This window comes from Lagopus muta, chromosome 1 (assembly GCF_023343835.1).
Source record: "Lagopus muta isolate bLagMut1 chromosome 1, bLagMut1 primary, whole genome shotgun sequence".
Lineage (NCBI taxonomy): Eukaryota > Metazoa > Chordata > Aves > Galliformes > Phasianidae > Lagopus > Lagopus muta.
In genome coordinates this window covers 173204865-173326760 of record NC_064433.1, presented here as the reverse complement: position 1 = coordinate 173326760, position 121896 = coordinate 173204865, and the positions used below count along the sequence as shown (strand labels likewise).

The following is a 121896-nucleotide window of genomic DNA, read 5'->3' as shown; positions in this document are numbered from 1 at the left end:
TGCCGTGCCCGGGGACGCAATGCGTGGCGCTGACACCGCCAGCACGGGGCTGCGCCTTGGCTCCGGCTGCCGCGGAGTGAACAGAGTGTGCCGGGAGCTGGAGTTTGCTCTGAATGAATGTTGCTCTTAACAGGGCTATGTTTATTGCCCATGCTTTGGGTTGTGCTTAATGCTATACAAACACATGGTGTGCACTCCATGGATACTCCTGCAGTTCTAAGCTTCCGTTTAGTGAGGCGCTGGCACAGGTTGCCCGGAGAGCTGGTGGATGCCGCACCCCTGCAGACACCGATCAGGTTGGACGGAACTCTGAGCACCTGATGCAGCTGTAGGTATCCCTGTTCATTGCAGGGGATTCGGACTAGATGGCCTTTAAAGTTCCATTCCAACTCAAACAATTCTATGATTCTATGATTGTAAGTGTGTATTAAAATATACTGGGTGCATGGCTGCTTTAGAAAGCAGTGGCATCTCTGTGCCTTTACTGGAAAAGCCAGGAATGCAAGTGCACATCTGAAAGGGAATTTGCAGCACCATTGTGTACTTGTGTAATGTGTACTTGGATTTCTTGCTGACTCATCCTTCCTTGGGCACGGCACTGAGTCCAGGCTCTGTTATGGTACAGATCATCATTTCATAGAATCATAGAACCATTTGAGTTGGGAGGGACCATGAAATGTCACCTAGTCCAACTCCTTGCACTGAACACCTACGGCTCCATCAGGTGCTCAGAGCCCTGACCAACCTGACCTCGAGTATCTCCAGGGATGGGGCAGCTACCACCTCTCTGGGCAACCTGTGCCACTGCCTCACCACCCTGACTGTAAAATCTTTTTCATATTCCCAATCTAAATCCCCCCTCTTTTTGTTTGAAACCATTTCCCCTTGTCCTATCACGACAGACCCAGCCGAAGAGTCTGTCCCTTTCTTTCTTATAGCCTGCCTTTATATACTCGCAGCCTCCCTTTAAACACTGGCACGAGGGCAGCCAAGCTCTACACCACACCTCTATAAGCAGTAGAGCATCGCATATGGAAGGCATAACAGGAGATGATGGTAAATTTTTGCTTTGACATTATAGCTTAAGTTAAGTGAAAAGGTGTCAGCCTTGGCCTGGGCTTTCATGAGTGCCATGGGTGGACCGTGGTTATTTGGGGCTCTTCCAAACATCCCCAACCTCTTCCAAAAAGAAAAACTCGCAATCTGTTCTCAATTGAACCTTAAAGCCATAAAATCCAGGTTCCAATAAATCTTCATTTTATAAAAACACATCGAGCACAGAGCAAACCAGAGCCCATAAAAGAAATTAAAACACGTGTGGGTCACATACTCCGCTGGATGCCCCTTAACAGCATTGCAAAATTAGGGATTTAAAGAGGAGACAACGAGGTGAGATTTCGCTGTGAGTTTTGGCACCTCCTCCAGGTCCCAGGGGCCGGGGCAGGCACCGCTGAGGACCCCCAGATCCCTGGTGGCACGGGAGCTGTGTCCCTCCATCCCGCCGTGTGCGTGCTGCTGGCCATGGCCATGGCCCACGGCCCCATCCCAGGGGGGAGCCAGGAGCTGGGGTTGGTGAAAGCTCCATGTGTTGGGGGAGAAGAAAGCAGAGCGGTGTTTGGAGAGGCTCCGCTCGCCCGTTGCAGTAAAGCTGAAGTGCAACGCAAAAATGAAAGCAGCTGGGATTGTGCTGCGGAGAAATGGGCTTTAACAAGCTCTCTTTCAGGGCTTTAAAACATTTCTGCCTGTGATGTAATCTTGACATTTCCTGGCTCGCTGGTGATTTCCTCGGATCAAACACCCAGAATCCCAGGAACCATCGCAAGTCAGTCGCCACATCCCAGGAAACACTCAGCATCCCGCGTGGGCACCAGGAGCAGTGAGGAGGTCACAAAGAGCCGCTCTCACCTTCCTGCTCCCACCTGGCACCCCGCCTGTGCTGTGTGCTGTACAGTGGGCTCTGCAGACAGGCTGCAGGGGGACCCCACCGCTCTGGCCGTTAATTCATTTCTGTGCTTTCCTTAAAAAGCGTCTTGGAAACGGCTCAAAAAACCTGGGTGTTTTCCAATGGGAGCTGCACCGTTTGGAAGCCCAGACTTTAAATCAAGATATGATCTATTTTCTTACATCTGTTGTATTATGGCAATTGCATTAACCTTCAGGTGACTTCCTCGAGCAGTAACAACCCAGTCCAAAACCAAGCAAAGCCCTACAGACTCTGGGAGCCCTCCTAAAGATCCATTACATCTCTGCTAACAATGTTCTGAGATGGAAAATCAGGGAAGAAACAAAAAAGTGAAGGAAAAAAAGTGAAACAAAAGAATCCACCTCATTTATTTTTCAGTATTTCAGAAAGAGGTGTTTTTAGCATCTCAGAATGGATGCCATGCATGGGGACTTGAGGAAAATGGAGACAGTGGGGATGACGGGGAATGATGGAAAATGATGAGGATGATGGGGACAGTGGGGACAAGGGATGATGGGGGCAATGGGGACAATGGAGATGATGGGGATGATGGTAATGATGGGGAGAATGGAGGTGACGGGATGATGGGAATGAGGAGTATCATGGGATCATAGCCATGATAAGAATGCTAGGAGTGGTGGATATAATAGGGATGATGGGGATGATGGGAACAATGAGTGTCGTGGCATCATGGGGGTGATAAGAATGATAGGGATGGTGGGATGATAGAGATAATGGGGACAACGGAGATGGTGAGGAAGCAGGGTCCAAGGTCCAGGTGCTGAGAACAGCTCACATTCACTTCACAGCACAATCACCTCTTTGCAGTTTGGCACACGTGAACACCGCTGCCTTTTTCACCAGCTCCCAGAGAAGCAATATGGTAAATCTGGAAGCTCAGTTAGAGCAATGAAATAGGAAACCATGTGATTTTCATCATGCTGTGAGCACAGATCTGTGCAGCAGCTCGTGTGCCCCCCGTGCCCCTTCCTTGCCCGCATCACTTTGCTCTCACGTTCTGCAGTGTGCACAGAGCAACCCCAGCCTGCAGAGCCCCTGCTCTGGGCACCTCCAGCAGCTGCTGCAGTGAGAGCAATGGGGAAGGAGGGAGGGTTTCTCCCCCATTTCGTTACCTGAACCCCAATAGCACCACTCGCTGCTGAGCTGTGAGCACACTGTGCGTGTGCTGCGTCCCAGGATGTGAGCTGTGTTTGTGTGTGCCTCTCTGCCTCCTGAAAAACAAAACATGGGGGGAAGTGCATTAAAAAAGACATCACCCACCAACAATGCAGAGTTCTCATGGCTTTAGAAACAGCGCTGAAAACATTCTTCTTATTAAACACGTCCTTTGTTTGTGATTCCCATTCAAACTGTAAGTAATCGACCAAGGTAACCGCAGCCCCACCCACCACTGCAAAAAGAGAAAGTGAAAGACGAGCAGACAGATGGGTTGTGCTGGGCCAGCAGAGCCTCAACCCCACAGCCTCAACCCCACAGCCCCACGGCTTGGGGGTGGCCACGCTGGGCCTTGGGGCTCTCCATGTCATGTAGGGGCATCAGCTGCACACCACGTGTGGGACCGGCACCCCAAAAACAGGCCTATCCACACTCACAGAATAACTTTTCTTTATAAAAGAACACATCTGAGGCAACAGGAATAATGTTATGCATCCCTGCTTACACAGCGTTGCCCCACGTTTTGCTTGACCAAAGTCCTCCAAATGCCTGTACACCAACAAGCGGCCTTCCAGGACTTGAGGGGAGCTTACAAGCAGCAGGAGGAGTGGCTTTTACATGGTCTGATGGTGATAGGACAAGGGGGAATGGCTTTAAACTAAAAGAGGGGAAATATAGCTTAGATGTTGGGGTGCAATTCTTTACTCAGAGGGCAGTGAGGTGCTGGCACAGGCTGCCCAGAGAGGTTGTGGGTGCAATAGGAGCAGGAGACAAAACCAGTGCAGCTGGCTGGCTTTAGGAGGAAAACTGCGTGTGCTCCTTAAAGCCAAGGCATCTCGGGGAGGATTCATAAGCAGGGATGGAGCGGTACTGTGGGATTCACAGCCTGTGTTTGTGTCTCAGGGATGCACGTGGTTGAGGCTCCATCTCATTCACGGCAGTTCTGCTTCTGTGCTGCCAGGAGCAGTAAGTAAGAGGGAAGTTGTAACCGGAGCCTCCCTTTTCTTAGAGCCCTGCTGTTTCCTGCAGGCTGGCGGCTTCAGCGCAAATCACAGCTCTGCTGTGCTCCGAGGCCATGATAAATGATTCAGATGGAAAAACAGCAGCACACAAGTAGGAGCAGGAGATAAGGGGACAAGGGTGAGGGTGTCCGACCAGTGCCACCAGTCCACATGGGACATAAGCAAACCAGGAGGTTCTTGGAGTGTTCTTAAAGCTTCCTCCTCCAAGCGACAAAGGAACCAAAAGGAGAGGACCCTGTGGCCACCAGCAACAAGGGGCTCACTGGGGATGTGGAGGATGGAGGCAATCTTGGCTGTTGTGACCACAAAATGGAGGAGGTTGGGATCCCAAGAGCAAGGAGGAGCGATAAATGCCAGCTCACAACCCTGAACCTTTGTAGAGCAGACTTGGGCCTCTCCAAAGATCTGCTGGGTAGTCTTGTGGGGTAAGGCCCTGCAGGGAAGAGAGGCCCAAGAAGGCTGGTTAGCATTCAAGGATCACCTTCTCCATGGACATCTTCCAGTCCATGGGCCCTGACCAAATGCACCCATATGTGATTGTGAGGCCATTCTCTATAATCTTTGGTCAATCGTGGTAACTGGGAGATGTGCCTGAAGGCTGGAGAAAAGTAAGTGTCTCCTGTCTTCAAAAAGGGCAAGAAGGAGCACTTGGAGAATGGCTGGCTGGTCAGTCTCACTTTAGTCCCCGGGGTGGTGATGGAGCAGCTCACCCTGAAAACCATTTCCAGGCACATGAAAGAGAAGAAAAACATCAGGAATAGCCAGAGTGGATTCACCAAGAAGAAGCTGTGCCTGATCAACCTGATAAGCTTCTATAATGAAATCATCAGCCTCCTGGATGGGGAGGAAACGTGAATACTGTCCCCCTGGATTTCAGTATGGTCTTTGACACCATCTCCAGTAAGATCCTCAGAGAGAAGCTGTTGAAGTATGGGCTGGATGAGCAGAAAGAGAGGTGGATCAAAAATGAGTTGAATGGCCAGGCCCAGAGGGTCTTGGTGAGAGGTGCAGTCTGTCTGGAGGCCAGCAGCAAGCAGAGTGTCCCAGGGTCATTATTGGGTCCAGTCTGTTTCACATCTTTAACGATCCAGACGATGGGACAGAGGGCATCCTCCAGAACTCATGGATGGCACAGAACTGGAGGTGGTGTCCAACTCACCAGAGGGCCGCACAGTGCACACACTGCAGCCCCGCTGGCCCACCCTGGGGGCAGACAGCCACCAGCCCTTTGCCATCAGCAGTTTATAGAGCAAAACCAAACCCTTCCACCAAGTCTTAAACTTAAAGCTTCCATTCTAAAGAGCTCAGACTTTGATGAATCCTCACCTGCATTTACCGTATTGGTTTTTCAAACATAATGGCTGCATGTGGGATCATCCTCATGAGAAGGTATTGCTACAAACATGTCAACAAACTGAAACGCACATAAACACTGCTACAGTCAGGTCTGATCATAAAACATGAGTCACCGTTGTTCAATCATTTGCTAACCCACATTTATACAAGTTATCTCTTCTAAAATCATCACCACATACATCTTAGATTTCATTTTCTTTCTGAAAAAAGAGCTGCGATTTTTGCTTTTTACTGAGCCAGTGATTCTTATCTGACACCCAGCACCGTGCTGCACCCCTTGCATTTTTGGTTCTTGCTGCCTGATGCTATGACCAGGGGGAAAACACCCTGAATGGGCACAAGCAGGAGCTCGCTCCATTGTGGCAGCCAGCAGTTTGCAGGCAACATGAAAGAAGCAGAGTTCTGCTGCCCTCCTCCCTGGCTCAGCAGAGTGATGCCCTCACCTCTCCCAGCCCCGTTCTCCAGGAGCACAGGCTGGCATCGGTCCCGTTTCCTTCTTACGCTTCGATTTCAAGAGCACCGGGGCGGTGTAATGTGTTCCTGCTCATTTCTTAGGTGTTATTTTCACTCTCCATGGCAAACACAGCAAGCATCGCAGCGCCAGTCCTCGGTGTCCACTTCGTAAGCGTGACTTTCTGGAAGGCGTCTTCCAAGCAGCGTTGGAGCCGTGACCTCTCGCTGCTGTAAGGCATACAGGGAGCTGGGTCCTTTCCAGACATTCAAGCTGTAGAGTTTGGTCTTTCCTGTTTTTCTTGAAGAACTTTTGGGAGGTCAGAAACGTGTTCTTTGAGCTTTTGCCACCTTACAGATGAAAGGCTGCTGGAATCATTAGGATGAATTTCCTCTGTGCCAAAAGTTGCTCGTTTAAGTCAAGTATATTTTAAAGCTGCAAGCAGAGATTTTCAAGGTGTAACTAAAAGTGCCCGTTTCCTTTTCTTGCCATCTCCTTGCTCTGCCGTCTCACTGCACAGTTGGATGCACCTCCAAAGGCAAAGCTCCATCTTCTGGGGTGGCCAACAGGCAGACCAAGCTCACGTGCAGCTGACGGCTTTCATTCCATTGTAAAGCTGCACAAGGGAAGACTTGTCTCTCTTGCAGGTCACCTCTACCAGCAATCACTTCAGCAAGATGGATTTCAGAATTAGGTGCTCTCAAAACAACCTGCGCTGTATTTTTCAGCAGCACAAAGCAGCCGTAAGAACAATCTGACCTTCATTCATAATAGCAAATCCACTGGGACCAAAATCCATCTTTGATTTTCTGTTTGAGTTGCTGGCAAAGGAAATCCAGGGGGGCACGACATACACAGCACAGGAGACAGTGTTACAAAACTGTACAAACCTCCTGGAGATAGGCTTTGCACGGGCTTTACTCAAATTTAGCTATGCTGTAGTGAAATAAGCAGTGCTGTTCATCTAAAGGGAAATCATTAGAGTAACTCTGTGTGAATAATACTGCCTCAGAGTGTTTCTTCAGTTGTAGGGCACGGAGTTTATTAAGGAATGCCCACACTGTGGCATTGTACTGCACTCGTTTGTAAAACACCCCTTCCCATCTTTCAGAGGCCAAGACCATGCCCAACCCAGCCTACCAAAGCAAAATGCCACACACTCTTCTTTTAAAGCAGAGGCCAAACGATGCACTGCGTGGCCTTTACTAAAGTACAGCATGATGGCAAACTAAAGGCTATAGCCAAGGAATGGCGTTTGGATGTACTTGGATTGCTACCACCATTAATAAATGATGAGTGCATTTGTGACCTGAATGCCTTTAGCTGGTCGGCTGCTGTGGGCAGACCCTGGAAACGGTGAAAATTAATCACCTCTTGTATTAAATACCACCTTTGTATTTTGCCATGTCTCCGTTACAGATTTGGTATTGAATGACGTATTACAGTCCAACGCAGCGCAGCGGCTTTATGCCCTTAATCTTCCTCTGAGCCTTGCTGGGAAGGCAGGCAGGAGTGAACTCGCAGGTTTAACCCTTAGGGCAGTGAAGATGAAGGAAGTTCTGCTCAGCTTCGCTCGCCAGCCATACGAAGAAGCCCACACTGCTGCTGCAGCCTGACAGCGACTCTCCTCAGTCCCTGCTCGCAGCCCAGGCAGCTGTTCCTCACCCAGCAGCACAGATGTGGCCAGCAGTTCAGCCAGCAGTGCCAGCATCACCGCAGCGACGCCGCAGAAATCCCTGCAGCCACTCGGTGCCCCTTAGTTCAGTTTTCCAGTGGTCCATCTCCCAGAGGCATTTTGTTACACCAGCTCAGGTTTTCCCCAGACCTGGTGGGACCACTGACAGCACTGCAGAAGGGATGAGCGCTTTCCCTGCATCCAGTCTGAAACTGTAGCTCCTATAAAGCCGGTGCCTACGATCGCATCTCCTCTCGTGGCTCCAGCTCAGAACTACCCCTCACCAATATTCCAGTTCTTACTAAACCAATCCCATTTCTTGTTTGCACCAGGATCTTTTTGCCCTTTACAATGCACGTTTCTTTGAAGGTTAAAGCTTTTAAAAAATGCTTTTTGTTGTGACAATGATGCCAGCGTTGTCCAGCCCCCTCCTAGAGCACCGCTGCCTAAATGGCTGCAAACGGCACTCGTTATCCCTCTGCAGGCACCAACAGTTGGAGATGACCCAGAGGCAGATTTGGGTGAAACTGCCAGCATGAAGCGACCTCAGGTCAAGTAATCTTGTAGTAGTCGAGCTTGAGCTACTATTGCCAACCGTCAGGCTCAGCTTCTACTACCAGGATGCTGCCGTGTTGGAGCTCATGGGTATGCAGAGCACAGTGAGGTGCCCTCCAGTGATTGCTCTCAGCAACTTGTATTTTAACAGAGTTCCTCCACCTAATGACGGGATTTCCCCCCAGGTGTAATGGCTTCAGTATTTCAATAGAGCTTTCCAGGCGACACAACCCATGCCCAATCTCCCATGCGCAAGCTCCAAGGACTTACAGGCACCTACCAAGCACTCATGACAAAACCTTGGCCTCCCTCCAGAACGTCACACAGCCCTCTGCCACCCTCAGCCCCTGCAGGTTGGTGGCGGTTCTCCTCAGAAAGCAGCATTGGGAACACCTGGCCTTCAGCCTCGAGCACAGCCTGTCTTGGCTGCTAAGCCCTGAGATGAAGGCAAGCTCTACGCCCGGCTGTAAGCACTGCCACTCATCTTTTAAGGCTCCTCTACGTAGCTATCTGTGCAAACTGAGGCACAAGACGAAGGGACCCCCTTCTTGTTCCGAGAACAAGAATCACAGAATGACAGAATGGCCTGGGTTGTAAAGGAGCACAAAGATCACCGAGTTCCAACCCCCTGCTGTGTGCAGGGTCACCAACCAGCAGACCAGGCTGCCCAGAGCCACATCCAGCCTGGCCTTGAATGCCTGCAGGGATGGGGCATCCACAGCCTCCTTGGGCAACCTGTTCCATCTACTTTCCACCTTCGATGAGAGAAACACAAAGCCCTTCAGCACTGAAACTTTACGTCATCAGCTCATTTAGATGGGCAATACCCAATTAAAAAGAAAACCAAACTCATCTGTCCTGGGTGTTCTGCATCACAGTCTTCTGAAGAGCATCTTCCTTCTGTTTGAAACAGAAAGCGGGGACATAAACGTATCTGAAAATACCAACGCAAAGAAATAAAATCCCTCAGGATATTAAGTGAGCCACTTAACTAAGTATTAAAACCTCTGCAATTATTAGTTTATTAGTATCATCCAGGATTCAGATGTTCAATATTTCTCCTGAAGTTATACATAAATGCAAATTGAAATAAGAATCTGAAAGTCAAAATCGTATAACAAAACAATACTCCATCACAAAAGCGTGTAAAATTACAAGAATGCTTTTTTTTGCTTTTTTTTTTTTTTTCTTTTTCTTTTTTTTGCTCCTTTTAAACACTGGCACTTAAAGAGAACCATAGTTTTGTAACCACAGAATTGCCAAATTGTCCCCCAAACTGGTAAGCAGGTATATGTGAGAATAGTTACAGTTGCCAGCACTTGAAGTTGTACTAAATATGCAAGAAAAAAACCCCATCAACCCTTAGGCTTTGGTTTTGGAAGAGAACTGCATTTGACCAAATTAGACGGTGTTGGTATACCATAAACATTTCACTTTTTAATGCAAAATTTAATAAAATGTACTTTTCCATACAGCTATATTTAACTTAAAAATGGGCAGACATCGAGAGTGCGGTATAAAACCTAACAGGAAAAATACATCTTATCTCATTTTCAATTTGAGACAATATACAACTTTGTTTAAAGGGCTAAAACTAGAATTTCAAGAATACAAATATGAATTTACATAGATTTAACAAATAATAATGGTACCATTTATAGAAATCTTAGAAAGAAAAACTCATTTCTCGTGGGCCGTTTGCTACCAGGAGAGTTTCATGGTATAAAGCCCGCGGCCATCGCCAGACCCGTCACCAAAAAATAATATGGTCATTTCATGCCTTTCACTTTACACACTGCAGGTACGTTCACCTCCCACGAGTGCTCAGAGATTTACACATCCGACCTCCGTTACATGGCAACGGGGTCACACCTGTAAATGTCTCCACCCCGGCCGGACAGACACGCTCTTCCTATGGGTCCTTCCAGGACAAAACGCAACATCCGCTCCCTCCCTCCCCCCAGGAGTATTTCGCTTCTGTTCAACTGAACTCTATACTTCTCAACTCTCCAAGACTGGTAAATTCATGCAACAGAATATTACACTTCACAAACTTCTGAACGAGTATCGCTTTGACGAGATCGGGTTCTTTTGTTTCCAGTTACGGAAGAATATTCTTTCATCGCACGCCTATAGATTTCTTTTCTTACCCTATCATGAATATGCAGGGTATGCAGATCAAAGCTGTGTTTATCAGCTGGATATATGAAAGATGAAAACTGTAATATTCACGTGATCCCAAACGGGCATTCAATAAAGCAAAAGATGAGCTCCCCTCAAAAAAAAAACAAAAAAAAGAGAGAAAAGAAAAATGATTTTCCAGGGCACCTATTAAAAGGACAACAATACTAATAAAAAAAATTGTATTTACTTAGAAGCATTCAGAATGTCAACAAAACAGCTGCAACTTTCTTTTTCCTTTTTGCAATTACAGAGTGGTATTCAATTAACAGAACGACAATTATTTTTATGATGCATCAGAGACAACTGAAGATGAGAAATGAACTACATCCCCAAACAGAACTAATTTGTGCTGTGCACCAACAAGAACCTGCTTTAAAACTCCCATGCCAATTTACAACCCCCACACTGTACCAGGCAAGGTTAGTGGCCATTGAAATACCACTAAGGACAGGGCTATCTAAAGACACATTCGGTAGTGTGTTAACTATACAAAAAAAGAGACACTGTACAGTTTAAAAACAAATCTTACACAGCCTTACATTTCATTTTTTTTTTTCTTTAAAAGGAGTGAGTTGTGTACAGGGGGGTTAAATGCTTTATAGACAAGAAAGAAATTGCTCTAAAAGAGACTTATTCATCATCATCATCATCTTCCTCCTCCTCTTCTTCCTCTTCTTCATCCTCTTCATCCTCTTCATCTTCGTCCTCATCTTCCTCCTCTTCCTTCTTCTTCTTGCTCTTCTCAGCCTTGGCAACTACTTTTTTGCCTGCATCAACCTTCCCTTTGGCCCGGTACGCAGCAATATCCTTGGAGGAGAAAAGCAGGAAGAATCTCTTAAAGTTTAACCACTCCAGAGCTCTGAGCAACTTCCAAATGACATTCATGAAACTGGAGCTACCCGGGCGTCTGCACTGGGCAGGACCAAGAGCTGTGGCTTCAGTTACAACAAGGTGAACTGAGGCCCAACAGCACAAAAAGGAGGGAACGGAAACCTCTACCACAGAAACAATATTCACATGCTGCCACTCAGTGCTTCTGGCTGCTGAGGAATCTCCACTGACAGGCTTTTAATAAGGGGTCAGAAGAGCTGCTGCCTCAGAGGGGAGAGGCACAGCCGAACCCGTTTCCCCGTAAGGAAATGAAGTAGGGAGACCTCTTAAGGTCCCTTCCCAGCCCTATCTTCTGTGTCAGCTAAAGAAAAGCACACAGAAGTACTTACCTGAGGCACAAAATTATAATTAGCCACCCAAAACACGCTAAGATGACACGGCATAATATCTGCAATGTTATGCCTCAGCAGAGAGCAATCACACAGAATTCTGCTTGACTGAAGTTTACAAAATAAAAGGTATAGGAACTTTGATTAAAGGGTAGACAGTGCCACCTTCTGCATGCAATAAATTTATTCCAGCAGTTTATAAAGCACAAAATTCAGTTCCTGTAATAGGAAGTCAAAACTGTACATGGAAGACCAAGACAGAAAAGCAGTCAGACTCCCCAGCTTTAAGCCAAAATCAGAAGAAACACAACAGAACTGATCTACAGGACTCTCAAATGCATCAGCTAGAGGGAAACATGAGCGGCTTTGTGCAGGCAGTCCAAATCTTCCATTCCCCGTCCCACCAACGTTACACCACCCCTCTCGCACTTAAAACTTAGCATGAAGTCTGTAGAAGAGATGATATCCACGAAGCAAAAGGCAACCAGTGAGGTACTGAGCTTCCTGCTCCTCAAAAACCCATTTGTAAATGTAAGAAATGAAGATACGGATAGCACAATACCACAGAAATGAAGGCGTCTCGGACTAAAGAGTGATGACTGTGCCATGTATGAAGTTCCTCAGGCACTGTCAGCTCTGGATGTAAAGAACACTGAGCGTGCTGAGAGCCTGAAGCTGCACCAGAAGGACAACACAGGAAGCCTTCTGCACCTCCACCCCTCTCCAGCACGTGGCTGATGAGCTCTCACAGAGCACACCTTGTTCACAACCGTGCTACAATCCTGAAACAGTTTTGTTGGCCAGCAGGAGATGTGCCCAGCCTGAGGCCATGGCACACATGCAGACTGACACCTCGGTGACTCTGTGACTCTACACCACATACAGCAGCTATCGCTGAGCGCCGGCCCTCTACAAAGCATCAGCACAGATGCTGGCAGCACACCCCCTCCCCACTTGGTTTCCTCACCCTAGGATGGGAATCTGCCTCACAAAGAACACACACAGCACTGCTCTGCACGTGCAACGTGCTGCTCCTGTTATGATGACGAGGTTTAGCTGGAATGATTCAATAAATTGTACGATACACTGCTTCCTATGTGCTGTAACTGTTATATTACTAGAAAAGAGGGGATGCAAAGTAGATAGAGGAAAAAGCACATCTACTGCTAGCATCTCACAAGTGTTCTGACATCACCCCAACAATAAACTAAAAATAGCACCTATGTACTTCAATCATTTCAATAGGCAGGGATACATAACCCCTCTAAAACAAGAGAAACATTTTACTCTTTACTGATGTTACTTAACACTACCATCTTAACTCAGATGCTGCTGTGACCTATTGTTGTAATAACAATACAGACACGATGGTATCTATTAAACCATCATCAATGGCCCTGAGTCACAGATGAACGAAAAACATTCAACACACAGGACTCCAATTCTGTGATAATGGTGTCCTGTATGCCCTCCGAGTGACACTGTTCTAAAAGTGTGATGTTTGTCCTTAGCTCACGATGATGTGCAACATCAAATATTAGGGTACATGAGAATGGACAAGTGTCTGTGTGGTTTGTTCTCCCCAAACCACCTCCATAAACGCCAGCATTACCTTCTCATACTTCTCCTTCAGCTTAGCAGCCTTCTTTTCATAAGGCTGTTTATCATCTGCTGCGGTGTTGTTCCACATCTCTCCCAGTTTCTTTGCCACGTCCCCAATGGACAGACCAGGATGTTCTCCTTTGATTTTTGGACGAAACTCAGAGCAAAACAAGAAAAAAGCCGAACTACAGACACACGGGGGGGGGGGGGAGGGGAGGGAAAAAAAGAAAAAAAAAAAGTATTTTAATTTTAGACTTTAACCTATTGTAACAAAAAGTTTTTTGACCTTATTTACTTTGGAACATCACCTAAAAGCGAAGCAAAGATTGATTACAGTGGAAGATATCAGAACTAAACAAACTACCTTGAAAACTTAACACATACTTGTCTCCAAGCAATGCTGCACATCTGGTCTCGTTTTTGGCAGGACCCCCACAGGAGCCAATTTTATATACCATATGCAGAGTAAGTCCTTAACAGAATGACTGAATGGTAAGAGGAGAGCAAGAAAGCAGCAGTGATTTGTCGTGAGAATTAGGATTTCAGGATGACAGCCCCAATAAAGACTTCTCCACACCTTCCAGCATTAATTCATTAGGAACTGACACACACACACACAAAGATGTATTCCTACAAAGCACCAGGTGAATCTGAACTCAGCAGTTCTGGCTACAATTTTAATTCTCCAAGCTGTTTTGTGCATGATCATCCCTCTAGCTTGTTTTGTGCACAAGGCTCTACGTTTAAGTGGACTGCCAACTAAAATTCCTGCTTGAGCCAACAGGTGGTGAGAATGGCTACAAGTATTTGACCACTGTCTGCCATCAGAATGATCCCTTTTTAAAGAACTTGGAAACATCAGTCAGAACTGCGCATTGTACATTTTTGCATCTGCTTTTAGAGGCTGACATTATTCCAACTTGAAGTGGACCAACCTGAAAACAAAAGCCTAATATTCATGATTAAATTTTCAGCCTATCTTAACATCACTGGCCAGGAAAAACAAGTCAGCCTGTACTTCTGAAGCTCCCAAACTTGGATGAAATGATCATTTTATAGTGTGATAGTCCTGAACAATACAGCCTAACCAGAAAACCACTTACGGAGGCCTCTTCGGTGCATTTGGATCCTTGAACTTCTTTTTTGTTTCCCCCTTAGGTGGTACATAGTTTTTCATTTCTTTTTCATAACGAAGCTTGTCAGCCTTTGCCATATCTTCAAACTTCCCTTTCTCCTTAGAAGACATAGTCTGTAAGGCAATTAAAACAACACTAAGATTTGAGAGCACACCCAGGTCTGCTCCAAAATTTCAGCTGGGGGAGCTAAAGGTAAGGCAGGAACAATGGAGAGTTATTTGCCTCACAAGTGTATTTCCTATATATCTAAAACCAGAACTTTTTACACAAATAATTGACAAATTTGAATAACATTTCACGCAGGGCAGCTGCTTAATGCTTTGTTTTTAAGGCATTTCTCCTACCTTCCATCGTTCTGAGCATTTTTTTGAGAACTCTGAGAAGTTCACTGAAGCATCTGGATGTTTCTTCTTGTGCTCCTCCCGGCAGGTTTGCACAAAGAAGGCGTATGAAGACATTTTACCTCTTGGCTTCTTAGGATCACCTTTGCCCATTTTTGAGGATTTTCTGCAGCAAGGCAAGAAAGACACCTTTAAAACTTTTCCTTTCTACAAGCCAAGGCAGGAAGTAAGCCATGATGAACAACTGTGCTGAACAAGACTTGTTACAGCAGTGCTCTGAAATCATACAGCGGGAAGAAGTTTCTCTTCAGGAGTATCTACTGAGGGTTTTGACCAGCGCTGCCTGAGGTAACTTGGCAGATACAACCAATCACACAACGTGCAGTTCCGGTCTCTGACAAGCAAAAACGCCCCTTGCAAGCAGCCTGCAGTATTTGTTAGCACCAGGGCAATGGGAACCACACTCCTATTGATAGCGTACCAACCACTGGCCTCAGCAGAACGCCTTATTCTTAAGGGGAAAAGTATGAGAGCATCCTCTCCTTTGGGTTACTACATTCTTTCTCCACACAGCCTTCCCATCGCTCTGCCCTGCGGACCTTTGGGGCTTATTTACAAGACGCACACACTGGGGGCTCGTTTACAAGAGACCCGTTATTGTTACGTCCTGTACATTATTGCTGTCCTGCAAACGCACCACAAGAAGCTGCTCCGTGCACGCATCCACAAATACGGGCATGAAGCACTGCTGTCACCAAGGCAGGGATGTGAGTGAGTGAGTGAGCAGTGGGACGCTTCTTCATGCCCTGCTCTGCAGCAGGGCCTGAGGGCACGAGAAACCTCGGGCTCTGGGAGCTCTTCTCCAGCGCGGCCTGTGGAAAGCTCACAGGCAGGAATCGGCGGAGAGGAAAGGAAAAAACAAAACAAAACAACACAAAACAAAGCCCACCCCACCGCGGGCCGCCCGCATCGCCGCAGCGGCGGCACTTCCTATCGGTTTGGCGGATAGACAGAAGCAGATTGCCGCTCCGTGACCGAACACGTCCGGTCTGAAGTTTCTCTCAGTAAACAAGAAGGCCGCGGCCCGGCGGCGGCTCCGGGCCCGGGGCGCTTCCTGCCGCCGGGCAGCGCGGCCGAGCGCCGCGTTTAAAAGGCGCCTTCCCGCCATTTTGGCCGCGTCCCGGCGGGGGCTGAGGGGCGCCCCGAGAGCGCGGCCGGGGGCGGGCGCGCAAAAAAAAAACGAGCCGCGCTCGGACTGCGGCGCCGGGAAAGTTTGTCGCGGCTCGGGGCGAAACGCCGGGGGCGGCCTCCGGGAACGGAGCGACCAGCCGCCCTCGGCTAGGCGCCGCGCCGCGGCGGTGCGGAGCGGCCGCGAAGGCGCGGGCCGAGGAGGTCAGCGCCGCGCGGCCGCTTCCATTTTGTGCGGCGGAGAGCCGCGCGGCCCCCCGCGGCCCCGACACGCGCGTCGTCCGCCCGGGCCCTCCGCACGGCGCCGAGGCCGCGGGACCCCCGCCGAGGGGTGGCCGGGCCGGGCGGGAGGGAAGAGGAGGAGAGGCAGGCGCGGAATGGCCGCTCCGCTGCCGCGCGCACAGAACATGGCTCCTTCCTCCCTTCCTTCCCTTTGTGTGAGCGCGCCCGTACCCTGGCGCACACGCTCAGCCATTGCAGCCGGGGGAAGGCGGGCGGGAGGGGGGGGCGGGAGGCGGGTGGGTGCGGGGGATTGGGGGGAGGGGGGGGGAGAGGCCGGCTCGCTTCCAGCGCCCGCCCGAGCCCCGGCGGAGCGGGCAGAGCCCCACGGAGGACCCCCGCCGCCAGCCGGCCGAGTTTAAAGCCCCCCGGGCCGCGGCCCTCGCGGCGGGGCGAGCGGCGGCGGCCGCAAAAAAAAGTTCCCCCGAACTGCGCCCCCACCCGCCCGAGTTCCTCGCTGCTCCGCCGCCGCTCGCCTTGTTTTCTCGCTCGCGGCTGCCGTCAGCCATGTTACAGCCAGGCGGCTCCGGGGCGAACGGCTCCCGGCCCCACGGCCCGGCCCCGTCCGACGGCGCGGCGCGGCACCGCACCGCACCGCACGGCGCGGCCCGGCCCGCACGGCGCCTGCCCGCCCGCCGCGGCGATTGCTCCGGCGCGGCGCCCTAAGCCGCTTACGGCGGGCACGGCGCGGCGCGGCTCGGCACGGCGCGGCTCGGCACGGCGCAGCCCGCGCCCCCCGCCCGCCCGCCCTCACCTCGGCGGCGTTCCGGCCCCGCGCCCCCCTCCTGCCCGTTCTCCCCGCTCGCCCGCCCCGCTCCCCGCGTCCCCGCCGCCCGCGCTCCGGCCCCCGCCCCGGCCGAGGGTCGTCCGTCAGGAAGGGACCCCCGGGCGCAGCCCCTCGCCTTTGTGTGCCGGCTCCCGGCCGCCGCTGCCCCGCGGCCCCTCGGCCAGGCGGCGGCGGCGGCGAGGCGAGGCGGGCAGCGCCGGCTGCGTGCCCGGCTGCGAGAGCGCCCGGCCGGCCCGGCGGCCCCCGGCGCCTACTCACCCGCGTCAGAGTCGGCACGCAGCCTTCGCTCGGCCCCCAGCCCCAGAGACGCCCGCCCGGCCGCTCGCCCCGGCCCCAGCGCTGCCTGGGTCCCTGTGTAGCCCAATGCACCGCAATGGCTGTGAGAGCGGGATCGATACGCAGCCTCCTCACACTCTCGGCGCTGGTAACATTACTCTCAACACAGCCCCGTCCCCATTGGCTGCCGCCAAGCCAGCCGCCGCGCCGATTGGCCCGGGCCCTTCCATTGTCCTGACCAGAGAGCTCCGCCAATTGGGCGCGGCGCGGGACACGTCACTGAGGATTGAAAGGGCGCGCAAATATAAAAGTGAGTGGAGGGAGCCGGGCGGCGGCGGGACGCAGAGTTCTGAGGCGGCTGCTCGGCGCCGCACCGCCGACCGCGAGCGCCGCGGCCCGCCGCCGCCTCCGCGGGCCCCGCGCTCCCGAGGCCGCCCCCCGACCGCTCCGGGGAGCCTCCGCGCGCGACCTCGGGGGAGCGCAGAGCGGGACGCGGCGCCGCGGGCGTTCGCGCGTCTCCTCCGTGGCGCCGCCGCCCCCTCCGCAGCCCCGCTTCCCGCAGGCGGACACCGAGGTGCGGCTGCGGGGTGCCGCGAGGTTCCGGCCCCTGTCCCGCCGCGCTGCTCGTGTGGCCGCGCTGGGAGCCGGGCGCGGGGTCCGACTTTTGCGGCGGGGTCGCGTCTCTCGGGGCGGGGCACCTCACGCCGGGGACCGCGAGGAGGAGGAGCTGAAGGCGCCGGCGCTCCGTTATTGCCCGTGGGTGGAAGGGAGCGAGGGGGGCTGTCCGAGCAGCTCCCCCCGCGGGCTCCGCACAGGCGTCCCAAGTCGCAGCCAGCGGGGCCCGAGCCCGCAGGGCAGCCGCCGACCCCTCGCTGCCCGGCCCTCGTGCCCGCCGCTCCGCTGCGCGGGACGCCGAGTGCAAGGAGCGCCGGCCGGCTGCACCTGCGGCGCTACGAACGCCCCGCGGCAATGAGCGGTGACAGGACGAACGCAAACCGCTCACCTTTCCGCAAGGGCTGTTTTTTACCAGTTCTCACCGCAGTAACAAAACGAAACGCCGCTATAAACCCAAAACCCGGTTCTTTCCTCGTCACTTACTGCAGCGGTAACACAGGTGGTAGACAACACTGCTGGAGGATCCACACAGTCCTGTGAGGTGCTTTAGCATTCTAAATGTGAAAATACTACCGAGCCTTGCTCGACCCCAATCCCTTCTGAAACTTGATGAAAAGAAGGCCTTAAGAAAACACTCAATTGATTACTGCACATCAGCGTGACCAATAACAAGGCTTAGGTAGTAAACTGTATTAGCCTCTAAATTAATAAAGCCATTAGTTCTCCCTTGATCAGACCATGGCTAATGGCACTTGCTAGCAGCAACGAGGCACAGCAGAAGAGGAATCCTCAGGAAGTATCTGAAGTTCCCAACAAAACCAACTCCTCAAATCCAAGAGAAATAATGCAGTGCAAGTTTTCATTTAGCACACACTGCTTAATTCTTAATTAGTGAGAATTGCAGCCCACTAACGTTAGGCTTCTACAAATGGAAAGTGTACAAACACTGAGGAATTTTTAAAAAACCCCAAACCCACATCTTCGAGTCATAATTGTACTGGTTACCAGTGCAGCCAGGTCTGAAGTCAATAAACTAGCATCCTCTGCTTCCTCTTTCTTTAGACACAAATGCGATTAAAAAGATGCCAGCTGTACTGCTACCAGCTCACTGCAGACACTTTCACTCTGGGATGGCTCAATTCTCTACTTGTTTGCATCTGCTAGGTGGACTGAATCATTTCCACAGAATCACAGGTTGGAAAGATCGCTTAGTCCAACTGTCCATCACCAATATTGCTCACTAACCACATCCCCCAGTGCCATATCTCCCAGGGTTGGTGACTCCACCACCTCCCTGGGCAGCCCATTCCAATGTCTCACCACTCTTTCTGGTATTTTTTTTTTTCTTTCCTATTATCCAACCTGAATGTAATTGTATCAGTATTAGAATGCTATTAAAATTTACCCAAAATCTCGCCTGGCACCGTGGTCTCAAAGAATTAAGCCACACAAGAGGCTGTGGGAGGCTGACTGGATTTCCTACAGACTTACAGTTTGACGATCCTGGGACAAACCTTAGTGCTTGCTCTTCTTGCAGTGGGGTGGCGTTTTTAAATGTCTGTGGGACACTGTAGCAAACAGCAAACACCTAAAATGAGCAGATCCCTTAACTGAGGCTGCAGGTGCTGCTCTGTCAGAGTTACCAGATGGGATGGAGTATAGCAACACTTTAAGCATCGACCCAGAGTGCTACACACCAGTTACTGGTCTCAGTGTCACTCTGACCTTTGCGTTATATTAGATGATATGGAACAAAAATTGCAGGTTTTTTTCTTCACTAGCTTACTTCTTTCAACATGCTTTTACACATGGGACTATTAAGTCCCATGGAAGCAAAATACAGGTTCTATAAAGGCTAAAATAGGTTCTTGTTTATGTGGTTGGCAACACATCATTAAATGCAGTAAGCTAAAGCTGTTTGGCCTCATATGATGCAAGCCATCTCCCAGTAAGCATCTGAAGATGTAACAGGGCAACTTTATTGTTCAAGAAATACATACCAGGGCTTCTTCTAAGTGTTATCCAAACTTCTCATACTTTTTCTCTGATAATTCTTCTACCCAAGAAAACTCAGATCTCTCTTCACAGTCTTCCTAAGCAAGTGGGCCATCCATGGTTGAGGAACAGGCTCCACAGATTGCACACACATTTACATGTCTTCTGATGGAACATTTTAATTATTTTTCACCTTAGTTACTCCTGAGTCCACTCACTTCTGTTCTGTTAACCCAGAGTCCACTCACTTCTGTGCCTGAGCTGCGTGCTGCTGCTTGATTTCCATTACTGCATCCCAGCTTCTTTCCTTCTGTAGCTGATGCTTCTTTTAAGGCACTGCTGGCAAGAAGGCAAACAAATTCCAAATATTCTATCGCAATTATCAACTGTTTGTCAAGGAGGGGTGGTGCTTTATGGAAGTCAAAAATCCTTCCAAATAATTACCCTAATTGAAAGACTCATTTGCAAGTAAATGCTGATAGATACACGAAGATAGCAGATATCTGAAATCATGTGAAATACATCAGGAGTAAAAAATCATTTTGTCTCCAAGAGGGTTGGTTTCTTTTTTTGGCTGATTTCTGTCTTGAAGTTTAAAATTTATCTTTACACAGAATAAGAATTTATTTGGCCTACTGTGCAGTTTCTGCTAACTCTGCACATCCTGAACTTTAAGGTTTCTTCTGTGCAAACACGACCTGCAGAGGAGGAATTAGAAGCATTTATTCTCAGCTGTTGTCTAGAACCAACAGTTTTTAAAAAGGTGAGCATTGAGCGGATTCTGCTAAGGTGACATATTCCACCAAAGGTTTCTCCTCATCTCAGCTATTCATATCTTAAGACCTGTGCATGTTTCCATGTTCCAGTGGACTTCTGCTGCTGCTGCTCTACAGAAATAAAAAGAATTTCCTCATCAGTTGCAGAATCCTGGTTTGTTTGTTTGTTTTTTTAAGAAGCAGCACGTTTCTTCTCTTGTTCATGCCGTGCCACATCTCTTCCAATACTTTATAAATATGCCTTCTTCTGCAAACTCTTCTAAATCAAAATCTGCTCTAAATTACACTCCACATAACCAGTGCAACCACTGAGATCACTTGGATAACATGAGCCACCTCAGCCTTCACACCAAGAGGCCTTCACGTTCTAACATCACAACACAATCGCTCTGCAAAAAAAGTAAGTAGCTTCACAGGAAGTTTCAAAATCCTTATTTAGTAATGCTGATGTTTTGCAAACTAGGGTGCGCTTCAGGAAAAGTCACATGGATTGGATGCTGTATTGCAAGGAAAGAATAAGACCATGCTTTCTACTGTATGTCAATTTTCAACTACTTTGTTTCTTAACAATATCCATTGTAGCTAGTTACTGGACAACTAGCAGAAGTATTTGCAAGGAGCCTACTGGTTCAACTGCTTTTCCATGCAAGGCAGGTTAAAGTTGGATGGAAACATCAGCTATATATTTTCTTTACTGTTTTTCAAAACATCTTTTTTTGTTTTCCATTTTCTTTAGAGTTCAGGGAGAGAGAGAACCAAGAGAAAGGCTTCTCCAAAGACAGAACCATTCTTCAAAACAGCGTGTTTCTAAGTATTAACAGAAAAGTTCTTACTAAATGAAAATGAAAACGATCTTTTATTTACTTAAACATACACTCCCACTTCAAAACATCCATGCAGATCATAACTTAAGATTTCTAGCAAAGCCAAGCAACAATAGAGAATCCCAAGGAAGGGAACAGAGACCACAGAGACATCTGGTCGACAGTAATCAAGAGACAGGTGCAGAGTTGGTATCTGCTTCCTTCCCAGCTGCCCAGTGACTTTGTGAAGCACACTGATGAGACTCTTCCTAACAGAATTTTCAAGGAAGTCAAACTATGTAACAGGCCAGGCCTGAGAAAGACTGGGCCCATTTGCACTCTGTGGTTGCTGACAGAGGTGAGAAAAGGAACTTGCATCAACTCCATGAGACAAAGGAACACTGCAGGATGGGGCAGCACACTTCTCGTGAGGTGCTATGTCACCAGCTGCTTTGATAGCTTTTGCATTCTGTGAGGAACACTGCCCACCTACAGTGGTTTTGGCTGGAAGGCAGATGGTTTCATAGCTTGCTTTGACAATACAGAGATTTGGTGACATCAGTGGAACTCCAAATTTTGCCTCTGTCCTTCCTACTGAGCAAAGAGATCTTAGTTTCTTCAGGTCAAAATTAAGAGTATATTACTTTTACAACGACATGACAACAACTAACATGTTAGTCAAACCCAAAGCCACAACTAGGCTATTTTTAATGAGATCTGAAAGCCTTTCTTGACAAAAATGCTACATTATCAGCTCAAAATGACTTTGCAAAGGCAGGGCACTCGGCCACATGCACTTACGATAGAGCTGCTGGGGATAGACAGTCCTTTTAAAGCTCTTCCAGTCATACAGGAGAGTAGGTTGTTCACAATACGCTCAGAAATAAGTACTACCCGTATTTACCTCTTCCTGAGGCTGCAGTGCCAGCTCCTACACAGCCCATACAAACATAATTCTCTCTTGTCTGTTAAACACAGACTTATAACCAGTATTTTTTTTTCCTCCGTTCCCTTAGCATTACTTCTGGAAGAGATTTCCATTCAAAGAAATGAGACATAGCACGTCTGTAAGGAGCAGTAATGCATGGAATGTGCTTTGCTTTACCTTTCTGGCTGGATTTGTTCCGATTGCACAAAGTAATCTGCATATGTTGCCAGCTCTATTTTATTAGTGAGCATTATCTAGAGAACAGGGTTTCAGAAGGCCATGTGTCCTTTCTACACGGATGAGTAGTTGGCTATTCCAGATGTGTCAGTAAATGGTAACTGAGAGAAGTAGCAGCCAAACAAGGTAACCTCAGAAGACTAAAGGAAAATGGTCTGGGAGAAGCAGCCAGGGAGCAGGGATGGGACTCTTACTGCTGCAGCGATTTCCTTAGCAGGCTTCATTTGTGAAACAGCTGATTTTTGTTGACATGTGAGCCCTGCAGACAAGGCCATCATTTCTATAGCCGATCTTAAATCAGGATCAGTACTTACACAGTGCTCTCATCCATAGAATGGATAACATTTAAGCTCTGTAAGCTTTTTGAAGAATTAATAGATACGAAGTATTCAAGAAAATATATTTCATAGCATAGGTTTATGCCCACACTGTTCAGCTCACAGAGGGCAAAACGGATGAAGATGCATTAGTTATAGACTTTTCTCCTGATGATCATTATGCCACAGTGAAAATTGTACATATACATGTTTACATAGCAATCATTTCACAGTGACAGTAAAAGAAATTATGTGAATCCTTTAGCATCTTATTCCTTACGTATAAGCATGCAACTTCTTTAAGTGCTTCTATGAAGCTTGCAATGCAGTTTCAGATAGGTGGGGAACTGTGTTCACCTCCTGCAGCAAAAGAGTTAAAAAAATGTTCTTCCAGGACTGCACAATTTCTGAAATCGCTGACCTGCTAAGATGTTTGCTTTTCTGAGAGCACAACATGCAATGCAACATCCACTTCTCTCTTCCACTTTCTGGAACCAGTATATTGAACATTTGATTCCTTCCAAAATCTCCAGGCCATTTATGTGACTGCACACTCAAGTCCACAGACAAGGTAAAAGTTATCAGCTGCAATGTTTGCTTCTGTTGATCCTAAGATGCTGCTGTCCACCATTACAGACAGTCTCCCGTAAAGCTATTAGTACTAGGTCATCCTCAGTCAAGAGGCACAGAAGCCTCTGATGCTGCCACTGCCACTACACTTCTACACCAGAAAAAGGCAGAATTCAACTAGGCCTAAGGTGATGAAAAATAGTGGAAATCACTTTCCTTCCTGTATCATCCAGTCCAAAACACTCAAAGATATATTCCGTTGCATCTGGGAATCCTTTAGATGCCCTCAATACTACATGTTAAATTGGAGAGATTCCTTGAGCCAGGTACAGGACTGGGACAGAGGTACTATTATCTCTTGTGTATGGTTTCTGAAAATGCACAACAAGCAAGTGTAACTCTGACCTGTTCTCTCGTCCTTTACACAGGATTCAATCCATTATCTACAACACAGGCTACACCATCTATTTCTGAACACGTCGCAGGTACCATAACACCAGTACAGTCCCTGGTATCAGAAATCCTAGCAGTATTATCTGCACAAGGCAGGATAATGATGTGAATTTATAGGATGCTGATATCCAGAGAAATAGGAGAGGCAGTACATACAGGATCCACAGCAATGCATAGAAACACACTGCATACAAGCGGTTACAGGAATTGCTAGGAGAAACAAATATGAGCTTACAGCTTTGAAAAAGGAACCTGCATGGTTTGACAGAAGGACAGCATAGGAAGTTCCGCACAAACATGCGCAAGAACTTCTTTACACTGAGGTGACGGAGCACTGGAACAGGCTGCCCAGGGAGGTGGTGGAGTCTCCTTCTCTGGAGACGTTCAAGACCTGCCTGGATGCCTACCTGTGCGACCTGCTGTAGGGAACCTGCTTTGGCAGGGGGGTTGGACTCGATGATCTCTGGGGGTCCCTTCCAACCCCTACAATTCTGTGATTCTGTGACAGTCTTGCCCTTTGGCTGAATACAGCCAAATATGTATGACTGTCACCGAGAAGTGTCCATCTCTTCCTCGACAACACAGTGCTAGAAAATGAACTGTTTCTCATTTGTACAGAGAACTTTCCACATCTTCAGCAACTTGCTACCTTCCTGAGGAGGCATGGTGCTCAAGTGAGACTCCGAGTACTACAAACTATCAAAAGCAGTCCTTACAGAGTGGTGTTTGGTTACTGTTCTACTGGCAGTCTAGGGTTCAGAGTGATCAAACACCTATGGTACACTCCATTATATGCTGCATTACAGCTCTGCAGCACTACTCATTTTAGCATTCACTGAGTGAATATCAGCAAGCAGTCACAGATTACTGGAGTCTTTACTGTACAAACACTCACTGAGTAGCACCCTTCTCTGGATTCAACTACTAGGACTATCAGAAGAGCTAACTGTAGGCTCCACTTTGGGAATAACACTTCCTAAACCCTTTTTTTTGTCCCCCAACTTTTCTCAAGTTGCAACTGCCTTGATATAGAAAGGGGTATTTAAATGTGATAAAATGTACAGAATGGAAACAATACCACACAGACTTGCCTACTCAGATGATAAGTTTTTTGGAACAAAGTCTTTAAGGAGGTATGACTATCCACCAACCTGGGCTGCAATATGCATTGCAGAGACTGTGCTGCATGCAGCCCAAAGACTTCTCCAAGCTCCACGCAGCATCAGAGCTCAGTAGGGGACACCAATCTACCCCAAATTGTCTTGTGCTGCCAGAACCTTAGCATTGACCTTTTGGTGAACATAAAACTGTAGCATCTATTTAGATCACTACTTTCCGAGACCATTTGTCTTTCTACTCCTAGTCATCTTTACTCCCTCTTCAGGAGTTTCAGAGGCTTTTAAGTCTTTTACATTATTATTATTATTATTTTCATTATTTATGCTTCCGTGAATTTTAGTTTTCTTGAGACAAATTAAACTCTTTATTAAAAATGCCTCAAATTTCACTGAAGGAATGCTGCCATAAACAAAAGGCACACTCTTCTAGAAGTCAAAAAGCAAGACAGTTCCAAGAAAAAGTCAACATGGTGACCTCAAATTTGTGCCAGACACAAATTTTAAAAATTTTATTAAGCTTATTATAGCTGTAACTTGAAATAACATTTCATTGCAAAGTTTAAATACTGTTGGACAAACTTGCATTAAACTGATCTATGGCACCATTTAAAAGGTCTCTGGTTTAAATCAGGTGGTTTCCACAAGGGATAAGGTGGATCTGGGAGTGTGGATTCTCCCAGATGCTGATATATGTAACAGTCATCAGGTAGGTCAAGATGCTTCCACCACACAGGTATGAGACTAGAACTCCTTTAAGACAAATTTACCTCATCATTTTACTGAAGCATGAATAAAAATCAAAATGAAGAGCAGCAGTAGAACTTTCAAGAACTTCTTGAAGCTGAGGATTTTAATTATTTGAAGTCTTCTATGGCATAATGGTGATTGCTTTTATAACAAAATCCTTGATGCTATCTTATTTCTATTACAGCACAACATTTAGATCATGTAACTGTTCTAGAGTTTCCGAATATAAGCAACTGATTATTCACAGAACTAAATGGGTGCAAGGGATGCATATACTCACATCCACTCATTTATTTCCAGTAGCCCAGACAGTCTGTTACTCACAAAAGGTTTGCATTCGATCCTACAAAATTTTCACAAGAAAAAATACATATCATGTTATCCATAGTACTTAAGGTTTTGAGCAGTATCCTTTTTCCAAGATGTTATTACTTCTCTCTATCTCCTTAAAAGCCTCAGCACAAATACTTTTTTGAAGCCTCTCTTGCACACTCTTCTTCTGAGTCAGCAGACCTTCTGAAGCATTTCCATTTTTAATAAAACAATCCATCTTCTTCTGTTCAATAATTATACACCCAAATGTACTGAAGTCATTAAATAGATGTTTATTTTACTTGACCTTGAAAAAACATAGATTCCTCACCATACCAACATAGGAGTAATTAGTGAATTAACTACTTCTGTGTATGTGACTAGTAAAATACAATTCTATGTCTCTTTTTTTTTTTTAAATAGAAAAATTAGAGAATGAGTAGAAAAGAGACACAAAAAATAATCCAGGGATGTGGAAAAAAATATAATGAACACCATATAAATCTTTAGCTTTAAGAAAACAAAATAGTTTGAGAAGTAATCTGATTACAGTGTAAAAGCACCTTCCTGGAGAGAAAATAGTGAGTACTAAAGAGCTCTTTAATCTATCAGAGAAAGGCATAACAAGAATCAATGACTGGAAGCTGAAGGCAAACAAATGCAAATGGAAATAAGGTAGAAAATGTTTAGCAGCAGGAATGATTACCACTTGTATTGTCCCAGTACCTGGTAGCCAAGTCATGGATCAGGGCTCCCTCACACTGGGTGCTTAAAAAAAAAGAGAAAAGAAAGAAAGAAGAAAAACGAAATCTAGAAAAGGAAAACAACCCCTGCCAAAAGATTACAATCAGTGCATGAGATGAACTAGCATAATAAAATCAATCACAACATCACGCAAAGGACAGGCAACATTTTCAGGGCACGGTTTCAAGGTACAAAGCACTGGGCTGAGATTCCAGCTTAAGGTGTTCTGCCTTGCCAACTGATCGTCCCCACAACTTCTTTACAACAAAGAGAAAAATTGATTCATTAAAAAGAGGTGTTAAAAGCAAGGGCTCCATTTTTTCTTTACAACAAAATGCCAGTGCAACTGAGGTAATTTTGCAAGTGTTCTGATTTTAATGAATTCCAATGAATGCCTTGGCCAAAATTTTCCTACCTGTGTATCTCACTATCAACTCCAGTGCTGTTTACAGGACATTTGAATTTGCTGCTTTGCTTGTGGGCAAAATCCGCATAACCCAGAGGAAAATATCCAAAAGCAAAGCATGAGGCTGTTTCATTTTCCTCACAGAAAATCACCAGCCCAGTCATCAACTCTGTGAGGATAAGACAGAATATCAACTGAAATTAAAACCTAGCTCGTGGCCCAGAAAACTTCTCTGGGGCAAAGTAAACAAACCAACCCAAATAAACATACTGACAACCCTCCTCCTATGCTCCAAGAAAAAAAACACACAAAATCAGCCTTATTATCCTTATCAATTGCAGCCTAAAAGATAAAGAGATCAACTTGTGTTTCCTGATACCACTGCTCTGCCAGTAGGGCCTACACAACACCTGCGGTAGCTCACGAACACAGGAGGCCACTGCTGTTGGACTGGGCAGACTGGGCAAACCTGAGAGCGATACTTTTTCTAACGTTATTTTCCACGTATTTTTGAGATCAAGAATCACACGGATTACCCCGAAACTCAGGGAGAAAGCTGAGACACCTGAGCAGTGCCTTCTCTTATTTTCTGTCAAAAAGCACAGATAACAGAAAGCACCTTTGATTTCCTTTTTTTTTTTTTTTTTTTTTTTTTTTAATTGATGCTATTGGCAGATTACAGCAACACACCAAATAACACACCAAATACCCCCAATGTATCTCACACCACAAAGCCCCTAAAGAGCTCATTTCTTGGGCTGGGAATGCTCAAGAGCAAACAAAAGCAAAGGTAAACTCTCCACAGACAGTCCCTAAGACTCAAGGGCAAACAGGTTTACAACCTGCAGCTTACTTCCCTTCCTCCCTAGCAGACCAGCCTCCTCCTCTTGGTTGATGCTCTGTATTTCACCAAGCTGAATATTTATGTTCAAATGCTAGACAGGGAAACAGTTACAACTATAAATAAAAGCATTCTTTTTTTTTTTTCTCCTTCCTTTTTAAAAATATTCTAACACGACTCATTATAGCCGTAATTTGAAATAGCATTTCATTGCAAAGTTTAAATACTTAACAGCTTTAATATTTGGCCTCATCCGTTCTGTTCAAGTTTTCCACAGGACCGCGGCTGCCCTGTGTGTGCAGGACACACGCTGCTCAGGAAATGAATCAGGGTTGTGCATCAAATTAGATTATTTATAGGTTCCTATATGTGTTTGCTCTACAAGTTGTGCAGAGAAGAAGACGGACAACTGCAGGAAGAGAGCAGCGGGCGTGTGGTTAAGGCAGTTGAATGCCACACAGGAACATTCAGTTCTCTCTGCCATAGGCTTCTGCAAAGAAGGAGCAAGTCAGACCAAACACCTTGGCAGACGGCCACCAACACCGTGTTCCTCATTTTCTGGGAGTCCGAACTGAAACACCTTAGGCCTTGTATGCAGAAATAGAAAGAAATTGATTAGAATGGCAACTTTGGCTTTTGTGAAAGAAATGGAGCTGGACCATGAGGTTAAAGGGCAGCAGGACTCAACTGATAACCCTGACTTCACTGCTGATTGAACGGTTGTTTTCTCCTTTATAAAGCAAAACAGCAGTGCTTCTCTATTGTTCTGGGAACATGCAAAATGTTGTTAAATACTTCAGAGTTCGTAGAAACAATTTTAATACGCCTACAAAAAAAAAAAAAGGAGGTATTCCTGATTTTCTATATACAGAGAAAGTGTTGGATATTTTCATCCACTAATTTTCCTACGTTGATACATGTTTGCATTAAAAAGTCTATATGATATAAATACTAACACAGGTAGAGACAGAGCATATCCATTTTTCCCCTCTAACTCTATTTGCAAAGTCCTTCCCAGTTCGTACTGGGGCTATCTAACCTTAGTACACAATGAAACTGTAAGATTCCTATGGAATAGGACAGGAACAGCAACCCACGTAGTTAAAAGACGTTATCCAGTTCACAAAAATAAGCAAGTCTTCACTCTCGGCTGTAGAGTATGACATGTAACTGCATCCACAAAAATAGAAAAGCAATAGGAGAGCTAGTAAAAGTTACTGCCTTTTCCCGCTTATTTTACTGGTCTGCATCACAGAATTATCATCATTTTGAAAGCTTGTAGTAATAGTAGGCTACTAAGAAAATAGCACATTGCAAAAATAACAAATGTATTTTGTGTCTGAAGAACAAAAAACAAATCTACCAGCATCTTTAAATTGCCCTGCATAGAGTCCCAGTAGTTAACTCCAGAAGCTAAGGAAACACCACAAGCTAAGAAACACCACAACTGCTGAAAACACAGGTGATTATCTCCTCTATTTTAAGTAGGAAGACATGACATGTAAAAATGCAACACTAATCACACCAATCCGGAGTTTTTGGTACATGACACAACAGAAATATTTTAACTGTCTGACAATATTCAGGGAACACTGAATATAAATGGTACGAAAGTAGATGTGCCAAGTCCCAAAACCAATACTACCTTAAAGGACAACTATCATGAATTAGAAGCAAGTAGACATGGAAATGAAATACAAATTTGCCTAAAGTCAGTTCTTCAGAGTAGAAACTTCCAGGCACTCATGTTGCATTAACTCAACCAGGCCCCAGGGCTCTTGAGGTCCATTTGACCAGACGTAGAATTAGGGCCTAAATACGCAAAGAGAAAAAAGATGAATCAGGTGTCATAGCCCACAGCTATAATCAAAGAGACATCAAACTTGTCCCAGGAAAGCAATATAAAATTCACATTTTTGCCACAATATGCTGCATTCAGCTACAGAACGTACACCAGGAGGTTTATATAGCATTACCTGATGGCAGTAAATTCCCCTTCAGGCAAACGTGAGTACCTGCAGTGCTTGTGCTCACCTCCCGAGTACTGCTGATATTTTTATTTATATATAATTTATTTTATTATTTTAAATAAATGACAGTGCTGTACAATCAGTAAAGGGGATATTTTTATATTAATCACCAACACCTCATTTCTAAGCGTGTAGATTTTTAGCTTCTTAGTAATGCGGTGGCAAAAACTAAAATGAGGTAATCTTACTATATTTTAAAACACTGTAAAACTGACAGAACATAATATTAGCGCTATAAAAACACTCACTTCTGTGCCCATCTGAAGGCTGTGAGAAGTTCTAGCTTGGCAGTGAGTTAGATGAAGTCACTTTCTGTGCTCCCTGACATACTAATAATAGCTCACGGTAGCAAACACCTAGTCTAATATACAGCTGCCAGTGGGAAAGGGCACTATCTCAGAAAAATACCTACTTCGTAACGTTTTCTCACACTGAAACATATAATGGGAATGAGTAACAGCAACAGTGAAGACACCACAGAAGTACCAGATTAGGATGGACCACTGGCACAGAACCATGGTCTATATATTCTCTGATATACCATGCTGTTCTACATTCAGCAACAGTGCTCATCATCCAGCATACAGGGAAAAGGGAAGGGGGGTTTGTGCATTCTTGCTACCTGGGACCTTCCTGTTTGTGCCTGTCAGCTCCAGAAGGTGTAATGGTCTTCAGTCTGATCTGCAAATTCATGAAGCTCATCAGTATAACCGCATCTCTACTGTTACCAACTCTACCTGATAGCAGATTGACATTAAGGTTGTCCAGGAGGATAATACTATTCTTTCCTTTAGTGTTACAGTTATGCCTTCTGAGATCAGCACGTAACCAGGCAAATTCAACAGAAACGTACCTTCTGTCCAAATAAAACATTCAGGAGAATCAGCTACTCCTGGTTACTCCTACATCTCTTAATAAGTTTAAGACAGATCCTTTCTACGAAATAAATTACTAAGTAAAAAAAAAATTCCAAGATACATGAAGATACAGACATCTGAAATTAACTGAAAGAAATGCTGATTTGTCTGTATCACTGATGGAGAGATAAGGACTCATTATTTCTATTAGGAAAAAAATCTAAGCAAAAATACATTCACTAAGCGCGTCAACATTATGACACCCACTTTGCTGACATCCAGCACTGACATTACTTGGACTGCTTACATAAGAGGAAACTGATACACATACAAGAGAGATGTGATTTCTGGAATTTGTGGGGAATGCAGTGTTTTTGTACTGATTGTGTTAGCTCAGGATAGATATAAAAAAAAAACAACTTAATTTCCATTTTAATGTTGAATTGATACTTTTATGCCATATACCTGTCACAAGTCTGCATGTTATAAAGAACCTATAATGCCACAATTAGAATAGTTCAGATTATGGTTATTTTATCTCAAGACAGGTATCTATCTGGCTGTCCCTCAATAAGCACACGGTGATAAGGGAACACGGGGTTCAGCAGAAGGAAGCCTGACCTCCAGCACTGTCTCTCCCCACGCAGCTTCTGCATCCCACAGCTGGCACCAGGCAGCATGCACTGATTGTGCTGTTTGCCACTGATTTCTGGAAGAACAAGAAGTGCACTTGCTCAGGAATTTGCATGCAACAGCCTTACCTGCCCACCACTGCTCCCTCTCTGAGTAACCCAAAATTATTGAAGGGCTATTAATATAAAATTCCTTTGCAAAGGGTCACATTTCTGAGTAAAGCAATTTTTCAATTTAACTTCCTGGAGCATACTACGTATTTTAATACTTCAATCTGGACACCTGACAAGTATACACTTAAGACACTATTTCTTCTTGCTCTTGCAAAAATGCATTATCAGTTTATAGTTCCAAAGCTAGCAATCTGAAATGTATCTATTGTTGAACGAACAAGAAAAAAAAAAAAAGTCATCTCTTTTTTGAGACAAGATCAGAAACAATTCTAATTCACATCCATATGCTTCCACGGTCATAAGACTACAGCTGAAAATTAGCCAAGTGCAGATATTAATTCTCTTACCTTCTCTCTGCTCTACCATTTATCTGTGAGTTTAGGAAATGCTGAAGGGGAAGGAAAAGGATCATTGCAGTTGGTATAGGACCTTGCTATAAAGGCCTGAAGCAAACTGACAGCTTCCTCCTGCTGAGAATTTTTGCATGACCAGGCACAACCAGAAAAAGGAACAGAATCAATGAATTGCTGAAGCCTTACTGAACTGCTACTGAAGTACTACAGAGTAAAGTTATTAGAAGACTTCGCTTAATAATTCAAATTTAAAAAAATTCTGTATATAGTGTCCATTATCACAATCAGCCAAATTAAAAAGATCAGTTTCTCCACTGCAAATGCATGATATGCCATCCTATGTTGTTCATCCCACTGGGACATTTCAAATAAACTACACAACTCAAGCCCCGTTCTGCCTGGCAGGTGGACTACATTCTGAGCTACATTATTTGGGAAGCAAACAGATGAGTGAAGGACCCCAATCAATTAAAAATACAATTATATCAGGTGCTAGCTCTTTAAGGTTTTCATATGAATGGCTTAATTGCTAGTGACATATATGCAGCTGCAGAGCTACTACATCACCCCAACTATTGCAACGTTAGCATCATCTCAGGCCCCAGATTTACTCCACATCCCAAGAGTCATATTCATAATTTGCAGATACTTTCACTGTAACATTTACAGGACAATACTTTTCTTAATTCTTCTAATCATCCAGTGTATTCAATCAGGTTATCATCATCACCACACCATCCTGATTTGGCAATATCTCTCTGTGCTTTGGAGAAATGCAGCCTGATCTCACTTGCATTCACACAGAGTACTGTTACAAAGTCCCTTTTCCAAGTCAATCACTTGGAGAACATGTCAGTGCCTCCACAGCTCTCCTCGGCTTCTCTGTTATTTGTCTTCATTTTCAAGGCCCTTCCTGGCTTATCACTACTGCACCTATTGTTCCTTAATCATCATCAGGAAGTCTGCTGTGGAATGTTTGTATTTGAAGCTAGGCCAATTTTCATAAAGCATAAAGCTGAAAAGATCATTAGATTACACTGTTTAAATCACTTATGCTGTGCTTGTCTAAAACACTTTCCAAAACCATCACACTTTTATTGGAAAAAAACATATTTGGAGAAGGTACTTGTACTTCTTCCCTTCATATCTCCCACCTGCCAGCAAATATCATGAGTCGAGATTCCAGCTCCTCTATCACCCATGTTATATTTTCAAACAAACCTTTTATGCTTTTTTCCATTTTACACCTTAGGGAAACTCCCTTAAATATCTGAAAACGTACTTGGTAGCTTTTCTTCACTGCCCTCTCTGAAATTTACTCAGATGCCCATGAAGTACCTTCCCCTCTGCCTCCAAACAAGCAGTCACACTACTATCTATGAGCAGTGTTTGGCAAGAAATTGCAAGAAGGCATATACATCCCACCTAATTTTAAGTATGTAGACAACTATCAGATGTAGGAGACAGATCTTCCTGTACAGTAAATGGAAAGACTCCTGTTGAAATCAATTTCCATGAAGGAATGCCTCATGTGTTCCAAACTGTCCTCCAAAGAAGTCTTTTTTACAGTCTATTTATATAAACTGGGAAAAGCCTGTGGAGCGCAGCCTCTTGATTTACATACACAAAGAGGATGCCCTCAATTTCTAATATTTCCCTTCTCATTTGTGTATATCCTACTTTCAAGTGTATAATGTTTACACTGCAAACTTCTAGGAACGTAGATATTCTTTTCAACACAAGTTGGAACTTCCACGCCCAATAAACATTCTTTTAATTCATAATAATACAAAAACAATCTTATAATACTATACAGTATTGTATTAATTATATGATCAGGTACTGTTTATCACATAGGTAAACATACAAGCCATGTAGAAAATGCACAGTCATGCACCAACTTTGTGATTTTCTAAATTCCTTAATGCTACCACAAAGACCTGGAATGTGTTCACAGCTGGCATCAGTTGGTTTTCTCCCTATTCTGAATGATGGGCAAATCCCCAGTACAATTCAAAACAGTGAAAGAGAAAAGAGAATGAAATATGGGAGATGGGAAAAGATGGGAAGGTATATATATGGGGATCCAGGATGTGTGCAGAACTTCTGGCAAAGAAAAGGGGGTCGCTGGAACAGAGCATGGAAAGTCTTGTCATGTGAGACACAGATGTAAGCAATCTTCCGAAACAATTGATGAGAGAATGGTAAAATGCAGGTCTCAAAGTTAAGAAGTGTAAGGAGACCCTTTGCATATGCAAAGAGTTCATGTCACACAGTACGTGTTTTTCCCTCTTAAACTTACTGGACTTTAAATATGCCCTATTAAAAATGAGATTTCAGTTGCAGAAGGAAGGTCTTTCAGACCAAAATAAGGAAGCAAAAGCCCTAGATACATTTTATATGCTCTCATTCCCCAAAAAAGCATGTTTAGTACTGGGAAAAAATAAAAACATTATGAAGAAACAATGCGCTTCAATAAGTTATTAAAGCAAAATAGGAGTCTTCCAGACAAATTTGGAAATCTAATTCAAGTACAAACAACTAGCAAAATTCAGACCAGGCATCATGTACAAAATAACTTGAACGGAATAATTAATACTGCTGATGATCTAGTTCTTGCTCTGGATCTATTCATCCACATAACCATCCTTCTTTGGAAGAAAAGTTCTTCCAAAGCCCAAAGTAGAAGTATTCTCCCTAAGCAAGAAAGCAAGCAAACAAAAACACCCCTCAGACACAGACAGTAAAAGAAGAGAAGAAACAAGGTAAAATACTGGATGAAATGATTTTCATTATAATCATTTTTATCAATGGCAAAGAGTTAACTTCAAAGTGTCTCAAAATAATGGTTTTGTTCTTCTGTTATGGCATCAATCATCTTGAAAGTGGCACGCGTGAGCAGTATTGTAATTAAGTTGCAGCTATTTAGGCTACTCAGAATGAAGGAAAACAAACTACAATGAACAACAGGGCCACAAAAATGCCAAGTCAAATTGGAACGATGATACATAACAAACACATACTAAGACAGAAAAAATAAAAGCAAGAGAAAATCTGTTTTTATGGGGCTTCAAATTAACAATGCAAGAGAGGGAAACTCAGCAACATAAAACTCAGTACATTAGGCTAGAGAAAAGCAACAGTTACCTACAGCATCTCCAAGTTGAGTTCACTCAGTCTCTTATGATGTGCACTCAAACGGTGCGGCCTTCTTTTCTTGTGTGGAAAAGAAGTGCCATCAGCTACTGAGAGGCTTTACCACACATCAGGAATTGCTCTTTGTTAGCAGTAACAAGCTAGATTTTTGAGCAGGTCCTTTAGGAATCATCAACTATGACAGGATAGTTTTTGCCTCAGTATCTTGCTCACCACAGATCTTAGGCCAGGTTGCTGCCCACTGTCTGTTTTCCTCGTTTGGAATATAGGTCTGAAATGCACTTCTGCAGTCCCTCCTCCTATCCAGAAAAAGAACAGCACACGAGTTACACTACAGCCTTGCTGCCATCCTCCTGATGTTAGGGACACAAAGTCTTCTGCTGGCAAATGATCTGTGCTGTGGCACACAGATGCTGCTGAGAATGGTGTCCTGGAAACCATGCCCTCCATTATCAGTCTACGCCATTTGATTAACCCTTTATTTTGGTTTTTCTATACACTTACACACATTTCCATCCACACTGCATTCACATCAAACTTAACACTTCTGTTACAAATCTCTGCATAATTTTCTTCTTGTTAAATCGATCTGATGCAGAACACTGCGCAAAGGGCACATCCCATACTTCTACCTCCTCCTTCCTTTGCTATGTGCTCCTCTGTTTTCCCTGCAACAACAGCAGTAGCCATTGCTGGTAAGCCTGTCCAGGAAGCAAAACCAGTAGAAAAATCAACCCTTTTTTTGGTGAGATTTTTTTTTAACAGCATAGATCCATGAACTGGATCACTGGGATAGTAGTCAGCACCAGGTGCAAGGGAGGAACTAAGACTGCTGCTTTTTAGTGGATGTTGTTCATTAGATCACTAAGCTGCAGTGTGAAAGAACACCAGATTCCTTGACCTCAGGAAGGAACCAGGGCACCACTTCAGCACGTCAGTGAAAATTTCTGCTCAATCAAAATAAAAATAAGAAAAGAGGCTGCTTAAACAGTGGAAAAGAATGAGTAGAAAAGGTGTAATGGAATTATAGTAATCAATCTTGTGACCTTACTAGAAAAAATAAAACATATGCAGTACATGTCTCCCCTCTCCAAAAGGATGTGTGAGAAGTGGAATGAGTTCAAAGATGAACACTGATAAGGACTGGGAACACCTGAAGACAAACTGTGAAGTTTAAACTGAAGAGTGTTATGAACAGACATCATCAGGTAACAAAACCTCCAGAGAGGTCCTATCAGATGCTGCTATGCTTGCTATCTTACAATACAAGAAAAATACCAAGAAGTTTTTGAGGTATGGAAAATTCAAAGCTGGCCAGAATCACATCTGTAATTCATCCATGTTAATTATCAAGGAGATTGAAAGTTATTAATACAAATTAAATGTCCCTATCAACAACAGTCACGCTAAACAAGTTACTACATAAAGAAATCTGGACAAAACATATTTGGAATTAACATCAAGTGATGAAATGGGATACAGTTACTGAGAAATGGGGAACTGTCCTATGGCTTGCAGCAATGTGACAATTCCTGTGTTTAAAAAAAAAAAACAATTAAAAAAGAATAGCAAGTTTATTCCATTATTAACTTCTTATTCACAACATCAAAGCTTTCCTATAGTTTGCACTAAATGTTATTAGTAGTTCTGTGAGACTTCTTCCACATCACCTGGGAAGGTAAAGGGAAGAAACGTTAAAAAAGTGGCCAGGGGTAGAATAAGCAGGGGAACACAAAGAAGAGACTTCCAGCAATGCCAAAGCAGGGATAAGACTTCATGGTTTAATAGGCGGCTGGGTCAGGTAAATAGGGCAATAATAAATGGCTGAAGCAATCCACGGTGCAATAAAGAGAACAAATGAAGACTTTACAAGACAATAACATAGAAAAGAGAACCAGAAACACAGCCTGGGAACTCTTTTTTGGAGAGAAAATGAAGTCGGTACGTTGATGACAGAAACTGAATAGCTAAACAGACTTTGTGTAGTGAAGCTGTGGGTTTGAGGTGACCTTACTGTCCACACTGACAGGTAAGCAGCCGGGCATAAAAGAAATAGCAAAAGGTTGCAGAAAAACAGTATACAATTTGTGAATCCAAAAGGCAACATACATTTCATCTGTGTTCCGTAAGCAGACCATTGAACAGCAGGAAACCAGAACATAACACTTAACCCCCTTAATTTGCTCTGTTTGGAAACCAACGGTTGCCAGATTAACAGCTTTTGCCTGTGATCATTTCAATGATACACCTCATTGGCAACTCGCAGCCTCTTTTTAAAATAAATGGGATATTCTACTTTTCTAGATGAAGCTTAGAAATATGTACTGAATATTTCAAAATATACTCCATGAACATTTACCTGCAAAGCTGTTCCGTGTCCATTCTCCCCTTTAAAGGGAAGGAAGACAATTACAACAAAATGAACTTACTGGAAAAGAGGCATAAACTAACCCTCACTTGGATACCAAGGCATTTTTGTTAAACATATATATTTGCTCATTCCAATATTATGAAAGCTATTTACTTCATAATAAAAGCTTTTGGATGGAATGAGGCATTTCTGAACTTCTCCTTCATGATTAATGTACAGTGTAAGGAGCCATTGCTTTGAGACAGGTGCTACAGAAGCCAAGTGTCAGGTTATCAATCAGCTCCTGCTTCACATTAATTCCAGTTTAATGACCAGAACTCTTTTTTATTCTTAACATCTTGTTTTAAATATTGAACTAAGAGGATTCCATCAGGATACACTGCAGAGAGCACCCACCTTGCAGTGCATGTAGCATGAAGGCATCAAGCAGGAGTTATTTTACCACCAGCCAAAGCACATTCTTAAACAAGAACATCTGGCACCATACACTTCAAGGGAAGATCTACCCTGCTGCAGTAACACGAGGGCATCCTATGCACAAGCACAGCTCAAACCCACAGGCAGCTCTTGGTCACACAGGTTGATAGCTGGAACAGGCTACGTGCTCATTTCCTCTACCCCTCAGCACTGTGGTGCTGTTCTGTTGATGGCACTGCTGGCTGGCCCAAATCAATATTGCCTCTGGTACTGATGCAAGCGAGAGGAACCTGAGGTCACCTGAACATGCCTTTGTATGCTGGGTGAATGGCAGCGCAGCGTACAGCCTTGGGTGGAAGAGCTGCCTGGAATAAAAGGGCTTAATGGTTCAGCACAGAAAGAAGGTCAGAACATTCAGCACCTGACATGAACCTGCCTGCACTTCTTCATAGCCCACACAGACAGTCTCACATCACAGCCCCTCAACATAATTAGAGAGCTCTGCATCTTCAGCAGGCAGTACAGGATGAAAAAACAACCCTGAAACAGGTGGAAAGGCTAAAAGGCCCCGGGCTGCAGCAAGGCTCCAGGACCTCTGCTGGTAAAGGAGGAAGGATCTCAACAAACTAGAGATCCACAAACTGAGAGTACCACGGGCAGAGCAGCCTGTGTTCATACTTACAGATGTGGATGGAACACAACACATCCCCATTTCTGGCATCCTGCTGCTACTTATGTTCATTGAAAGGTGAATGGGGCCTGATACGGTGGCAGCAACACTGTCTTCTCCTGAACTGCCCAAGTGGCAATTTCTGATGTATTTTCATTTTGATACTCACTCCCCTGCCTATGCTTCAATGCTACTGGAAGGTCAAACAGCAGAGTTCTGGTGCAGCTTTATCCCTCCTATACTCTCCTAGTGAGACATCCTTAAGCGACCCAGAACGACTTGGCCTGGGGTGCTGGAATTTGAAATGGGATTGACATTGCTGCTTTCATTGTCTTCCAGTATATTCCATGGAAGTTGTGGCAGCTTTTGTTGATAGCTGTGTGTAGTTCTCATTAACATATTGCAGCCTTGCACACCACAAACCAGAAGAGGCATGGAGATCAGATCTGTGTCAGCAGAATCAGTTAGGTAAGCACAGACATCTCTTCCTGACAACAAATATGGACATCTGCAGAAAAGCTGATATGGTGTACAGCTGTGAGAAGCATAAAGGGAAAATCTTATGGCAAGACAATTCCTTAATATAGACATGTTTGTTTGCTTTGGCACATAGCAAGCCTAGTTGAATAGGACCAATAAATTAAAGGTATCTCACTCACAATGTATTTATACTATAATCTGTCTCAGTATTATCAAATCCATAGCTCTGCCACCCAGAGAACAAACATGAAGCTCTGTATGTATTTTCAGTACACAAACAATGGCAGCTTTTAGTTAACACTGCTGTTTAACACCTGGAGAAACAACAACCAACACACACACACACACACAAAACAGCACACCATCACTACCAGCAGCACCTAAAGATTCAAAACAAACAAACAACAAAAAAGTACAGGTTTTATTTAATACTCTCAATGTCTGCATTTTGCAATCGAGGTACCAGAATGCAGGGTTAGAGAGGTGTAAGGGATGTAGGACAGGAAACCCCAGAGCGGTGCTTGAGTTCCAATACAAAACTTCTGTAACACAAATGATGATGTATGACATGTCAGTAGGTAAGGCTGCTTCTTTTCTGACATTTTTGTTAAACAAGATTGAATTGGTAAGCAATTCGCAATGCAAGAAGAACTAGGATAACCAGAGGCCAACCAGTTCACTATAATTTGTGCTTTCATGCTATCAACTTGACAGAAACACTTCTGAATCTGTCTCAATCATTATAAAAACAACGTGGCAGTGCAAGTACTTCCATAATCTCTTATCAAATAGTTCAGAAATGAATACACTGAAACCGTACTGCTTTACAAAACAAAGACACAGTTTCTAAGCTCTAACTCACACTCACCAGACAGATGTTGCCAAGATGTTGCCAACAACTCGCTAAATTAATTGCGTGAAAAAGAGCAATCAGGGTAAAACACAACTTTCTGAAATAAACTACGTTGAAGAAGTGTTTGATAGTACATATGCCCAATGTGCATGTAATTTCTCAAGGATTCAAACGCGTGTGAGCATCCCCTTTTTATATATAATGGCATCAAGTTTCACTGCGGGCCGCAGCAGTGAGGGCACGCCTTTAGGCTGCTGTGTTCATTTAGCTATGAGTCATTCTGTGTGGAAACAACATAACAGAAACATCCACAAACTAATGAATTGTGAAAGAACCATAACATCTTCCCCCTCAAGCTTTCACCTACTAGTGGAAGTGGAGTGTCACAAATGAAGTTATTATCACTAAAATGATTTAGGAACGGAAAAATTAAGCACTAAACACCAATCAGCTCTTTTACAAATCAATCACTTGTAACTGATTTAAGCAATATCACTCAGTACAGTCACCCTAGAAAACATCAGCAGAATGAGACAGGTAACATCCCAACCTTCTTTTTGCAATTACTGCAACTACAGATAAGATACCTCAGACACGGAAACAGCAAAGGAGGTTTTTCTTGATTGATTTCATCCTTCAGAATCTGAGGGGTTTTAAAATGGAGAAGGGTGCACTCCTCTTATTTTTTTTTTTTTTTTTAATTTTCCCCTCTAGAATCTGGTTTAAATACAAACTGCCCAAAAAATAACCAAACGCTTGCCATGAAATAAACCTCTATTGAGTGGAGGATCAGCCTGGCAAAACAAACTGGTGAGCAGCTTAACTTCTTCATCCCAAATTACTGCAATAGCCCATCAAATCACAGCAGTTTAAAAAACTACCTGTAAATAGATCTAAGCAAATAACTAAACCTATATTCATCCACCTAGCACACACATTTGTTCAGCGCAGGAAGGAAGGAACCTAGTTTGCCCCTTACATTAAAGCTGTTGGTGCGTGCTTTGTATTTTGGCACTGGAATGAGTGCATAGCACTTGGCAGGCTGGATTATCTCTTCTACCCACCTAGAAAGTAAAAATGAGAAGCTGAGTGCTGTAGGAAGGGGTATTACATAGACAGATATTACTGTTAGTCACTCTCACAGAAAATTAATTTCAAATGAGAATATAGCTCACATTAAGATATTTTCTGAGGAGATTAAAGTGGTTTTAACATACGCACTTCTGTAAGACTTCTGGAGAATCAACTCTCTGTCCACACACCTCCCAGGAATCCAGCTACCAGGTATTCTCCACACTTCTTCACTATACCTAAGTGAATATACTCTGTTTTAAAGAATGCTGCCCTTGGTACCATTTATGTTATGCAGTGTAAATGAGCAGAGTGCAACCAGATTCCATCAACCAAGCAGGTGCTCCTACCCTACCAACGCACACTTGCAGTTTTGCACCTCTCCTCAGGTGCCCATATGAGGTACCCCTGTTACTACAATGCACTTGAGCTGGAGACTAATGGCTGCAGGAGACACACAGCAAACCAAACGCTGTTACCATTCTCATACATTAACACTGTCCATTCAATTAACAGCTAGTCTTTTTATGAACCAGCTCAGGAACCATCGTAGTTTTCAGAATGGAATGTTAAAATTAGGAGTTCCTGAGGTCCGTAAAACTGCAATTTCACTGACAAGCAGCACAGTGCTAAACGTTACCTCAGCTCTGGAACTAGTTTATCTGAAATAAGTTCGGTTTCTGTATGGCACAATGTATACATACCCATGACCTCAAAATGTCTCTAAGAGCCATCTCAAGAACTGCTAGCTGTTATCAGAACAGTTCCATTACAACAACCACCACCAGTGGGATTCAAAGAGCAGGAAGAAAAATAGGCACAGATTCTTTGTGACTTTCAAGAATCAGTATATATGCAACTAAGAGCATAACTGGTATCAGTGGAAATAAGTATTTTCGCTTGAGGAATTACTGGCCTGAGCTATTTTAAAAACTAAAGTAAAAGGAAACACTTTTATGATACTGGACTCTGGTTACAATACAATTTCCATTGGTGTTTCCCTACTTAAGCTTTTTAACTGTGTACATTATTTAAATTCTATGAAGCTTCCAGCCAAGTAGTATTAGTACAGTAATTTAACATGCTACTGTTATACTTTTCTTTAATCTACACAAGGATTGAAAGCCTCCAGCTATGATTAATGTGTGATAAATAAATAAATAAATGTTGCATATCTTCCACAAAACTGGGTTGTTTCTCCCACTGCCTGTTAGAACAGTTGCACACACAGTGGTAAAACACGCCACTGGAGGTCAATTATAACATTTAGTCTGCCTATAATAAAAAGTATTTGTGTTGTTTGTTTAGTGACAGTTCAAAAATATCCAGTTGTAAATACTCAGAGAAATAGGCTCAGAAGCAGAGAACCATAAATAGTCACTAATTAATACTTTAAAAAACCCTCGGTCATCTAAAAACTTACTGTTTCACATGCAAGAAGTCACTGCTCAGTAAAATTGTGTACATTTTTAAAGTGCTGCACAATATAGAGCAACCCTCCAACTTATTACATGGTAGAAGAAACATTTCCATTAAGGGACTGGACAAATTTTCAGACAGATATAAACATTTTGCAGAAAAACATCATGTATTATTTCATAATTTATATGCAGATTCTTACCAAAATGCCACTGTTTCTGAAGATGCCATATCCAGTTATCCTTAAGATGTCCATTCACATCCATCATTAGTGCTGTGTTTGCTTTGCACTGAAGCTTCAGAACAGATTTCAGACAAGCAACCTACGCCTACCAAGATGGTTTCTAGAAAGCAAATTTAAGAGATGTGGAATAGGGAAAACAAACAAACAATATTGCCAACAACTGCATGTACAATGCGAACACAGTCAACATAATATCCATTCTGAAACGTTCATCATACATACTGTGTTGGACTGTAATAAAATAAAGTTACAGAATTTTTTTTCTGAACAGAAGGATGTGTAGATGTTTCAACATCTGCTCTTTTAAATCTCTAGTTCACCTACAGGAAATCTGTAGGAACAAAGCTTCCCTTATCCCATTAAATCTCATACCCATCATCTCATCTCGTTAAGGGTACTCATTTGCCTTCAAGTGATTCCTTACAAAAAGCAGGACCAAGGAACACTCATCATACTTGAAAAACTTATGAAAACTGAAGTTCTGATTTGTCAGAGAGTGCATGAACACAGGACAGTTAAAAGTCCTCCATTAAAACAAACAAAAAAGAAAAAAAAAAAGCCAGCCACACAAAAAACTTTTAAAAGCACCAAGGAGAGCAGATTGGGGGAAAAAAAGCATACAGTGTAAACAGGATTGAAGCAGAAGAGGCAGAAAGTGAAACAGTCAGTGAGCATCGGACAGAGAACAGCTAGTTAAACCTGGTGAATGTTCTCTGAATGGTCAAAGGTCCCTCAGGCTTTCTGCTCTTTCTGTCCCTGTCTCTGACTCATGTCCATTCTTCAGTACTTGCAGTCTCAAAGCAGAAAGGCTCCACACATTCCCAGTCTTCTCCCCATTATGAAATTCCCCTCCTTTTAATATGAGAATCAGGATTACTCCCTCGTCTGTAGCTTTAAATCAGGAATTATCTGGATCTGTTATCCATTATCTTTACAGAAGATGTGCATGCAGATCATCCTTACTTGCAAGTGATCCAAGTTCAGATATTCTGACTTCAATTATCTTAATTCTTTTTGGGGTAACACATATTGGACAAGCTGCGTTTTGCACATCAGAAAAGGAAGACAAGACACTGATCTATAAAACAGCAGTGAAAGTTTGGTCAGGATACGTCAAACATTCTGTTCCATACCAAGAGTAAAACTAGGATTCAGAGGGGCAGATGATCTGTAGGCTCTGGTACACACAGCCAGATGGAAAATTCTAACCATTCCCATTAAACTGTACTTGTTCCAGTATAAACTGAGCAGACTAGTAGGGTTGTTTCAGAGATGAAGACGCATTGTTATTATCAAACCACTCATCATCTATGCTTTCTAGAATATAAGCACATGTGTTTAACACGCAAGTTTGCCACAAAGACAAACTGAACATACAAAACTAAAGGATGCAACCTTTTATGGAGCCCTGTGGATAAGAGCAAAGAAACTAGAATGAAGTCATTTTCTTCTGGTATAAGGTCTCACCCGTGTAGTTCATAGAGGCGTAGCAACTGCAATATAATTAAAAACATTTTCTGAAATTGGGCCAGCCCTCCTAGGTTGTTCCCTTCTATTTGGAAATAAGCAACCAATATATAGTTTTATACTGATACAGCTCTATTCACACTAGGAGGCAAGAAGATGTTATTTTAATTATGCCAATATAGATAAAGTAGCAAAATATCTGATAGAGAACTTAGTATCTTGAATATTGCAAGATAGCTGCAATATTCCCAGTGCAGGCAAAGCTTTAGAGTACTAATTCTTAACACAAAAAATAATCCCTGCTGTGTAATTCCCAGAACATTATCAACCTTTGAAATGTTAATGGAATTACTAGAAACAAACCATACTTTGAATTTCTGCCAGATTCTGTCAAGTTCAGCTGACAAGAGTGCTCTGCGTGCCACTAAGGTGCCACTATTCTTTTCATAATACTTTACTACATTTAACTAACTTTTTTTGGAAATAAAAATGCTGCAATATTGTTGAATTTTGGAACAAACACTGGATCCTGACTAAGCATGCACTCTTCTTTGAAAAATACATAAAGCAATCACTCCTCTTCAGCCAGACCACAGCACTGGAAATAACCACTGTTATCTCTGCCTGTCAATGACAGCAGCAGGTAGTAGTTATTCAACAAAATCCCTTTAGTTCTGTTACACAATATTATTTCCATCATTATCTAGTTCATTTGGTTATTTTAAACATCTGCAAATACAGGCTATGCTATGAAAAAAAAAAAACCAATACACCCACAAACAACCCTTTTGCTTCTAAAGGGATAAAGTTTAGTTACTTCCACAAATATTCCTTAAAAGGAGCAAATACCCTGGTCTTCCTTACTTATTAGCTTTACATGCAGGTTACCTTCAGGTCTCTAAGGATTGGATCTCCCAGCTGACTGAGTTAAAAGACTAGAATCACCTGACAAAACAATACATTTTCTTGCTTATTTATGATTTATCATGATTTATATATTATTATATTCTTGCTTATTTATGATTATTTATGATTTGTATTACAATAACTTTCAAAACAGACTCAAGATAAATGCAGATATACAGGATAGAAATTTCGTGATTTATTCAAGCTTAAGTCACAATGTCCAAATAAAAAAATCTACCTAATGTTTCCATAAACTATGAAAACTGAAGCTAACTAAACTGAACTAAAGCATGAAGGCATGTTTTTGTCTCCCTATCTCCCTCTTACCCGAAGAGAAACCTCCAACACCCAGAAATCTTTTGACAAGAGAAATACCTACAGTATAACCTCTGCTTACCAAAGCTGAGCTGTGTGTGCTTGGTTCAGAATGAGAACTGTACCAAGCATACCCCAACTAGCACATGGAAAGTAGCTGATAGGTATATCAGATACAAAAAAATAATCATCAACTGTTGAATTTTAATTGTGTAAACTTGTTCTAATCTTACAAATGAAACTGGTGCAAACAGAAGTTCTTAAAACATTTTGTTTGCTAGTTGATCAGCCTCAGCAAGAGCAAAGAAGTTGAAAATAAAATTAAACTTCTTGCAATTGTAGCAACTTATCCCAAACACAAGAGAAGTACATTACTCCTCCAGAAAATCTTGTTAAACAAACAAGACTTGTTTATACAATTAGCTCAATACAAAAAGTTAAGAGAGCTCTTTAAAGACCTACCAGTAGTCTACTGTACACAAGGACGAACTGCAATTTTCCAATGCAATGAAGTTTTGGATCAGAGTAACTGCATTAAAATATTTACTTACATAAAGCATCTTGAAGAGTGTAATAGTTACCACTTCTAAATCACTTGCATTTGGACATCTGAACATTTCTTTAAACTATGGGTAAAAATTTCCAGTAGACTTCTGGAAAAAAAATGAGGAATATATATATTTTCTTCCTGTAAAAGCCAAAGATTTTTTCTCCAAAATCCCTCAGCCAAGTTTCTCTTTCCAATCATCAGAGTTTCTTTTTCATTATTATTTAGGCGAGATTAATCTTCAATATCTACTATATTTAACATTACAGATAGAAATTCTGATAAATAAAATATGATTAGGAAATTCAGTTCACATTGCTTCTGGCCCCACATTATGCCTCTGTGGCTGTAAGATACTACTATTAATTGGCCTCTGTTGGTAAACAAGGTTGTTAGGTAATAATATACACGACCAACAGCTCCAGAATTAAATGGCCCAATAAGAAGTTAGTCCACAGCAAATTGCCACAAAAATCAGTTTCTCTAAAACCAGGATGAAAGAGAAAGCAGTAGCAGAAACAGATCAGAGTCTGGAGTGAACAACCCCACTTGGTGTTTAGGAACAAACAGGTATGTGTCAAGGCAGACACACAGCTTGAAGAACTGCGAATATCTTCACTGACAAACCAGACAGTAAATAAATTCCAGCATCAGTCTTGAAAATAACTGGTAGAACGTAGCAAAAAGATGTTTCCAATCACGGCCATTAACAAACCAAAGCACGGGGCACTTCATCCATCTGAAAAATGAAATACTTTGTCCATGAATTTAAGACTGTCTACATCTGAAGCACAAGGCCTTTCAAGGCATTTGGATTCTTAGTGCCAGGTCTCTGCTGTACTTAAAGTGCTGCACAAAATAAAATTCATATCTCTGACTATCCCTTCTTAAAGGACTGATCAAAGTCCTCATTTGATCCAAGTACTGTGTTTGCATCTTGGAAGATGGCATTCCATAACTTGGTCTGTAACCCAAGAAAACATATCCTCTTCCTGACCTACAGTTTCACTAGTTCTTTCCCTCTGCTGTGCTTCAACCTCTACTATTTTTGCAAGAAGCACGGCACTTCAGACTAACTCCATAGAGCCTTAAGATATTGTTAAACGAAGCAATCAGGAACCTGTACTGCCTAACACATACAATTTCCCATTCCATAGCAAGATAACAAAGTTCATTTTTCAAGACACTATGCAGTCTTCATAACCTCTTCTTGGCAAGTGCACCAGAAATGAGATATGTCCTCTTTTGAAGACCCTGAAACTCCCATAGTCAGACTTCAGATAAGGAAAAACAGTCTCCTCTGAAAACTTAACCACCCAGTTCAATATGACAACATTAACAAGAGGGGAATAACAATATCCAAGAGGAGGGTATTTAAGCTGGATGCTGATGATCAGGACATCTTTCTGCTCTTAAAACAATGTCATAATGCTGGGAACACAAATATTCACAGTGTGCTGTGTGGTATCTAGTACAGCTGTCACTGAGTAACTCACCTCAGGGCTTAAAATCAGATCTCACAGGCAACTTCTCTATCATTAGCACACTAAGTTAGAAGCATAGTATCAGAGCCAGAAAGATGACCCGTGTGCATAGCTCTTTCTGTGCCCAACACACTGATGTGTAAGTACTACAGAATACCTTTGTCCCATTTCTCTTTGGAAAACAATTAGCTTCCTCTCCCCTTTCTCAGAGAAACTCTCTTACCTTGGTCTTGAGGCTTGCCATACAGGAGCTTCACTTGAGTTAAATATTTTTAAAAGATAACATACACGTTTATTTGGTCCATTATAAACTCTTTTTCATAAAACATTCTCCTTTTTTGTTCTTCATTTCAAAATCCTTATCTTTGAAAGCATCCTTCTGTTTTTGAAGAAAGCAAGGAAGTTAACTCTGTAACTGTAAATCTTGAATAAACAAATCCCCAAAACATTCACGATTCAAATGATCCAATGACTCAAAAAGCCACGTTTAAAAGAAATGTTTTCTCCAGAAAGAACACTTCTAGCTTTTTTTTTCCTACCAATTATAAAATCATTTTCAATTTCTCCTCTGCCCAGCCCCTCCTCATCTCAACCAAAACAGAAAGTGACAGAAGACCCCAGATGATAAGGCAGAACTGATTACAGGAGATGACTGTAACAGTTCACATTCCCATGGCACGCTCAGTTTCTTTCCAAGTTCCCTGCCTCCACTAATGCAGTAGCAGCACCTGCTTCACTACTGAACTTCACAAGAGTGGAAATAAAAGTAAAGTAGCACCAATTCCAGGTGACTTTACAGCTCTGGTTACAAACTACATTGGGCTGTTGGAACTCAAACAACTGAGCTACCTGCAGAAAGTGCGTACCAGCAGGAGCAGGAAACAAATCAAGTTAATTCTATGATCTGAACAGAGCCCTTAACACTTATTCCAATAGAGAAGCTGTTATTTCTAAATTATGCATGCATTACCAAGACATCTCTGTCTTTGCAAAATGGAAATTGCAGTAGCAGAACTAGACTCTTGGCTATATGTTGGAAAACAAGATAAAATCACTGTGAGTGGAACTACAGATTCACGTCCTATGGTAGTAAAGAAGATCTCTTTAGAAACAGTACTTCTGAATCATAATTGCATAATGCTCCAACTAGAACTACTGGACCTCTCACAGGCATAGGCAAATCTATTTTAAATGTAAGAGGAAAATCTTTACAGTTTAGGTTGCGCACCCTTTGCTTCCTAATGATCATGATTTAGAAAAGAAAAAACCTTTCAGATCCTCCTCCAATGAAGTTATTTACCTGAGCTGTAGCCTGGGAGTCCACAGTAGTCAGTCTGTTGTGAGATTCTCATCCCACTGAATGTCAAAGCCCCAGTATTTCAAGGACGGGATTTCAAAATTACTTAGTGATGACTTCACTTTGTCTCACTAAAGATAAACCACCTTTTATTCCCACTCAGGTCAGCTCACTGATTTCAGTGAAAACACATTTATAGAAAGCAGAGCTGAATACTTTCAGAAATTCCACCCATGGAAAAAAGGAAAAAAAAAAAACACCAACAGGCAGGAAGTGATATAAATCATTTAAGACTTCACGATGCATTAAAAAAATCAAGTATTTTTGTATGTTTGCATTCATTACAAGTCATTGAAATTACTTTTAACTGCCTCCTGAAATAACAATCTCAAGTGCCTTACCTTCTTACTCTTTAGATGCAGCATTCTGTTTATTCTTTGAAGAAAAAACGGCTCCGTCCAAGCATGGCAGGCTGTGCTAAGAATAATAGTTCCATTCAATGATTCAGGGAAAAACATACTTATTGATCTCAATATCTGCATTTCACACATCATAAGCATTATTACAGAATAACACTGAACTTGGTTTAGGCTTCAATTTTGTCCCACCTTGTTTTCTGTAGTACTGTGTTCCATAACAGTTTAGCTTTGTGCACGGCTAGCATCTATTCTCACCTATACAAAAACCTAATAAGCTTAAGAATATTGTCCTTTGCATAAATAAAAACTAAAAGACAGATGCATCATTTCCCCAGTTTTTATAATTCTGTGGCATTAATATATAAAAAGAGTATTTTGAAAATGATGCACAGCTCACTTCATTCATATTACAGAGCAAAATTACAAATTTCATGAATAGCCTCCAAAATGATTTTTTCTTTTTGTGATGATTCCATTGAAATGCATTTCAACTTTTTAGAACTTTACTGAAACAACCTAGCTGTCACTGGTGCTGACCATATCTAGAGTACCTTACTAAGAGTTCAAATGCATTTCTTAACTAGATTCTGGTGTTTAATGATCTATTCCAGTTATTTAAGACAATATCTTCGCATTGTAAGTTTCAGGAGACTAAAGCAAAGGCTTACATCAAAAGCACTGCCCTTTTTTATGGCACTGAAGTTCTGAGGAAGAAGTGCTGTCCAAGGACGACACCAATAATTACAGTTAAATATGTCCATAAAAACAAGCAGAACAGAAGTCTCTGTTTCTGGACCCAAAGTATCTGATTGTACTAAATTATATATATATATATAAATATATAAAATACTGAATTATATATATATATATATATTAGTACTTCTCATTCTGTGGACTTTTAGCAAGACAAATGGTATTTTAGTGCTCTCAGACAATGGGTGTGTGTATATATATATATATATATATATATATATGGAAACATCCCTATGCAAGAGATCCAGTAATTTAACATCAAAGCAGACAAGTGTCATGAAAATGGTCTGGATTTGTATGCACCACAGAAAAGCCTGACAAACTGTACTACTCCTTACAGATAAGCATGGTTTGGTTTTCTTTGGAAATTCTCTCTTGTCTGACTAATGGTTGGAAGACCAAGCCTATAGCCAGCTAAACCTCTGCAGCTTGCAGTAAGAACACAAGAAAATAAACTCAAGTATGCGCTTAAGTATTTATTTATGATTATTTTATTATTCTACTGCCAGCACTTTTTTTCTGGAGCTACACTGCCAACATTCCTCATGCAGAGTACGGCTGTAAAGCAGCTTCTACTGTGAAGTCATTATTATGTTATTAAAATAATTGGGTATCTAGAAAAAAACAAACAAACAGAAAACACCCACAATATAAAATTAAATCCTGAGCCAATGTTACCACGTCAAAATTTAAGGATCCATCTTAACTAATTATTAACACTTACATCCATAACCACAGCCGTCCGTGGCGCTGCAAAATAATTAATCCCAAATATAAAGAAGCCCAACTCTGAAAAAGAACTCACAGCAAAAGGGAACTGTGTCATTATCATCACCATATCTCATCTTCACAAACTACTCCAGAGATCAGGAATTATCCCAGAATAATTTTCAAGACAAAAACTCCCTCTACACATCTTGTAGGCATGCATGCTACAGCACATGCCTTTTCATTTCAGAATACCTCACGTGCCAAATGACCAACATGAAGCCTGACAGGCTCTGACATGGCAATGCATGTATGCTAATTCAAATGAAATGGCAGCATACCTACATTTTAAAATAGCAAAGAGAAAACACTTACCTGAACTTGGCAAGGCACCTCTTAGCTGCATCAACACTATTGCACAAATGAGGGCTCTTCCTTGCAAATACATTAGCTCTCTTCAGATCATTATTCTGTGGCGCAGGCTCCTCCAAATGGCAGAATGAATGTATTGCCATTATTGAGCATTTAGAGATAACCCGAAGAAAATAAAACCAAAAGCGAGAAATACAGAAGTATTATTTTAATTATGTAAGCTGCAAAGACTTTATCTGTCAAGAACTTGTTATTTATCAACAGCATTTAAAAACACCCAGAGGATACGTAAACACACTGATCAGTAAAGTAAGCATCAATGGCTTTCGCAATGAAACCAGATGGGCAGTTCATTTCAGCAGAGATGACTAAGTAAGGAACTTTCATTAAAAGTTATTAAGGAGCATCACTAAAATAAGTTTTTAAGCTGCTTCTTTCACAGTGGACACTTCTTAAGGATATTTTCATCTGGGAGCTTAAATGTATTTTTGCAACATTTACTTGTAATTTAGAAATCTCTTTAAGTAGTTCAGTTATTCCTTCTGCTAAGAGTTATTTTGTAACTGCAAATACTGAATGACATCTACCAGTCTTTAGAAGACTGTCCTCCAGTTCCTCACAACTTTCTCCAATTTTACCAAACGTATATAGAATTTTACTTTGGATGCTTATTTAAAGACAAAAGTAAACACTTCTACTATAGGCTCTTGAGGCACAACTTGACAAACCCCTATTTTTGTTGGAAGTGCCGAACAGATGGACCTTCCTGCTGCTTATCTGTTCAGACAGGTAAAGATAGATGAGATGAATGCTGTTTAATGTGCCTACCTCGGTTCTGCGTGACCCTTCATAACTTTTAAGTCCACTACCCAATTTCAGTTTTGTGGAAGTGCAAGCAAAAAGCATTTCCAGTTTTGTATGTGTTCAGAGATGTCAGAATTCCAAGCACTGGACAGGTGAATAGAAAAGATAGAGCCACAAACTGCACAAACTGACTAAAGGCTGCAGCATGTACCCACATTATGAAAACATTAATACAGACACAACAGAAACAGCTTATAAACATCCCAGCACCAGCTGGTACCTCTAAGGCACATAGCTATGTAGGAAACTAGGCTCTATTAGATCTGTGTGCTCACAGAACTGCTTGACTGTACTCAAGTATTCACATCAGTTAGCTTGGCATTAAAATATGAATCCTTGGTCTGCAAATTCCAGATAAGTTCAGTTCAGAAGTGCAGCACATACACCAACTGGCAGCTCTCAGTCTTCTGGCACAGCATCACCTCCTAAGCAGAGGCATTCTCAGCAGCTCAGCCTCTTCATTCTCTAGAACCACAGGAGGAACTGCATGTAGTCCTTGTGACTGAGGGGTCTTGAGAATTTGAGCATTCAATTTTTTGATTCTCTAATTCAATAATCAGATAATGTCCCATCTGCATTGTCTGAAAAGAACAGAATGTTCACAACATGCTCTGTGGCAAAGAGTAACGTAAAGAATTCACTCAGCTCCTTCATAGCACTTTTTATTTCTTTTAATTGCTTTCTGTAGTTCCTAAAGACCAGGAGATCTATCTAGTCCTTACTACACCACTGACATCTTAGACCCTTTTTAAATAAAAACATAAAAGCAACCAAGTACTTCCCTGAAATACACTGCAGTAAGACAGGATAACAATCATGTGTCGATATTTAATATATTTGGAAGGGTCAAATATTGTACAAAAATATTTCCAGTCCCATGAATGAGAAACTGATTTGGCTTTTTGCAGTGAGTCATTTTGAGACTTCCTCACTTATCACCAACTTTTCAGATAAAGGGTAGATGTGGCACTGAGGGACAAGGTTTGGTGGGGATGGTCAGCAGTGATGGGTCAACAGCTGGACTGGATGATCTTAGTCATCTTTTCCAACCTCGATTCCATGATTAAAATAATTCATTCACAATACTACATGGTAGCAGTGAAAGAAGTATCATAGGTATACACGTTCCTCCCAAACGCAGCAAGGAAATCTGTATGAGTTCCCCATACATCTTAATGGGGAGGATCACACTACTGTCAGTCAAAACACAATTTCTTAAATAATGAAAAAGCATCCATCTTGAAACTCATTCAGCACATACCGTTCATTCAACTCAACCACCTGTGGCAACATCTATGTATACTCTGAATGTACACACATTTGATAGTTTTTGAATACAGGAATTCCTTCTCACATGCAGAGTCCTTGCTTTGGAAGTTTTTGGGGCCTCAAACCTTTCTTTCTCAGACTGCTGACCTGCACTGATGGCTATGTATGACAGCCTCAGTGCCAAAAGTACCTGAAACAGCCAGAGTCAACTTGAGCCCATTGACACAGTTCAGCTGTAAATAAAAGCACTGCATTTGCTGGCACTGTACTTTGACTAGTTCCAGAACCACAACCAAAACAACTGTATGCTAAGAATATAGAACTATATACAAGGAATTCAATGAAATACACAAAAAGGCTTTTTTTTTTTTTTTAAACTGTTTTAAATCTTACAAATTTGACCCAAGTTTTATCTCCATACTACAACATGACAGAATAAGTAAAACTAATTGCAACATCTGGACAGGGCTTAGCTTATTTAATTGTTGTTTTATAAATTAAATATCTATTTGCACAATACAAGTGTGATAATCATAACACTCTCATTGCAACTGACCTCAGAGGCAATCTACTTGAACTTCCTGACCAAAGCAGCATTAATATATGAATACTCATTAATGACAGGTCGTACTCTTGACCTTACAGACCACTAATCACATGTAATCCTTAATGAAATGCATTCAATGGCCTTTGAGGGCATTACTTATCTGAAGGAGGATTTGTAAGACCAGCTATTTGCCACACTTTGTTTCTAGCTATGGTGTATCACAATACTTCCCAGCTAGGCCTGTGAACATCATCACACTTCAACAGTCAATATTTTGTAAGCAGATACTGCTTTGAGAGTAATTTTGGAACTGGGCTTGCCATACACAAGTAGCTGGTGGTCTACAAGAACAGGATGGAGTGAAGCAAGGGTGATAAACTAGTAAGTGAGGCAGGAAGCACAGAGTTGAGTTCTGCCTTCAGGAATGTGTCACAGATGGAGGAACATAGGACAGAAAACACCACTGGCATCAACAATCCCCCTCCCATCCATACCGATGGCCAAACTCCAGTACAATAAGTTTGGGAACCTCTGCTTTAGTACCATGGTTTTGTTTCATTCCTCTATTTTTGCTCTGATAAGGATCTCCATTTTGGATTTGTATTCCATTTTACACCTTTTTTTCATGCAAGAAGATGCAATTTAATATGGCATAACAGTGCTAGTAAAAAAAACCAAACAAACAAACCAAGAACAGCAACAAAACAAACAACACAGAGACAATTTAAATGTAAAAAGTTGAAATATGTTATAAAGCACAATTACCCAACAACACAGTTACAAAAGAAATGCATATTAATTCAGTAATGTCCCTCTGTTCTGAAACATGAAATACAGTAATAGCTGTATATAACTGCACAGTTATGCATGAACTCTGCCAAGCTAATTAAACAGGAAAAAAAAAAACCTCATATTTTAAGATTTTCAGTATTTATATTAGCAGGTAACAAATAACTTCAGATATTAATACATCATAATTAAAATTAAGTTTAAATAATGGAAAGAGAACTGAAGATCTTTCTTTGGTTCATTTATTAGGATTTCAGACTAATTTCTGTTGATTGCAGAGGCTACTGAAAGCCATAAACACGCTCTTTAAATGTTAACAACCACAAGAAAAAGAGCAGTGGGATGCACAAAAGAGAAAGACTGGCTGCAGACTGTAGCAGCTTTGATAACCTTATTCACGTGCCTAATTGAAAGGCATTTTTGAGTGTTTTAAGAAATACACTGACGATCTTTTAAATTGCTCTAAAATGGAACTTAAACTTGTCAAGGCATTACTCATATGCCTTCCCAAATCAGTTGTTAATAACATAACCACTGCTGCACGTAATGTTGCAACCATCTGACTTGAGCTACTAATTCTTCAAGTAGAAGGCACTCCAGAAAACCTAGTTTATACTCTTACATACCTGTAAAAAAAAAAAAAAAAAATTAAAAAAAAATTAAATTCACACCTTGCCATAGAACTTTCCTGCCAGTGTAGTACTGCATTAACCACACAGCTGGGAAAGGCAGATGCTTAAAAAAACGCAGGTAGGAAGCTACTGCAAAATAAAGCACCCGTAGCATCAAGTAAAACCTGGCAACCTGCGTGCAGCAGAACACAAATCAGACTGAGCACTGACCTGGCCTGGGAGTTCTGATGCAGGAAAGAAGCTCCAGCACTGACTGCACACACGAGTGGCCCAAGTCACTTATCAGCAAGAGATAGGCATCAAGCAAGCTAAAGCTGAAAATGAGAGATAGGACACATCCACAAAGTGAGAGAATATCTTCAACACAAAATTCCTACCTTGGATAACTTCATTTCACATTTCTGTCAAAAATATTTGATTTTTTTCTGATTAACAAAGATCGATTCTACTAAATATTAGAAGTTCCCTTTTACTGCCAACTTATACTGCTAGTTTAGAAAATGAAAATTCACTAGAGAATACCTGTTTCAACAAAAACAACTGCATTTGCACATTGGTGATAATCCTGTGTCTTATTAGACAGGAAGCTCGCAGCCTGAATGCCACCAATGAATGTCCTGGCACCTTGAGGGCAGATGGAACAAATGAGGAGGAGATGCTTTTGTGATATCACATGAAGACCCATCTGTGCAAAGATCTGTGCAAAGATCGTTAGATGCTGCTGCCACATAAAAAGCACATTAGGAAATGGCCAAAGTGCAAAACTACTTTCTCAACAACAATGACTAGAAAACAAAATAATAGATTTGAAAGTTGGTTATGCCGTATTTCACACAGAGGACAACACCAGTATAAAGATGACATGACATCAGCACACCTCAAGAACCTCCTCATTAGCACACCATGGGTTATATGAAATTCAGCAGTTTGTCTGGTTAGTACCATTTTTGCTAACAGGAAGAAGCACTGTCAGGCTGAAAAGGAAAATTATAGCTACCTCCTTCTATTCTAAAGGCAAAGGTAGAAATTATGCTTTACGTATACCAGTTACTGAACATTATCAAAGCTTTGGAACGTATCATGCGTAATTTTCAAGTGTAAAGAAAAGTTGAAAGATTTAGAAGGAAGAGGATCAAGTTGAGAGAATTGTGGTCAACAGCTCAGTGCCTGGATGGAGATCAGCAATAAGAGGTGCTCCCCAGGGATCACTGCTGGGACTGGTATTCTTTAGTATCTTCATAGACATTGACAATGGGATCAAGCACACCCTCAGAAAGCTTGTGGACGACACTAAGCTGTGGGGATGGGTCAACACACTCAAGGGACAGGATGCCATCCAGAGAGACCTAGACAGGTTGAGCAGTGGGCCCACGTGATCCTCACATGGTTCAACAAAGCCAAGTGCGAGGTCTTGCATCTGGGTCCTGGCAAACCCTGCTATCAGTACAGGCTGGGGGATGGAAGAACAGAGCAAAACCAAAAAAAGATCCAAAAAAACCTGCCAAAAAGGATCTGGGGGAACTGGTGGATGGGAAGCTGGACATAGACAGCAATGTTCCCTCACATAGAAAGCCAACCTTATCCTGGGCTGCATCCAAAGCAGCGTGGCCAGAAGGGTGAGGGAGTGATCCTGCCCCTCTGCTCTGTGCTGTGAGGCCTCACCTGGAGTACTGCATGCAGATGTGGAGTCCTCAGTACAGGAGAGACATGGAGCTGTTGAAGTGCATCCAGAGGAGGGCTACAAGACTGAGCCAAGGGATGGAACAGCTCACCTATGAGGACAGGCTGAGAGAGATGGGGCTGTTCAGCCTGGAGAAGAGAAGGCTGTGGGGAGAACTGAGAGTGGCCTTTCAGTAAAGGGGGGCTGTAAGAAAGAAGGGGACAGACTCTTTAGCAGGGTCTACTGTGATAAGAGAAAGGGAAATGGTTTCAAGCTTAAAAAAAGATACATTTAGGTTAGATACAAAGAAATATTCTTTTAGAGTGAGAGTACTGAGGCACTGGTACAACTGGAACAACTGTGGTGGATGCCCCATCCCTGGAGACTTTTAAGGCCAGGCTGGACCAGGTCCAGGGCAACCTGATCTAACTGCGGTGTCCCTGTTCGCTGCAGGGGAGTTGGACTAGATGACCTTTAAGGGTCCTTTCCAGCACTAATGATTCTGTGACATGTAATTAGAACCAATTAGGCCAGCAAGTTGCAATGCATGACAACGAAAGGGGTGATAAATACACACCAGCAAAAAAGTAGTAGTAAAATCTGGTTACAGCTAGAAGTTGAACTAGTGATGTTTCAGGCACCAAGGGAGAAAAAAGTATTGAAAGTAACAGATTTTTTTTTTTTTTTTTTTTTTTTCCCCCTTCTTTCTCCCTCATCTCTGTCCCACATACAAGCAGCAAAGGAGCCAAGAGCTACAAAAAAAAAAACAACAAAACCACTCCACAACCAGTTTGGGAATTTATCTATTTATTTGAGAAGGATGATGGCCTTCAGGTTTTGAGGGTGAAGTACCAACCACATGTATTACAGCAAAAACTACAACAAAATTCAATTGCGATGCAGCCTTTAAGCACCACCAGAAAATAAAACAGATACATAAGTACTCTCTCCAGCACTTCATAGGTATTCAGTTTGATTAACCTCACCTAAAGGAATTCAGATTCATCAACTGCTTCTAAATATGCATTAACACTAAGCCTAATGCTTGATTTTTAAGCTTAAACCCCAGGAAAACCTACAATCCAAAAACAAGGGGACAATTCAAGCTCAGGAAAGGTTTTGCTTACAGCCAGATGTGAGCTCACATACAATCAGCCCCAGCAAGTTTAAAATACAACTTCCAAGACTAGTGCAATTCTGTGAGAAATTGGGAAAGCATACAGTTGTTGGCAATTCAAGGAAGATTAGATGGGAAAACTATTTTTAATTTCTTGAGAATAAGCTTGCTGTACATCTGTAAAGCACTTGCTGGAACGTTGATCCTCTGCTCATGCATAATGTCAGTAGCTGTAACACTACGGCATCTTTACACGGGATGATATTTGAAATAATTTGTAGAGAGAAAAAAAATAATTGAAGTTTAAATAAGAAGACCACAAGATAATGGTTGCCAAAATCTACCCAAATTTTAGCATAAGTGGCTAAAAGCACTCCTGGGAAAAGTCTTGAATGGCCAAGTAATATTCATCATACTGCCACCACCTGAACCAAGTTCAGCTGGCAAGATATTCAGAAACTTTCCAAGAGTCACAACAGCCTGACTTTTCAATACATTTGATTATTGCATATTTTCAAGAAATTAAAACACGAGACTCCCAAAGTAACTCCCAATGTAACTTTGAAAACAGAATGAAAGAACTGGGTACTTATTAAGAGAGTGGTATGTCACATGCAACCCTGTGTGCTTGCACAGGTATGGTTTGGAGTTGATTTCCCTTTTACCCATACAGAGAAAAGAGAAGCAATAGAAACCAGCATCATCCCCATTTGCCTTCAGTAAAACACTGCCTTCAGACTTATTGCTGAAAAGCACCGCTTTCAAAACTCATGAATCACCTTCCTGATACAATATCTTGGAACTCTGCCACAAGTCAATCATTTAGAAATACAATCACAACTAAGAGAAAAGAAACTACACCTCAGAAATCTCAGACTGTCACGCAGAAGAACAGAAAAACCAGTACAAAACCTGAACTCAGGGGAAAGGGAGACCCAAATAAAAAAAGGGAGACCCAAATAAAACCTGCCTTTAGGAGAAACATCAGTTTCTCACACAGAGAAACAACAGTATGAGACTAGAAACCAACACATCTTGTTTGGACGTTAAATATATATATTTTTTTTAATTATTATTTTGAACATAATTTAACCAATACAACCCCGAACTTCCACACCATTTTTGAAGTCTTCACTGTTATAAACAAGTTAACCAAGATCTTTGTGTTTACCAAAACACAACTTCATTTGGACTGCTGTTATATTACCTCACACTGGGTTCAAGTCAATTCCTTACATCAGCGTTAAAATATTCGTTCTACATAATGCTGACCTGCACTAAGAGTAGCAATACAACCCCATTGTGTACTGCATTCAATTTGGGCCCTTGGCTGCAAGAAAGGCACTGAGGCCCTGGAGTGTGTCCAGAGAAGGGCAGTGGAGCTGTGAGGGAACCAGAGCACATGTCTGATGGGAAGAAGCTGGGGGAACTGGGATTGTTCAGTATGGAGAAGAGGATGCTCAAGGGAAACCTTACTGCTCTCTGAAACTTCCTGATTTGGTCTCTTCTCTCACATACAAGATGGAACAGCCTCAAGAGCACCAAGAAAGATTTAGGCTGGATGTTAGGAAATGCTGTTTCTCTGAAAGAGTGGTCAGGCACTGGAATGGGCTGCTCAGGGAAGTGGTAGAGTCACCGACCCTGGAGGTATTCAGGAAATGTTCAGACATTTGTTCAGGGACATGGTTTAGTGAGAACTATTGGTGATGTGTGGATGGTTGGACTGGATGATCTTGTAGGTCTTTTCCAATCTTGGTGATTTTGTAATTCTGTGATGCTGGTATATAGCCAAACTAGGGGGAGCATCCTATGGACAGCAATCACAACTGGAAAACATCACTGGTTTCATGATATTGAAGCCACATTGCATCAGGGATATACTCCTGAAAGCAATCCCAAAGCTACCAAGTTTTGATTATTGGTCCATACAAGCCATAGGACAGGGAGATAAAGTAATTCAAAGAGCACAGTGAAAACTAAGAAAATGTGCTTAAGGTGTTTGATTCAAGATAGTTTCTCTCTCCGCTACAGTGCAAAGATGCTCCTGTTAAGGATGACAAAGTAAGAGCTGGGGTGGGGAAAAATTAATCAAAAAAACAAAACCAAAACACTTTTAACTGTGAGCAGCAAATAAATTTCTCCTCTTTGTCAAGGTTACACAGGTTACACGCTGTAGTAGGGAAACAACATAGAATTTATTTTCAAAAGGTCAGAGGGAAAAAAGAGCCCTAAGAATATCTTACAAGAGGTTTCCACTGCAGAGAAAAGGATTTAAGCAGGTCAGCAGGTGACCAGATGAACCCAGCCTCATGTTTTGGCTACTGACTTCATAACAAAGATCTCCCTTTCTCCGGTTACAACACCAGAATGCAACAGCCAGGGCATGCCGTGTGTACATATCAACATCAGTAATGCTGGCAGCAATGCAAGAATCTAACTTGTGGACTTGAAGTTAGTCATGAAATGCAAGAAGGTTTACAACTGCAGTAATCTTGACTTTTTATACACAACAACTCAAAATCCACTTTTCAAAATCAAAATTGCAATCGTCAGGACCGTAAACTCATCCTATACGTATATAACAATATTAATCATGTATTTAAGCACTAAACAGGGAAAAAAGAGGTATACATATAGCCAATTAGTTACTGTATCCATCTTGCATTCTCAACAAGGCATTTCATGTGTTTAAATTTTAATTTCATATGTTTTTGGTAAAAGAAAAGAACAGTACAAGCAAACCCTGAACAACAAAACCTTTCAAGCAGAACTTTCCAGTTGGTACCTCCCACTCTGCATTCAGTTTCTCAGGAACCATTGGCCTTGCAGTGACAATCTGGTTAGAAGCACGCAGCCAACGGATATGTGATTTGCATGTGAAAATATTTTTAGAAGACACACATGAACAGCACATGTTCTCAGCCTGCATACAGTCTGCTATCTATACACACAGAGCATTATTTCCCCAAAGTTCAGAGTTAATTTCCAGATAATTATTCCATTCACTCTTTTGAAGTCGCAACGCATATCAGACCCTAAGCAGCACTCTAAACTGTATTTGAAACTTCTACTCTTCCCATGTTAACTAGAGCCAGTTTAAGAAGGTGAAGATGGAAATGAATAAAACCAGAAATAAGCCACGTGCCCATTGTACATTGTCAGTTGATTAAAACTAAACCAAATTTAGACAGACTGACACAACATGGAAACAATATTTGAATAACAGCAAGTCCGACTAGATCCCAGTCATGACCAGTCCACATCTGGAACATCCAAACCAGTTCCTGGTGACTCGAGTTTGCATCACACAGTAACTATTACTTCAGTGCTGCTTTGTTCAGGCTGAACAAAAAAAAGTTCTACTGCATTGTGAATTGAAAGCCTCCATTTCTTTTCTCTGCCAACACACAAACTCTTCCCCACACACGTGGGAAATTCCCTCATTATACACAACAACTCAGCTCTGGATGCTTTCCTCGGCCCGAGCTTGCCTTGATTTGACTTGGATGTCTGGGAGGAACAGAAATGAACACCGGGAAATAACTCTGTGGCACCTCACAGCACATTCAAAACACCCGAGGTAGAAGTTAATTTATCAGGAATTAAGTTCACCGGGGGAACAAAACCAAACGGACACAACAACAACAAAGCGACCACCAAGCACAAACAACCACAGCCCCCAGGAAAAGGGAGGCATCGGCTGCCTTTAAAGCCTCAGCAGCATCAAGCCGTGAGTTCTCACTGCTCAGAGAACCAGAACCCACGCTGGAGCTTTTTCAAAGTCAGCCCAGACTAACAAGTGGGGAAAAAAAAAATCACCTGAATCCTTCTGAAGCACACACACAAGTCAAGAGCTTTCCGAGAAGATGTGGGGCAGCACACGCGTAAAACTTAGGCTTGGTGGAAGCCGAAAACAAAACCGCCGCTCCCTCCCACGGCCCGCCGCCCGAGAAGGGACAGCACGGAGCCGAGCCGCGCCCACCCGCCGCCGTTTCATCCTGAGGCTGCCCCGCGAGACACAACCGCAACAGCCACAGACCGACGAGCTCTGCGCTACCCAGGAGAAGCGAAAGTGGGCCCGGAACGCCGCAGCTGGAGCGAACGCGGCAGAGCCGAGCGCCGCCCCAGAACCCCACCACCGCTACCGCCGCCCCGAGCGCCCTTCCTTCCCCCAGCGCTCCGCACCCAGCCCCGCCCTCCGCCCGCGGCGAAGCGCTGCGAGCCGGCAGCGCCCCCCCGCCGGCCCCGCCCACTGCGAGCGGGGAGGAAGGGAAGGGGGGAGGAGAGAATACCTCCGCCGCTCGCCTCGCCGCGGCCGCGCAGCCCTCGCCCGCCCGTTGGCTGCCGGGAACGGCATGGCGGCCGGAAGCGGCGCGCGGCCCGCGCGGACGGCAGCGCCGCTGGAGGCGGTCGGTGAGTAGCGGTATGCGGTGGGGTTGCGGGCCGCGTGCCGCCTCCGTGCGCCGAGCTAGCGGCGAGACGGCGGCCTCGCGCGTTCCTAAATGCCGACTATTTCATGTCAGTAGCTGTGCTCTCAGGGTGCGCGTGTCTGTGTTTGGGTGACGCTGGGTGGGACGCCTACGCAGCGAGACGGCAGTGCGTGCACGTGTGCGTGTGGGCGCGCGTCTAAGCGTATTCCACCTGCACTGGCTCCCCACGTTGACTTGATAATTAACGGTATATATTCTTTCTCCCACAGCCCTTCCGTAGCGCGTGGATCGCTCTCGATGCGGATTGACACCCGGGCGGTCGGGCCAGGCCTCCCCGAGGCGGCCGAGCACACCCCCGGGTGCTGAGGAGAGGCTGTGCCCGCTCCCAGCCCCGCCCCGAGCTCCTGCCTCGGGCAGCCCCGAACATCTGTGTCCCCTTAGGCCGTATTTGCACCTAAATCGCCTCCATCTTCCCCTAGGAGGGCTCAGTGATGAGTCAGTAACATGCTCAGTCCCTCCTTGCACCCCGTGAAAGCATTCATTAGGAGAAATCTGGCTGCGAGAGAAAATTCTAGAGCAGCACAGCCATCACAGTGCAGGCTGAGTTGTTTTGTGGTGTCATCAGATGTTTTGAAGGGAGTGTATAAACAGGTGGGGGAACGTCTGTTCATGAGGATGGATGGTGATAGGACAAGGGGGAATGGTTTTAAACTGAGACAGGGAAGGTTTAGGTTAGATATTAGGAGGAAGTTTTTCACACAGAGGGAGGTGACGCACTGGAACAGGTTGCCCAAGGAGGTTGTGGATGCCCCATCCCTGGAGGCATTCAAGGCCAGGCTGGATGTGGCTCTGGGCAGCCTGGTCTGGTGGTTGGTGACCCTGCACAAAGCAGGGGTTTGAAACTCGATGATCATTGTGGTCCTTTTCAACCCAGGCCATTCAATAATTCTATGGTCAGTTTTTATCTTCCTTCAGCCTGCGTTAGGCTTTTCTGCAGGAAGGCGATGTCTGTGTCCCCACATGCAGCCTTTGTGATGCCACTGTGTCCTGTTGGTGCTGTGCTTACTGCATTGTGCTTTGTTACAGTTTTTTCTAACTGTGTGATGTATTTATAGTTGCCATCTCAGGTAAAGCTGACTTGTGTAATAAACGCGTCTAGCTAACACCATGAGCAATATGCATGACTTTTTGCCTTGGACTTCAGTTTATTTTCCTTCTCTTTCTTCAGTACCTTTTTGATGCAGGAGAGAAGGTAGTGGCTTACAGGAACATCATTTTCAGTGTTCCTTTAATCTTTAAGCACTAAAATTTCCTCTGTGATATAATCACTGTTCTGTCCCTACTGTTTGTAACTGATTTTTGGTTTTGTTGTACTGTTTCCCCAGGTATCGCTCCTTCTTTCAAGGTTCCTCTTACTGTAGAGATCCATGACCTACCTTTTCCATGTTCTCCTCCTTCTGCCCTGTTAACTCCACAGCTCACCAGATCTTCTTATAGACCAATCTGACACACTAGAACAGCAGGAAAAACTCCTGTGTGTTGCTGGATTTCCAGCTGTTTTGTGTTCATGGGAAGGCTGGTCATAGGGTGAGCTGACAGAGAACATGATGGAGGGGAAAAGCTGAGAAAAGAGATGTAGAAATGTCCCTATAGACAATACTGAGCCATTAGATCAACTTAGCTGTCCAAGGAGCCATAACATTGCCTGATAATTGTACCACAGCCACAGCACAGCTTGCTTAACATTTCTGAAGTATCCAGGATAAAACAAGTAGTGTAAAAGTTTCAAAACAACCCAGTAGGCTTGAAAACACGTTCATACCTTAACACAGATATTACCCATTGCTGCAGTGGGATTTTCAGTGCGTGACACTGTGGTCTGTAAGTAGCTGTTTTCCGTGGCAGCTGCTGATCTGTGGCCCAGTTTTGTACAGCTGTACAAAGGCTGCTGGTAGCTTGCTGTAGTGTTACAAATGCTGATGTACAGACAGGCTGCTTGGTACTGGTCTGCATGTCTAGGACCAGCAGACCAATGTTCTCTTTTTTTTTTTTGCACGTGTCTGGAGTAAAAGGTCAGTTAACAATTTTGTTAGTCTTTATTCTGTTCATCAATGCAATCAATGGCATGGGCTGTGGTAACATAGTACTACTGCTGGGTGATTATACCTGGGAGCACACGGTACATCTCAAAACAGTACCTCTCCTTTAAAAAAAAGAGAGCAGAAGTAACAGGGAACATAAAGAGAGAATAACCAGGGGGAGAAAAGAAACATGCATTCTTTTTGATAGGGATGGCAAAATAAGCTGTGACTTGCAAAGAAACAAATATCGTTTATAAAATCAAGGCATGCTTAACAAAGAATTACCTTTAGGTTAGTGTTGCTCACCTTTTTGAGTGTATGAAGATGATTTGTACTTACATGGTGAGAAACTGCCTGGAGTCCCAGGCACATGATCTACGTATTTCATTTAGTCTAGAGACCTGAGACTGCTTCAGGCAAAGCATTTGAATAAAAGTCCTCTGAACAAGCTAGATACGTTTTCTCATTAGTGACAGTATGGAATGTACAGTTAGTATTTATTTTAGTGTGTTTGACACAAGCACAACTTCATTTGTTGTATAAAGAAATCAAATTCCCATCTGGACTAAATATAGGATAATAGAGAATTGGAAGACTGAGATAGTGCTATTGCTGCTGTGTGAGAACAGAATTGGAGTGCTTGGCTTTCATTTGTAATCCATTAAACCTGTGTACTTAAAGCCTAATCAGTTGATGTTTGCCTGCAGTGAGCCTGGGACCACGTGGTTTGTAGACCTTCAAGCCCTACTTGAAAACTAACCATGATCACTGAAGTCACATGTGGCTTGATGCTTCTGTCCTCACCTTTTACTGTACCCTCTGATTTTATAAAGTAGGATGTACCATCTCTGCATGCTGCTGAAAGCATTGCAAGTGTCAGTAGGACACGCTGTCTCCTCATTTTGACCCCTTCCAGTGGTCATAGGGGATTGATTTGAAACGAGTTGGTACATTTTACAGGCTGCTGCGCTTTGTTGTTGTTATTCATAGTGTTGACCTCTAGCATCCTGTCCAGTTCTGTAGAATCTCTCCTTGCCCATTATTAGGAGTGATTTGGAATCAAACTGGTATTTACAGCTATCCAAGTCTGTCTTTTTCAAAAGGAACTGTAATCTGAGTTAGTTCTGTAGTGTGAAACGGAGTTGAAGGGGCATCGTGCTGTCAGAGAGAGTGTTGGTCAGTAGAAATAATGAAGAAGAAATTATGGCTCAAAGGAAGGTAGTAACCTTGATGACTTTGCTGTTCAACTTCTCTGTCTTCCTCCTGAATCTTAAGGAGAGAAATATTGATTGCAGTTATTCTTCCATTTGAAGTCAGCAGGAGCAGCATTGGGTCCCTGTAGTTTTAAACCTGTTTCTCAGGCTGATTCAGGTTGTTAGCATCAGTGCCAGCGAGGGAATGGTCTTAAGCAGGCTTAAGGAGCAGCTTGCTGATGTGTGCTCTGTACTGAAGTCTTCCTCAACAAATGCATGTGTTATGATAGGTGAGAAAGGCAAAAATTGGCCCTGAATTCAAGAAATCATACAAAATGGAATATGTGATGTCAGTTGTAAAATATGCAATAGATTTACGTAGCAGTGATACTGCAGAAGGGCTCGTATTTGCTAGTGAGTCTGTAACATTGTTAAAGTAATGGGAGAAGTTTCCCAACAGTGACAGTAACAGCAGGGTGCCCTTTGGAGTTGGAAGCAGTTACATTTGCAAGTTAAACTTCTGCTTCATTATGCACCAATTGTACTTCTCTGAAAACCGCTGAAGTGATGTTTGGGCTGTTAATTATTTTTTTTAATTATTAATATTCCTCCACAGCTCTGTGTGAGATCTCATTGTAGCCACTTCGTAAAGGAAATCAATTCTGTCTGAGTTAGAATATAGTAAGTTGAGATGCTTGGACAAAGCATCTCCACCCAGTACAGCACACTTAACAAGTAAGTGAGATCTTGAGCATGTAGAGAGTGGATAAGTGTACAAATTCATGGCCTAAAGCTGTTAAATCTAGTATGTGACTTAATTTAAAGTTTTGAGTTCATTATGTGTGCTAGAAAACATGTATTTTGAGTCAAGGAAACACTCCTCTGATGTCATTACTGCAGTTAGTATGGGCTGCATTATTGTTGGTGTATTTTTCTCCCCACCCCAAAAAAATTTAACTGAATTTTTCTTTAATTGTTGTATTCACTTCTTATTTTTCAGGAGTCTTTGAAAAATCCTTAGTGGTCATGACATTGTTACAAGTGAGATAAATTAGCCAGTGGCTCAGAGGGATGGATACCCAGAAGACTACAAATGGTTTGCGCGTGATTGGACAAGGGACTGGTATAGGGAAATCGACACTCCACATGGTGGGGTATTTGGGAAAAGTCAGTTGAAACTTATTTTACATCTGTGCAAAGTTCATATTTTTTCTCTGTTTTGAGAGATATTTAATTGGTCTTATTTTACCAAACAAAACAAAAACAAAAACCCTCAACATTATTTTCCACGGAAATCTGTAACAATGGCGAAAGATTCTAAATAGATCTGTGTCTGAACTTTTTACTGGTGCTGTATTTATGACTGTGCATTTCTATGTATATTACTTCATATTTCAAAGATCTGAGTATGTGTACCTTGGCTCTAACTCCCTTGCTTTAGTATAAGTAGAATGAAATGTTACCTAGTTGTATTGTCAAAGATACTAAAGATTTGAATGCTTAAATCAAAAGATAAATTTGTGTAGTTTGCTCTACACTATAACTGTATCTTATTTACAAGGACAAAACCTATCTGCTTTATTTTTTAATGTTGAGTTAGGTGTTACATGCTTAGAAGCTAGTCGTTGCTTTTCTATCTGCATATATATGTCTTAACTTGGGACACTATATTAACAAATGTAAGTTTATGCATTTTTTTTTTCTTTTTTTTTTTAGAGCCATGCTCCTGTGGAAAAAACTTCACCTGACTATTGTCCAGTCTGCAAAGAGAAGGGCCAGGTTCAAGTTTTACGGACTTACCGCATCAATTTTCAGGAGTCCATTTATCTTTGTGAAAACCCTCAGGTATTACTCTAATTAACAGTCCTGTTTGCTAGTGTAGAGGCCTTTGCCAGTAGCGGTTAAACATCTTAAGTTCAAGATTTGATTGGTAGTGAGCAGACTGTTGAAATATGATGCCTTTGATGTTATATTCTGAATGGTGTTTGCTTGTAATATAGACAAAAACATAGCAAACCTCTGTGTATGTGGTGGTCGGCACAACTAGCTATTCTGAAGAGTAAAGGGAGCAGATTGAAAGGAGTAAGGTAGAGTTTGTTTCACATAACAAGGGGACACAAGTGATACTAAACAAATCTTTGTATGAACCAGAATATGAAGGATCTCATTCGTTGTTATTTTAACTCTTGTTCACCTGAAGTGACTTTTGAGATTTCATTGTAACTTTTCTTTTTTCCTGTAGTGTATCTACCCACTTGGTTACAAACCATTCAACAGCATAATTATTTCTGCTGATTCAGAAAATCTTCAAGTTCCATCTAATGATAAGAAAAGGAAATTGTGTGATACCAGTGACTTTTCTCCTATCGAATCAAATCCAAAACTGACAAGAACTAATGATGTGGTAAATGTTGAGCAGACTATTAATACAGACCCTGTTGTCAAAAACTGTGGTGATAGCTTATGTATCCTTCAGTCGAGTGTATGTGACGTGTTAGAAAATGGCCAACAAAAATCCAGTAACGAGGAATCCATCAATCACAGGGTGGATTTTGAAACAACCTCCAACACCAACGGTCATCAAGAAAGTCCGCCTAAGAATTTTAGCTCCAGAACACAACTCTTGCCAGACTCTACTCACAGCTCAGCAACAACTGAAGTTTTGCTCAGAGACAGTAACTGTTCCACAAGTAACACAGATCTATGTCTTCAGTGGAGAAACAAGTATAATCTTTGTTGGTTAGATTGTGTTTTGTCTGCACTGGTCCACTTAGAAGCATTAAAATTTGCTCTAGTAGAAGATGATGAAAAATGTTTACTCCAAAGGCTCTTGACAAAATACAGTCAAGCAACTGTTCTGCTGAACACCTGTAAAAGGAGTAAAGTAAAAGGTGAGTTCATTCAGCTACTATTTTTTCATATTCAGACTGATCTGATTAAGGAATTTAGTACAATGCCTTTAAAAATGCCTCTTTTCTATTTCAAGATCACAAATGAATCAGGTACATCTCAGTACTATGAATTTGCAGGATTCTGTGCTTTAGCTCACAGACTCCCAGTAACCCCTGCAATTGTTTTCTTGGGATAAATGTGTGCACTTTGAAAGTGGACATCAAATACAAAGGATCTCTTGATATATATATATATATATATATATATATATATATATATATATATATATATATATATATATACTTTTTTTTTGGTCATAACCAAAGTAGGAAACTTGTGAATTATGTGATTGAGCCGTACTTTGTTTCCTTCTTCTCTGTTGGTTAATTATTGCATTATTTTTCTGATCTTAATCTTCAGGATTGTTTTGGATGTGGTTTATGTCACTGTGTAATGAACAGTTGCCTTATCACACCAAAAATATTCAAGCTGGGAACATGTTCTTCTCTGGCTCCAGCTCTGTTCATTGAAGAAATGCTTCCCTTGCGGTCTGCTGGCTGTGCTGAGGGTGTAACCTGTTCTAGTCAGAATTAGTCAAAAGGTTTTAACCTGGTTTATGCTGTCTGGAAAAACTTAGTAAGTACTCAGATACGCAGCTTAATAGATTTGAGAGTAGTAGCCTCTAAGCTCAGGGACAGTGGAGAGCAGCTGGGGGCAAACTTTCAGGTAGCACAATGGGAGTGAGAGGTGGATGTGATGCTGCAGTCTGATAGTTTGGCCTTTGATCACTTTCCATATGGTGGATTCAGTGTAAGGCTCTTAAACTAAGATTTATTTTTCCTAGTCCTTTGGAATGGACCCAGTGGAGTCATAAGCCTGAACTTCTAAGCAATCACCCTTCAGAGAATTACTGCAGACCTTTGGCTAGCCAGTACCCTTCATGAATTTCTTTTTCAATAGGTCTTCCAGGAAAAGTGTATGTTTCAATATGACAGAATATAGTAATAGAACAGCACTAGATAATTTAAAGGATATCATATCTTTACTGGAAAGAATAGTGAGTGTATCAAAAAGGGCTTAACCCACCACGTGGCAGAGAGAACAGTACTTTACAGAGGCACACACACACAAAAAAATATCCAAAGAAATTCTCTAGAGGTTCGTATATTATTTGCCAGAAGGTCTGTTTGATTTTGGGGGTTTCAGATGTTACCTGGAAGCCCTCTACTACTGCAGCAGCCAAGATGTTATTTTTTCTTTCTGTTGTGCTACTGCTGTGTTTGCAAAGGAACTCTGGTATGGAAGAATCCTAAAGTGGGTGTGCTGGTTTGCTTCCCTTAGAACGGCTGGTGGAATATGGTGATGTTTGAAACATTTCCAGGAACTACTGCAGAAGAAGTTGGCTCATTTTGGCAGGAATGGAAAGGGGATCGGATGAAGAGTGTTATTGTGGAAAACAGCTGTAGTATTTTTGTTCCTTCATTTACTTTTTCAGTATTTTTTTTGCATATGACTATGTTTTGAAACAAGCAAAAGCAATTGAGATACAAGAAAATGGTTTTTACCTTTTAAACACGTAATTTTTTAAAGTAAGAAGTAGTTCCCACAGCTGTTCTAAATCCTTCCTTTAATTGGTGTGATTTGTGATCATGATTGTGTAGTAACAGATGTATTCTTTCATATGCTTAATGTATGTGTATAGACATTGTAAGTTGCAAATACATAGTAAGATAAATATATGATTTTACAAATAGGTTTTCAATGTTGAAAATACTGACTTAGGAATTTAGTATTTAGCATTTAAGTATTTTTATAATGAATTCTATGATGTCATTACAAACATGTAAACAAATCTCTGTGATTTGGTCTTCATGTTTAGATTTTAAAATCTAGTCTTAATCTCTGAACCTCTGTGGTTTGTAATGTTTGACTCCATTAATCTTACGTGTTATTACTGTCTAGAACAGAATCATCGAATATCCCAAGTTGGAAAGAACCCTAGCTATGGGTACACATTCTTGGTGAGAATTTAAGTCAGATGAAGTTATTTTGGGTTAGCATTCAAGTTCTATAAACCAGTCTGTAATTTTCAGACCAATTGATACTGAGCAGTGACTATTTTACTAGCAGTTCTAGACAAGTGTAGATCAGTGTGAAAGATATCTGTACATAATGAGCTCGTGTTAGGGTTACGTGTGTGAAAGGGTTGGAGGTGTTGCACATCAATACATGAAAGTATATATTTTTTTTTCTACAGATGTTCTTCCTAAAGCAGAATTGCTTCTCAATGAAATAAGAAACCAAATTTTTATACAGCTTCAGCCACAGCTTAGGTGTGAATTAGGTAAGTAATTACCTAACAAGCAGCACCTCAGTATTTATTTTCAGGAAACTGTACATCTGAAGTCATTTAGCGTGTCAGTTCATAAAAATACATCTGTATAATGCATGCAAGACACCCTGCAAGTCATACGTTTGTTAGCTTGTGACATACACACAGTGTACTGTGTGATTAGCTGTTTTGTCCCTGGCTGTTTTTCAGAGTGTAGGCAGGTTTTTGTAACTATGCTGCATTCCTGAAACTGTCATTGAGAGCAGCCAGGTAACACGGATCAAACCCTTTGCTGGGAGCTTTAGAGGGATGCCCTGAATTGCAATCGTTGCAGTGAGCTTATCTTCCCTTTTGAAGTACTGAAATCTGATTTCAAATTCAGCGACTGTTTTTTCTCCCTGTCTTTGAAGGTAAGGAGGAAAGTCCAGTGTTCGCACTCCCTCTCCTCTTAAAACAGGATCAGCAAGCTGAGAAACTGTTTCTGCATTCATTTTCATGGAAGTTTGAATGCATGTGCTGTGGCTACAAATACCTGGACCGGTGAGATTTTTTTTATAAATGTGCCTTCTCTTTAACTGTCCTACTGTAGCTTTGAATCTGCATGTAATAAAAGACTTTTCTTTGCATCTCCAGGTCTTGTACAGCTTAAGTTTCTGGGTGAAGTTTTATGTGAACTGCTTCTTCAGTTTGACATTTGCAAGTGGTTTACTGCTGTGCAGTGTCTTAGGAAACCACGTTATCTCTTAACTAAGAAAGAAATAATAGGTAACAGCAAGTGGCTGGCCATGCTCGCTCTGATCTTGTGCTGAGAATACACAGGTTGTTGCTGTTCTACAGAATATGTGCCTAGCGTGCTTTTACTATTGAAGGATATCTGTAATGTACACTGGGATTGGAAAGAATCAGAGATTTTAATGTGTTTTAAAATAGTGTTACAGGCAAGTCATTTCTTGAGGGTTGGTGTAATTCATGTAGCCACAGGTCACTTAGGCTGTTAGAGCCCAGAGAAAGGGACCTTGTCTTCATGAGACAGCTCATTCTATTTGAAAAATGCCTGTTTCTCTCCACTATCTGAAGTTCATACAATAAGCTTCTCGATCCACAGGTGAAGTGAGATTAATTATGCCTGTTAGCCAGGTAAAATGTGTAGGTCTGCTTAATAAGGTGTGTCCAAGTTGCATACTATGTTTTTTAAAAAAAAGTGGAACAATCTAGGCTAGAGCAATTATAGAGGAGTCCTTTCTGCAGCTAAGGAAGAAACTACATTATTTAATATCCCATACATTGTATTTTCACCCAATACAACTTCTTTGCAATCTGTGCTCTGAGTGTGCTGGGTTTTTTGATTGGTTGGTTTGGTGGTTGTTTTTTTAAACAAGACACTGTACTATGTGCACTGTGAGATAGTGACCACTTCCTTCTCTCCTTGAGACATCGTAGTAGCTAGTGAATTGCTCAGATCCTTGTGAAAGCTCTACCATTCCTTAAAAAGGAAGCAGAGATAACATGCTAAGGGAGAAGGAGCGTATAATGCTCTGCTCAAGGCTGCAGAGCTGCTGAGAGCAAATGGTGACTGATAATGTGTGGCAGAACTGAATTCAGCGCTGTCTTGGATAGAGTGTAGTCACAGAGGAATATGTGCAAATGGCATGAATATGAACAGAATTTAGCTTTGTCATAACGTGCAACTTTTTCCCCTTGTAAACTGCAAATATTTATTGTTTTCTAATCAGCAAATTGTCTTATTCTGTGTCTGTGTGTGTCCAGATGTAGGAAAACACTAACAACGTTCACAAATGTAATCCCTGATTGGCATCCGCTTAATGCTGTTCATGTTGCTCCGTGCAATAACTGCAGTGATAGATCTCAAAGAAGACAGATGATTTTGGAAAAGTGAGTTTTGACATATGAACTTGAAAATAAAATGGATAAAATTCTGTGATTTCATGTATTGAACATAGTATCGCTTTCAAAACTAAACTGTTGTCTTGGGTTTATAGATGAAAAGCTTTAAACTCTGATAAGTACTTCTTTAGATGTTAGGTAATCCTTAAAGGCTGAAGCTGCAGATGGTTTTTACATGAAGCATAGAAGGAACATTTTTTAACACACTGACTAGCACATAGGTTTGAGCTAGGTCATGCTTTCTACTAAGTAGTAAATGTCAACAACTGATAGCCAATCTCAGCATTTCTGCAGCTTTTGGGATTGGTGAATAAAACTATTTTCACCTATTTATTTATTTGCCTTGGGAACAATGTCTTTTTGTACTATGATTATGATGCAGTTGTCTTCTGTTTTTTCTCACCTTTTCCCCACACCCAAAGTCCTGTACACGTTTTGCTTTTTTTTTTCTCCCCTCATCTTTAACAAAATGGAGCATCCAGTTGGAGATGTCTTTTTCCTTGAGTACAGCACAATTGTAAGAGTCCCGTGTAGAAACAGAATAGTAAGGGCAGAACTCTTGAAATGCCTTGCACAAAGCTTTTGTTAAGGAATTTTTGTCACTATTTTGTTGTAACAGACTGTTTCTTTATTGTCTCCTTAATAGAGTACCCTCAGTACTAATGTTCCATTTCGTAGAAGGCTTGCCACATAACAACCTGAAGAGTTACTCGTTTCAGCTTGAAGAAGAAATCTACCAAATAACATCTGTTATTCAGTATGAAATGCGTAAGAAGCACTTCATAACCTGGTCATTGGATCCTGATGGTAAGAAACATTAGGTCTGTGTACAAACAGTACTTTGAGTTCTACATCAAGTAGTGTTTCATGGGTTATTGGATAGTCCATAGGCAGTAACAAGGATTTATTTTGTCTGCATCCTAAACTTGGGATTTGGTGAATAATTGTAGGAACTTTGTTATTTAGGGTGAAGGTTTAGTTTTGATTTAACTGGCTTCTTCAGCAGTGTTCTGCCTTCATGGGCAGAAGTTATTTGGGTAGAGTCATTTCCTTTCAAAACTTTGTAAAAGCTAAATAATAATTAAAACAAACAAACAAAAAACAGCGAACAATCGAAGCATGGCTGTTGGACAAATAGCATCAGTTATTTTGAAGCCAATAGTTGGTCCTTTCTTGACTGGAAATTGGGGAATCTGTGGAATTAGCTGCATTAATGAAGTTTGTATTCATTCATGAACTGCAGCTGCAGCTGAGGGGCGGGAGGCAAACATGCATGATGGAAACATTGCCAGTGGTATGATGGTTGTAGCATTGGTGGCAGCAGAGCTTCATCTGAGTGGAACTCTGAAATTGCAGATGGTAAAAAGATGGTATCTAATTTTTGTGCTTCTCTAGAGGGAGTGGAGTGCAGCCTTATCAAATGTTTTAACAGTATGAAAATTGTGTAAGTCATATTACCTGAGTTTAAGAAAAAAAGAAAGAGGAAGCAGCTGGTAAGGAAGCACCTAGTAAGGAATATCCTGAGAATCGTGTGTATGTGGTCTGTATCTGTTTTAAAAAAATTCAAGCAGTAAAATACTTGATGAACAATTTGCAGATGATGAGGCAAATTCACAAAATGAGCAGTTTCTCTTAAACCCCCGTGCCTTCCATGTAAGGAATGAAAAGTTCTACCAAGAAGCTTAAGAGGTGGCTCTTTGCTCACACGTGTGCAGTATTTTTAGCCAAGATGTCAGCCTTATTAGCTCAGGCAAAAAAAACTTAGCTTTGTTTTTCAGTAGACCTTGTCTGACTTGTAATAATATTGCTGCAAATTCTGCTTGGGGTGATCTTTTTACAGTGGAAACCTCCCAGTTTTCCTCTGATATAATACAGAATGAAGGAGAAGAAAATATAATTGCTGCTTGTCAGGTTAATAAAAATGCTTGACAAGTGTCAGAAGATGGAGACTTCAATTTCAAAAGCCTCTTAGTCACTGCACTGGTTGTTGTTTATTTTTCAGGAACTTGGCTTGAATGTGATGATTTAAAGGGTCCGTATTGCAGGAGACACAAAAGATTTGAAGTTCCTCCGACAGAGATTCATATTGTCATCTGGGAAAGGAAAGCATCCCACTTGCCAGAAGAACAGAATTCACGGCATCAGAGTAAAAATATTGAAGATTCTACTATTAATAATGTGCAGTTAAATTCCACAGTGTTGCACCACGGTTTTGATAATACTGTACACAGTGTGCTTGCAGAAGATCACAAAGCAGATTCTGTGAGAATTCCAGATGAGAAACAGCAGCAGGTAGCTGAGGGTGAAAGTGCACACTGTGGCTTAGAAAATCTTGCCCGTGATGATCTTGTGACTCAGGTTCTTGAAGAAACTCCACTTGACTCAGAGGGTAAATCAGTGCTGAACAGAAAGATGATGGAAAATAACCTTGTTGTTGAAATGAGCTCACGGGAAAAGCAAGAATCGGCTTTTTCACCTAACACTCCCTGTCCAGGGGAGCTCATTGGAACTGATGTACCTATGAATGATAAAAACACGCTATCTGAAAATTCCAGCATTTGCTTATCTCTACAAGAGTTGAATCCAGCAAGTATTACTCCTCCTGTACCCAAAAAACATGACCCCAACCCATCTGACTCATTATTTGCTCAAAGCACAGATGGTAAAGCTAACTTACTTAATGGAGAACGTGGTTTAAGTTCAGGACAAGAGATAAACTGTAAATTGCCACCAGTAGAGAATGTTGTAGAAAAATCACCTGACCTGAAAGGTGCAAGCAAAATTGCAGTTCATTCTCAGGTTACAAGTTCTTCTGCTGATAATAATTCCTTTCAGCCTTCAGAGAAAGACCAAAAAAGAGGATTTGTAGGAAGCTGGGTAAAAAAACTGTTAAGCAAGAATACTTCTTTTCTGCCTTCAAGTGCCTCGATGCCCAAGAATGAGAGAAGCTGCAGAACTCCCTCCGTGCAGAGGTTAAGTGACACATGGTTGCCAGTTAAAGGAGCAAGTAACTTTGGTGGATTTCAAGGCAGAGGTGAACGCAAAGCGTCTCAGCCCCTAACATCAGTGCTTCCTCGGAGTAATAATGCTCATTGTTTATCGAAGTTCAAAGGATTTTCTCAAGGCACTTGTCTCCCCCAGAATCATAATGCTGTGGAAGGCCTGAATTGGAATAAGTCAGGCAATACTGTGGGTAGCTCTGGTAAGACAACTCAGGTCCATCCACCTAGCTATAATTCCGTGAAGGCAGAAGAGTCAGATAGTGACAAAACAAGGAAGCTTCGCCTGAAACTGTTAAAAAAGCTTAATGCTAAAAAGAAGAAGTTGGCTTCACTAGACAGGCTAGCAGTGGAACAGGCGAAACGTGGAAAACCTGTTGCTAGCTATGCAAGTGCCCCTTCACAGACTGAATCTCAGAATGATAGTGAATTACTGCAGAGCTTTTTAAGGGAACTGCAGTATCACATTGATGCTGCCGATAATTCGTCTGAATTCAGTGTGAACTCAGGATGCAGTAGCCATAATAGCAATGATGAAATACTGGCAGAATTACTGTCCCCTACTTCAACTGTTGCTTCCTCAGAGGTTCCAAAAAGTGAAGATGAATGTATGTATATGGAAATGGTAAATAGCAGCAGTGCTGCACCAGCAGAGCCTGCTGAGAAGACCAGCGTATCTCATGCAGCACTGACAAGTGAGGACCACAGTTATTACAGTCCTGAAAAGGGCAGTAACTATGAACACACAGTGAGCAAACCCAGTGTGAAAAAAATTGGTTTTGAGAGTCCCACAAGGGAAGATATCCTTGAAGACCTGTTCTCCATTTCAGCACCAACCACAATGGCAGGTGACATAGATGTACCTCATTTTGATGAGACGCTCTTTGAAACTTGGTGAATGTTTGGTTTATTAGGGTTGTGGGGTTTTTTTTTCCAACATTATGTATATTTTGAAACAAATGGCTATTAAATTATATTTTCTAACAGGTTTAATTGCACCCTGGCTGTACTTGAACACTTTCCACTGCAGTTGTTCTTAAAACTTTATTGTAGCAGGCAAAGTGCTTTAAGGCATTTTGTTTTTTTAAGAAACCGTTATTTTAGCAGATGTAATGATGCATTCAAATATAGCTCCTATGAGTCTTAACTTTTTTGCTGCTTTTAATATGGGAAATGTACCCATGTTTTATTGGGTTTGAAAAATAACAGACTTCAGTATCCTAGGTGTTGTAATGGCATGAGAAGTACTTTGGGTAACACGGATCTGTTTTTCAGGATCACCCAACTCCTGAAGTCTCTTTGTCCAGTGTTTAGGGGAAAAATCCACCATTCTGTAATAATGGATTTTTGTCTCCTTTGCTGCAAAGATTGTGTGCAACTCTCAACTCAAATGGTGATACTTCGTTTGGAGTTTTTGAGTAATCTGTTCTGTAAGCTCCCCTTCCCTGGATCCAAAGAAGGACTGATACAAATACTAGTACTTCCCTTTGAACTTAGGGCACCTGCTGGGTTTTCATCCTGGGTAATTGAAAATATAATTTGACTGAACATTATTCAGAGCCGGGTCATTTTCTTCAAGTAAATTAAATAAGATCTGGGCTAGAGTTTGCCATGCTAAGAAGAGATACCCAGTGTAACTTTTATTCATGCATTGCTGCGAATTCACTAATAAAAGAAAGATTTCTGAGAGTGGAACTGTGAATTAGCACTTACTGCTGTTGTCCATAGGGCAGCCCACCCCTATCTGTATACAAGCGAAGGGCAAGGAGAGGCGAGGTCCATAGGACAAAACTTACAGAGAACATGGCAAGACACATTGAGTAGGAAGAGAGAGAAGATCACTGACATTGTGGTGTTTCTGGGTCTGCATATGGCTGTCCTTTTGCTAGGTGGGAGTCTTTGGAAATCACGGATAGAGAGGTGAGGTTCTGTCTGCTGAATTGGATTAACTGTATGTTTTTCTAGTACGTGTGATAATGAGAATTTCATCAGCAAGTCTTTGTTTCAGTTACTTCTAGAGGTACTCTACATTTTTTCCTTTCTATCCTGAATTTAAAACACAAATCTTCTGTCTTATCTTCAAATAGATGTGTTTTGAACATAATTGTCATTACAAAGCATGGCTACAGATGTAAATGGTCCTTGATAGCTTGAACCAGGTTCAGTAAGTGATTGAGAATCTGTCAATGGCACTGAATGCACCTTGACAAGTTGTTTCTGTTGTAATTGCATACGTGTTTATTGAATTGGCACTTCAGACAATTACTGGTTTCATTCTTGGAGTCTTTGTAAAGAGGTGGAGCTCCTCTTTGTTTTAGATATTGTGACTGGTACGTTGCAATAAAAAATCAGTGGGTTCTCAATGTGAAGTACCACTGTTCTGCTGGTGAAATGTTTGTTGGTCTGTTCACTTTGTAAAAAAAAATAATAATAATAAATTGTTGACCAAAATTAGAGCTTGACTTGACAACAAATAATCGACAAGCCTTGAGGGGGTAATAGGATTTTCCTGGGGAGTTTTCCAACCCGTGGTTGTGCAAACCACAGAAGAGCAGTGTGTCATTACCACTAATTGCTTGCTGCAGGGGTTTCCCTAAGCAGTGGGGAACTGCTTCCAGCATAGAGACCATCTGCAGTGCGCTGGGCTGCAGCTCCTTGCAGCTGTGATATGGGAACTGCCTCCCTGCTGACTCAGGACATGACAGACTCAGGGATGGGTGAAGCTGTTCTCTTGGGGTTGGCGCGATACAGAACGAAGAAAAGACCCCTCTTCAGTGGGATATAGGAGGTGGAGGTTGTGAAAGGAGATGAGGCAGCCCTGCTGTAAGGAGTGTGATGAGGTTAATAGCAAGGAAAGAGGATATGGGGTACATCTGCTGTGCACGTGTTGCCTAGGCAGAAAAAAAATACATGGTCACCACTGCCAACATCTGCAAACTGACAAATGGAGTCCTTGGTATGCAGCAGCGTGGGGTACAGTGTGGGTACACACATGTGTAAAAGCTCCAGGGGCAAATAAATAGCACTTAAGATTGAAATTGGAACTACATGTCACTGGTGCAAGTTTTTGCTTCTCTCTTTTTTTTTTTTTTTTCCCCTGAAAGTGAAAGATGTTGCTGTGCACTTTGTTGGTTTACTTCCATAAATATTGTACTGCAGCTGATTCCACGCAAGTGAAAATTCATCTGTGTTCTTAAATGAAAACTCCTTGACCAAAGCAAGAGTTTGGAATTCTGTGGTTGCTTCTTGTTTGAGACTAGATTTAAAATGCGGGCTGGACATTCAGCTTTGTGTCATTAATAAAACCATGAAGTCTTAGTTTTCTGACAGATTTTCAGCCTCTGCCCTCCCCCCGAACCAGGCAGAATAGCTGTGGGAACGCTGGTTACAAACCTGATTTTGGTCTTGATGTTTTTAATGGGCTATTGCCATTAATTCTTCATCCAGCATTGCTTTTTGGCTTGAACAGTTATTCCCCCCCAACAGCGTGTCAATGGGGAGCGGTTGTGCTTTGTCTCTTTCTTTTGCAGAGCTGGTTTACATCAGTGAATCTGCCCTTGAAGTTGGAGCGCGCAGCTCCTGAGCGTGTGCTCTGCTGCAACATCTCCCAGGACACAGCTGGGAGCAGAGGAGCTTATGCAGTCTAAGTATAGGTGTAAGACACAGGGAAAGGCTAACGCGATTACGCGATTCAGCACGGCCCTGCCATACCAAGATGTGAGCTGGCTCTGGTGTAGCAGAGCCGGATCTGCAAGCAGTGCAGAAAGCTGTGACAAGTTGGATTTTCAGAGCGTTTGAAACTGCTTTAGTGGGAATCCACCCCATTCCTCTTTCCTCTGTGGGAAGAACAGAGTTCTAAATGCTTTATGCTGCCATAAAGGTTCTTGCTGACTGCCTGTAGCTCAGTTCCAACTCAACCTTGACCTGTCCTCAGGCTCAGACCAGCAAAAACCCCTTGCGACTACAGTATATTGGGTGCAAGCAGTGACAGCAAGGTGGAACCTCGCACCCTTTACAAAGCTGTCCCACCTCTGAAGCTGTTTCAATGGATGCTCCTGTAGTCTGTCCTTTCACGTAGAGAGGGAAAAATTATTTTGTGCCGAGTGAACCAGGCCGTGCAGCAAACCACGTCGCACTTGCTTTCGCAGCAGCGGTTTTATAGAATAGGAAAATGGACGTTTGCAAAAGAGGGAGGGAAAACGCGAAAAACTTGGTGTTTCCGCCCGGTTTCGAACCGGGGACCTTTCGCGTGTTAGGCGAACGTGATAACCACTACACTACGGAAACTTCCCATGTCTGAAGTGCTCCCAGAGCTCACCTTCAGGGCAGCTCCACCGAGCGGTGGCCTTTTGCTGTTTGCACTTTCAGCCATATCAACGCTTCAAAAACGGAGGGGGCGAACGGAGAGCAGTTTCCACCGCCACAAACCGGAGGCAGGCAGCAGCTGGTTGCCACAGGGAAGAAAAGAACTGCAGAAAGAAAATAGCGCATCCGTCCCTGGGTGGGCTCGAACCACCAACCTTTCGGTTAACAGCCGAACGCGCTAACCGATTGCGCCACAGAGACCCGCTGAACATTCCGGCCTGCGAGGTCATCCTGATCACTGTGGCGTCCACATTCCTGGGTGGCTGATGAACGTTTCAAGTTTTGTTTTTTTGTTGCTTTTTTTTTTTTTTTTTTTTTTTTTTTTTAAATCTAAAGACACCGATTCGCTTTTTTAATCTGAAGAATTTAGGAATATTCATTCTCTCTTTTTAAATCTCCATTGTTTCTACAACCTTCTACATACAGACAGGGAAACAGCAGACAAGCAGAAGAAAATACAGCCTACAGCTGTGCCTGGGGGCAGGGAGCTGCAGGTGGAAGCCTGGTAGCCTCTCAGATTCATAAAACCCAGCAAAGACCAATGAGTGTACTCCAAGAGAGAGGAAGACAAAATTTAGCACGTGCCGATCAGTGAGTGCATGGCTGAAGCATCCAAACGTCCCAAAGTTCTATTAAGGAAGGGCTAATTGGGACAAGGGACTTGAGGAACAGGAACCAAAATTCATTCTCACACGTTTAAGAACCCTGCCAAAGCCATTAGGCCTCAGGGAAGGCCTTACTGCTCTCTACAAGTGCCTGAAAGGAGGGTGTGGAGAGGTGGGGGTGGGCCTCAGGAAACAGCTATGGGATGGGAGGAAACAGCCTCAAGTTGCACCAAGGAAGGTTCAGGTTGGAGAGTAAGAAAAATTTCATCTCAGAAAGGGTGGTGAGGTATTGGCACAGCTGCCCAGGGAGGTGGTGATGGCACCATCCCTGGAGGTGTTCAAGAGCTGTGTAGACATGGCTCTGAGGGACGTGGTTAGTGGGCATGGTGGTGATAGGCTGACAGTGGGACTTGATCTTAGAGGCCTTTTCCAACCGTAATGATTCTACGGAGGGTGTATACGAGTCTACACTTCAAATCAGTAAGCGATCAAACAACCTGTGTCCTGTGACACTCGTATGTAGGACTTCCCATGTTGAATTTAGTTTGGACACTTCCACTGGAGATTTTGTGCCGAGCTGAGCAGATATCATAAGTGGAGAAACACATCCCACAAGATATTTATAGGTCTGCGCTCAGTCCTTTCCTGTTCTGTCTGAGAGCATTTCTACAAAAGATTTTCAGAGAAGGAGATTAATGTGCTGGAGGTCTCACAGTGCAACGGGAGAAACTTGCTGGCTTTGCACGTTTCCATGGGCTCCGTGGCTCTACGTGTCAGGTTTATGTTCCTCACACAGCAAGATAAGGGTTTCCAGCAGTGATGCAGCAAGCAGAGGGGATCCAGCAGCAGTGGGGGAAAAACAGCATCGCCCCTGCCTGGGGTTAGGGGCTGCAATGAGTGCAGGCAATTTCCTGCAACTCTCATTGTCGGACAGTCATACCAAAAACATTCTCACTAGCACAGCTCTTTCCTCCTTGCATGAAGAAATCAGCGTAGGAAGTCCTGGAGCTGATGCAATTACATTTCTTTTTGGTGGGGGAAGGAGAAGGAAGGGAATACCAAAGCATAGCGAGAAGAGGAAATGAGGACTGCATGTTGCTCAGCACAGAGCTGCAGGAGGAAGCTCCTGAGTCCTAAGTGGTGCCAAGGGGCAGACAGGGCTGGATGGGGCCTGGGGAGAGCAGAGTGGCAAAGAAAAGCAATGAAATTGAAGGAGAAATGGGCTGGGGAGGGTGGGATGGGAGGAAAGAGAAGGCATCAGCAGCCAACTGTCATAGGCCAGGGCTGCTAGGCTGGAAAGCCAGCGGCTCCTGCTATTTTATTTTAATTTTTGCATTATGGTAATGTCAAACTTCATGTTAAATGCCATCCTTGAGCACAAACTTACCAAGAGTTAACTCTCAGAAAAAAATCACAGTCCCAAACTATGCCAGATGTTGCTGCTCACACAGCAGTGTCTGTGCTGTCCATCAGAAACCAGCCTCTGACTGCTCACAGGCTACACTCATCAGTTCCTGATCACTGACATGCTTCTGTACATTTGCTTGTACCCAAGTTACGTGATCTTCTTATCAATTACTTCAGGTGATAACAATTTGCATGACAGTGAGGTTGGGTAAAGCCACAGCTGTAGGTGAATTTCCCATCTCAAAAAGGAGCAGATGGGTTTTTTCCTGGAAGGACATGTGCACTTTGATGAGGATGTTTTCCAGCTGTCTGATAGAATCGTACTTTCATAGATCATAGAATGGTTGGAAGGGACCTTAAAGCCCGTCCTATTCCAACCTTGCACTGTGGGCAGGGACAGCTCCTACCAGCTCAGGCTGCCCAGGGCCCATGCAGCCTGGCCTTGAGCACCTTCAGGGATGGGGCACCCACAGCTTCTCTGGGCAGCCTGAGCCTCACTGTCTTACAGAAGACACCATGAGCCTCCTGCATCTCGTGTTCCCCTGTCACCTCTTCCCTGGGATCAAAGCTGGGGCAGGAGACGCCACAATAACTTTTTTCATCCGTATTGGGCTCAGACTAGGGAAACTGCAACTTGAAGGGTTGAGCTTGTAAACCTGAGGGTTGGCAGCTGCCACCATCTTCCAAGTGTTGTCTCACATTTCTCCAGGCTTCACCTGTAACTAAGAGGATGCAATGAGGGACGCTGTATGCTGCAGCTGCGCTGTGCTGGCAGACACCCAAGAATGGGGTGCTGCTCTGCTCCCACAGGGTTGTAGGAAGTATTTCACGATCTGAGATAACTCAGACCCTCACTTCCTCCTTCTGCACTCACAGGGCTGAGCTGCTGCCACGGCTGCACTTCTGCCCACTGCCTGCTCACAAAATGGATCAGGAGACCCTGGGGAGCGTCGTCCTGCTTGCCATTGTCACCTTGATCAGCGTCATCCAGAATGGTGAGGCAGAAATCCGTGTACATGGGAGGGGAGAACAATCCGGTGTTCATTAGATAACCTCTTGCTGTGAGTATGTGCGTGTGCAGGCATCCCGGGCAGGCATTTGGCTTCAGCAATGCTCTCAGCACACTGCCTAACATGCTGTTGTTTCTATGGCTTGTCAGCCCTGCTGTGAGTCAGTCATATGTATGTCAGCTAATGAAAGGGGTGATGTGTTGGAGCTGCTGAGGACAATGTGCACTTAGATCCGATAACAGGGACCGTGGCTGAAGCCCCAGTGCTGCTCTTTGGCTGAATCCCTGTTGGCTGCAGAGCAGCAGCAAGGGGCTGGAGCTCTGCACAGAGCCAGGTGAAGGCAGCAAAATGGCACTGACCACCTAGAAGTGTGTTTGGGTGATGTGGGGTCACCTAGCTGTCCAGATCCTCTAGCGTGACTAGATTGCATTATCTGCAGCCCCAAGAATGCTGAGCATTTTCTGCAGTGGGGAAGTTTCATTTCTTGCTCTCATTCAGACCCCTACCCTCAGTACTGTTCCTTGGAGCTTTTCAAATAAAACTGCAAGCTGCTCTTCTACGCAAATCTGTTTTTAACTTGGTCAACCTTCTTCAACCATACTTAACCATCCTAGTAGAAAATACTGCTCATCATCCAGACAAGGGAGTGGGTTTTGCCCCGGATGCACTGCGGTTACCCAGGCTCAAGAAGCTTGGTGAGTGACTGAGAGAAATGCTTGAAATCCCAGTGAGTGCAGACCTCATGGTTCATGCCTGGAAATGGGCTGTGCTGCAGGGAGGGGAAGTGGTGGGGGCTCAGCCACAGAGCAGCAAAGTGTGAAGATGGGTGAAATCCTGAGGTAGACTTTAACTGCTGCGCTCTTCAGCACAGTCCTCGCTAGTGGTAAATGCACAGCAGATAGTGAAGCAGCATAAGGAGTGCTGGGATCAGAGCACAAACATCTTCCTCCTTCTACCCTCCTCTACCCTCTACCCTGAGTAGCACAGGGAACGAGGCTGTGGTCAGTCCATAATGCCTGTATCTGCTGCCCTTTCGTGGTCACTCTCTGTCCCCATTCCATATGGGATGCCTCCTACAGATGCCATCCTTCCCAATCTAATTCCACATGGGCTTCCCACAGGCTGCAGCCCTCCAACCACAGCTCCAACATGGCTCCATACTATGGGGCCCACCTTTCAGGACCTGCTCTACTGCTGGCTGTTCTCCACAGGTTGCAGCTTCATCCCAGGGCCTCATCTTGCAGCCCCCCTGCTACCAAACCTAGCCGTGTAAACCCAATACACTCTGAAACTCAAGCACTTGCCTTCCAGCCTGACATGCACTTTGCTTTCATGGAAATCCCTCTGTGAAATCACTGACCCCAATGCTGTGGGCCAGCAATATTGCAGAGGTCTCTGTGTGATGAATAAGGGTGGCACACAGCCCTGAGCTATGATTTCGAAGCTTGTAGCACTCCTCCCAAGCTTTCTATCTGGAAAGATCTCCATGACACACATACTGTACGTTATGCATATTGTATGTCACGTATACAGTAATTAGGGCATAGAAATGCTTGTCAAAGATAACAGTTGTACTAAACTCCCGCTATAGCTCAGTGAGACATCTGCTGACTGTCTTTAAGTACTTGGAGCCAGTAATGATGTAAATTTGGGTTTGTATGTTTGTCTGCACCTGATGCAGGATTATAAAGCAGTGAAAGCTGTAAAGAGTATAAAGCATTCTGGTGAATGCTGCTGTTCCAAAGCTGCATGCAGGCTGCATTGCTGCCTGTCCATTTGACATCACCTCACTTGCACTGGGAATCTCCACATCCTGCAGAGTGACTGAGCAACCAGGCACTGCTGAGTCACATACAGAGCTTTGGTGTTATTCTTGCATCACTGCAGTGTTGCAACCAAGCAGCCTTCAGGGCAAATTGAGCAGATCAGGACAGAGGAAGTGACGTGAAGCAGGTGGAAGGGGCAACCCTACATGACTGCCAGCACACACTCAGCTGTAGCATCAGCATGCTGTTCAGTTTGTGTGGACTCAAGAAACAATCCCATGGCCACACATGGAGCCAGTTCATGGGAATGGCCCACTGAAATAAACCTGAAATGACCTGAAATAAAAGTGCATTATCTTCATCTGGACCATCTCCCCAAGGCCCTTGCTGCATACTCCCAAGTGCCAGACCGCAATGGATCAAGGTCATAGCAACTGAAGAAACCCTGGAGCCATGGGGCATTGATCCCAGGTGCAGCTGAGTGCACTTAAACTCTTGGCCCCCTCCCCTCCTTTGCACCTCCCTGCTCAGTTCACCCATCTGCACCAGGTTGTGAAACCACATCCTTGATTCAAGGTTTGGAGGAAAAGAGTGAGAAATATAACCACAGTGTTGCAAGCTACTTAACACAGTAGTCTTTCCTTTCTCCAGCATCACCCTAATAGGAGCTCAACACTGCTGTGCTGCCTGCCCAAACCTATGCCAGGGGCCACCACTGGATGGGACCTGCCAGCTCTGCTCTGCTCTTTTGCAGAGCTTCAACTCAAGGGGTTGTACCTCCTAGGATGCCCTTTGAGGTGGCTCTTCTCATGCTGATAGCTTGACATCTGCGGGTGCTTTTCCTCTGTTTCTCTTTGTAACTCATTGTAAAGTAAGTAAAACAGCTATCTCCCCAATGCTTTTCAGTGTCCCCAAAACAAGATGAAACAAAGCCTGCTCTCGTTCATGATGCAGGTGTTCATGATAAATCCATCTTTGTTTTTGCCTTAATGCCCAGCCCTTTGACCAAGGATCACGTCAGAGATGATGAGTGCTTCCATGGCTCGTGCCTGGATTTCCATGGCCAGGTCCTTGCCCAGGAGATCCAGAAATCCCTGGGGCCTACCCAACCATGACCCTGGAGGCTACATGCCAGGAGTATCACCATCTGCTCCTCCAAGTTCCTGTGCTCAGTGGCCAGCACCACGTTGGACACAGCTGGGTTTAACCCAATGGCATCATGGAACTCTCTGCTGCAGCTCACCTGCACCTGGGAAGTGGCAGAACCTACAATAGCAGAGAGAATCATAGAATCATCAAGGGTGGAGAAGACCCCTAAGATCATCTAGTCCAACTCTCAGCCCATCCCCGCCCTGCTCCTCGCTGCCACATCCACACGGTTCTTGAACACCTGCAGGGACTGTGACTCCACCACCTCCTGGGCAGCCTGTCCCAGTGCCTCACCACTCTTTCTGAGAAGAAGTTTTTGCCCAAGAGGGAGATGTTTAAAGCTTACCGTTGTCTTTCTCCAAAGGCTGTGCCATCTTTTAGGGATCTCATGCTAAAAGGAAAGGATGTGCTACATGTCCCAGTAAGCTCATCCAGTCCAAGGTCAACAGGAAGTGGTTTACCATCACAGGAGCATGCCTTTACACTGAACAAAAGCATCATGCTGGCCAACCTGGTCCTCCATTAACAACCCAAAGCACATGGGTGAGAACACTGGGAGCTCTTGGTCACTGAGCTGCTGAATGGTGGCAGTTATGGGCCTTCAGATTCCAGGGATGAAGCCTGCCAGTTTAGCAAGTTATCATATTGCTACAATAATGTATGGGGTTTTTGTGTGTTTTTTTCTTACCTTTTCTCTCTCTTTTTTTTTTTCTTTTTTTTTTTTAATTGTCCTGATGTGTTTTCTTTGGTATACATCTTAGACTAATATTCCAAACCATAGGGTGATTTGGGTGCACTGAGATTGGGTGCATGATGATACAATGCTTGTAGCTTGTAGGCTGTCAGAACTCTGCCAGGTGTATTTAGACACACGATTGATGGTCCCTGTTTTAGTGTAATTAGACAAGAAGTGTTTGTCAAGCATACAATACATTATCTTGCGGTGCTGTGTTTTTGCAGCAGCTAACATCCTGACATGATACCATTGCTTAAAAGTAGGAAGCAAACTATACACAGCATCAGCCATCAGTGCTAGGTTTGCAACAAGCCTTTCTGGGAAATGAATACAACCTATTGGATGTCCTTGTTTTGGCAAAACGATATCACTGAAAGAGCAGCAATTCTCTTTTCTCCCCACTCTGTCAGAGAGTGAGGATGAGTTCTGGCAGCTCTCACCAGCAGGTTTTTCCCCCTGGAGAACAAATAACAGCACTGGGTTGTACGTGTGCAGCGGGGGGGGGGATTTAACCATGTTCAGGTGAGAGATACTGACAGCAACATGCAGATGCATGGGGATGTCAGGGTGACACCATGTCATGCCCTTGCATGGAGGGTTGCGTTACGCCATGTTGACAGAGTGAGTGTGCTGGCGACCCTGCACCTCCACACATCTGCACATTCTGCTGCTGCTCAGGCATACACAAGGATGCGTGCACTTCTGAGATATCTCCAGATTACATTTCAGATCCAACAGCTTGTGTTGGTTTTTGTTTGTTTTTTTACAGCTTTTTTTGCTAGCAAATTGGAGCATGAGAGTAAACACTGCAATGGCAAAGGAATCCAGCGGCCAGGCTCCTCTGCCTTTGAACGTGTCTACACTGCCAAGTGAGTAGGAAGAGCCAGTGGGGCAAGCCTGGGCTCACCGCCCTGTTTCTTACAGCTTAATCCAAACTCTTAGGGGTGCAAAGTTGGGCTCCAAGGCTTTGCTCTGCAATCCCATTGCTGTGTGCGCTGTGGCAGAGGTTAGACCTGTAGTTCTCCAGTGCATTTGCTGCTGAGCAGGACGTGCAGACCTGATGTTCTCTATGTCCCCTATCTGGGATCCAACTCTCCGAATCGCACCTAAAACTGGAAGTGTGACGTGGGCACAGCCATTGTCCCATACATGCTGCAGCTCCAGGGGGAAGCAATGCTGACTTGAGAGTAGTGGCAGAGCTCTGAACAAGTTCTGGCCCTCTGCTTCCCCACTGCATTTGCTGCATCTTGTCTTCAGCATTCCTTCAGAGGGAGCAGAGGGGAAAATTAATTCCAACCCAGAAGAGAAAAGAACATAAAATATTTTTTATTACCCGTGAAGTACTGGCAATACGCTCAAAAAGGCAGAGAACAGCAAAATGCTGCCCTTCACAGGTGTGTGACCTCTGCAAGAGCACATCTCCCTCTGAAAGTGCATTCCAGGCTGAAGGAGGGAGTCAGAAATGATTCCTGTGCATGTGCAAGGAGACAGGTTAACCTTTCCAGACACTCCTTTTTGCTGTGCAGTTCTCCTTTTGTTGGCTCCACGCAGCTCTCAATGCTCATCGCTTGATTAATATGACTTAAGCACAAGGATTTCCTAAGCCGACAAAGCGTGCAGCTCTGTTACACATGCTAGAGGAAGCAAATGCACTTCCCAGCTGCTGGGCTCGCTTGCGGTTTCTTTCCTGAGCGGGCAGAACAAAGAGCTCATTCTCTGCATGAGGTGGCAGGTAGGCAAATCCTGGGCGAGGCAGCAATCATGTTGGGGCACAGGCACATGAGGAGTTGCTTCCCTGGCTGCTGCCCACGCAGCATCCCTGTGCCTACACGAGGCTGCTGTGGAGCCTGCACAGCCCAAATCCACTCCACAGTTGTTCATGGATGAAAGAAACCAATTTTCTTTCAATATTCCCTGTATTCTGATTTCTCTCTCGTAAATTCCTTCCTAGCCAAAACTGTGGGCACACGTACCCTACGTTTCTCGCCGTGCTTTGGTGCGCTGGGCTTCTCTGCAGCCAAGGTAATACTTGTTTTCACTCCCCTTCATGACTTTAATTGAGAGATGGAGAACACGTTAGTACTTCAGGTGATTCCCCTCAAGGAGTCATGGGCAAGATTCTACTGAAGGGACATTCAAGGTCAGGCTGGACCAGGCTCTGAGCAACCTGATCTAGCTTTAGGTGTTCCTGTCCCAACTCAAATGATTCTGATTATGGGGCTAGTGAGTGCAGGCATGTGAAAGTGGTACTGCCACCCACTTAGAGCTGATGACACACACTGAGCATTTACGCGTTCCACTCAATGGATTCTTGCAATACAGTTGGATAAAGATAGGTCAGGAGCATTACTGCTGCCTTCCTAGGGCTTGTATGCTGTTCTTTCTGGAAAGGAAGAGTTTCATCACTAGACAAAGAGGTGTGGGGAAATCTGGTACACTCCTTTCTGAGTTTCAGTGGGACCGGGTGCATGTTTTGCATGACTGAGGGAAGAATTACACTCAAAAAGTTCTTGGAAAAGGAGAGTGGGGACAATACATGTGAGGGACCCAAGCTGTCGTTTGTAATGTGTTCTTCTACCCTTTGTGCAGCACCCGCCGCCTTTGCTGGCCTGATGTACTTGTTTGTGAGGCAGAAGTACTTTGTGGGCTACCTGGGGGAGAGGACCCAGAGGTAAGGCTTTGCAGAGCTTTTTCATAAAACCTGGGAATGTTTCAGAGCCATAGAAAAGCTGGGGTGGGATGGGACCTCTGGAGGACCCCTGGCCTGACCCCTGCTCTAGCAGGGACATCCAGAGCAGGGTGCCCAGAGCAATATCCAGGTGGCTCTGGAGGATCCCCAAGGAGGAGACTCCACAGATTCTGGGCAGCCTGTGTCAGTGGTCCATAACCCACACAAAAGTGCTCCTGGTGTTCATAGGGAACCTCCTGTATGCCACTGTGCCCATGACCTCTGGTCCTCAAACTGGGCACCTCTGTTCCAGGCTGAACAGTCCCAGATCTCTCAGCCCCCCTCCTCACAGGAGATGCTCTCATCCCTCCCTACCTGTGTCAACACACGCATGTGTGTGTGCTAGTATTTGCACAATATCCTCCTCTGATCTTAATAAAGCTAATTATGCATGTGTGGAACAAAACCATCCCACAGTCACTGGTGGCTATAAAGACATTCAAGTCCCTCTGAACAGTCACTTTGGTGAGAAAAGTCCTGCACTGAAGTGAAGAGATGAATCCAGGCCCAAACTGTTCAGAAAATTTCCAATGACATCTACAAGTTTGCAGCGGGCCAAGCAGAAGAGCAGGAATTCCCTCCTCTGTGACAACCCCTGGAATGCACCTGATGCTCTCAGCCAGAGCCTGGAGGCTGAGGGCTCCTTAGGTAAGGTGGACCTGATAACGAATAGCTTTCCTCTCTTCCTGTTTCCCCAGCACACCCGGGTACTTGTTTGGGAAGCGCATCATTTTGTTCCTGTTCCTCATGTCTGTGGCTGGTATACTGAACTACTATCTCATCTACTTCTTTGGAAGTGACTTCGAAATTCACATAAAGACGATAACCAGCGCCATCTCACCACTGCTTCTCATTCCCTAGCTCCTCACAGTGCCCAGGGGTCAGCCTGCTTCACATATCAATATCCAGAAGCAGCTATAATTCAGCTGTTTAAGAAATAAACCTATAACCCTTTCAAATTGCTGTAAATCTAATGCTCAGTGGGCTTTGTAGCTTGATTTAACCTTGCTTTTTCCTTCAGGAAAAAGATTTATTGTGAGCACTCAGCATGCTCAAGGAACAGTAACAACTTCCAGCTAATTCATCAGAGTTTTTTCATTAAACTGCATTTTGAAAGCCAGTTGCATGACTGTAAGGGACATTTTATGCTTTCATTGTAACTGTGTTCCTTAATGCTCATGATGAAAGCCAGGAGCCTCTGAGCTTCATCCCTGAAGGATGTGCAGCCACAACCATGTCCTTATGCAGGTTTTCATCATCACCCTTCACCCATCTGCCTATGCAAATGCACAGGACAGCCTCTTCTCTCACCCTTTCCCTTGCATTTGTTGGTGATTGAGAGCAGGACAGCAGGCTGGCCCCTGTCTGGTTTTCCTTGATCAATATTCATGTGTGTAATGCTCCCAGCACTGATCTCATCCATACCTCAGCCTGGCTATCCTCCCAGAGCTGTGGAAAGGGGCCTTACATCAATGAGGATCTGGTAAATTGACAGCAAGATTGGTTTTGTTTTGCTTTGCTTAATAAAACAGCCTGAAAGGATGAAATCCATTTGCTCCCATCTTCTTTGTGCACCACTGACGTGATGAAGGTGAGTAGTACAGCTCCACCACCTGTGGGAGCTGCTTTGAGGGACATGTTTTTAACAGCTCTCTCCCTATTAGCAAGCTCAATTAGCAGCCTTCATCACTAACAACACGCCTCAGCACGTTCATGCCAAAGAGCAGCCTTATGAGAGAAGAAAGCTGTGATGGGCAGACAGCCCAGCACAACCTTTGTAAGCATTGCTACCATAAGAGCGCTTAAGCTCTTAAACCTATTCGATTACCACATGCAGGATGGGTAAAGCTGCATGCCATGATTCCTTTTGGAGGGACAGAGTCACAGCTGTGTGAGCAGAGACTGTACAGAATTGCAGTCAAAAGAGTTTGATTCTCTTCACCTGCACTGAAGGGCAAAGGATGATTGAATGGCTCTTTGGGGTTAGATAATCCATCCCAGCACTCTCAAGCTTCCCTGATGACTCAAAGGCTGGTCTATACGCCTGTATGTAGGTGAGAGCGCTCAGGCCTGGCCATCTTCAGAAGGAACTGAGTCCAGCCCCTCTTCTGCTGTACTAAATAATGAATATTTTGCAAGATTTTCACCTATTTACTTCCTCAAAACTTTTCTGACAACAAAAGAAATGAAAATGTAGGCAAAATCCATTTTCCATCTGCCTATAAGTGGAAATGACGATAGTCACAGACAGACAAACAGGTGGTGCATGAACTGATCACTATGTAAATTTTCCATGAATGTCACACTGTTTTCCAGGCTGCAGGCATGGCTTGTGGTTACATTTGCCTTTTTACTCTTTCTATGAAAAAGAAAAGGCAACACAAGTGTTATTTAGGCTTTCCTCACTATGTTACACAACGCCAGTTTTTGTTTTCTGTATGCAAAACTACCCTGATCTGGGCAGCGCAGTTGCCACCACTTTGCACATCAGAAAGCTGCAAGCAATAGATCCTTGTGCACAAATGCATATGCTACTGTAAAAGACGAGCAGACACATACTAGGAATGTATACACATGAACCTGAAAGGACCTGCTGAGTTGCACTGGACGTGGAGGCAAGGTTGGTGGCAGAGCCTTGTGATGGCTGCTGTTCAAGGCTAGCCTGCAAGCTGCCAGGGCCTGCACCTGTGCTTGGTACTAGACCAGAGAAGAAGCCTGCACCTGTGCTTGGTACTGGACCAGAGAAGAAGCCAGGGCTCTGTGCAAACATCTCTTGCTTTCTCATCCTGCTAACTATGCTGCTCTTCTAAATTTCCTCAGCATCTTGTGATGGAGTGCCACAACCACACTGCCTGACCATCTGTATCCCAGATAAACACATAAATGCACTGTGTATGTGTGTATATACACAAGCACAGTGTGTTTTCTTACTGTACCTATATATAAATATATGTTAGCTGCTCATTCATATGAATGCTAGGTTTTCAGGAAGGCAGGGATGCGGATCACTTGGGCACCAGCCCTCTCCCAGCTTGCAGGCTGTGTACATCAGAGAGATAGAGGTTGCTGGAAGCTGGGCTGTGGCAGGATGCATTTCAGCTGCTGACAAAGCTGCAGAACGCACACACTATTCTTGCCACAGCAGCACATCTTCCATACAGCACTACAACCCTCTAGTGGAAACTTGGTCCTTTCGACACGCAGGTCGCTTCTGGTGCCAGATGAGCTGCTTCTTGGAGCCTGACAGTGATGTAACAGCACTCACAGCTCTCAACAGATGCCTTTCTACTACTGAATGATATTTTTTATTATTCTGCCACATCAGAGTCTGATCCTGAAGCATGATCCATCGTGTCTGTCACAAAGTGTTCAGTGTTGAATGCAGAGAAGCAGATAAAATCCAGGTAGGAGAAGAAATCTCCGCATGCCACCCAGAAGAATTTCCAACATTTAGCAAATTTTCAACTTCCCAGAAAGTACCCATTTGGTCTGCATCTGTGCCAAATTTCTGAACAAATTCCTGAGGGTCGAGTCATTTCAGCCAGAGTGAATGGGATGAGCACTGCCATGGAGAAGCTGCAGATCCTGCAGAGCGTGGCAGGTAGCACTCTGACACCTGTGAGAGGGAAGCTATGACATTCATTGGGGGAACCTGGGGAGCTTCGCTGATAATTTGAAGGTTTCTGTCCCAAGAATCGATAGTGAGATGCAGGACACCAGGGAGCAAACTCCCTGCACATGAAGCTGCTTTTTCCTTTTAGAGGAGAAATAATTAACTTGTGAGTTATTTGTTAGTAAATTGTCAGTAAGTATGCCTGCTGGTGGATCGGCCTGATGAAAAAACATAGGAGCTCATCTGGCTGAAAACCACCTTTTCATTTATTTTACCCTATTAGATTATTTTTAATCCGGCTCAGCTCCCCAGTCTTTCACAGCTATAGTTGTACAACCAAGAAGCCACACTGTCTGGGGAGTTAAGGGCCCTAAAGAATACTCATCCACTGTAAACGCCATCCTTCATTTTTTTTTTTTTTTGCCTTCAGACACTCCTGCATGTGTGAGGTTTCCTTTCCCTAACTCACTTGAGAAGTCACCAAGCCCACATTCCACTTCTTGCACCTCACCCAGTCCGTAGGATTCACATAGCATCCCATCCATCACAGAAAATAAGTTTGTGCCTGGTTTCTGCCAACCTTTTCCTGCTGCTGTATGAGACCTCTAACAGCACCAAGCCTACACAAGGCATACAAGCGACAAGGCTAACAAGTGGAAAATAGCAGCAGGAAACTCTGTCTGGGCATGCTACAGGCACCAGAACCCTGTGAATCATTGCTTACCCCACCCACTGACAGTTTAATGGCTCCTGGATTGCTGTATTGCAGAAAAGTACTTTTATTTCCCAAGCAGGGTCTCAACTTTGTGATTTTTTTTTCCATAGTAGCAGGATGTAGCCCTTCTGATGGGGCTTAGCTGGCAACGGCAAAGTCTGAGTTCCAGTTTACAGAGGTTGCTAATGAAACGTCAGATCCCTGGCAAATAGCTGAGCTTTTCCCGTCCCCACGTCACACTGCCTTGAAAACAGTGTTTCATTGAAAGGGAGAACTGAAAAGCAGGAAGGTAGATAAACAGTGATGCCTTGTTAGCAGAAAGGGCTCCCAGTGGTGGGGAAACACCCTAAGTAAGATCAGTATTTCACACATGTCCACCAAACCCTTCTCTTCACCTCTTCTTCTCACGAGGTGCCACCAAAGTGCTTGTCCCATAGGAGCACCCTATGGGTCTTTCCTGAACCTGGCCTTTCCTGGCCTTACCACAATTGCACCCTAGGGTACTCAGTGCCAGTATTTCCCTGTAAAACCTCTTTACAAGAGACTGCCCCATCCTTTGGGGTTTTGGGGGCTCACATCATGCCTTGTGGTGGCCTCCTCCAGCAGGCCAGACCGCCGCTTGCCTCCCAAACCCCAGGCAGCAGTTCCTGGTTTCCCTAAGACATGTGTGGTCTAGCAAGCAACCTGCCAGCCAGCCAGTGTCCTAATTGGAAACAGCATGAACTCACCCGAGCTGCATTCCTGGCATTTACCAGGCACTGGGCACAAGGCAGGACATGAAGATGCTCAGCCACACAGCTGTGGGCGGTCTTTACCCACTGCCACTACGCCATGCGTCTGGGGTATGCCAAAGGAGGCTGTGAGGCCTGCTACTGGATACCACTGAGCAGAGCCTGATTCTGACCTCTCTGCCCCCTTCCATAGGGTATATATTTGTACTGAGAACCTCCTGAGCCTCCTCCATGCTGAGCAGTCCCAGTTTTCTTGGCTTCTCCTCACAGAATAGATGCTCCATGCCCTTCAGCGTCTTGGTGGCCCTCTCCACTAACTCCATGTCTCCCTCGGACTGGGGGACTAGGTTTGGACCCTCCCTCAAATGGCCGAAGACTGCCTATTTCTGTGGGTTGCAGCAACTCAAGGAGAGTCTGAGAGGGGCCAGCGCTGTTGCACAATGAATTGCAGTGTATCTTCTCCTGTGTTTGGGGGTTGTGTTGGGCTTCTTGTAGCTCAGACTACATAGAATCACAGAGTTTCAGGATTGGAAGGGACCTCTGGAAATCACTCAGTCCAACACCCTAAAGGAGGTTTCTACTGTAGGTTGAGCAGGAAAGCATCCAGGTGAGTTTTGAACATCTCCAGGGAAGGAGACTCCACCACCTCTCTGGGCAGCCTGTTCCAGTGCTCTGACACCTTCTGACACCTTAAAAAAGTACCTTCTCATGTTCAGATGGAACTTCCTCTGTTCCAGTTTGTACCCATTGTCCTGTCACTGGACACCACCAAAAGGAGCCTGGCCCTATCCACTTGTCTCCTGCCATTTAGATATTTATAAGCATTGATAAGATTCCCTCTCAGCTTTCTCTTCCCCAGATCTCTCAGCTTTTCCTCATAAGGGACATGCTCTAGTCATGCATAAGGGACGTGCTCCCCTCATCATCTTTGTGGCCCTCAACTGGACTCTCTCTAGGAGTTCCCCATCTTGCTTGAACTGGGAAGCCCAAAACTGGACACAGTACTCTAGATGTGGCCTCACCAGGGCAGAAGAGACCTCCCTTGATTTGCTGACCATGCTGTTTTTAACGCACTCCAGGATACCATTGGCCTTCTTGGCTACAGGGGCACACTGCTGGCTCATGGCTAACCTGCTGTCCATTAGAACATCCATCCTTCTCTTCAGAGCTCCTTTTCAGCAGGTCAGCCACTAACCTGTACTGAGGCAGGCAGTACACTTGGATGGTGTCTGCATAGTTACATTGTTGGGAGTTGAAACTGGTGGAATAATTTGGTGCAAATCTGTTCTTTTGTCAAATGATTTGCAAGTGACTACAAATAAGTTTTATCATACAGCATGGGAAATTTCACACTGAAAATGCATGAAATATTAGTCTGTAGTCCCTCTAGACTGTAGCTGGGCTGGGCTTGCTTGCTCCCTCCATAAGCCACCATACATACACCTCAAAATTCAGGCTGTAAACAGAGATCACCATATCCCAGCACTGTCCTCTCATTGCTGCATCCTCCATGCTACAGAAAGTGGATCCCACACAGGTGCTCATGAATATCCCCATCCGGAGGTCCCATCTCCACTGCTCAGCATCCTTTGGCAAGTGTCAGGTGCTCAAGATTCTGTCTAAGTTATGTTCCCATCATGGCAGTGTTCTTTATCATCACTGTCTGGGACTTTCTAACCCAGATGGCAAATGTTAACTGGCTTTTTCCTATGCTTGCTTCCTATACCATTATTATTTTTTTATACTAACAAGGGCTCTAAAGTTCATTGGTGGTCCAGTTCTTGGGCTGTCATTATAAATACCAGTAGACATTTATGGGAGGTGCACTTAACATACTCCTACTGTAAGTTACTGGAGTTATGGAACAGACCTGTAAAAACCCACGCAAGGGTACGCCACTCATTCTTGGTATTCACCTTCAGTGCAGTTAAAACTGAAATGGGAATTGATCACTATACCAGGAGACCCTACTGGTTACATTATGGGTGTTACTGCTTCACCAGGTACAGTGGCTGCCTCAAACACACCAGCCTTGGGGCTGAGGCAGGATAAGCTGTGACTGGCTGCCTTGCACACTCCTTTTCTGCCTCAGCACATCTTATATCACTTAGGCCAACGCTTTTCCAACAGGTCTCAGGATTTAGTGCTGTTGGTATTTGATCAGGCAGATCCCCGAGGAACCATTTTGATAGTGGAGGATATGAGTGCAGAATATGAAGGGACCACCTGGGTCATTAAACCCCGTCCCCTGTTGTCCCTGGCAACCATATAATAGACATTTAATCCAGAAAAGTTCAGCTACCTCTATTCCTCCTCCCCTGTGTGGCCAGAGCCTGTAACTTGATATTAAAGCCGTCACTGAAAGCACATTTCTTGCTGCAAAAAGGCAGTGCTCCCAGAAAATGGAAATTCTCTTGTGTCTTTGGTCATAATATATTGTCAGGAATAACACCGCTTCCAGCAATAGCATTTCACACAGCCAGACTTGGCATCTCCCCACTTTCTCAGCCATTTTGGAGATTTATAACTAATAATTACAAAGCTGGATAAATAATTATACTCTGAGGCTTTGTCTGAGCTTTTTTCCTTATAAATAAATCCCTTATTCACAAGCTATATTAAAACACCTGTCAGCAGTATAACATGCATTTCATATTGGTGACTTGCTTACTTCCTGCCTGGGTGCATTGATTTTATTTCCATTATCCATAATATTTTATTCATGTAATTATCAGGACTGTCTCCCATCAGGAATACATCAGCTGTGTGTGTACAGGTGTACATCAGTGTCTGTAGTGATATATACTGAGGTTGGTTCACATACAGAAGCACACCAAAACTGTTACAGAGGGCGAGCACAAAGCAGAAACCCACTATGAAAAGGTGGGGCCACCCTGCATTAAACCTGATCTCCACGTGGATGCTGAGCTTTGATGGAGGTGTGGCAGAGGCAGCTGAGACGTGGCAGCCACACCGTCCCACTGAAGAAGCACTGTGAGGGAACAGCAGTGGCTCCTGGAAACAGCCTGGAACTGTGCAGAAGAACTGTTGGATAATGTCTTGAAATATCCTCAGGAGGTTCTTGTAAGGAGAGGAAGATTAAAAAAGGCAGAGAAAGGTATTGCAGCACTGAGCTCTCACGGGATCTACTCCTATCAGGTATGCCTTGAGCATGCTTAATGCATCCACCCTTTGTATGCACAAAAGCAGCTGCCCAACCACTTAAAGTCAAGGACGGGTGAGTACATATCAGGTTAGATTTATGAAAGAACAGGGATTCTCAGCGCAGGGAAGAAATGAGCACATCATCTTGCATCAGATGAAGGGAGATTTATTAGAGGGAGGGTATGGGAAGCTCAGGGGAGCTGCGGTATTAACATGAACTGCAAACAACAGCAATCTGTAGGAATTTATTCTCTCAGAACCACATTCTTCTTTTCCCCACTGGTCCAGGCCTTGCAACAGGAGCCCTGGGAATGTAACAAACCCACAGGCAGCAATTCTGCATGAACACCACCAACAGTGGAAGGGCTGAAGAGATCCCCAAGGGCTTTTCAAAACTCCCATTCAATGCTATGTTTTTCTGGAGGTATCTTCGCCTTTCTCTTTTGCCAGACAGCATTGGTGAGCTGTCTGCTCCCCAACAGCCACAGCAGGGTAGCAGTAGGTGGCCAGCTGCTAAACAGGGGATAGGATTGTTTGAGAAAGTATGTTAGTCATTGCATTTCTCAGAAAAACCTTCAGTAACCACCAAGTGCTCTCACAGCTTCAAGGGGTGTTTTTATTTCCTTGACGTGTTGCATTTTATTTTTTGCTATTACCTTGTGAAAAGCCCCAGAAAACTACTGCCTTTAGCAGAAGAACCTCCTGTTCCAACCTCCTTTTTTGTTTTTTCTTTTCTTTTTTTCTTTTTTTTTCTCCTCACTTCCTCAACCCAATCCTGGCATAGCATTGCTCAGAGAGCACCCAGGCACCACAGTCATGTCCCTTGCACTCGTTTTTCCTCTTGAAATGGCAGGTTCATGCTACACCAATAAAAAGTCGAAATACTCTTTTTATCATTAATTGCCCTTGTGGGTCAATTTCCCTCTGTATGTAAATGGAAATTATAAGGATAATACTGACCTATGTTTATCATATTTTTCATGTGGTTAGTTAGATCTTTCTGCCTGGGGTCCGTGCAGGCAGACATTGTTGGAGCAGCATGGTGAGAGCAGACAAACTTCTTGATGAGGCAAACTGTGGGGCTGAGACACTGGAGCACACCTCTCACAGGGCTACTGGGTCTGAAATTAGGGAATTTCACTGTATAATCTACATGGAATTCATTGCTAAGCCACGCTTTCTTCAGGGTGCGATGGAGTTGGAAAAAGGGCAGAAAGGGACAACGAAAATGATAAAACATTTTAAGGTAAGGAAAAGCTAAAAATGCTTTGAAGATGAGAAGTGGAGAGGAGATTACGACCAACATTTGCAAAATCATAAATGCAGTGGATGAGGTGAATGCAGAACTGTTATTCATCATACCCTACATATTAGAACTAGGTGGAGGGAGAGTGATGGAAGTAATAGCAGATTGGGTTAAGGTAGATAAAAGGGCCTCTTCACACAGCAGGGTAGTGAACCCATGCAATTTGTTTAAACAAGAAAGTTGTGAAGGAAAGAGGACAGGAGGAAAAAGGAGATCAGACACTCTTCTGGGAAGCAGGTCCACAACATAAGCTAAATGAAGCACATGGGGATGCTCCACCTACAAATCCCAATACAAACTGGACCAAGTGCAAAACTGAATGGAGGCATGGCCCAGAAATGAAGCAGTGGGGCAGTCGAGAATGGTCAGAGTCCAGTATCTCCTCTTTTACATATCGCTGTCGTCATGTCTGTTGTGTATGTCTCTAGTCTACATTCATCAACAGTTTTGCAGTAAATCTTTTAAGAGCTCATCTACTTAGCTTACTATAAGAACACATCTCCAACCTATAATTATTGCACAAAAAGTAAAATAAGAATTAAGTATGACGAGCTGTGATTTACAAGAATGAGTAAGCCAGTGTTTAATCCAGCCAACTAATTTTCCTTTAAATCTTTGGTGAAAGCCGCAGGCAGGCTTCCAGCACGTGAGTCTTTCTTCAGTATTTCCTACTGAGTAGAACAAGAATTCATCTGTTGTAGACTGCTGGGGATAACTGGATCTTCTCCACCTGGTTCCCACCCATTCTGTAAAGATCCCTCCGAAACTGAAAAGCATTTCCTAAATTTGCAAAATGTGCTGCAGCCACAGTGGAAGGACTTCTGCAATAACCAGGCAACACGGCTGTATTGCAGAAGGAATTTGACCCTTAGCTGCAGTGGGATTGGGGTACTGTGAGGAGCAATGACTGTCAGGTTACATATGGGTATGAATTCTTCAACCTGTGTCAATGGGAGCTGTGTGGAAAGGTTTGGGGAAATCATTTTCCATACAACCCACATGGAAAGAAATCTGGAAACCTCAGTGCCCCCGTGTCTTGACCAAATCCAAACTTCAGAAACCCTACCTAAGACATGTTTTTAATTGCAAATTTTAGGGCTTCTGCCCATGTGCATTTCCAGTGAGAGGGCCCAGAAACATCCCAAGGTGCTTTCCACACCTGCTCAGTATGCTCAGCAGCTATTTCTAAACCTTGTAAGACATTTTACTGGGGGTAAGCAACCAGGCAGGCTGCGCTCCAAAAATGGAATTTGGCAGAGCACAGGGTGAAGGAACATGAACATGGAGTGGACAAGAGTGCATTAATGTACATCTCAGATGTTTAATGCTGAGGTTGTTCAATGTTTAACACTTAATACCTAAATCATTTTGGACACAGGTGATGGAAGGTTCAATTTTACTTACCGTGGAAGCCTTTCACTCTCATGTTTGGTGCATGTATATTTTCTTAAACAACTTGTGGAGGAAGCTGAAGGAAGAGAGTACTCTCAGGATTGCTCAGTCCATAGAATTTAGTTAATTTGTAGCTGTGACTCTCAGACAGAAAATAGGGCAGAGCTTCAGCTAGTAAACAGGAAAGCTGAGCTCGTCTAGGCTTACAAGGCAGGGAGGAAGAAACACTGCCTTTAAAGAGACCTGTGGAACAAGCTGTTAGGTTGCTCCAAAACTTGTACAAGTTTGAGTAGTGGCAACACTGACAGTGGCAACACTGACAGATGACACATGCAGGAAGATTTAGCACCACAAACTGCCATCAGATGGCCTGCAGAAAGGGAAATATTTGTAGACCCACAGCCAGAACTTTGGTACCCAAAGGTGGCTGCCAAGAGCCCAGGCGAGTGGCTGGTAAGGTTCTTGGAGGCCACAGAGAGGTCTCCAGGGGCATCATTCTGCAGAGCTCAGGTCATCTCTTGTGGGGGAAAATGTATATTTAAAAACAGAGAAAAATGGATTTGGAGATGTGTGCTGAAAAGTGTTGTGTTAAAGCATCACATTTAAAGAAGTGATGGCTACAGAGTGAAGAAGTCTGTAGGTGGGAACACCCACAGACATAGTCTGCAGTAGGTTTTTTGAGGTCTAGATACTATGCCACATCTCATTTACATGTTTTCTGTAAGCATGTCCTTGATTTCTGTGCAGTAAAGCAGTCTCTGAAGTATATTGGCACTTATTATCTAACAGTTACATTCAAAGATTTACAAACATTATTCTAGAGCTTTAAATTCACATCATATTTTCTGAAAACACAGAACTTTAGCTAGCACTCCAGCAAACAGCTTATGTTGGTGTGCAGGACAGCAACAATGCAATGTAATAATACAGGCTTATCATTTTGTGGCCCCCTCTCCATTTGCAAAACATGATCACATCAGACTTGCATTGCAAAGTAGCCTTTTTCATTAGATCTGCACCTTAGATGGCATTGTCCCTTAAGAGCTCTTCCTGTTCCCCATGTGATTTTAACCAACAGATGGCAGCAACCCTATTTCTAACGGCCCAACAGCTGCGATTTTTGTTCTCATTGAGGCGCATGGTTGCCCAGATGCTTGGGTACCACAGACTCACCCATGAGACTTATGGTCAGAAGGGCATCAGAAAAGTCTCTGTAACAGAGCAAGTGGCCATGAAACACAAAGTGTCTCCATCTAAACTTGTCCAGCTCTGCTCTTCTTTGTATTCTTGGGGTCAGGCTGGTTTAAAGGAGGTTGCAGGTGCCCCACAAAGCATGACTGAGTCCTACCAGAGACAACAAACACTGCAGCCCCATTGGTTGTGAGGCAGCTGGCATTCAGCATCACCAGAATTCTAACCATCAATTTTTGGTGCATGAACTCTGAGTGTGTTATGTAACTCGTGTATTTACACATGGCATCCATCCTGTTTGCCAAACAGCACTTGGCACCAAGTGCATGTAGGTGGTCCTCGTGGTGACACACCACCAGCACAGCTCGCCACTCCTGGCACCTTGCCACTTGTCCTCTAGGGGCAGGTTGTTATTCACAGCCAACCACAGGCTTTTCCCTCCTCAAAACCACTTGAAACTCAGTCTCCCCACAGAAAAGCTTTCCTCCTCATCCAGCACTTACATCTTACACTCTTTTTATGCCTAAGCTGGCCATGAGCATTGATGGTGTCGAATTCATTTTTCCTGAAGACATCCAATACACACTGTGTGCATCTTATACACATTCTGCTGCACCTACAACATACAGCCCCCAAGGCTTACACAAGGCCAGACAAAAACTTCTTTGGATGACCACACCACACCACATTTCCTTCCTTCCTTCCTTCCTTCCTTCCTTCCTTCCTTCCTTCCTTCCTTCCTTCCTTCCTTCCTTCCTTCCTTCCTTCCTTCCTTCCTTCCTTCCTTCCTTCCTTCCTTCCTTCCTTCCTTCCTTCCTTCCTTCCTTCCTTCCTTCCTTCCTTCCTTCCTTCCTTCCTTCCTTCCTTCCTTCCTTCCTTCTCTCCTCCCTCCCTCCCTCCTTTTCATCTCCAAGAATGATAGAGTTCGAAACAGGTTGCTCAGGGGGATTGTTGGTCTCCATCCTTAGAGAAATTCAAAGCCCAGTTAGGCATGATTCTGGGAATGGACATTGTCCTGCACTGGCTGAGTCTGCTTTAGCAAGCAGGTTGAATGAGATGACTTCCAGAAGTTCCTTCCAACCAGTACTCTTTAAATAACTGTGTTCAATTTAAGTCAAAAGCATATTTTTCCCAAAGTGAGAGCTGAAGCCAAGAAATGACACAGAAAGATGAATCAGTAAGATCTTATGATTTTAGATTTTTTTTTTAGAAATTTGATTGTTCCTTAAGTAATCGTGATCAGGTCTTATTGATGACTCTATTTTTCAGAAAATGAAAGCCTGTTGAATTCCAATCCATGAAAAAATCAGCACTGCCAGTATCCCAGGCACCAGACTAATAACCTCCCTCCTCCATTACCTTCTGGGCTAAACGAGATGTATTAGGCATTTTAATTAAGTATAGGCAGACATCTTGGAAAGCATATAGAAAACTACCTAAGCCACAATTAGCTCACTGGGTCTGTGGGGGCTTTCTTACATTCCTGATTACACTGCATACATTACTGTGCCTCTGCACAGCACTTCAGGCTGATAGGAATACAGAAGCTCACACACTGTTGCACTGTCCTTGTCCCTCTGGTCTCATCGCTGATCTGTGTCCCTGCAGTATGCCTGGAACTGTGCTAGCATGCATCTCACAGTGGGGCCCTCTTAACTCTGCTGTACTTACGCACATTAATTTGCTGTCCTCCACCTCATTTATGTGATCTCCAGGGAACATTATCGGTGTTTGCCCCAGGAGAGGATAGAGAAGAGGAGGTTCACCCTGCCAGCCCTCGCCCAAGGGTCAGTGCAGCTGCGAGCCCTGCTCTCAGGAGAACAGCACTCAGTGCCCTTGGAAGGAGGGAGGTAGGATCAGGCATGGCCATGATGCTCACACACAGGAAGGAGCTGAGAGGAGGGGGTTACAGCCACAGTGCTCAGAGAAGGCCACATGTATGCTAGAAGACGTTTCATTTGCTTCTGCTCTTTTGAAAAATAAAAAAAAGAAATAAACTGAAAGTAAATCAAAATAAACAGTCCAGCTTCTACGAGTTCACTGAAAAACAGCCCAGCTGTAATAACAACAAATCATACACAGTGCATAGCTCATTTTTCCTTCCGTAGGTTAACCAGAGAAGGTCACAGCAATCATGTTTAATAAAAGAAATCTTGCCTTATTTTCTGGCACTGGCTCTGAGCAATTGGCCTGCAAGTATTGCTTTCAAAATCATTTCCCAGTTATTCTGTGTCTTTTCTGCTCATCGTTCCTTGAGGCATTTGCAGCCAAGCAGATTATTTCTCGCTTAGAAAAAAAAAAAAGAAAAAAGAAAAAAAGAAAAAAGATTTTATTAATTTAGCTCAGATTTCAACCAGCACACATTATAAGTCTCTGCAGATTGTGTATTATCATGGGAATTTAAAATACACAGTAATTGAAATATATTACATTCAAGTAAAATCTCAGGAGGGCAGTTTCAAATGATGGTTTAATTCTCCTGCATTTTTAAAAGTCTGTGAATGTTATGAAAATGTCACCCAGAGACTCCCCCTACACTGATGAACTGGTTTACTGTTTTCTCCTAACGGCACATCATATTTTTCCTTTGACAACCACCTCCGAGTACTTGGCTTAGTTATCAAGAGATACTTTGAGAAGTCTGCACTGTGAAGTTTGTTGGTGTGCTGTAACTTGCCACATTCTGGTGACTGGTGAGCCATGTCACTTGTGGCCACATCCACCACCTGAGAGCAGCCATACTCACCACGCACCGTGCACAGCCACAGACATCCCACAGATCAGCTGCAGGACGTCCCATCGTCACCTTCTCAGGATAGGACCAGGCTGTGGTTTGTCACCCAGACATCCCAGTTTTGAGGTCCTCTTCGCCAGGCCTGCCAGCATCCCTTACAGTGAGCTAAGCAAGTGCCAGCAAGCCTGCAGAGCCTGTTAGTGCGCATGGAGGATGACTCACACAGACACAGCTGTCACTGCCACCCACCTCAGGAACGGAGAGCTGTGGTGTTGGAAATCTTGTAGCTTGTCCTAGAATCAGTACCCACAGGGAGTGAGCAGTCACCCTGTGACATGCCACCTCTATGAGACCCTCAGGAGACTAGTTGCTCACTCATAAGCCCCAGCTGTAAGTGACACCCCCTCGGGGCAGCCTGCTCATTGCTGGGGTGAGATGCAATCCATGGGGATAGGGAACCACACAAATATTCCCCAAGCCAGTGCTTTTCTACAGCTGCCCTGTTGGGAATCTCGGCAATGAGCTGAAGGACAGAAACCTGGGGTCCTACACCTCCCCTTTACCCCAGACCTACCAACCAGCTCAGGTTCTGCAGGGAGCCAGGTACCTTTCCCCTGTCAGTACCTGTCAGTGCCTTGACCTCCCTAGCATTTCTCCAGCCTAAAAGACTGGGGAACTTCTGATTCTCCTCTCCTGTCCCAATTAAAAGTAAAACAAAATATTATTATTTCCAGTCAGCTGTATGCAGCTGAGGTCTGGGTGCCAGGTGCTTCCTTAGAGCCTCTGTGGGCATCATGTAATAATAATAAGAGAATCTGTGACATGTCTGTGCCTGCATTTCTCCAACCTAAGGCTGTCTAGATCCCATGGACGTTCCCCCTCACTTGGCAGGTTGTTGTGGGAACCATGCAAGCAAGTCAATGGTGCCTTTGGTCTGATCTGAAGGATCAAGTGCAAGGTCTTGCACCTGGGTAGGGCAATTCCAAGCACAAATACAGATTGGACAGCAAATGGCTCTAGAGCAGCCCTGAGGAGAAAGATTTGGAGATACTGGCTGATGAAAGACTCAACATGAGCCAGCAATGTGCATTTGGAGCCCAGGCGGCCAACTGTACTCTGGCTTGCATCAAGAGAAGCATGACCAGCACACTGAGGGAGGAGATTCTGCCCCTCAGCTCTGCTCTGGTGAGACCCCACCTAGAGTACTGCATCCAGTTCTGGGGCCTCCAGCACAAGAAAGACATGGAGCTGTTGCAGCGGGTCCGGAGGGGGAACACAAAGATGATCAGAAGGCTGGAACACCTCTCCTATGGGGATAGGCTGAGAGACTATCTGAAGGGGGCCTACAGGAAAGCTGAGGAGGAGCTTCTTACAAGGGCGTGTAGTGACAGGATGAGGGAAAATGGCTTTAAACTGGAAGAGGGTAGACTAGATATTAGGAAGAAATTCTTTACTGTGAAGGCGGTGAGACGCTGGAACAGGTTGCCCAAAGAGGTTGTGAATGCCCTTTCCCCATAAGCATTTCAAGGCCAGGCTTATGGGGCTTTGAGCAACCCGGTCTAGAGGGAGGTGTTCCTGCCTATATTAGGGGGGTTGGAACTAGATGACCTTAAAGGTCTCTTCCAACCCAAACCATTCTGTGATTTTATTATTCTATTATTGGCACCATTGATGTCAAAACTGTTTTATGTCTTTGAAATCCCAGCACCTTCTGCAAAATGTCAAGCAAAGTGATAGAACACGAACTGCTTCAAGTTTCTGAGAAAGAATTTGACTATTCACACGGGCAATTACACCAATATTAGAAGGTAATGGCATATTATAGCTAATTATTTTTTGACGATGCGAAGCAGTTATTCTGCTCTGAATCACAACAGAACAGCTGAAATCACCATCTCCTACACCTCTGACTTCTTCATGATAGTCTGGAGCAAAAATGCTAAAAATACTTAGACATGTATTTTCCCAGATCTGCAAGCCAACAGACTTTTTTTTACCAGACAGTGGTTTTTGAAAGTAGGGAGAATAGATGGGAACAGAAAATAACTTTGAACTGATTAATCTGAATTTGGGGGGATTAATGAACATGAGGAATTTTATGAGTAATAGTTACACTAATTCCAAAAGGACAAGTTTGGACAAAGCAAAGAATGTTACTTAACAATTTAAAGAATTAAAATGTTTGTCTTTGAAAAGGGCTAAGAATATCCCTGCTATAAATATACAGAAACTATTTACATTAACTATGGTTTGTGCACTAAGCAAAGGGGAAAGGTCTTCCAGATCAACTGGATGACCATTTATCATTTAAAATAATGTGGGAAACAAGGACAGAGTTTACTTAGAGTGAAAGGATGATATAATCAACAAAGCAGGACATCTCTTGCTGGCTAAATAGTATTGCCAAACATCAAGCTGAATTAGCAAGTGAACAGCAAAGTAACAAAAACATGGCTAACATCTCTTAGAGCAAAGGAGACTCTGCCGTCAGTACAGGGTAAAGACCAGAGGTTACCTAGCTGCAGCACCTGAAACTAACACCCTTTTACATTACCTGGAATACAGCATACAATTCCCTAACATCATCTTTGGAGAACATCTTAAGTGGAGCAAATACAAAGCATAAATGTCAAGGAGAGAAAACAGTTATTCTAAACAGGAAGCTGGCTGCAGTGTTGGCTAGAAATGAGGGCTCAGAGGAAAGAGGCTCTGTAACAAGTTTTCAGGAAAGGTAGCAAGAACAAGCAGGCTGAGTCATTCTGAATATGGCCACAGCAAGAAATGAAGTCCTCCTCAGTTCCTAAAGCTGGCGATCTCATTGGCCAGTGACACATTTGTGAGAGTCTGCTATGGATGAGATTGGATGTATCCAGGTTGGCCAGAAGATAAAGTGCTATGTTTTCAGCACCTCCCAAATGCTCAGTATCTACTTGCTCACTCCTTATCTGACTTCATTAAGCACAGAAAGCAGCACTGTAAGACTGATGGATGATGCAGTGCTGTGTGAGTATTTCGGAGAACAAGAATCGTGGAATCAGAGAATCTTTGAGGTTGCAAAAGGCCTCCAAGATCATCTGGTCCAACCATCCACCCACCACCAATATTTTCCCACTAAACCATGTCCCTTTGTACAACATCTAAATGTTTATTGAACACGTCCAGGGACTGTGACTCCACCACCTCTCTGGGTTGTTCCAGCACCTGACCAATTTTTCAGAGAAGACAATTTTCCTAATATCCAAACTGATCCTCCCCCCAAACTGCAACTTGAGGCCATTCTCTATTGTCCTGTCACTACTTATACAGAAGAGCCTGACTCTCCACCTTATCACACCCTCCTTTCAGACAATTGTAGAGAGCTATAAGTTCTCTCCTGAGCCTCCTCTTCTCCAGACTGAACAATCTCAGAAGAGACATGACAGGGTGGAACTGGAATGGCAGTGCCAAGGTATGGGTGACAAGGAACAGGCCAATCTGTCTGAGGAGACTTAAACAATCCAGTGAAAACGGTATTCCTTGCCTCAGTTCTTCATGGACATATGGGCAGTCCTTTGCACTGCTATGGATTAAGCAGCTGAGATTCATGCTTCTAAACCTGGAGAAGTTTGAAAGAATTCTGTGGTCATTTATTTATTATCAGAGTTATCTTCAGATGGGACTAATCACCAAATTATCAGAGACCCTGGTAGAGACACAGAGAAGACAACAGAGGACCGATGCCTACAAATACTTTCAAAATAATCCTGAAGGAGACTTTGCTATAGGCAGCATATGTTTGTTGCCTGCAACAGCCCAAATGTTATCATCAACATAAATAAATGCATACAAACACACTGTAAGAAGCCCCAGCACTGATAAAAGAGACAGAGTATATTCTCTCTTAAATGCTTTCAACTCATGTCGGATTGAACTACTGTTTCGAGTATCATAGCTCAGTGGGTAGAATGCAGAAATCTTCAACTCATTAAAGAAATGCAAATGGAATCACTCACAATTCCCAGTACCACATGATTACCAACTATTAGAAGATGGCCTCTTGAAATGGCAGAAACCATTGCTTTCGTCTGGTGAATTTCACAGGATGAGTCTTAGCTGCAGAAATTTCTGAGTTCACGATTTTCCAACATCCATGTACCCTAAGTACCAATTTTCTACATTCTCAGCTCAGGTTTCCTGAATTGTGCTCAACAGAGTATTTGCAGTTCTGTGAAGCTGAAGCCATTTAGTTACTACAACTAGATATTTTGTTCACTGACAAAGGAAATACCTTGTATGTTTCCTTTGCATTACTTTTTACCCATGTAACTGTGGAAGAAAAGGGAAAGTGAAAGCATAGCCTTGTCTCAGCACCTAGGCTGTATCCTGGATATTCATAGTGCAATGGCAATGCAGAACTACCTGTCCCAATCAAAGGGTGCCTTGCATTTTCCTGTTCTCAATGAGGCTGCCCAACTCCCTGGACCAAGGATCGGCTCCTTCAACCATGGACTAGCTCCTTGGACCATGGATTCGCTCCCTTGGACCATGTGGGCACCAGAGCCAGGAATGCTCACTGCCATCTTTGCTAAATGCATCTCCGTAGAGATTACTACCACAGCAGGACAAATCTGATCCTGATTAAGAGTAAATACTCAGTTTCCTTTCCCTTAGATTAGCCTAAGCACATTGGGATATTTATTCTGACTTTATGCTTCATCCCATCTTCTTATGTGTTGTGGAAGGACAAGAGATGCCTTTTCTGCTCTGCAATTATGTCTGACTGCAAAACCCATCCAATGTGAAATGTGGAAGGATGGGTGAGCACCATTTCTACAATTTGGGCAGTATGGCTACAGGAGTTTCATTCATTGCGAGGCCTAAAACCAGACTACATCTCTTACAACTTCTATGCTACTAAGAAGTATTGCTTCTCGTTAGGAAGAGCATTTCATTGTACAGAACTACAACAAAATAGTGAAGTCCATCAGCCATATATATCATATGTTCCTTAAAAATAAGCTAGTTTTGAAAATAAAATCTTTAGTTGCTTTACATTAGAAAGAAAAAGCGCTTAAGGAAGAGATTGTGAGCATATTTTTGCTGCATGAATGGTCTGTCAAAGTTGGTTGCTGCTCAGAAACTTCTTTCTAAAATGTTTAATGTGAATTCTTGATGATATTGTTTTACTTCTATCACATATGCTCCATCCATAAGATCTGAGACATTTGCAAAGAAAACAAGAGGATCTCCATGGTGACAAATTCCTGTGGTCTGAAAAAAATGTGACATTTTCTCCATCTCCTAACATTTTTATTTGATGACTTATTTTTCCAAATCTGGATTTACAATGATAGACACCTCTTCTTGCAAGTAACAGCGATGAGAGGGAATGGCCTCAAGCTGCACCAGGAGAGGTTCAGGTTAGATACTGGGAAATCTTTTCTGAAAGAGTAGTCAGGCACTGACACAGGCTGCTCAGGGAGGTGGTGGAGTCACCGGCCCTGGAGGTGTTCAAAAAACATTTAGATGTGGCACTGAGGGACGTGGTTAGTGAGCAATTGGTGGTAGGTGGATGGTTGGACTGGATGATCCTAGAGGTCTTTTCCAACCTTAAGGATTCCACAATTCAATGAAAAGCATGTTGTCTAATATTCAGTATCTGCAAAAGGTTATCATCGTGTAGTCTAGTATTAAATGTGGAGATTGGTAGCCCTGCATGTGGCAGGGGGTTGGAGATTCATGAGCCTTGAGGTCCCTTCCAACCCTGGCCATTATGTGATTCAGTGATCCTGTGATGTCCTCTTGTAGTGAATACTCTCTGGGATGGGATTGTTGGCAGACACTTCTGCAGACTCATCTCATCCGCACAAGGTCTACCATAGCTGAAGAACAAGAATCTCTTAGTTTTCTCTTATGAAAAATTAACTCTGAAACATCTCTCTCACCCACGCTACTAAGCTGGAGTTTGCAGCATGCTATGTGTTTATACAGCCTAACTTTTATTGTAAAACCATCAGGTAAGAGCCGGTATAAAAGTATTCACTTCTGGTCTGCTGGTGGCCCCAAAAGGCTGTTGAACACAGCAACAATTTGCCAATTTCCTGTCCAAACCCCTTCTCCTTGCTGCTATATCAGCCATAACCACAAGGGAGTATTTATGGCTGTCCCAAACCGCTGACCCCATGTTTAACGACATATCTGTAAGCTCAGGAATAAATTCACACAGCTGAATTACTTTACTGGCTGAAAATGCCCTTCCAGCAGTAAATGATGACAGTAAGGCTGCTTCCAAGTAGAGTGTTGGAAAGTCCCACAGCCCCCGCAAAAATGCCAGTAATGTTCAGACTGAGAACCCACCATGCAGAAATCTGTACGACCATCAGAAGAAATGGAGCATTTCTCCCAAGGGCCACCCATTCATTACTGGTGACAAAATATGTGCTGCTCTCTCCCATATCACTGGAGATTGTAAAAGACAGAATATCCATCCAAATTAGGAGGGAAAAATGCCCTCACTCATACTTCACATGGACTTGGAAATGGACTGCAACAGTGCTTTTTGAACAGACTCAACTCACATTACAGAGGCAAAGTAATTCCAGCAGCCACCCTGCTGTCAGTGTGTCGTACAGCCTGTATGCATAAAACAATTTGGGTTTTTGGTGCATGATGTGATGCAAATGTTTGGCAGAGAGGCTCCAGTTGGGTTTTGCTCTTCTACTCACACCGGTTCTGTTCAAGCTCTCTGGACAAGAGTCAGCCAAACCTTCATAATTTCTTATTGCTCCCACAAAGACCAACAGCAAACCCACTTACATTACCATTCTTGTAACTATTCCAGATCATGCTTTTCTCAAAAAACTGCTTTTTTATTTTTTTTCAGTCTCTGTAATTAAGATGAGGTTGTACAACATGTTCCCTTAAGAAAATGACCTCTTATCTTACATGGGTTTTAAAACAGAATATTTCTATTTATTCAACAAGGTAACTCCTAGTTTATAGAGGATTTTTACTAAAATTAAAAAGAAAAGAAGGACCAATGAATAATAGGATGGTTTTTCAAACTTCAACTTCTGGAAAATAAAAGCCTGAAATGAATAAAACCTTTTAAGTGTGAAAATGAGTAACAGATAAAATCCATTTATCAAAGACATTCTGTCAAATTAGCCCACATCTCTTCTGAGTGATAGGCCTTGTGAGGAGGGGGAGAGAAACAGAAGTTATGTGTCTGGAATTTAGTGAGCTTTCAGCTGACTTGTGCAGTGTTTTCATTGGCAAAGTACGGAAACACACAGTAAATGAACTTACAACTACAAGGTGCAAAACTAATTAGGCCGTGTACCAGTCTGTAATTGCCAAAGATTAACTCATTGAATGGGTGTGTATATTGGCAGGAGTGCTTCAGCCACTCATCCTGCACAGGGCCATCGGCTGCCCTACAGCAGCAGGAGGAAGGCGCCTGGCAAACCTGCCTGGGGCAAAATCCCAGCAGCAAGAGTGGGCAGGCAGAGGCAGATGGGCAACCCCGTTCTGGAGAGCTGAGCCATGATCTAAAAGGAACTGGTGACATTTTCTGGATATCTGTGACAAGGTACAAAACTGAGGCCAGAAATACCCTGTTGGGCACATTGCATGCTGAGCCTTTAGACCAAGGATTGCAGATGTTGCAGAAAATGTGTGTCAGGTGCCTGCCATGTGTGGAATTACTGCATCCTGGCACCTCTGCAGACCTCCTCTAGGCTAGTTCAGCTCTTCTGTTTTCAGTGGTTCTTTTGCATATATAAACACTAGCTTCTATTTAGCCTTTTCACCCATGATGTATAAGCACAGACAGGGATAAGTAATTCTGCCTTTCTTCGGTTACAGAAACACAGACATCAAAACTCACACCCAAATACATGGAATATGTGTACAAAACTGAGAACAAGACCATAAGATTCTCAGTGCATCCACCCATCAAGTCTTGCAGACTTGTGATGCAGTTAAACTGCAAACTCAACTTTCTGCCAATCTACTTGGAATCTACATTAAGATTCTATGCACTGAAATGCAGACGCATTAAAGAAATAAAAAATGCAGAGAGAAGAAAGGTCTTAACCTGCTGCATATGTATTCAAAGTATTACTGCTGTCCTGTGCTTCTCTTCAGGGATTCCAACTCTAGAAACTACACTCACAAAATGTTTGAGGCCACATAACGTGAAATGGGAAAGCCTTGTTTTTCCTTTCCATCTTTATTACCCCAGATCTGATCACACTGTGTGAATGTTTGACCCTCAAAAGAGGGGGAGTAAGGAAAGAGACCAGCCTTACTATCATGCTTAAGGCATTTATGTTCATTATAGACCAAAGTAAAAAAAGGGAGGCATCCAGCCAAGCAAAACGCGTAATAGAGTACTGAAAAATTGTTAAGTCATGGGATGTATGATCCAGCATCACTCAATTCTCTCATGTCCAAATGGTAGAGATCTGAAAATTGCCCACTTTCATATCATTTACTGCGGGTTAACAAAAAGATCCATTCTCTCTCGCACTGTGTTGCCTAGAGTTTCTAATTCATGTGGTTTTGCTGTTGTGGTCCTTTTCCACAGAAATGTCCCTGGAAAAATGTTGATCTTCCCCAGAAGCCAGTTAATCGTGCTCAGTTTACTATGAAATGATTGTTTTTTCTTTTTAATGGCTTATCTTGCAAATCAAACAGAGATTGGCTCATCTATCTGAGCTCACGCTTTCTTGCACATTAACAACAGTGCAGAAGGGAGTTAAATTTTGCCCACAGTTATTGCAGGCAGTCACGGTTTTCCAGCTAATCTGAGAGTAATGTCCCTGGAATCCTATTATCTTGAGTAGTAGAGATTAGGCTGAATTAAGCAGCTATTTTCCACCCGTGATATAGAATAGAAACAAGCTCCTCCTCTAACATTTACTGAATTTGCAGACCTACTACACAGTATTAACAACTTTCCAACACAGCCAGGTTTCAGGGTTTCAATGAAGCATGCATTTTCCTGACTACATTTACAGAGTACACATGCATTCAAGAAGTGGAGTGTTGAGAGCAACAGAAGCAGAGCAATTTGTCCAAAAGCATTCTGTTTCCTCTCATCCCATCACTTTCTTTAATGGTAAATTAATTTCAATACCTACCCACTGTAAGACCCAGCGGTCTTTATGGCAATACATCTGGTTGCATTCCTAGACCCTGCCAGCCTGCCCAGGGCTTTCTGAAAATTGTTAGAACATACTTTGTGACCAGACATGCTCAATAGCTCAATTAGTCTAAAAGTCATGTTAAATTGAAGTACGTGAGCATGAATGATTGGACTTTCCAAGAAAAGCACTTGCAAGTAAGTGTAACAGTCACTTATTTCTCCTTGAGATAAAATTCTCCATTTGTTTTTATCACATGTGGAAAAACCCAAATCCATTCCCAATGTAAAATGCTACCTCTGGCAGCAGGACGTGGGAAACCTCTGCTGTGGGAGATGTCATGTGGAAAGGAAGAAACACCCTGAAAGACCCCAAGATAGTTAAAGACTGTAAGCTGGGAGACCCATGTCTCTATAAAATGGTGCCTGTGAAAGCTCAGAAAGCTCCTTCCCAAATTAATTTTGCTTACTTCTAAAGGCCTGTAATGGTTGTGAATACTGATGTTTTCTTTGGCAATGGGAAGCAGAGGATCATGCATGAGGTCTTAGTGGAGCTGGCTGTGGGCCGTGTGGTCCGACTGAGCAATTAAAATACCTAGATAGTGCATTCAGTGCCATGTATACAATTACCTCATCTTCTTACCAGCTCATAATCTTGAGACTTTCCTACAACAGAACCTCTGTTCTTTCTTCTGAACACAACCAAATAACAGCAGTTCTTTTAAAAAAGTGTTAGACTGCCTAACAATAGCGTTAGTGTTGTGGCATTGCTTTCATGTTGAGAAATCAATGACACCTTCCCAAAACACACATAAATCACCTTGAAATACTTCTTAATAATTTAGATTCATGCCCAGCTCTGCTGAAGTCAACAGCATTAAGCAGAGCTGGCTATATGGCAGAGCTCAGCAAAGAGGGATAGAGCTGAGGGAGATCTGGAAGAAAACAAGAAACCTGAACATGCTCACAGGCATTGATCAGCACAAATGCACAGGCATGCACAGCACACAGTGGCAGACACCTCCAGCAGAAAACCTCCAGCAAAAAAAAATACCAAAACAACAGAATTCTAGAGATTTAAAAAAATAAATAAATCTTGAGGTTTTACCAGTAGAGGGAAACAGAGCACCTTGGCTGTGACCTGCTCAGAGATGCAGGACTATTGCTGATGCCTTGTTTCCCTTTTCTTTGATGATGATATTGGGTTTCCTTTCTCCTACCCCTTCTCTCAGTGGTCTCCCAGTGTGACCCCTTGATTCCCACAGAGCTACCAAAGCAGATGAGGTCTCAGCATGTCCTCATCACCTACTGCAGCTCAGGACACTTTTAGCATCTTGCTGTCCCACTTGTCTCTTCCCAAAACTGGGATAGTATTTGCCTTTGGAATGCAAATGAAACCCACAGAGTTGGTTTAATGAAGTTAAGTTGCTAACTCTCCACTGAAGCTTTTAAATACAAGTAGCTCAGTCTTCAAAGCTGTTGCATCCCTGTGACAATGGAATTTGTGGTTTCTTAGCACTTTGGATAAACAAGCCCCTAAAAATGTCCATCAGCACTTGCATTCAGCATTGGGATCCTGGTTGGATGGATAAAGTTGTCTGGGGAGGGATTGATTTGTATTCCTGAATGCATTAAGAAATATCTAAGCACTCTTATAGGCAAATTATAAGTGGTGGTTTTGGTCACTTTTCAGATTCTTCTCTCTCAGAGTAGTTACTGAGGTATATATATATATATATATATATAAAAGACAGTATTTTGTTTGATACAAATAGAATGACAACTTCTTGAAAGCAAGAAGATCATTAAGTTTCTACGCAAAAATGAAATCCTTGATATCCCAGGGATGGATCATGCCTCTAGACAGAAAATTATGTGCTTAGAGAGATTTTCTACTCCCACAAATGTATGCACAACCTCTGCATACAATGCCAGCTTTCTCTTGTCTGTCCCACGTCCTGCAGTGCCATCTGACATTCCAAAAATAACACATTAACCGTGGTAAAGGAGGGAAGTTGGCAAGCTGTTTTAAGTCTACCTTCATTAGTTGTGCAGATGTACAGAATGATACCAGGCCCATGGGCAACAAGAAGTAGTGATTTTTTAACAGACTTAATTTCCTGAAATTATAAAATAGGGGTGAACAGTGGGCTAAGGCCTGCCACCCAAGTCATGGACTTGAAGTGAGCTGAGGTGCTGCTGTCGGCCAAGATTTGTTAAGATGCAAGGTACAGTACCAGTATGGAGCAAGATGTGGTTGTGATGTACCCTCAGGCCTGAAGAGCCTTCCCAGACCCCACGGCTGAGAGAACTCCTTAAACAGACTCCAAAACTCATGCTCTGCACAGACAAAGTCAACAGCTCACATTTTAAGTTTGGCTAACCACAGGCTTGCAGCATATAGTAACCAAAAAGTGTAATGTAAAGGCAGTGGAGTTTTCACAGATTCATTTTTCCTGATGAGTAGCACTGTGACCATTAATATTATCTTCTACTTGAAGGAATCAATACTCTATTACCGTCAAAAGCTATTAGAAAAAAAAAAGCACTCATTTATAAGGTTATCACTGCTTAGATTACATCAGTAGGCAAATCTGATTTTTCTGAGAGTCGAGGTTATTTGGGAGTTTTCCCTTGCCATTGAATTCCTGCATTAAAAATGGATCTCACAGAATAGTGGTGACAAATTACTGAAAATTTTTCCAGGTGCATTCTTATATGCTCATCAGTAAAAGACAGAGCTGTAGCACCACATCTTTGTTTTATGGGCAACAATATTTTATTTCTTTCATGTAAACTGCACTGTTAGCCAAATCACTGCTTATCGTGAAAACTTCATACGTGGCTGGGAGAATGCTGAGCAAATGACACGTGATATTGAATTATCAGCATCATTTGTTTCAAAGCCAGAGCATACAAATAATTATTTTAGAATCTGTATTTCTGTAAGTTTTCTCCGTGTTTTTCTTCCATTGGTTTTTAATACACAACTTTGCAGGTGTGATAGAAATTATCACAGGGTTTTTTCAGAGTGCACTATGCAAGTACAATGCCACAGGTTGGATTATATTGAATTCCTTCAGCTACCAAACATTTTCTTATTATTGTTACATTAAATGGTAACAGGATTGCTTACATGACTCATTTTTGCATCTTTTTTTTTTAGAGGAGAGGAGGAAAAAAAGAAATTGTACTTGTGTTTTAGCTATTTTCTTTCTTCCCTTCTTTCCTTCCTTCCTTCTTTCCTTCTTTTCTTCTTACTTTCCTTACTTTTTCCTTTCCCTTCTGCTCTTCACTGGTGAGGCCTCACCTGGAGTACTGCATCCAGATGTGGAGTCCTCAGTACAGGGGAGACAGGAGCTGTTGGAGTGCATCCAGAGAAGGGGCACAAAAATGATCCAAGGGATGGAACACCTCCCTATGAGGACAGAGGAGAGAGCTGGGGCTGTTCAGCCTGGAGAAGAGAAGGCTCCGAGGTAATTTGGATAACTTGGAAAGATCCTTAAGTGATATCCTAAATGTCTCCATTTCTGTGTGATTTCTGTGTGATGGGAGACTTATAGGAGCAAAATGTAATATTAGCTAACAGTAGTACTAATGATGCTTTGTTTAATAGGGTTGCGGTAATCACCAGCCACTGGTGAGCCTGACAACTGCGGACAAACCATGCTAAGTAGATCACTGGCATTCTCTATAAACATCGAAATGAAAAACGATGCATTAAATTGCTTGTATTTTCTGTTCTGACTATTTTCTACTTGTATTTCAAACTCTTTTGAATAAAAATAAAGAGCTCTGTTGGTGTGAATGGCTCCAGTAAGAATATGCCATGTAAATCATTTGGGTACAGTGAAGTGTTCCCTTATAACATTACTTTTGTTAGCTGCTAAGCTGTCATAAATACTGTCTGCTTCATCTGAAGTTACTTTACACCCTTTCTGCCAGATATTTTCCCCATGTTCTTTAGATTCAGGCAACCAGTAACTCAGTTCCTTGGAAATCCAAATGAAATGCAGAAATACGTTTCATATTTCACTTACCTGGTTTATATTCCGAGTGGCTACTTGTTGGAGGATTGGAGGTACTTTCCTAGGGAAATAGGCTTCAACACAAAGGTACCTTGCAGTGGCCCAGTGAAGACTGTCTTTCTATCTAATATTGTTGCAAATGTTTTCATACTTTGAGTGGTTTTGCCTTGTAAATTATTCAGGTGGAAATGTTATGTTGCATAAGATCACACTGAAGAGCCAGAGAATGAAGACTGCTGCACAGGGATGAAAGGAAAGTATGTATCAGAGACTTTGTAACCAGTCTTCTCTTTTTCTCGAAACATCAAATCTGTAAGGATTTCTGATGTCTGTTGAAATAGAAAAAGAAATTGCTTTGGGGTTCTTTGCTTGAAGCAGACCACTTTCTTTACCCTGCTATATGCCACTGAAGCATTGTAGCAACAGGCAAATGCAGCTCCTGGCAGGTGCTCCTGTGGTTTATGCTGTTTGGTTCACTTCATGACACTAAGAAGATTAATACTGGACCAGCTTTCTGCTCTCTTATTTTGATCTTAAAGTGACTCCACGAAGGTGCAAAGACAGATATTTAAATCTCCTAACTGGGGCGATACCTCAGTGCCAAGGTCAGGATGCTGGCATTTTTCAACCTGACAATAAATAACGATCGAGATTTTTGCACCTCCTGCCCTTGAATTTAGTTCATCTATTTTGAAGTGGGGATTAACATCTCCCTTTTGGGTACTTAGGACATATTTTCTATGATTTCTCAAGAACTGGGCTTAACACCATGAGTTAAACAGCAGAATGAGGAGTTTGGGGATTTTTTTCTGCAGTATCATGCAACAGGAAACCCTCTAGAGCACTTGCATTCCTTCTCCACGTAGACTGGGCTTGTGGAGAATTAGCTATGGGATATCCTTCTAACAATGTAAATTCCTCTTTTACAGCTCTCCCAATGAATCTAATGAACAACTAAAAATCCACTAGCTCCGCCCAAATCCACTAATTCCAGTGGTTGTAAGTTGTGCTCATTTTCTTTTGCAGCTTGTTTTCTCTTGAATACATCTATGGGTTAGAACTTCCTTTTTTTTCTTTTTAGCTGAGAGGAATCAGAGCTCCATGCAGAGCCACGTGTCCTCCATCAGCCATGTCCCCCAACCCAGGATCAGACATGCTGAGCCCCACACAGGATTTGTGCCATGTGGGGGGCAGAGAGGTGGCCGTGCTGCAGGGCCGTGCTATCCCCACCTGCCTGCATGGTGCTCAACTATAAGGGAGGTGCTCAAGTTTGAGATGCAGATAAGGTGAGATGATAATTCTTCCCTCTAAATGCCCACACTCTCCTATCTCTTCTTTGGTTCCCAAACTGAAAAATAAATGGGTATGGATTCAATCATGCAGAACCTCATTTGTTGGTAGGAGTCATCAAAGTTCAGTGGCTGTTTATGGGTCAATGATTCCAAGCCACCATTCTTTTCCCTACATACTACAATTGCCCTCTCCCACAAAGATGCTCCATTGAGGAGCCTTGCACATTCATTTCTCAACACGTGCATTTTTGCACGTAAATGCAGGTTTTGCAGCAAATGATGTTTTGGGACTGTCTTTGTTAGACCAGATGTTGCTTTGGTGCTCGTATTTTTGCTGTTAACTTCTCCCCGGAGCACTGTTTGCAAATGGAAAGCTTGTTCTGATTTCTGAGAAAAAGTACTGAAAAACTGCATGGCCCATGGGTGAGGGAAGAGATTGTAAAGGAAGGAATAAACACACGGCACAGACAAATGTTGGCAATGAGCTTATGGAGCTGACATGGACACTGTGACCCTTCCATCTTCTCTGGTACCAGTTCCCTGTTGTCCATTTTCACAAATCCAGAATAATTACTAAAAGTTAAAACGAGTTAGTAAGATTCAAATGAGGAAATGGTGTTTTATGGGTAATAATCATGAACTCTGGTCATCAGCAGCAATCAGAATCACTTACAGAACTGTGTCTTTCTCCAGCACCTCATCCATGGGCAACGTGTGCGCCTCTGTGCCTTTGTGGCCAAGAAACCAAGCTGCAACAGGCTTGTAGCAGGGTGCATGGGGTGTAGAGAATGCTGTGCTGAACAGACCGTAGGAGCCATAAATGTGACCCACAAAGGCCTCGCTGAAGGACAGCTGTGTAGGTAAGAACTGGGGACTTCCTGGAGGTACCATCAATAAGGAAATATTCGACAAACTGGCAGCAACTTGTCACCTGAACAGGTAAAAATAGTATGGAAAACAGAAAATATCCTCAGATAGTAGGGATTATCAGCTCCTGTTGGGTATTTACCTGTAAGAAAGGAAAATAGTGAGGGGAAAGTAAAATTGTCTCTAGGAGAGTAGGGAACATCACCTGTAGGTTACCACAGGAGAAAAAGAGAAATCATCAGCATTTCTTGGCTACTATAAAAATAACTCACTTTCCATCCAAAGTTGAGTCTTTTTTCTCTGCGAACTTCCTGTGCTGCACAAAATTTTCTTTTTACCTTCAAGATTCTCTATACAAATCAAACTTTCACTCTTGCCCTGAGCTCCATCTTCGAGTTGAGACTTTGTTATCTTACTGGTCCCACTCCTGAGCTCACTTCTGTGGTCAGACCTCACTGACCTTTTTCTGGGATCAGTTAGACATCACTTCTGGCATCTTTTTATTGGCACTTGGTACCTGCAGCAGTTTTGAGTATATATATATATATATATATATATACACACACAAATATAAGTAATCATTCATAAGTATATTTGCTACTTTCCTACTTCTAAGTTTGTAGTAACCTGTAATATTGAGAAAGACAGAATTGCATTCCTGGTAATAATTCATGTTAGCTTGATACCTACTTGCTTCATTCATCTTAGCTGTGCTTGATAGTTGGAATTTGTAATAACCTGTGACAGAGAAATCTGAGAGAGCCTACGTGCCCTTGTGTATTACAGCAGCTTACAAACTCCCTGTTGTAATCTCCATAGAGGCTGGATAATCCTTTAGGTCACAACACCCCAAGGTGTCCACACCTGGAGCTGAGTCTGGCTCTTTCTGCTCCTTGCTGTGGTTGACTGCCTCAGCAAGTGGCAGCAGGCAGACCTAATGGCCAACATGTCCTCTTTTGCTCCTCTTTTGTTCATGTTCCCCTTTTCCCTTTGCTGTCTGTAACTTCCCCCTCCATGGCAATAAAGAAGCAGAGCAGGGCACGCATCCCTGCTGTCCTGCCTTGTTTTATCTTGTGAGCTCTTTGTGCCACTTAGGACAACACCGTAAAGCACTCTATTGCAGATAAAATACGACTGCCTGATACCACTCCATCCCAGTCACAGCAGTCCCTGCTAACTGCCTTTCTGTGAACGTGGCATAAATTCAAGTCCTGAAAAGAGCTTAGGACTGAAGAATTTCTGGCCTGCTTGCAGCTTTGTGCATGTATTTCATGCCACCAGCTCAACGCAGCAGTCATGTGCATCATTCCCCGCTCCCTCCCCCGCTGCTGGGGTGTTAGGAGAAATAATTCTCACTCTGTGGCTGCGAAAGATAACACAAAAATCTCAGGAACACATGAACCAGGCAACCCCCACCATCTCCATCCCACATACACTGACACTGTGCTGCAGGTTACCTGCAGTACCACCTGCCATATGGATCACTGCTCCATTTCCTAAGGATGCTTGCGGGCATGATTTACAAGAGGCAGGGATTGTTCTTGTTCTGCCTGTTCTCATCTATGCTCAAGTGTGTATCGGTGACGTTTTCATTTTTTTCTGCATGCTGGGCCGTGGAAGAAACAAGCTGTTTCCTGATTATAGGGATCTGAGCTACATGCATATTATTCTCTGTTACACAATGAGTTTGATTACTAACATTCTGGAAATTGCAGACTCCTCTTCTGGCAAAACCAATTCTTTTCTGTAATCTCACAGCATGAGCATGGCTGTCATCTGAAAATCATTTTCCCAGGATTGCATTTTATCATTTCGTGCTACGGTTTTCTTCCTCTATTAAATCAGCTTTTATCTGTCTTTTTCACAAGATTTAGCCGGGTGCATGCTGGAAAGCCTCAACCAGGGCATCGGTCTGTTGCTCTCAGTATTAAGTATGTTCCTGTTAGCAACAACTGCTGTGACACATGGGAGCCCTGACTCCGGACCAGGTTCCCACTGAACTTGTGACTCCAGAAAGTGATAAGCTACACTGTAGGAGTTTACAGCTGAAGTGTGTGTAATAGGTATATAGGAAACAAATGAATATAAGGATTATATGTAATATGGTAAAGGGGGAAACACAAATAAGACAGTTCTAGTGAACATGGCAGAGCATGCTCTTGACGTAGGAGCAGCTGAATGGGTCAGGGTT

The 121896-nt window shown here is 43.3% G+C and overlaps 3 protein-coding genes, 1 long non-coding RNA gene and 2 other non-coding genes across 25 annotated transcripts; 2 read left to right on the top strand and 4 right to left on the bottom strand.

Annotated features, from left to right (window-relative positions):
* Positions 1–9609: 9609 nt before the first annotated feature.
* Positions 9610–17368, bottom strand: HMGB1 (high mobility group box 1). 2 transcript variants are annotated; one of them, XM_048932018.1, is made up of 5 exons: positions 17194–17368; positions 14685–14847; positions 14308–14453; positions 13215–13389; positions 9610–11189 (listed from the first exon to the last, which is right to left on the bottom strand). In XM_048932018.1, the coding sequence occupies exons 2-5, from the start codon at positions 14832–14834 to the stop codon at positions 11013–11015; spliced, it is 648 nt and encodes a 215-aa protein (XP_048787975.1). In that variant the 5' UTR covers positions 14835–14847; positions 17194–17368; the 3' UTR covers positions 9610–11012. The 2 variants fall into 2 exon arrangements, with proteins under 2 accessions (XP_048787975.1, XP_048787982.1); XM_048932025.1 differs by lacking the exon at positions 17194–17368 and adding an exon at positions 15379–15727.
* A 754-nt stretch (positions 17369–18122) lies between these two features.
* On the bottom strand, positions 18123–62113 carry LOC125687162 (uncharacterized). Of its 19 annotated transcripts, XR_007373988.1 has the most exons (13): positions 51072–62113; positions 49218–49293; positions 47743–47898; positions 46040–46141; positions 45156–45212; positions 43764–43878; positions 42759–42900; positions 41288–41376; positions 41046–41130; positions 35489–35574; positions 31582–31669; positions 30726–30784; positions 26569–29885 (listed from the first exon to the last, which is right to left on the bottom strand). It is a non-coding gene; the product is annotated as an uncharacterized LOC125687162 (long non-coding RNA). The 19 variants fall into 19 exon arrangements; XR_007373993.1 differs by lacking the exon at positions 30726–30784; XR_007373990.1 differs by lacking the exon at positions 35489–35574.
* A 143-nt stretch (positions 62114–62256) lies between these two features.
* Positions 62257–78212, top strand: USPL1 (ubiquitin specific peptidase like 1). Its single transcript, XM_048931955.1, has 9 exons — positions 62257–62359; positions 66651–66817; positions 67367–67495; positions 67893–68541; positions 70800–70886; positions 71285–71414; positions 72642–72767; positions 73426–73586; positions 74782–78212. The coding sequence occupies exons 2-9, from the start codon at positions 66722–66724 to the stop codon at positions 76674–76676; spliced, it is 3273 nt and encodes a 1090-aa protein (XP_048787912.1). The 5' UTR covers positions 62257–62359; positions 66651–66721; the 3' UTR covers positions 76677–78212.
* A 1780-nt stretch (positions 78213–79992) lies between these two features.
* On the bottom strand, positions 79993–80065 carry TRNAV-AAC (transfer RNA valine (anticodon AAC)). The gene has a single exon. It is a non-coding gene; the product is annotated as a tRNA-Val (tRNA).
* Positions 80066–80270: 205 nt separating this feature from the next.
* TRNAN-GUU (transfer RNA asparagine (anticodon GUU)) lies at positions 80271–80344 on the bottom strand. Its single transcript has one exon. It is a non-coding gene; the product is annotated as a tRNA-Asn (tRNA).
* A 2674-nt stretch (positions 80345–83018) lies between these two features.
* On the top strand, positions 83019–91085 carry LOC125696845 (arachidonate 5-lipoxygenase activating protein). The gene is made up of 5 exons (XM_048953057.1): positions 83019–83150; positions 87586–87685; positions 88768–88838; positions 89406–89487; positions 90243–91085. Exons 1-5 carry the CDS (start codon positions 83081–83083, stop codon positions 90403–90405), a joined length of 486 nt encoding a protein of 161 aa, XP_048809014.1. The 5' UTR covers positions 83019–83080; the 3' UTR covers positions 90406–91085.
* The last annotated feature ends 30811 nt before the right edge of the window (positions 91086–121896 follow it).

Excerpts from the sequence above, each read along its gene's own strand:
- HMGB1 (XM_048932018.1), bottom strand. The coding sequence starts at position 14,834 with ATGGGCAAAGGTGATCCTAAGAAGCCAAGAGGTAAAATGTCTTCATAC. Across the intron at positions 13,390-14,307 it reads AATGCACCGAAGAGGCCTCC|TTCGGCTTTTTTCTTGTTTT; the intron begins GTAAGTGGTTTT and ends GTGTGTCTGTAG. Across the intron at positions 11,190-13,214 it reads TGAAGGAGAAGTATGAGAAG|GATATTGCTGCGTACCGGGC; the intron begins GTAATGCTGGCG and ends TTCTCCTCCAAG.
- USPL1 (XM_048931955.1), top strand. The coding sequence starts at position 66,722 with ATGGATACCCAGAAGACTACAAATGGTTTGCGCGTGATTGGACAAGGG. Across the intron at positions 67,496-67,892 it reads ATCTTTGTGAAAACCCTCAG|TGTATCTACCCACTTGGTTA; the intron begins GTATTACTCTAA and ends TTTTTCCTGTAG. Across the intron at positions 71,415-72,641 it reads GGCTACAAATACCTGGACCG|ATGTAGGAAAACACTAACAA; the intron begins GTGAGATTTTTT and ends GTGTGTGTCCAG.
- LOC125696845 (XM_048953057.1), top strand. The coding sequence starts at position 83,081 with ATGGATCAGGAGACCCTGGGGAGCGTCGTCCTGCTTGCCATTGTCACC. Across the intron at positions 83,151-87,585 it reads GATCAGCGTCATCCAGAATG|CTTTTTTTGCTAGCAAATTG; the intron begins GTGAGGCAGAAA and ends GTTTTTTTACAG. Across the intron at positions 89,488-90,242 it reads CTGGGGGAGAGGACCCAGAG|CACACCCGGGTACTTGTTTG; the intron begins GTAAGGCTTTGC and ends CTGTTTCCCCAG.